At 39.9% G+C, this 137,675-nt stretch overlaps 3 protein-coding genes across 6 annotated transcripts; 2 read left to right on the top strand and 1 right to left on the bottom strand.

Annotated features, from left to right (window-relative positions):
* Positions 1-20,770: 20,770 nt before the first annotated feature.
* Positions 20,771-38,590, top strand: PDIA6 (protein disulfide isomerase family A member 6). Its single transcript, XM_034432089.2, has 13 exons — positions 20,771-21,086; positions 25,821-25,962; positions 26,903-26,960; positions 28,286-28,412; positions 29,700-29,806; positions 31,457-31,593; positions 32,263-32,377; positions 33,280-33,420; positions 34,674-34,758; positions 34,866-34,938; positions 35,941-36,099; positions 36,700-36,796; positions 38,098-38,590. Exons 1-13 carry the CDS (start codon positions 21,053-21,055, stop codon positions 38,170-38,172), a joined length of 1,350 nt encoding a protein of 449 aa, XP_034287980.2. The 5' UTR covers positions 20,771-21,052; the 3' UTR covers positions 38,173-38,590.
* A 995-nt stretch (positions 38,591-39,585) lies between these two features.
* ATP6V1C2 (ATPase H+ transporting V1 subunit C2) lies at positions 39,586-67,243 on the bottom strand. 4 transcript variants are annotated; one of them, XM_034432092.3, is made up of 16 exons: positions 64,032-64,404; positions 63,693-63,854; positions 62,473-62,822; positions 62,190-62,355; positions 60,804-60,871; positions 57,207-57,292; positions 56,050-56,079; positions 50,575-50,669; positions 49,445-49,536; positions 48,768-48,866; positions 46,403-46,471; positions 45,495-45,587; positions 43,187-43,280; positions 41,408-41,505; positions 40,934-41,063; positions 39,586-40,035 (listed from the first exon to the last, which is right to left on the bottom strand). In XM_034432092.3, the coding sequence occupies exons 4-16, from the start codon at positions 62,316-62,318 to the stop codon at positions 39,940-39,942; spliced, it is 1,179 nt and encodes a 392-aa protein (XP_034287983.1). In that variant the 5' UTR covers positions 62,319-62,355; positions 62,473-62,822; positions 63,693-63,854; positions 64,032-64,404; the 3' UTR covers positions 39,586-39,939. The 4 variants fall into 4 exon arrangements, with proteins under 4 accessions (XP_034287983.1, XP_087738523.1, XP_034287981.1 ...); XM_087882397.1 differs by lacking the exon at positions 56,050-56,079 and having other exon boundaries at positions 64,032-67,243; XM_034432090.3 differs by lacking the exon at positions 62,473-62,822 and having other exon boundaries at positions 64,032-64,521.
* Positions 67,244-67,971: 728 nt separating this feature from the next.
* NOL10 (nucleolar protein 10) lies at positions 67,972-110,260 on the top strand. The gene is made up of 21 exons (XM_034432088.2): positions 67,972-68,231; positions 72,290-72,335; positions 73,549-73,647; positions 74,027-74,104; positions 75,743-75,780; positions 77,325-77,461; positions 78,973-79,038; positions 79,817-79,877; positions 82,235-82,320; positions 82,479-82,557; positions 83,610-83,759; positions 87,528-87,594; positions 89,755-89,807; positions 98,541-98,667; positions 99,582-99,661; positions 99,967-100,065; positions 101,833-101,922; positions 103,747-103,920; positions 105,859-106,106; positions 106,642-106,744; positions 109,886-110,260. The coding sequence occupies exons 1-21, from the start codon at positions 68,166-68,168 to the stop codon at positions 110,003-110,005; spliced, it is 2,067 nt and encodes a 688-aa protein (XP_034287979.2). The 5' UTR covers positions 67,972-68,165; the 3' UTR covers positions 110,006-110,260.
* The last annotated feature ends 27,415 nt before the right edge of the window (positions 110,261-137,675 follow it).

The following is a 137,675-nucleotide window of genomic DNA, read 5'->3' on the forward strand; positions in this document are numbered from 1 at the left end:
TACAGAAGCCAGATGGATACATTAATTTGACAGAATTCACCAATTATCTTGCAATCAAATCATAGTGAAACCTCTTAAGCCAGCCAGAAAAAAAAAATAAAACTGATTGAAATTGTCAGGTTATTTTTCAAAGGAAAAATAGATCAAAGACTGAGCTTTTATGACACATTTAACCATAGGTAGCTTAATTGTAATTTCCTCCATTCAATTTTCTGGGTTCAAGTCCCTGATCCATGAATTGACCATGCAGACTTCACATACAACACAAAGTTAGAATGTTACTGCAATTCTGTGCACAGTGCTAGATCAGGGCTGTCAAACTCGAGGCCTGCGGGCCGGATCCGTCATGCGCTTGCCACACCCACTCCCAGTTTAGCAAAGGGGGGGGAAGTCCCAATAATGTCACGTGATGCTGCAATGACGACGCAAGTTTGACACCCTGTGCTAGATGCACAATAGCGTTCTAGAGTTCTTTTGAGGATTACCATCATTTATAAATTACCACCGATCTTAATTATGTCTTAGTTACCTATAGAATTGAATAGTTAGTTTTAGTTCAAATACATATAATATCTCTTGTGCTTCCAAGTATGTCTGCTGTCTATCAAAACTGGTGAAATATATGTTTGTAATATGTATGAACTATAGAATAAGGAACTGGAAAATCCATTCGTGGCAAATCAATGAATTTGGGTTTTATGAAATGTAAAATGCACTTCTTATGTCAACTTGATAGTATTAATTCCTAAGAAGGTTTCATTCTGTGTCTATTGATTTTCCAATAGATGATTCCAATAGTTGATTCCTGATTGTTTTTAAAAAGAATGGAAGGCTTTTTTTTCTGCTGGCTCTGTAAGAAATGCGGGATTTTTCTAATTCATACAATTTGGTCTATTGTACCTCTTTTTTTGTTTCAAATAATCTGTAATGGTATTTGGGAAAGACCTTGGGAGAATGAGCTAAGAAATGTGTCAAGGGAACAATCAGATAAGAGATTGCATAATAGCCTGTCGCTGGGTAGAGGGGGGGGCAAAAGGCTCAGAAGAGATCTCCCTAGTTTCTCAGGCTGGAAAGGAGGCACAACATCAAGAGAGAAGAGATTGCCTCACAACCAATTCTGCCAATACTATAAGGACTAACATCAGAGCTATTACCCCTTCTTACACAGGGATGCTTGACTGCCCTAATCAGCCTCAGAGGCCCTCCTGGTTGGTTGGCATTTTCTGTTTGCCTCATAGATTTATGTCCCACTTCTTCTTCAGGGGGATCAAGGAAGCATCCATAGCCCTCTGTCCTCCCATAATTTCCCACATCAACAACTGTGAGAGGTTTGTTGGGCCAAGAGAAAATGGCTAGCCCAGAATCACCCAGTGAACTTCTATGGCTCACAATGGATATGAACGTGACTCTCCTCACTTCTAGTGATTAACATTTTCACAACTATACTATGCTAAATATTTAAGTTTCTACCCTATCCAGATATGCTGAGCTTGATAGGCAGTATATAATTATTTTAATAATCATAATGTAGGAAAAATTGGCAACTGAAGTAGTGATGAAGCCAACATTTACTTCAAGGAAAATTACCTTTTTCAGTCATACTACAGCATTTCAAAGAAATAATAATACATCTTTCATGACAGTTGAGTTCATCACCAAAAATAAACTCTTCCTTGGGCTGGAAAATGTCACAATTTTGCCAAATCTTCAATTAGAACTCCAGGAATTTGTTCTGTGTCTTAACTGCAGTTTTTCCTAACCCATTACTTTCCAGATAAGTTGAACTATAATAAAACTCCTCAATATCATGCTGGCTGGGAACAATGGGCATCGTAGTTCACTCGTATTGGCAGATGAGTGGGTTGGGGAAATTGTCCTTCAGAACTGTTATCAGGATTCTTCTACAATGATTTCCTTAATTGAGAATATAGTGATATACACTGCTCAAAAAAATAAAGGGAACACAAGCAGAAGACATCCGAGATCTGAATGAATGAAATAGCCTTATTAAATACTTAGTTCGTTACATACAGTAGTTTTGTGTTCCCTTTAGTTGTTTGAGCAATGTATAAACTACTGTATGTAAAGAACAAAGTATTTAATAAGGCTATTTCATTCATTCAGATCTCGGATGTCTTCTGCTTGTGTTCCCTTTATTTTTTTGAGCAGTATATTTGTGTCTTTGAGTCAATGTTGGCTCCTGGTGGCCGTCTGAACAAGTCCATACAGCTTTCTAGGCAACATTTTCAAAAGTGTTCTCCCGTGGCCATTTTCATTACATTGAGAAAGAATGGCCAGTGGCTTCTGGACCTAAGTCAGAAGTATAATTCAGTTTTTCCTGATCTAGTCCAGCTCCTTAACGACTAGACCAAATTGATTGTTTCAAGAATATTGTTTTAATAATGACTTATTAATTTTATTTTCTATGGAATCTCTATGTCTATGGAGATTCTCAGTCATCTAGATTCTTTGGGTACTTATATTTGGAAGTGCCCAGATGATAAGATTTCCATATTGACTTCTCTTCTTTACAGAGTTCCCCTTGTATTTGTTAATCAGTTCTGATTTTTTCCCCTTTATATTAAAGTGCAATTACAGCCCACTGGAGCAATATGGAAAAAGTGTTGGAAGAAGGGGACAAGTGTATATTAAACACATCACATATTCATTGTGTGGTTTTTGTTTATTGTTAGTTTATTGTTTTCCTTTCTAAACTGGTCCCTTATGTGGTTATGGAGAACAAATTCTTGAGTTTTTAATGTCAGGTTGTATTATTTTGTTTTGTTTATTTTGCAGGAATGGCAGATAATTATTTTCTGCATTTCAAGGCAACATTCTCTAATATTATTCTCCCAGAAAAGATATTTTTAATTTACATTCCTAGCAGCAATATATTTTTCTTTATTCTTATTCTGAGTTATTAAATAATTCCAGCAATTTATCTTCATATAAATGGCTTTGTAATCTCGCAATGCCACTTGACCCACTCTCTGATTATAGGTTTTATGCCCAATGTATAATCTACCATAGTGGCTCCATAATCTCCACTCAATTGAACTATTTATAAGAATGGCTTGAGCAATCAATCCATTAAGTGTACAAGAGATTTCCATCAATCCCCAGAGCTTCAGCTAATCTTGCATCTCTTCAGACCTCTTTGAATCTGTCTGTATTTTCTTTTTTCTCTTTTCCCAAATGTGATAGGAACATGTGCAATTCCATTAATGCATTTATCAACCCTGGGGAACCGTTCACCTTGGCGATATTAAAAGTTTGGTAAATAAGAATGATGTCTCTCCTTTCCCACAGTGCTTTGCATGATTTGAGTTTTTAAGGCCACAGTGTAGGTAGCTTCTTGATCTCCTGGTTATAAAGGCACAGGCATTGTCCCCATTTGTGGCCAACTAGGCCACTGTCATTTCTTGAGAACAAGGGGGTGAGAAAGAAACTTAACATTAACCTGCCTTGATTTTATTTGATGTAAGAGGGAGAGAGAATTCCAATCGGGCTATTAAGGTTCTGTTGTTATTCCCTGAATTAATCAAAATCCCAGCACTTGTTAATTCTGACTTGGCCTACCACATTTTTTTTTTAATTTTTATTTTTCATTCCCGCCTTCAGCCTTGGAATTTTCTGTCTCCTATCCAAATACTTACCCTGGCCTAATTCCAATTAGCTTCTGAGCCTAAACAAGGTCAGCCAGCTGCTAAAACTACAAAACAAGCACATTAATTTCTAAGTAGAAGAGCAGTGTGTAAGGCTGAAACACAATGGCAGCCTTTCTGTATGTAAAGTTTCAGAGCTATACCTCCTATCCTACTCAAAATTCTCCACACTGAGTGGCATAGCCCAATATGTCTGGCAGTCTGGCTGCTAAGTAAAGACTGAGACTAGGGGTGGGCTGCTGGGGGTTTGCAGGGGTTCTGGAGAACCTCTAGCTAAGGTTCTGTGCAGTTGGAGAACCCCCAAATCCCACTCCTCGCTGACCCTTCCCAGGAGTCCCCACGTGGCCCGTTTTGGATGCAGGTAAGTGCAGGGCACATGCAGAGGCTCGGGTAGGGCAAAAAATGGGCCTACCGGAAGTTTGGGAAGGTCTGTTTTCGGCCTCCAGAGGGCCTCCGGAGTCTGGGTAGGCCGTTTTTGCTGTCCCGGAGGCTCGAAGAAAGCCTCCGGAGCCCGGGGAGGGCAAAAACACCCTACGTGGTGCAGGAGGCTAACTAGGCCATGCCCACCCAGCAACCAGGCAGAAAACCCCTTACTAAAATTTTTGAAGCCCACCCCTGGCTGAGACCAACATCAAATACTCTGCAATAGTAACACCAGCAGGACTTTGGAAATATTCTGAGAGTTTATAACATGGCAAGTAATTTTCCCAGTTAGTGTTCTGATTATTTGAGCAAGATGTAATAATGGCTTCTCTCTCTTTTTTTTTAAAGTGCTAAAGATGTTCCCCTTGGAGACAGACTGCTAATTAGCCACCTATTTTTATTCTTGCTCAAAGTTATAAATTGCTTTGCCCTTTCTGTTAGCAGCTCATCCACTTGTCATTTGATTTCTACTTCTTTCCAGCTTTCTGGATCCAGAACTTTAGCTTCCTCCTTCTGCATACAAAGACAAAGAGAACATCTGTCACACCTGGGCAATTTCACCGATCTCATCAGTTTCATTTGCAGCTGAGGACATAGGAACATCAAAACTGATGGCAGAAAAAGACTTAGTGGTCCATCAAATCTCCCCTTTGAGTTTATTGATCCCTTTTGCTTTCTGTTTATTTATTATTTTTAATTTTTATTGTTATATTTTTATTAATTTTTATTGTATTTTAGTTTTAATGTTGGATGATGAACCTGTGTTTATCTCAAGCAAGTTCAAGCTCAGTTACTGATGATTGACCTACTACCTCCACTGCTATTCAGCAGGTTCTGACAGGGTCTGGGGAAGCGGTAGCAGAAATTTTGAGTAGTTCATAGAACCGGCAAATGCCATCTCTGCCTGGCCCCAGAGTGGGGTGGGAATGGAGATTTTGCAATTTCTTTCCCCCAGGAGAGGGGAGGGAATGGGGATTTTGCAGTATCCTTCCCGTGGAATGGGGTGGGAATCAGTAGTGGGTTTCAAAATTTTTTACTATCAGTTCTGTGAGTGTGGCTTGGTGGGTATGGCATGGCTTGGTGGGCGTGGCTTCAGCGTGGCAAGGGAAGGATACTGTAAAATCTCCATTCCCTCTCCAATCCAGGGGAAGGATACTGCAAAATCCCCATTTCCTCCCAATCAGCTGGGACTTGGAAGGCAGAGAATAGATGGGCATGGGGCCAGTCAGAATTTTTACTATTGGTTCTCCAAACTACTCAAAATTTCCACTGCCGGTTCTCTAGAACTGGTCATAACCTGCTGAAACCCATCTCTGGTGGGAATGGAGATTTTGCAATTTTCTTCCCCCAGGAGTGTGGAGGGAATGGAGATTTTGCAGTATCCTTCCCCGCCACGCCCACCAAGCCATGCCATGCCCACTAAGCCACGCCCACAAAACCGGAAGTAAAAAAATTGAATTCCACCACTGCTCCACTGGAAGTTGGAAGCTTCCACTACTCTTTCTGTGAACTAGAAGGTTCACAGAAGGTTCAGAGAAGATAGTGGAAGGTTCTATGTCATTTTTCACTGCAAGAGTGGAGACTTGAGGTAAATAGAATAACTTTGTCTGCAGTAATCAATGTCAGGTTGCCTCTGCATCCTGTTTATAAATTGTCAGGATTGGCATTCCCTTTTTGTAGAGAAAACAACATTTTCCTGTTCATCACACAGCACACATTTGCTTCTACCTGACAGCAAAGCCAACAAGCAGCCATGATCTTGTGGCCCAGATGGCACCTTTATGATATTTGAAAAGGTAGAGAGATTACAGGTAGTCCTCAAGTTACAACAGTTCATTTAGCGACTATTTCAAGTTGCCACGGCACTGAAAAAGTGACTTATGACCATTTTTCACACTTACAACCGCTGCACCGTCCACACCGTCAGGTGATCAAAATTCACATGCTCGTCAACGGACTCATATTTATGACAGTTGCAGTGCTCTGGAGTCATGTGATCCCCTTTTATGACTTTCTGACAAGCAAAGTCAATGGGAAAACCAGATTCATTTAACAACCGTGTTGCTAAGTTAACAACTGCAGTGATTCACTTAATAACTGTGGCAAGAAAGATTGTAAAATGGGGCAAAATTCACTGAAGAAATGTCTCACTTAGTAACAGAAAGTTTGGGCTCAATTGTGATTGTTAGTTGAGGATTACCTATACATTATACAATAAAGAGCCAATTTGGCCTAATGATTAAGGTGCTGGCCAAGTAAACCAGGAGATGGTGAGTTCTAGACCCACCTTACTGGGTCTAGAGTTATTTATCCTTGAATTATTTATCTAAATAATAAAGTGGGATAAAGTCTAATCTAGGGCAAAGGAAAGTAGAAAAGCTTTATGCTGCAATTCACAACTTAAGGTATTAATGCAAAGATGAGACAACATTTTTGGTTGCCCCCAGTTTCCCAAGAGGAAATGGCCTTCAATGCCATTTCCAAAAACACATTTTGTTTGTTTAGCTCCTTCCATCCTAAGAGAAATCTGTTAACTTTAATCTATACATTTACTTCTTGGGCGACTGAAAAAAATATTAAGCTCCATTAGTAGAAACAGCATTAGAAGAAGACATTTTCAGCAAGGATAGAAAGACAACATTTTCTTCTGCAAACATCAAGGGATCCTGAAGGTCCTCTGGAATGGCTGACTTTGCCCACTTTGCACTTTTAAAGGGAAAAGAACAAGTGCTTCCCCGTATCCTCCCTCCCTGATGCTACTCACCCACAACAGAAGCCAACCTTTTAAGCAAAGATCATGGCAGAACATGTGACAAATCATCTTACTCACTTTCTTAGCTGGCAAAAGGAAGCATTTGGAAGCTATTATTTTTGCCAAAGGAGGTGTTACAAAGTGTTGACTGAAAGGGTGTTCAAATGTCTGTACCATATTGTTTTCTTATTTTTGAAACTGTAAACAACTCCATATAAATAGTAAGCACGCATCCTAATTTCCTATGTTTACAGAGAGAATGAAATATACAGTTTGATCGGAAGTGCTTATACTTTGCAATCTCCAATTGGTCTTGATTTTTTTCTGTGTTTGCATATCTGGCATGTGTGTGTGTGCCTTATTAACATACTGTACATGCAGATGTTATATGCCTGCTATCATCATATGTTTAAATAAATATCTCTTTATCCCACTTTCAGTCCTGAGTGTAAGACATCCCATACAGAATATAACTTTCAGATAGAAATGGCAAAAAAGATAAAACACACCCTGGTTGAAGTAGGATAAATGACCATTATCATGATTCTAGTCATATATTACTCAAAGCATTGCATAAAGAATGTAATTAAAGATGCCTCTAGATCAGAACATAACCTTGCATAAGCTTAAGGACTATACAAGGCTTTGCACTTCACGTAGAAGACCACACTCCAAAAATTGCTGGAAGGAAATTCAAGATTGCAATGGGTGCCTTAAGCATCTGTGATACTTAAAGTACTGTTTTGTCCCTTAAAAGTCTCCAAACCTTCAAAATGTAAAGAAAGATCAAAACACTTTTCTCAACAGCAATTTAGGGTACCCAGATCTACAAATGTATACTGAAGGGACACATGTGGTTTTTCAATTACATTTTTTGCATCCTTGTTTTGGACTATTATTTCCTCATTGTAATTAAAGGAACACCCAATCTGTTCATCTGTCACACATTCGAGCATTGACAATACTTTCAAGAAGCCAATATATTAGGATAATTTGTATCCAATGATTTGGCTGATGGAATGGCATTTGACAGTAGAATATATATATTCTTTCTCTTTCAGCATTCTCTCTGCACGTTCTCCAAGTAGATGAAAAGAGTTGGGGAAAGGAGCTTGGGATAAAAGAAAGGGGAACATCTGGAATGGAAAGAAAAAAAGAGAAGACAGGAAAATCACATTACAAGAATAGAAATTTGTGGACAAAATGGATGCAGCTTTTTGTCCATACGCATTGCACTTTTCAGCAAAGCGTAAGATAGGTTACAGAAAAGTAGAAACTTATTGACGTCGATCAGCTCCATTGAACAAAATGAATTTTTGACATTAATTTCTAAGTAGCTTTGTCAATGTAGAAATCTCGCTGAGCTGTAACACCTAGAACATGAACCAAAGCTAATCGTATAAAAGTCTATTATATTTTACATTTCATAGAAACTGCATCCAAGATTTGGAGACATAAAACTTCTGCTCAGTTCCTGCAAATCTCATCTGGCACGCCGAGCTCACTTTTGTGTTTTGTGTCACACAATAAAAGGATGTTGACAAAGTTGAAAACCATTTTGTGACGCTGTATAAAGCCAACATTGCGTATCATCAGAAACATGATGGACACTGTCCAAAAGATTCCCACCAAATGCCTGCTCTCGTATTCCAATCTTGTTTTCTTTATGGCAGGCTACATCAATCGAAAGCAGTGGAGCATTGATCTGCACACGGTAAAAGACGCCTGGGCCTCTCTGTTCCCATGATAGGGGACAAAGCAATATCAGAGATGGTCAGTGTTGGAAAGCTGAACTGATATATTGCTAGCTCAGCTGTGGCCTAACTGAAACTTCTACAAAACAACCTCAATTTGGGAAATGATGTGAATCAAGGAATAAATGGCATTGCATGATTGCTCTGATCGTGATGAAAGATTAAAACAGTGAGAAAGGTGAGAGGGGGTCAACATATCTTCAGGGGAACAAAACAAGATGATGGAATAAACATCACACTATAAATACAGCCTCTTTTTGCAGATATGCGCAGTCCATGTCCAAAAGGAATGGGGTTTGCACCATCGCATTTATTTTATTTTCTGGCCCTCCTGCAGACTCCACTCATCTTGATAAGAAGTTCTGAATGTGAAACAGGCCATTCTTTAGTAGGGACAAACATGAATCACAGGGGGAAATGGCTATGGAAGAAAACGAAAAAGACTAAAAGAACCCAATTTTGATGCACACGGTTGCATCTCTTACATTTACTACACTGAATTTCTAGGAAATTAGTACGTACTACTAATTTGCAGCCATAGAAAGATAAGAAAAGTATAGTGAATGTATTGCAAGTTAGATTTAGCTATATTTCCCTGGCCTTGCATTAATTTCTTTTGCTGTGTAGTGTAGAATGTTAGCACACACCCCTCTTCTAGAAGAATGAAATATTTTGAGAAATGTTAAAAAGGCAGAATATTATATTTCCCTTGATGAGAAATGGAGAAACATGCTCTTGGAAAGCACCCTCCATTTTCTTAATAGCCCTCAGCAGATGTCAGCACTTAAGAGACAAAGAGATAGTTAGCTCTATTCATAAGCAAATACCCTCACCCAAGATCCAACAAAGGTAGTATTAGCCCTAAGCCACAATAGGAATTGCCCAACACAAGCCTTCATTGCATCATCTCAGCAGTTCAAACTTCAACCAAACTCAGCTCAGACAAACTCCTAGGATTTGTACATGGCACCATGGAAGTCTGACAACAGCCAATAGAATACATGTTCTTGCACAGGAACAGGAAGCTCAAGTGCAAAGCCCAAGAGAAGGTATAAATACCACCCCCTCCCCACTCTCAACTCCATATGGTCAGCTAGCCAGAATCATGTGCTTGATGGTTCTGTTTCATCATGAAACCATCTTTCCAAGCAGCCTCCATGTTTTCAGGGTCTTTCTCCTGGCTTGGAACTGAATCAGATGGATATTTCCTCCAACTGTAGTATTTATTCATTCTCTGCATTTGCATAGCATTGCTTAACCTGAAAGAGAATAACTGAAGTGTGTGTGTGTGTGTGAGAGAGAGAGAGGGAGAGAGAGAGAGAGAGAGAGAGAGAGAGAGAGAGAGAGAGAGAGAGAGAGAGAGAGAGGGTAAAATGGCCCAGCCTACTTTACTTCTCATCAGAAATATTAAGAAGTCAGAAGATTCCTTCAGAAGCTCAGAGTGAGGCAGCAACTTTTGTTTCTTGCTCTCAACATTTCCTCTTAGCAGAAAGAGAAACAATATGGATAATCTTCAAGCCACTTGATGTTGACTTTGGGGGAGTGCAGCTGCTGTCATCATGAAAGCGTTCAAAGAAATAGTTCTAATACAGAATCTTAAGGCCGATTGCCCAGAAAAATAGAACCAACACAAAAGGTATCAACGTGAAACAATGATTGAAAATAAATGCTGCAAGTAACATTAAAATTGTATGAAACGATTAAAAGATAAAATATACAGTAGTCTTGAGTATTCGAAATTGTTTTTTAATCTAAAGTTAAAAGTGAAAGAGCATTCATTAATGATAGTCTTTGGAAGGCCATCTCAAAATTGAACTGTCGTTACACTTCACAGTAGCAGTTGGAGGTGACTGAAGAAGTGCTCTCACAAGTGATCTCTGAAAAAAATAAAAATAAAAGCATCTGTCTGAGAATAATCTGTTGAAAACTGAACACTGGACAAATTTTCTTTAGAAGAGCCATGTACAAATAATGTTTACTCAGTTCCAACTGAAATGTAGTTCAGTTAATTTGGGATATGAGCTATGGATTTTGGACAACAAAAGCACAGTGAAAGTTTGTTTCTTGTGGGGCAAAACTAAATAATGTGGTCACTTTGTAAAAGAGAGTTCTGGTGTGAAACCACATTATTCTTTGCAGGGGGAAAGGGAAGGAAGGAAGGAAGGAAGGAAGGAAGGAAGGAAGGAAGGAAGGAAGGAAGGAAGGAAGGAAGGAAGGAAGGAAGGAAGGAAGGAAGGAAGGAAAAAGAAGAGAGGAGAGGAGAGAAAAAGAAAAACAAGAAAGGGGAGGGGAGGGGAGGGAGGAAGGGAGGAAGGCTACAAAATGTACAGTATCAAAGGGTCTTTATAAGAATTTTTATAAGCATACCTTAGAATTTCAGATAGGCATTCTTTTAAAAAAAATGTTGAATGACTAGAGCCCAGTTCTGTTTGAAGGTGTATCACTTACCTAGGAAATTGGGGCATCACCTGCCCATTTAATTTGGGATGACAAGGGATCATTTTGGATTCAGACTGACAGTTGTTATCATATTTCGGATACACTGTGCCAAACTCTCTAGACAAGTTTACAATACTGAGAAAGGCAGAGAAAAAGAGAAGAGGAAGACCAGCAGCAGAGTGGATGGACTTAGTTACAGCAACATGGCTGGCTCAGGAATTCCGGGAGCTGAAGTCCACAAGTCATAAAAGTGCCAACATTCCCCACCCCTGCTGTAGAGGATCTATCTATGTGGTAACTAGGAGTTAACACTGATTTGATGTAACATCCTCATCAATCATACCAAGTATAATGAAGCAATCTTCCTATTTTAACTCCTGGTAAATAAGTATATTGTGATGGGCTGTACCCATCTTGTGTCTTAGCAAATCCATCCATGGCAACCATTGTGGGTAAATGTCTTTGGCATGCTATTAACTTCAAAGTGTTCCCGTTAGCACAAAAGATAAGGTGACCAGACGTCCCGCTTTTGGCGGGACAGTCCCGATTTTTAGCAATTTGTCCCGCGTCCCGCAGCGTTTTAAAAAAGTCCCGATTTTTCATTCTGCCTCCTGAGTCCCGGCTGCCTCCTGAGTCCCAGCTGATGGCTAGAGGGAAAAAACCTGTTTAAACTCTTGCCGCGGCTTCAAAGGGCCACCCTACAGCTGATCAGTGTTAAAAGAAAACAAATGAGTAGATCGATGCCTGCAAAAATAGAAAAAACAGCCCCTTACAGCTTCCGCATAGGTTAATTAGCACAAGTTGATTAGCTTGGCTTCCCCACTCTCAGCTGATTTGCTCTCAGCTGTTTCTCGCAGGGCTCTGTTCTGTTGCTAACTGCAAAGAGTTCCTGGAGCAGATTTTTTCCCCCCTAGCTATGCTGAAAAAGCGAAAGCGAAAGTAAAGCAGGGTCTTTGCTGCAACGTGACAAAATGAGGCAGAGAGAGATTTCTTTTTCTTTTTCCTCACCAAAAAAGGTAGGTGCAAAACTGCAAACAATGGGAAATTTAGGGCAAAAGAGTTCAAGATTTTAAAACACAAAAGAAAAAAAGCTCTATTTAACTAGGGAATTGTAATAATTGAGATACTATTAATTATATATTGTGTTGAAAGCAGAAATGGTTAAGTTGTGGTTTGGAGGAATATATGGGGGAAATTATTTGGTTTATTATTATTGGTAAATATAATTAATTGGATTGCATGGAAATAATTGGAATATTCATGTTCATATTGATTAATATATGAAAAAGATAGTTATATAACTAATTGATTTATATTAAAATGTTGAATTTGTATTAAACAACTGTATTACATAATCACATAATTAACCAATGTGAGGATGGATATAAAAATAGATGACAATGGGAAGGGGTATAATATAGAATAGAAGGGAAAAATTGAATTTGATTAAGATTAGAGATGAGGATGAAGGGTAATATTGGTTTTTTTAAAAAATAGATGAGGAATAAATATGGCAAAAAGGAAATATAGAAATTGTAAATTTAATTGAAATGACTAAACACTGTTTAAATTTGTGAACCAGCCAAATATTCTGTTCAAAGAAAATACATTGTATGTTTGTATGTGTGTTTCTAATTGTTGCTATTTATTCATATTTGTTCTCTTTTATTCTTTAAAGTTTAACAATTCATTCTTTATCTTAATATCTTTATATTTGTTTGGGGTTGGCTTTCTTCCCTTTCATCTTTTTTATTGTACAGCAATCTTTCTCCTCAAACCTACCACCTCTCTCTTTTCTTTCCTTCTTACTTTCTCTTCCCCCCACCCTCTTCTTCTCCTCCCTACTTCCTCTTCCTTTCTCCTTCTCCTCCTCTCTTCCTCCCTCTCTTACCCTCACTCCTATTCTAATTTCCCTTCCCTTCCTTCATCCCTCTCTATTGCTGTATCCTTTTATGCATATGGACTACTCAGAGGGCTGAAAAAGTTATTTTTGACTGGTCCTCACACTTTGACCAGTCCTCGAATTTACGACTGTCCTCACATTTTACATTTTTCCCCTATCTTGTCATCATGGTGAAGAGAAGCAGTTGTGAAATGAGTGACATGGTTGTTAAGAATGCTGCACGGGCATAAATGTGAGGATGGTCATAAGTGTGAGGACCAGTCAAAAGTGCAAGGACCTGTCAGAAATGACTTTTTTCATAGGAAAACAGCAGTATAAATGCTACAAGAGACTTACCATCGTTTTGAAAATTATCCCACAAAACTGCCACCTAAAACGGGGGGGGGAGGGAACCATCTTAACCAATCTGGATCATTGGCACTTTCACTGTGGCCCTCTAGCTCCAAAGACAAACAACAACAACAACAACAACAACAACAACAACAACAACAATCCTTGACAACCCAAATGTTATATTTTACTGTATAAGTAATTGGCAGATTAATCTACCAAAGATATGTTGTGCACTTCGGAGGCAAGCTTATTCAGAATTAAGCTTCATGATCTTCATTTGCATTAATTCGCACGTAAAAGGACATAGGGTTGTATAAATCTTGTGAAGATAAATTTTCAGAAGGAAAGCTGCAAGGTAAGAATTTTATTACAGTTCTGTAATTAAAAAAAAAATTGGGCTATGTATGCATCTCATTATATTTAACTAGTTAATTGAGGAATCTGTTAAAAGGCAACCTCTTGACTACTTCTATGATTATCATTTCTGAATTGCAAACATCTGGAAGAGCACTAGATGGAAGCAACGAGTTAAGAGGTTTTTATATACTAGACCTGGGGCTCTCACACAACTACAGACCTGCTTAGATGGTCCCATTATTGAGGGATCCACTTCTTATTCTCCCTCTTCTTAGGGTTGTATGTTGGGTTTTTCAGATACTTATTACTATGATTTTATAGAAGTAAATGCTGTTGCCCAGAATCATCTTCAGTGAGATGGGCAACTACTGTATATAACTTTGATAAATACTGGTAAGTATTTATCAGTATTTTTCTTGGCTGCCATCTAGTGGCCATTTTAAATTTGCTTCTAAATTCTGCAGATGGTTTTGCAGAACATTGACTCTCTGATTTCCCAAATCGTCTAAGTAACAAATATTTCAAACAAACAATTTAACGGCAACATTCTATATAAGGATATTGAGAACTAAATCCCAGTGAATTAATGTGGGCTCATTCCCAAATCCATGGCATAGGATTGTACCCTAAATCTCCAATCCTACACCACCTACCCTGTGGTGGGTTGCCCCCGGTTTGCACCGGTTCTATAGAACTGGTAGTAAAACCCTGACGTCATGAAAATGCTCCTGTGCATGCTCAGAAGAGCACGCACAGCCCCATTGCGAACCGGTAGTAAAGGTAAGTAGAACCCACCCCTGCACCTACCTGAAAAGCAGCCTCACCGAACTCAGGCAGAGAGTCTTGATTCTGACAAGACCCATATAAGATTATCCTGTATAATTTTGTGGGAAGCCCCCCCCCTTTAGAAGAATGAAATATTTTGAGGAATATTTTAAAAGGCAGAATATTATACTTCCCTGAATGAGAAATGGAGAAACATGTTTTTTTAGAGGCAGGAAGCAGACTTAGTCTTCTTAATAGCCCCCAGCAGATATTTTGTGCCCATTAAGAAAGATTGGACCAGCCTATTCAGAAACCAGCCCCAGGTTCCCTACCCTAAGCAAAAACTAAGGAGGCCAGCTTTTAGAAATGCAGATTTGGTAATCCATTCAGAAAGACTGAGTCAAGACAGAAACTCAGATAAGCAACAAACAAAAGGTTGACAAAACTAGCTCAGACAAGCACCTAGGATTTGCATTACCTCTTTTGCCTATAGAGCCAGTTATGACCCCTACATAACCCCTACATGACCCCATAGGAATCTGACAACAGCCATTGGAATACATGTTCTTGCACAGGAACAGGAAGCTCAAGTGCAAAGCCCAAGCGAAGGTATAAATACCGCCCCCCCACTCTCAACTCCATGTGGTCAGCTAGCCAGAATCATGTGATTGATGGTTCTGCTTCATTATGAAACCATCTTTCCAAGCATCCTCCATGTTTCCAGTCTCTTTCTCCCAGCTTGGAACTGAACCAGATGGATGTTTCTTCTCACAAGTTTATTTCCATTATTCCCATTATTTTTCTTTCTTTCAGATGTTACAGTGCAGTCGAAAACTTGATGGATTTTCCTTTGCGTTGGTATTTTGTCTTGTTGCAATTATGTGGGCTGCTAAAAGGTCACTATTTCCTACTCCAGTATTAGTTGATCCTGTTCTAATCCCTTTTGGTTCTGCTCCTGTCATGAATCTCCTGGAATGCATCCTTTTGATGTGGTAGATATGAAACCATATCGAATGCAGACAGTGATAATTCTATGGCGCTTCCTTGATTTAATGTGACGCGCTGCAAAATTTAAAAAGGATTGGGAATCTTTGATAGGGTCATTTTTTTTAATGTCAGATCTACAGGTTGGTTGACCTTTGCTCACAATGTTGACATTTGTTCTTGATTTATTGTAAAATCTTTGAAGTATTTTTATACTGCCCTCTGTTCTCATTTTCAGGGACAATATACAGTACAAAATACTTAATTTGGCCTTCTTGACATGGTGGCTGCATCAAAGCAAACATTGCCACCTGCTGGCCTTTGGGGTACCTTACATGAAGCTCCAGAAAAGTTATGAAGCAAGAGGTCCTTTTCTTTTCTCTCTGCACAGATGTTACATCCCATCAGAATGGTAACTGTTTCCCTCACAAAATATGCAGTATAGCTTGTGTGAGACACTGCTAGGGAGAAATCCAAGCAGGTATTGGGAATTTTCCATAGGCTGGATAAAATGACTAGGTGGATTTAAAATACCAATTGTGAAACTGACTAAACATCAAGCTTTCTAAAAAGAAATGACAGTTCTGATAACTGAAAGGACAGAAGCTGCCAATGTAGTTTCTCATTTATTCAATTTTTATATCTGCCCATTTCAGCCAAGTGACTCTAAGTCAGTGATGGCTAACCTTTTTGCCATCGCGTGCGAGGAGGGGAGGGCGGGGGGGGTGTTGTGCGCACGCATGCCCACACCCATAATTCTATGTGTCCTGCCCCTGCGCATGCGTGCGTGACACCCCACCCCCACACTCACTCCAAAGTTGGCAAACGGGTTGTTTTCAGCTCCGGAGGACCTCCTGGGAGGTGGGAAAGGTCGTTTTTGCCCTCCTCAGACTCCTAGAAAGGCTCTGGAGGCTGGGGGACAGCAAAAAATGGGTGTTCCGATCCCACCAGAAGTTGGCAAATGGGCCATTTCTGGCCTCTGGATAGCCTCTGTTTTCACCCTCCCCAGACTCCTAAGAGGCTCTGGAAGCTGGAGCCAGCAAAAAACGGGCCTTCCCCCCGACTCCCGAGGCCCTCCGGAGGCAGGAAACAGCCTGTTTCCCTACTTCTGGTGGGTCCAGAAGGCCTGAAAATCAGCTGGTGGAGCTGAGCTCGTGTGCCCACTGATATGGCTACACGTGCCATCTGTGGCATGCGTGCCATAGGTTCGCCATCACGGCTCTAGGCTAAAAACCAGGAGACTGTGAATTCTAGTCCCACTTAGACATGAAAGTTGGCTGGATGACTTTGGGCCAGTTACCCTCTCTCAGCCCAATCCACCTCATAGGGTTGTTGTTGTGGCGGGAAATAGGAGCAGGAAGGAGTATTAGGTATCTCGCTGCCTTATGTTATTTATAAAATCAATAAAGGCAGAGGTTTTTTTCTGACAGAAACATTCTGCTTTTTATTGGGATGAACCTATGTCTTGTCTCCAGGTTGCTAGGCTCGAGGTATCCATTACCCTGTTTCATATGCTTTTGTGTCCTATTCCTCCTATCTCTCTGCATGCAGACTTGTTTAGAATATATCTCTCTTTCATTCACTGGAAAAATGAGGAAACACAGTTACAGATACAGTAGAACCTCTGGTCACGACCATAATTCATTCCATAACTTTGGTTGCAAACTGATTTGGTCGTGACCTGAACCTAATTTTGGAAATTTGGTGCTTACAAAAAAAAAATGGCGTGGAAGGGGAAAATCAGCCACGAAAAAAATATATATGAATTTTTTGGTTGGAACCCAATTTGGTCATGATCAGAAGCGTTCATGACCAGAGGTTCTACTGTACTGAGAAAATAACATTTATAAAAGTGCTGCCGTGACATTGTTTACAACCAACATAGTGTCCCAAAACTCAATCGTGTCTTCATTAACCTTCTAGACTGAGGTGGTGGTGGAGGGATGCAAACATAGACAAAGATGATACTGCATACTTGGATTTTTATGAAGCCTTTGACAAAGCCCTCAGAAGAGGCTCCTGAGCAAATTCAACTGCCATGAGATCAGAGGACAAGTAATTTCATAGAGTAATGAAACATGTTCATTCTCCACGCAGATGAAAGCCTGTCCAATACTTCTTTATGTCATCAAGGTTCAGCTCATTGTTTAATCACAGATTTATTTTTATTAATGTTTTATTACATTATTTTTTCTGTTTATTAGTTTTGATTTTGTTATAGGTTCTTGTTATGATCAACAATAAAATGAAAAAGAACAGCCATGCATTTATGTTATTTATCTTTTATCTAACCAAGATGAAGGGCTCATCCTGAAGGACATCCAGTTTCTTTTCAGTGTTATCACATTAGACAGATATTGGTTGGAAGGCCATTATCATTTGAAGTAAAACATATTATACTGTTGTTCTCTTTTGAGCATATATTGACTTTAGAATTTTATATACAGTCAATCACTGAATAAAATTTGACTTTGACAAGTCCACTCTACTGAAGCAAATATATATTCAGAAATGCATTTTCATGTTTATTTGCTTTCACATTATGAACCTGCTAAATAAAGACAGACAAGCTGGTTCCTAATCCAAATAGTGTCCTAACAACAAAAATCTTCTTATAGGTAATACAAGTTGAAAAACAAAATACTCGTATTCTAGGATAGCTTCTATAATGAAATTTTGTTTGTTTGCAATGGGTCAAACTTAAATGGCTTTTCTCTACCAGCAATGTTGACACACCAAGCTGATTTAGTTGCCAGGCTATTGTCCTTGATTTTTCCATACTTGATTTATGCTCACCATTGCTGTGCGATGTAGGTTTATAACAGTTTGTGTCGGGGGTGAAATGCTCCCAGTTCGGACCGGCTCAGGCGAGTAGGTAGCGATGGCGGCGGGCAGTTCGGAGAACCGGTAGCAAAAATCCCTTCCCCGCCCCCCCCCCCCCCAGCCTCCAGCTTGCTTACCTTCGCACGCCTGCCTTGCTTCGCTTGCTGTAATCCCTGCAATCCATTGCATCAGCAAGCAACTGAATCTCCCTGCCTGCAATCAAGCTCATCGGTGAGCAGCTCTTTCTGCCTGCCTGCCTGCCTGTAAGTTTTTTTCCCCTTTGGGAGCTTTAAAAAAAATAGTTAATTGGGGTTTTTTTTAGTTGTTCTTTTTTTAGATCTAGCCATTTAAAGTTTAGGAAGTTTTAAATTTAGCTGCTTTTATATAAAAATAAAAATAAAATAAAATAATATTTGTGCAGCTTTCTGAGATTTTGTGTGTTTCTGTAGTGTTTCACTCTAACTACACAAATGCACAAAATCTCACAAAGCTGTATGTGGAATTTTGTGTGTGTAAAGTGTGAAAGTTGGTTTTTTGGACTTTTTGTGGCTTTGTGAGGTTCCTGCTTGTTGCCATTTTGGGTCTAGCACAGCTGCTTTTATATTGTGGGTGAGCCAGTTGTGTTGTGTTGTGTTTTGTAGGTTAAAAAGGGGCAAAGAAGTGACGTCAACTTGGCCACACCCACCTGACCAACAAGCCACACCCACCCAGTCACCTGACCACTAAGCACCTCCCACTAATTAAGCCACGCCCACAGAACCGGTTGCAAAAATTTTGGTTTGTGTGCATTTATGTGTATATATGTAAAAGAGGCATAACACTTTAGAAGGCTGAAGGAAAGATATTCCACCCAATCAAAAACTGTTCTAGCTACCTGCAGACATACAGCAATAACATCATACAAACATCCGTATTTAAAAGCATGTTTCGTAGAGACTATATGAAGAAACAACACTTTTGCAGTCTGGTTCCCATGTTTTAATAGACACAGTAAATGTTAACAATTTAACAGTTTTCCTTACTGGTGTGCTTCTTTCAATTAGACAGCATTCCCATCAGGGATACTTAAGAGACTCAGAGTCCTCTTGCACAAGAGAGCCAGTTTGGTGTAGCGATGAAGGTGCTGGCCAAGAAACCAGGAGACTGGGAGTTCTAGTCCCGGTTCAGGCATGAAAGCTGCTAGATGCCTTCAGGCTAATCATCTCTGTTAGCCCAACCCATCTCGCAGGGCTGCGGTTGTAGGGAAAATCATCTTCAGTCATTCAGTCATGTATGACCCTCAGCCATTCTATGGATTAGGACTCTCCACGTCCCTCTTTCTTGCACTGCCTCCTTCAGATTGGCCATGGTCATCCCAGTGTCATCCTTTATAGTCTCCAGCCAGCAGGTAGTACGGCAATCCCTTCTCCTTTTTCCACTGATCATTCCCAGCATGCTTGACTTTTCCAGTGAGTCAGCTCTCATGACTTCACCAAAATATGACAGCTTCCAGTAGTGGATTTCAAATTTTTTTACTACCAGTTCTGTGGGTGTGACTTGATGGGCGTGGCTTGGTGGGTGTGGCAGTGGAAGGATACTGCAAAATCCCCATTTCCTCCCGATCAGCTGGGACTTGGGAGGCAGAGAATAGATGAGGGCGGGACCAGTCAGAATTTTTACTACCGGTTCTCTGAACTTCTCAAAATTTCCACTACCGGTTTTCCAGAACTGGTCAGAACCTGCTGAAACCCACCTCTGTCCCAAAGGTGCTTTTTCAGGAGGTAACTGGACTTTCTTGTTTTTTCTTTTGAAGACGTTTCGCTTCTCATCCAAGAAGCTTCTTCAGCTCTGGGGAATGGAAGCATTTATATTCCTTGCAGACAGTTGGTCATTTGCATCCTTTGCTGTCTGCCAAACTGTTGAAAAAGAAAAAAAAACCAAGAAACTCCAGTTGCCTCTTGAAAAAGCACCTTTGGGACAACCATGACCTGGATGACCGAGAATCTCTACAGACCCTATAACAGTCTCTGTTTGGTGATCTTGGCTTCAAGTGATATTTTTGGTGAGGTGAGGTTCCAGAATTTATTTGTTTTAGGACAGAGGAAAACGAGGAAAACAGGAGACAGGAATATTAGGTCTGTTTCCCACATTGAGCTATGGGAGGCAGGATAAAAATCTAATGCTAAGCCCCATATCTATGAAGTGCCATCTTACAAGTAGATAGAGAGGGATGGGGAGCAATGCTTGAAATCAGACGATCTCCAAACTCTACACGCTGTTCAACCTTTACTTTCTGCAAGAGTGTTAAAAGACAGGCTCTCTTATTGCAACTTGGGACACATTCCACAAGGGTTAGGATGACGCCTATCAAAATTCCCCGCCAGCCCAAACTGAAAATTGTGGGAACTGGACTCTTTTAAGTTATCTGCATGGCGCCGGGCTTTAAAGCCGCGGTAGGTAGCCGTTCCATTGGTCCGCAAAGGGGGGAAAAAAAAAACTCCGAAAGGAATCCCTCTCTTCCATGTACTCTTTTCCCCTTTTCCTATCTCTATGGCCACTCAACCAAAGAGTACCAGTAAGAGAGGCCGGAAGCGGGTGGTCGAGCGGCGCCGGCTGTACACGCCTTGACCCTCACTCCCTTTTTTCCCTTTCCTTTCCCCGAGGCTACCTTAAGCCCCGCCCATCCGAACCCTTCCACGCCTCGTTCCGGGCCTGACCCGTCCGTTTCCCATTGGCTATGCAAAAGAGGGATCGCGGCGGGAACCAATGAGCGGCAGCCACGGCGGGGATCGCTGAAACATTTGCCTCCTCTCTTGGGAGAGGAGCGGTAGAATCGCGGCGACGTGAGCTGTGCCGGAGCTCCTCGGAGGGCAACATGGGCGCGTTGAGTGGAAAGCGATTTTTGCTCGGTAATTGGAGGGAAGGAGGGAGGGGGAGAGTAGGAGACGCCGCCGTGAAGGACGGATCTTGGAGCGCAGGGGAAGCGAGGACCCCGTTAATGGGGTTCAGGGCAAGAAATTCACCCCCCACCCCCGATTGGTCAGGTTTAAATGGGCTGCGTGGGATCTCCAGCCATGGGGCTCCGGATTCATTTGCTGCATCTCGTTGTAGAACAGCCGGTCCTTTAGAGGAAAAGAGCGATCGGGCTATTTACAAATACTGCATAATAATGCAGGAAGGCGATGCTAGGGGATAACTTAGGAAAGAAGTCAAATCAAGCCCTTTTTTTTCCCTTAAAGGGCTTCTGTGATTTGCACGTTTATGTGTTTCCTCTTTGCGAGGTGGGTTCTTCCCCCACCACCAGGCATGGCTAAATAATACCATTGTATGATGTGCTTCTTTTGCATAAATGTTATTAGTGTTATCCCTGTGTTGTATGCCATACGCTGAATAAATAGGAAAGCCAAGGCTCCTTCCTGCCTCTCCCCGTGCTTTCCCGTTTTGCAAGCCCCACGAGGCGTGTTTGAAGGGGCGGCTTTGGCACCCTTTTGTTCGACAGCTCTCGGGACGAGCCGCATGGGATGGGCAAAATGCTTCCGATCTGAAGCACTTTGGAATGAGCCGGGCTGACCCTGTGCCAGTTTCGACTCGGAACGGTTGTTTCGAGTTCCGCCTGGAGCTCTTCCCGTTTACAGTGTTTTGCAACCCTGCTGGGTAAGATAGATGCAGGCTGAATGGAAATTGGAAGTCTGGGTTTAGCTTGGTGCCTGCTGCGGTGGGTCTCGGGTAGTTCTGCTTTTTGTATTAGAATACAAGAAGATCCTGCTGATCCCCTTGGAATCCCCTTGGTGTGTCTCAGTGCACCAGACCTGATTAGGGTTGTGGACCTTGTTAGCACTGATAGTCTATGTAAGAACAGAAGAATGTAAAGTAGCCGCTCTGAAGCAAATCATTTCTCTAGCATAGAGAAGGCAGTCCAGGTAGTCCTCGACTTACCACCACAATTGAGTCCAAAATTTCTGTTGCTAGGTGGAACATTTGTTCAGTGAATTTTGGCCCATTTTACGACTTTTCTTGCCACAGTGGTTAAGTGAATCGCTGCAGTTATTAAATTAGTAAAACGGTTGCTAAGTGAATCTGGCTTCCCCATTGAGTTTGCTTGTCAGAAGGTTGCAAAAGGGGATCACATGACCCCAGGACACTGCAACCGTCATAAATATGAGTCAGTTGCCCAGCCTCAACGGTTGCAACAGTTGTAAGTGTGAAAAATGGTCATAAGTCACTTTTTTCAGCGCTGTCGTAACTGATCACTAAATGAACTGTTGTAAGTCAAGGACTTCCTTGACTTTTTAGGGTCAGTGGCCACATGGAAAGTTTGCAAAATGATTGCCATTAGAAATGTTTGCTTTAGAACAGGGCTGTCAAACTCATGGCCCACGGGCCAGATGCATCACGTGCTGGCAATGTCCACACCTGGTTTAGTGAAAGGGAAAAAGTCACCATACATCACATGACGTCACCGTGATGACGCGAATTTGACACCCCTGCTTTAGAATGACTATCCTAACACATGCAGTGTTCCCATTGGCCCACCTGAAGATCAGAGATATCTGCAGGATCCAGTGCTTTCATCAGAATGGCAGTGTGGGTGTCACATCAGAAGCCCAACCTCTTGTGTGGGCATGTAATGTCATCATGCATGTATAAAAGGGGCAGAACTTCAGCACAAACCTGGTTTTATTATTTGCCCCCTTACCTCCCAAGAATGCTCCTTGTAAACTCAGCTTATTATGAGCTCTTCTTAGACCGCCAAGCCAAGAGAAACAGAATTCAGGGCTACAGGCATCCACACTTTTTATTTCCCTGCTTTTACAGTCTATAGGGGGTCCAGAAACAGTTTTGTAAATTAGATTGATGCAAGAGATTTGTGCTTCACTTTCAATGTGTCAGCAGTGCATTTATTTCAATTAAAAAGCATATTAAAAAAAAACCCCTGCTGTTGCAGGGAATGTGGTGGGTGGGAATGGGATTGATCTCAGGCACCCCATTGTTTTCCTGCTCCTACTGTTCAGCATTTTCAATTGAACACAGATTCTTTCAGTGGTGAGAGGCTTTTTTTCCCCCTCATAAGGGAAAAACGTTATTGTAGTGTAGTCCCAAATACATATAAATTACTTCTAGAGATATACAGAATTGGTTCAGTTCCTGATTACAAATTTTGGGCATTTCTAATACATACTAACACAAATTTTCAGACATTAGATCAGACCTGTAAATCAAGTGATTGACAAATATATGGTAATTATATGTTAAAACAAGTGTGTGTAAGTTTCCAACAGCTTCTGGCTTAGGAAGGTGTCTTGCAGAAATAAAAGTGCTTACAATTGTATTAAATGATCTCTGTATTGGAATGCTTCAACTATGAAGCTTGCTGATGATCAGTTTTCTTAATCACATGCAGATTTCTATTCCAGGGATTATCTTTTATTTATTAAATTTATTTGTCACCCATCTGCGCATCTCACCAGAATTTGGAAGTGCTTTCACCTTACCTTAAACCAGGGGCGTCAAACTCAATTTCATTGAGGGCCGCATCAGGGTTGTGTTTGACCTCAGGGGGCCATGGAGGGCGTGGCCAGCTCGACGTCACTCGTATCAGGGGTGCCTGTGGCGGCCCAAGCGCTCTGCCAGCGAAACGGGCTCCCGAGCTCCATTTTCGGCTGCAACCCTCTGCCAGCAAAAATGGAACTCGGGAGCTCATTTTTGCTGGCAGAGGCACTGCGGGCCAGTCATTTGCTGTTTCCAGGATGGCCCCGCGGACCAGATCTAAGCACCCCATGGGCCGAATCCAACCCCCGGGCCTTGAGTTTGACATCCCTGCCTTAGACGGATACATTTTTGGGCTGACTAATTATTGCAAACTAACCTTCAAATAAATGGTTCAGCAAACTGATCAGGGCACATCTTTTCTGAATTTATATTGGGTATTAAAAGACTATGTTTCCAAAAAGAACCCAATGATGACAAGAGGTTCAACTTGTTTTCTTGATTTCATTAAAAGAACCTTTAAAGAACAGTAACATATGGCATATTATCCTAATAAAGTTCAGTTTTCATTCAGATCCCAAAGGATAATTTAAGATACCACCTTAACATAGCAGTAAAAAATATAATAAAACATGCAATTCGACAGTGTTACAAAATGTGGTGTAGTCTGTTGAAAGCAGAAGAACCACTCCCACGTGCAGTATAATTCAAAAGTGTGTGAGTCAACACATGCAGTCCTGTTTCCTTGGGAATAGTTTCATTCAGTCTAATGGAGCTTATTTTCCTGTAAATGAATTTAGGAATGAAGCCAACTTGTGCAATGAAGCCCTGATTTAAGCTGTATAAAGGATGAAGTCAGAAAGATTTAGACCTCTTGATTAAGAGAGGTCTAAGCAAATTTAGAAACTAACAAGTTTGGAAGGGTCCGTGCACTCAAGCCAGACTGACAGTGCCCACTCGCCCTGTGCCAGGAGAAGCTACTAATTTGCTTATCCAAGCACAGGAGAGCCCTGAATGCAGTCTGGTGAGACTCCAGCCTTGCTGAGAAAATGCTTAAGGGGTTTTAAAAGGGCTGGGGGCTTTCTTCTCTTGAAGGTGCAATTGCTGCCATGCATCATTTAAGAGTTGTGGCCACAAAATCAGAAAATGCCTGATTGAGCAGGAAGAACATTACTCTCTAAATTACTTTGTATATGTTCGATTTATGCTGCCTGTTAATGAGTGGGCATCTTTTCATGGCAAATGGATGAGAAAAATAGCCTTTTCCTTTTCGTTTTTTTTTTTAAATTCAGGTGACCACACGTATGTAGAGAGGAAATGGAAGCACCAGGTTAGCAGGAAAAGTGCTAGTCCTGAGATCTATTCTGATTTTAGTTTTTTATTTTTATTTTATTTTTGTCTGTTCTAACCTTCACTGTATTCCATTAGTATCCTGATCTTAATGGAAGAAGGCCATTCTGATTGTGAGTATGAGTCAGAAAGAATGATCTGTTTGGAGATTGGAGGAATTATTGTACCATGTTTCCCCGAAAATAAGACCCTGTCTTATATTTTTTTGAACCCTGAAATAAGTGCTTGGCCTTATTGCCCTGCGCTCAAAAGCCCGATTGGGCTTATTATCAGGGGATGTCTTATTTGGGGGGAAACAAGGTAATAAGAGCCTTGGTAGTACAGTGGTCTAAGGCACCCTGTTATTAAGCTGGTTACTAAGACCAGCTGCCTGCAATTACTGCAGGTTCGAATCTCGCCAAGGCTCAAGGTTGACTCAGCCTTCCATCCTTTCTAAGGTAGGTAAATTGAGGACCCAGTTGTGGGGGCAATAAGCTGACTTTGTATAAATATACAAAAGGATGAAGGCTATTGCTGAGCACATTGTAAGCCGCCCTGAGTCTCCGGAGAACGGCGGCATATAAATCAAATTATATATATATATATATATATATATATATATATATATCAGAGCTTGTTCCTACTCAAAATGGGATTACACTGTTGAAATGTTTTGCACACCGATTATTTATTATGCTGTTTGGTTTAGCGGACCAAGGTTCTTCCTACATTGCTTTACCACTAATTTAGCAGCTGTGCATGTTTTTGACCCAAAACATATAAAGCTTGTCTGTTATTAGCTGAATCTTGTTCTGTTTATATTCTAGGTACTGTAAGTTGCACACTCTTCTTGGCTGTTAACAGCTTGTATTCTTCCAGTGATGATGTTATAGAACTTACACCAACAAATTTCAACAGAGAGGTTATTCAGAGTGATAGTTTATGGCTAGTAGAATTCTACGCACCATGGTATGTATTAACTCAGCTGTCTTGAAGAAAATGGTTGTTCGTTTGTTCTGTTTGTCGCTCATGTGTACACTTTAACTGTCTTATTTCTGTAAATCGTTTCTTGCATCTCAATGCAAAATTTCTAGCTAGACTGTTCTCGTCGTATTAATACTTATGGTTAAGTGAGATGGTGTGCTTTAATATATGGGTCAGTCTTTCTCATTGCTATCCTCCAGAGATGATGGTATCGCAATTCCTGAAATTCACAGACAGCATACGGGCCCCAAACCCCTGGAGAGTTGATGAAGATAAACTTTAGCCATCCTTATTAAATGCAGATCTGTATGTGTTAGTCATGATAATAATATAAATGCTTTTCCTACATCTTTCACTTGATGAAATAAGAGTGGAAATATTTGTTGAAGGCTGGAGAAGTCATAACAGTGCTCTATACCTCCAGTTTATTTCAGAATAACTGGAAATTAGAAGTTTCTTCAGTAGTTTCAGAAGATTTATGTTATTACAAAAGTATGGTTGCCAACTTTGGTGGTGGTGTTTTTTCCTGGGAAAAAGGATCTGTAGCTTTCGCAGCTAGAAATGGAAAGAATTTCAGTTACCTACTATGAAAATGCTGTGGCTGAATTATATGTGTTGAACTTCAATGGTATAGAAATGTTAGGTTTTGTTATTTTTTTAAAAGACAAGAGACATGTTTGGCAGTCAATATATCTTTCAGTTTTGTGCAATGTTACTACACATGTGAGAAATTGTAGCAATTAACATTGGTTACAAACTGTATGGAATGCTAGAAAAATAAAAATGAATCTGAGATATCACATGGAATATAATGATTGTGTGTTCCCTTATATAGTTTTCAGTGTGAGGATTCATACAAAGGGGGTATTTGGTTCGGAATAAGTCAAATGTTTGAAGGTTATATTTTTATTTTATCTTCTGCAAGGTGTGGCCATTGCCAAAGACTGACACCCGAATGGAAGAAAGCCGCAACAGCCTTAAAAGTAAGTAGCATATCCATAAATAATCTTTTTTTATTAGATTTACATCTTACTTATCTTCCAAAAACTCAAGGGAGTGTGCTGATTCCCTCCTCCAATTTTTCCTGTAGGATAAACCTGTAGGATAAGTTGGGCTAAGAGAATGTGACTAGCCCAGAGACACTTTCTGAATGTCCATAAAGGAGAACACAGCCTGAGTTTCCTCTATCCTTATTCAATACCTTAATCATTGCACTATACTGTTAAGTTAGGATATTTTAACCCCACTTGTTGTAAAGGAGATTTTTTCCCCATAGATTTCCCCAAGAGTTTCTTTATAACAGAAACCAATCTGCCCTTCTGTCAAATTGTTTGCTTTCGGTACCAGACCTGATAATGGTGCAGATACAACATCTCTATCTTATACCGGTCTTCCATCCGAGGGCCTTTGCTTGCCTTCTTGCATCTTCTCCCAGCTTTATCAACATTTCATGGCTGAGCTGATAGGGTTTCTTTTCTGAAAGCATAAAAAGGGAAGGAAATATGTGTGGTGTGTGCATGCGTGATTGATTCAGTCTTGATTCTCATTGATGGGAACAGAGCTGGAAATCAGGTAAGATGGCAAGAGGAGCCCCATCTTGCTCCACGTGCCCCAAAATAATAAGACCTCCCCGAAAATAAGGCCAAGCGCTTATTTCGGGGTTAAAAAAAATATAAGACAGGGTCTTATTTTCAGGAAAACACGGTAGCATTATTTCAGAGAGGTATTGCTTGTTTGCAAATTGGACTAAATTTTATGGTTGTCAGATCAGTATTTTGAAACTGCTGGCAACCCTATTTACATTTTCATCAGAGATTATGCACAGTACATATTTACGTTCTTAAAAGATTTACTGGACAGAAGCCTGGTAATGTTTGTTAACAGTGAGTAGGAAGTCAGTGAGCAAGGCCTTGACTTCCTAATGAATAAGGCTTTGCTGTTGGAGAATTGCCTGAGTAATATTGTCTTGATCCACCACACATAGGATGCTTCCAAAGGCAGCACATCCCTTGCAGAGAACATAGTTAATGTAGGTGCATGACTTCCTTGAATTTAAAGGAAGGATCAAGAAACACACCATCCTGTATTTTCAAGATGAATTATTCTTCTAAATTTATGAAACTTAGAAGTCAAAGGTAATATCTAAACCAAAGCCAGGATTTCTCTATGCATGTGTGTAAAATGATACGTTCCATTGTTTTGACCTAAGTCAGTACATACGTGTGAACTCAGCAAAACATTTTTTGCCTTCTCTTTGTGGAGTTTTTTTGTCTTGTTTCTCTAACTTGAAAGCCTTCCTTTCTTTCAGGGTGTTGTGAAAATTGGGGCAGTTGATGCAGACAAACACCAATCTCTTGGTGGTCAATATGGTGTTAAAGGGTTTCCCACTATCAAGATTTTTGGTGCTAACAAGCACAAAGCAGAAGACTACCAAGGTATTTTTAAGATGATACATTCTTTTTGCTGATATGCGTCTTGAACAAAACTGATATATATATATATATATATATATAAGTTTTGTTCAAGACGCATATATATATATATATGGGCAGCAATGGGTCTGCTGGCTGCCAGAAAAAGGAAAAAAAAAAAAAAAAAAAGCCCAGAAACTAGTGAATTGTGATTTCACTGAACTAGGGCTGCATAATATCTTGGTTTATGTAGGTAGAACCTGGCTAAAGAGACATACATACATACATACATACATACATACATACATACATACATACCAGTGAAATAGAAAAGACTGCTATGATATATTGGGTCCTTTTTTGGTGACTTGAAATTCCCAATAATTTTCCACTTTTATGGCTGCCTTACATTTGGTTGAAGAGCTGAGTATTTGCTCTACAGCGGACATGAGGGACTTATGGTCTTCCAGATGCTGCTGAACTTCAATTTCCAGCATACCTCACTTCTGGCTGAACTGGGTGGAAGTTATAGTTCAGAACATCCAGAAGCATAGGTTTTCCACCCCTGTTGCAAGCATACTGGTTACTTAAAACCTGGGTTTTCAGTTCAAAGCTTGTTCTGCCCCAGCTCCGGATTTCCAAGGATATAGACACACACCAACGATCCATTAAGTAGCAAGAATAAACCAAAGTCTGGCAAAGGTTGGCAACCAGCCCAGAAAGCAAGATAAATGCTTTTCCAAAAATGCTCTGTTGATAATTACAAGTTGTTTCTAGCAAGAAACTTACTAACTCTGTGTGACTTAAATAGGCTAAGGGAGTGGCCAATTATCCTCAAGCCTTACTCTCGAGGAGACCTCCTTCTCCTGAGTAGCCACTCCTGCCTTTTGGCAGCCCTGCGTGCTCAAGCATTGAGAAGAGGCTCCTCCACTTCGCTCTCTCCACTTGAAGGAGCCTCTGGAGGTTCTGAAGGCCCTGGCTGAGTCTCTGCCTCTGGCACCACATCCTCTTCAGCCTCCTCGGCGTCCGATGCGAGCGCTGGCTGTGCCAGCTGCTGGTGCGACACCACACCAGCCTCCTCGTCAGGATCAGCCATGATCCGCGCAGGTCACTGGCAGGCCACAACAAGGCTGAAGCCTCCTGTTATTTCTCCTGATGTAGCACCAAGAAGCTGCCCAATTGGTTCCCCCCCCCCCCGCTTGTTTAAAGGGTTCAAATGGTGGATACCGCTACTGGAACGAAGATGTAAACGTTGATATATGTGGAGTCTCAATGATTGCTTAGCATTATGCTTTTTCTTTTGTGTCTCAGGAGCCAGGACCAGCGATTCCATTGTTGATAGTGCTTTAAGCGCTGTCCGGTCATTGGTAAAAGATCGTCTTAGTGGCAGAGGTGGAGGATACAGTTCCGGAAAACAGGTACCCCTTTTAGGCTTTGCCTCCTACTCATTGCAAAGCCTCGTTTTTTGCCTGTATTTTGCGAAGAATGTTACAGGACAACTTGGTAACATTGGCATTTGAATGATGGATTTAAGAAGGGCTTATTTTATGGCAGGAGTGAAAAATTTAGTAGGTCATCAGGCTTGCTCATTTAAATGAGTCACATTTTGCAAAAAACATTGGAGCTGTAGTTTCTCAGTAGAGGATAGTGACAGTTATCAGAATAAAGAAGGGGGTGGACAATGGCAGCAGATGGATTGTTGTTATTGTTAATTGCGAAGTCATGTCTGACTCATCGCAACCCCATGGACAACGTTCCTCCAGGCCTTCCTGTCTTCTACCATCTTCTGGAGTCCATTTAAGCTCACGCCAACTGCTTCAGTGACTCCATCCAGCTACCTCATTCTCTGTCGTCCCTTTCTTCTTTTGCCCTCAATCTTTCCCAGCATTAGGCTCTTGTCCAGTGAGTCCTTCCTTCTCATTAGGTGGCCAAAGTATTTGAGTTTCATCTTCAGGATCTGGCCTTCTAAAGAGCAGTCAGGGTTGATCTGCTCTAGGACTGACTGGTTTGATCGCCTTGCAGTCCAAGGGACTCACAGGAGTCTTCTCCAACACCATAGTTCAAAGGCCTCAATTCTTTGGCATTCAGCCTTTCTTATGGTCCAACTTTCACAGCCATACATTGCAACTGGGAAAACCATAGCCTTGACTATACGCACATTTGTTGGCAGGGTGATGTCTCTGCTTTTTAGTATGCTATTAGATGGATACACGAAAGTAAAGAGTTGGCAGGTTAAATGAATGGCAAGGAATTTCTTCAGACTTCTGATGTCTCCATTGTACAGATGCTTTAGAAATCATGGCTATAAGCATTAGAGAAAGAACAATAACTTCATGTATGAACTTGTGATTTAAGAGTTTGATCATAAGAAAGAGTAAAATGCAGGAAGAAGGAAAATACAATGTATGAAGATTGGAAGCCACTTTATAATCTTATATTTTTTTGGTCTTCTTTTTGTTTCTTTCATGTTGCATTGTTTATATCTTGTTAAAAATTATTTCAGAAGATTTATAAAGAAATCATGGCTATAAATAAATTAAAAGAGACTCATTGAAGAAGGCAAGACTTCTCAGCTGCATAGATCTCAGTTAGTCATATAAGTCTTCTATTGGAGGTTTTTAAGATGAGATTGGACAACCACTTGTCTGAAATGATACAGAGTCTCCTGCTTGAGGGGGGGTTGAACTGGAAGATCTCAAAGGTTCCTTCCAAGTCTGTTATTCTGTTATTTAAATTCCCCATTCTCAGGTCAACATATATATCAGCTGAAATAGAGGAAGTGAAGCTCTACTGATAAGTTCCACTAGACTAGAGTATCCAGATGTTCATTGTTGAAAAACTCAATTTGAATAATTGATGGTTGACTTTGCTTTTACATTTTCCATCCTGTACAGACAGATCTCAAGCAGAGATGGATTGTTTTTTTTTTATAAGTCAAAATATTATATAGAAGTTTCTATCCTAATCTTTTTTGACTGGAAAGCATATATCCATTTATTGTCATCAATAATTAGAATTGGAGTAAAATCTGTAGTACTAAATACCTTTTTTTAATGTTTCTTTAATAGAGCAGTTATGAAAGTGGAGGCTCGGACAAAAAGGATGTGATTGAACTGACCGATGATAACTTTGATAAGACCGTACTGGACAGTGACAGTGTCTGGCTGGTAGAATTTTATGCTCCTTGGTGTGGACATTGCAAAAAGTAAGTATTCTGGCTGTATTTAGGATTGTTACAGCATATTTACTAGGGAGGGGAAATCAGATGTTTGAGTAGTAGTTGGGTGCCAGAATATTGCTAATGCAATCTGTCAATAGGTTAGTCAGTGGAACTAACCTCAAATACAGAAATGCAGTTTATGCTTGAAACCTTTGGAGGCACATGAGCCATAGTTAAGCTACCTTGGGTTTTCTTTCCTTTTTCCCCCCGTTTGCTTTTAATATGATTCTCCTCTGTATTCATTACTTTGTTGTCACCTAAGACAAAACTGATGAAAATCTAATCTTTTGTAAAGCAGAAGTAGGACTTTCAGGCATCCTGATTCCTGGAATCTGATCATTGATAATGGTTATTGGGGCTAATGTAGTTTCAAGCTTTCCCAAGGATATCAAGTCATAAGATCCTTTTGAGGAGTATTCAGTAGTCGTCGTGGTCTGTTAGTAAAAGTTATCAACCACGTTTTGTAATTCGGTAACTAGCAACCAACCTGTAGTAATTTTGAGCTCAACTATGGCCTTTGGAACTATCATAATTTAACCACTCTGCTTCTTTTTTTTTTTTTAAAGTGGTTTTAATTGTAAGTTGCTGTTGTAATTTATTGCTGTTCTTTTTAAAAGAAAACACCCACATGTAACAAGGCATTTTCTTCTACAGTTTGGAGCCAGAGTGGGCATCAGCTGCAGCTGAAGTGAAGGAGCAAACAAAGGGAAAAGTTAAACTAGGTGCTGTAGACGCTACTGTGCACCAGATGTTAGCCAGTCGCTATGGGGTGAGTAGATAGTGCAAGTGGTAATGCTTTTATTTTATTACTTGCTGTCTCCTAAATGACACAGAGGGGAGAATAGTCCTTTTTAAGATGGCAACATCATATTGCATGGAATATTTTAAGCATTTATTTATTGGAACATTATTGAATAAATGCAAGTATGAAAGCATCATTTGTATAAACCATAATAGGAACTTTTTAATTAAAACATTGGCATAGATAGATGATAGATAGATGCTCACGGTGCTGCGGCCACAGGGCAAGGCGGGGGAGTGGTGGAGCTGCCCCATGCGCCCCGTACCAGCTTACCACAGGCCCCAAAAGCCAAACCACGCCCTGACACCTGCCTCGCGGCAGCAGCACCAACAACCATGTGCAGCAGGAGCCCACGTGGCCTCCAGCCCACTTTTGCTTGCTTGTGGCCGCAATGGAGCAGGAGGCCATGCGGAGTGCTACTGCCACAGCCGGGAGGCAAGGTTGACCTGGCTGCAGGGCCCCCGAGATAAGCCAGCGCAGGGCACGTGGGGCAGCTCCACCACTCCTGCCTCGCGGCGGTGGCAGTAGCACTCCGCGTGGCCTCTTGCTATGCTATGAGCAAGCAGAAGTAGGCCTCTCGTACAGGGGGGGGAAATAAGACACCCCACCCCCCAAAATAAACCCTAGTGTTTAACTTGGGCCCCAAAAGAAAATAAGACCTGGTCTTATTTTTGGGGAAACACAGGATGAGCGGATGGATTTAATGATTTCTGTGATAGTTTTACATACTGGCTATTTAGAGAACTTGAGTTGTGTCGACATTCAGTGAAGCTAAGAGCGAATTTATTTTGATTTTTAGTTCACCAAATACCAAGGTGGATTACCTTTTGTGCTCCCTGTGATTTGAATTCTTTGATTCTATGTTCCAGGTCCGTGGATTTCCGACAATAAAAATTTTCCAAAAAGGAGAAGAACCTGTTGACTATGATGGTGGAAGGACAAAATCAGATATCGTTGCTCGGGCTCTGGACTTGTTTTCAGAGAATGCACCAGCACCTGAACTCCTAGAGGTATCCTTATTTTGATCAAGCAGTTACTTCCTAGGGAAATTGCAACAAAATGTTGCAGTATGGGGTACTTCTGTCCCATGAGCAACCTGCGGTCTTTCAAAATATTCCATATTCCATTTTAGACCCCTTCTCAGTTACTTTATAGTCACAGAACTCTTAGTATTTTCTCTTCTGCAAACCTGTGCGTGGCGATTACCCCCCCCCCCCCCCCATCTCATTAGTCCTATTTTGGCTACGTAGCCGTCATAATTCGATAACCAAGTTTGCTATTATAATGCTTTTTATTGATAAAATTAAGTGAACGCTATATATACTTCAAATCATTTTCTTTGAAAATGAGTATTCAAGCTAAACTTGGTTTCTTACTGAATTTCTCCCAAAATATCTTAAAATTACCTTACTGCCTTTATTAAATTCATGTGGTTGGAAATTTCAAGCCCTTTGTTGAAATGTCTGCCCTTATTTCATATGAGCTGCATTGATATAGCAACATTTGCTTGCAAAGAGCTTTGTGAGGGAGTCTCTCTTTGAAGATCATGAGCAAACTGGCATGATGTATAGGCCGTACTTTTAGTAATGTTTCTTGTGGGCTTTGTGAATTAAGAAGACTAGTGGCATCCTTGTGGCCTTAGCTGTGTAGATCAAAATTGTTTTAAAGTCTTAATGATGTCGGAATACAGATAGTCCTCCACTTACAACAGTTCATTTAGTGAACATTCAAAGTTACAACGGCACTGAAAAATGTGACTTATGACCATTTTCAGGGTTATGACTTCTGCAGCGTCCCCATGGTCACATGATCAAAATTCAGCTGCTTGGCAACTGGCTCATTCTTAAGATGGTTGCAGTGTCCCGGGGTGTGTGTGTGTGTGTGTGAAGTGATCACCTTTTGCGACCTTCTGACAAAGACAATGGGGAGAAGCCAGATTCGCTCAACAACCGGGTTACTAACTTATCAACTACAGTGATTCACTTAATAACTGTGGCAAGAAAGGTCATAAAATGGGGCAAAACTCACTTAACAAATGTCACACTTCACAACAGAAATTTTGGGCACAATTGTGGTCTTAAGTCAAGGACTACCTGTATCTAGAGTCTAGAGTCCAATTCCTATCAGGGCAAATAAATCAACCATGTTAAAAAAAAAGATTGAGCACGAGAAGACCTTGTAGGAGAACTAACTTTGTAGTTGCAATTTAGTTATTACTCTTTTAATTGCCTGGAGACTGAATTGGTAAATCTGTCTCTCCTAGATTATTAACGAAGATGTCCTAAAGCAAACCTGTGATGCTCACCAACTTTGTATCATTTCTGTTTTGCCCCACATACTTGACACAGGTAAGAACAAAAGAGTATTTTCCCTTATCTTTGGCTTTTACACTGGCCTCAAATGTAATCTTTCTTTCTCTCTTTCTTTCTTTGTTTTAATTATTTCTGTTAAACAGGAGCTGCAGGTAGAAATGCCTACCTAGAAGTCATGTTGAAAATGGCAGACAAATACAAAAGGAAGATGTGGGGGTAAGTTACAGATGATAGGCACAGATGCTTTGGTTTGAGGCAGGGAGGAATACCAAACTGTGCTCCTTATTGAAATGAAAATAGTATGTCAAGTTCCGGTGTATAAAGAAAACGCCACACACACACAAGTGATTGTTTGAATCCTTTACCAGCACAAACTAACATCCATAAAACAATACAGGAAGATTTTGTTGGAGCTACTGCTCTGTGCTCCCCACCACCTTACCCAGGTGCCTTTCATCCAATCCCACCCCACTCATTAACCATGTTGCACTTAGTCACAATGACTATGCGTTTTCCCCGTGCGCTCCCAACCAGCTGGCCACACCCCAGGCATTGCAATCATTACATCCCAATCCACACCTCTGTTTGAATCCAGGCTTCCCAGCCAACAGCATCTACCCAGTTAGCAACTCTCAGCCATCGCCACAGTTGTCTAAAAGCGCTCAGGGCAGCTAAACATATTTGCTGCCTGTCCAGTGTACTCAGGCATTGTAAATGTCCTGAGAAGGCCACCGTAGTCCTGATGATGTCATCAGGCGGCAGCTGCAGCCTAAACGCGCTGTCTATGCCAGCCGGGTCTCTCACGAGCAGCGTGCCTCTCAGCTGATGAACGGCAGTCAGAAACATCCCCCAGAGCAGCTGATGAAGATACTGGTCGAAGACGTCTCCCAGAGCGGCTGGTAGCGAGGAGGTGAGCCGGGGAGCCATGGTGTTGTGCCACCGGAACCACCGCGCCCGCTGGAATGACAGCCCTGACGCGCAGCCGCAAGTCGGAGCTGACATAGTAACTCAGTGACAGTATAGACTAGGCTAGATTGCGTACGAACAAGGTAGGGGAGGCTTAAGGAAATGAGCTGGTTTTGATCTGCCGTCTTCATCCCTTTTGCTCTGCAACTTGCAACAGAAAGTTGGGTGATGCAAGGGAGATCTGGAACTGTAGAGAAAAATTATCTTCTTTGGTTTGCTTTGAGATAAAACACCCATTTCTTCTTATCCAAGGTGGCTGTGGACAGAAGCCGGAGCACAGTTTGATCTCGAAAGCTCTTTGGGCATTGGTGGCTTTGGCTATCCAGCCATGGCAGCCGTGAATGCTCGAAAGATGAAATTTGCCCTGCTGAAAGGCTCCTTCAGCGATCAAGGAATTAATGAATTCCTAAGGTAAGGCTTCTCGGTCGGTACCTCAAATCATATGAATGTTGTGGTGCTTGATGAGTTTCAATTTAAAATAGTCAGAGGGGGAAAATAATTGATTTTTATTTTATTTACAAAATTGATTCTGTAAAGCATGTTTGTTGGCTTCCTTTTTGAACACAAAAAGCTACCTTACTCGGGGCATTCCTGAATTCCATATTTTTTTCTTCTTATTGCTCCCCCTTTTAAAAGAAATGACTGAAATCTCATCAAATTTTAACTGGGGGGAGGTGGGCCAATTACCAGTCTCGCTCAGTGCCATTCATTATGTAATTCATCACATCAGGCTTAATTATTTTATATCCCACCTTTATTATTTTTATAAACAAGATGATTGTGCCTACTACTTCTTCCTTCTGTTTTTCACAACAACAAACCCTGTGAGGTAGATTGGCTGAGAGGGAGTGATTGGTCCACGGTCACCCACTCAGCCTTCTTTCGTGTCTAAGATGGCACTAGAACTCATGGTCCCCCAGTTTCTAATCTGGTGCCTTAATCAAACTGGTTCTCAAATGTGAATCACTAGAGGGGTATATGTTATGTTCTAAATGTTTTTTCCATTTCTAGGGAACTTTCTGTTGGACGAGGGTCCACAGCACCAGTTGGTGGAGGGGCTTTTGCCAAAATTAACACAGTGGAGCCCTGGGATGGCAAAGATGGCGAGGTAAAAGACTTCATTTTCATCTCTGTATTTCATACAGAACTTATTTGGACATTTTAGGATTCATGCATTTAAATTGTTTCACTATCAGGTCAATCTCTCAATGTTTAGTTAGCCTGATAAATATATACCCTAAAGCTTGTACTCAAATATTTGTTTAGTTAAAACTTTGCTGCTTCTTTGTATTTCTCCTCTTTTCTGTCACCCGTCTTATCTATGAGAAGCCACCTTAGTTCTACACTTGGCTCTGTATCTTTGTTCTCTTTTGGATTTTGCTGAAAGCTTTGACATTTGTTTATCTTATCTATTTCTGGCATCATTTTATTTTCTGTATCCTGTTTGAGCTATTCTGATACGCTTCCTGCGCAGACTATTTTCTTCCTTTTTTTCTTTCCTGTCCTGATGGCAGGTTGCTCACCAAATGTTCAACTAGTCTAGTATTGTTGCATTAAGGGGTATAAAGAGGAACTTGATAATAATGCCACTCCTACTTTTCTTGTTTATCCAGCTGTTCAGGTTACATTCAAGCTTGCATAGATTTTCAACTTTTATTGTTTGCTTAGAGTCTACTGTTGACTTCTACTTTTTTATAGACGATTTTTGCTCCATAGCTTACTGAAGCCACACAAAATGTCACACCTGGGCTTGTTTCAATCCTGGTTTGCTTAATGAAAAAGAAACCGCCCATCATGTAGAGAGATAAAATAATAATACCTTGTTTGGCTGATTTTGAATTAAATTTGGTCTATTGTTTGGATGATTTTACTGTACATCTCTGTAGGCATTTAGCAGCTTGGGTGTAGGATACAGAACAAGAAATAAGACCCCAAAGAGCTGTAAATAAACATGTAGCCCAATTCCCTTATCATGTTAAGCCAATTTAACATATTTGACTTAGCACACAGTGCAAACCCACTTATTTTGATCTTAACCATCAGACACTAATCATAGTTTTAATTTTTCTGTTGATTTTAAAGAGTTAAAATAACAGCGATTAGACTGAATGGTGGTGTGGGTGCTGAAACTCCACTTTAATTGCATCACTTATCTGAATGGTACAAAACCTTATCTTCAGATTGTGTGTGTAGTTTATACTTTTAAGGGAAGATCAGAAAAGTAAATTGCTGGTTGTACACAAACTAAAAAGCACATTTAGGTCTCTTTAGAAAAAGTTATTTAATAGTAGCATCGTTTGCTATTGAGCAATATTTTCTCAGCGTCTTAGGGGGTTTGAAACTTGTTCTAAGAACTATGTGGTGATACATGATAAATGGCTGATCAATTGACACTCTATTGTTTCATAGCTCCCAGCCGAAGATGATATTGATCTCAGTGATGTAGATCTTGATGACTGGGATACTCAGAAGGATGAATTGTGAGAGCCTGAAGATAACTTGATTTCTTGAGAGACATTGGGCAGTGGTTGTATTGGATAGAAGAACGTTTTGCATCACATGGATCTACCAGTGGCCTTTTTTGCCAAGAGAGAAACTGTTGGAAACATGGTCATCAGTGAACTGAGCATCTCTTAAGAAAAAATATCTCACAAATTCTATGAATTTTTTTTATTGAGTGAAATTGTATCCGGTGTAGCAGATATTTTGAGAACAACACTGATCTTTCATTGAAATGCTCTTGGGTTTTTGTTTTGATTTTTTTTTTTAAATCTAGCTGGCATGTGGTCAATTGTAACTTGAGACTTTTGTTGTACTTAGTTTTAAAATGTGATCTTTTTTCTCCTCCCCCACAGTATAGCTTTCATTTCAATGAAAGAATAAAACAATATTTTTGACTCTGTGTCAGTGTTGTACAGTGTACAGAGAGATCTCCCTTTGACTATACCAGTGCAGTATTTGGAGCCATTTTTGCAATGAATATTATGATGTGTTTGTGTTCATATTAAGCCAGTCATTTTTAAAATGCTGCTGTTTTGAAGAAGCTATAGTGAAATGTTTCACATAATAGTAAGCTTTGGATATGAACCTGATCCTTGTATTCTGTCTAAATACTTTCAACTGTTATTTTTCTTTGGGGAGCCTGTAGGATTGAGAGAACTGCCCTATTTACTGGCAACGTGTGACAGTTTTATCTTGATGCATATCTCATCGATTGTATGGGAACCTTTAAGAACTAGTGTTCCTTCATGGTAACGCAAGAAAAATAGTAAGCTGTTGTCTCTGACAAATAATGTTCTCAGATTATATTAGTATAATATTAAATTATAAAGTATAATACTCCTATAACAGAAGACATGATTTCTTTGGAAGAATGTAAGAAAAACCCCAGTGTCAGTATTAAATTCTCCTGTCCCAAGAATGTTAGGCAATATTTCTCTTTTTAAAAAGGCTCACTTTACTCTAAGGTCTCCAGGATTCCAGCATCAGAGCCATTGATTGGACTTTTTTTTTTTTTTTGCAAACTACTCTTTGAGGAGCATTGAAAGAGGTTTCGTCTATACTGTAACACTGTGAATCAATGGTGGTGAGAGGAAATGCTGCCATTTATTCTAACCAAGTTGGATACTTAAAAGGCCATGCTACTTTCAGCAAACCGACAAAATGAGATTTCAAGTTTTGTATTATGTCTGCAGTGAGTCAGTCTTCAGTGGAAGGGAAAGCTGTTTCACTGAAACAAGAGAAAAAATTTCTGTCCTGATTTCTTACATGCTAAACTGAAGCAACCAGATTAAAATTAACTTCCCAAACATATTTCCCTCTGAAATTTCACTGTGTAACTGCTGTGTTGACTGAATCAATACATTAAACCAATTACAGATTTATGACTCCAGGATATTTCTACCTTAACCGCCAGATATCTGGATTTTATTTAAAACCTTAGATGATCAGGCGTGTTTTGTAATTAGAACAGAATAAATACAATAACACAATGCCTTGCGAAGCATGTTTTCTAATACAATCAGAAAAAAGCTTCCAGTATCTTTTAATTGTCAAAATGGAAAAAAAGCAACCAGTCTACTTATAGTCAAGCCAAATCTAGGAACTACAATGATCACTTGCTTAAAATTACTTGGTCTTTCTGCATCGAAAGGGCCACATTCCTATTATGTTTGCATTAAAAACAAAATGGATGTCATTTTGTTCACAAATCCAATACTGAAAAACAAGTCCTGCTTGGCGCAGCAAACTTTAGCTGGAATCGAGAAGGCTGAGGTCAATCTTGAAATAGACATAAGGGTAGTAATCCTGATTGTTTAGCTGCAAACCAGGAATGTCGACTGAAGTCTAGGGAAAACATGAAAGTAGAGTGAGTTCCTTAAGACCTCTAGATAGGTGCTACAATTTTTACAAAATGTGAGGGAATATTTCCAAAAACATCACTAACTATAACAGGAGCAAGTACTGTGAAATGAAAGACTTCAAACAAGCAGTAAATACACTAATCCCCAGATTAGTGTAAGGAAGCTGATCCCGCATTGGAAGTCTCTAGGTCAGGGGTGTCAAACTATTTCATTGCAGGCTGCATCAGGGTTGTGTTTGACTTTGGGGGAGGTCGGGGTGGCCAGCTCAATGTCACTCATGTCGGGGGCACCTGTGCTGGCCTGAGCACTCTGCCAGCAAAAATGGGCTCCCAAGCTCCGTTTTCGGCTGCAACATCCTCCTGCAACCCTCTGCCAGCGAAAATGGAGCTCCGTTTTCATTGGCAGAGGCAATGAACAGACAGGCCTGTCTTTTCGCTGTTTCCAGGGCAATCCCGCAGGCCAGATCTAAGCACCCAGGCTGGATCTGGCCCCCAGGCCTTGAGTTTGACACCCCTGCTCTATATCTTCTGAAAACCTCATGGCTGTTACAGGAATAAGGTAGGCCAATTTAAGGGTGGGGTAATTGCAGCCCTGGGAATCCACACAGTACTGTGCTGGGAAACTATCGCCCTTTTATGAGCTGTGGATTTCAACTGGCTTGGGAATTCTGGGAAATGGGCCATTGTTCCCCACCTCTCCTCTAAATGATTTATTATCGTTTATTCAACAGCCTCCTCATTGGGAGGCAGAAGGTGGTGTCAAAAATGAGACAAGGGGAAGGGTCAGAGAACAGGAGACGTTACCCATTTTGCCCTATGCTTCCCGCAGCCCTTGTTTGCCATCTCCATCCTTAGGCGGGCCACCTGAAATGGAATACTTACGTCCATTAGGCTGGCTGCCGCTACTTCGTCCAGATGCTTGAAAACTGCATTTAATACTTCTCTCAACCTCTTCATAGATTTCTTATTAGGATGAAGTAGCATTGCCTGGAAGTTCACTGGTAATCCATACCTTGAATGGATGCAATGAAGGTTAAAGTGGAAGCAGCGGAATGCAACGCAAGGAATTTTTACTTTACCTATCGACTATCCTCATTCTGCTTTTGTTTGTGACTAGGAGTTTTTAAAGTCTTAAACTGCATCAAAGATTGTTTATTTTCCTTATTAACTCTTATCACAATATTTGCCTAATTACAATCTGTTTATTCCTGGAACATTTAAGAACCCACTCCACAGACGACCACCAAAGTATGTTTAAAATCAATGAGGAAGTTAAACTGATCAACCGGGATATGTAATTGAGATTTTGATTGGCTTTAGGAAAAAAATTTAACCTATGAAATTTCATCTGTTTACCTGAGGACAGATTCTGAAAAAACTCTTAGTGCCTTTATATGGATCCAAGCCACAAATGCTTCACTGAAGTTCACCTTCAACCATCTCAACAGAGGACCCTTTAAATGAGTAAAATATGGTATCAGACAACAGAAGAACTATAAGTGTAATTCTCAAAGGCTCCAAATTGGTGGCCCAATTTTTTGAAAATTTCACAAAATAATATCAAATATGTGAGAAGCAATGAAATCCGCTTTCTTAAATTCAGTCTTAAATTACATTTAGGTATCGTCATGGTCCCACAATACTTAACCCAAATGGCTAATTGTACTCCCCAGCCCCACCCAGCAAGGTTGCAGCTAATCTGATTCAGCATCCGGTGATTAAAAAACAACTCCTTGGTAGGTAAAATAGAGTTGACATAGTGGGAATTTGACATCCATGCAGAACCTGTCACTTGTGGGCTGCATATACCTCCAATCCTATTTTATGGCCTTCAGAACCTCCAATTATGCCCCCAAATTCCACTTCTACTTCACTAATATTCAGCGATGGCAGGTTTTCATGGGTTTCATGCAAAATAAGGTCTGTGCAGGTTTTAGTTACCCATTCACTCCCTCAAAATCCAAGCCCTCCAAAAATGGGGCAAATATGATATTAGCCAGAGAGTCAAGTAATCAAGTCTCCTACAGTTCGTGGTACTACCTCTGGCTGGGAAAAGCTTGCAGGAGAACTAGCCAACCTATTTGAAAGGTATCTGTTGGATTGCATTCTGTTCAGCATTCAGGGGATAATGATTTCCCCAGGTATTTGGGTCAAGAGGTTTATGTGACATCCATTGCTGTTGTTATTGGGGGGGAGGGCGTAGTACTAGTCGAGAGTGGGGTCACTGTTTTACCTGTGGGTCCTGGGGCTTGTATTTTGTGGCTTGTGTGCTTTTAATCCTTAGATGCTTCCCGGAATTATTTGTGTAAGATGGATGGCCATATTAAATAAACAATGTTAGGTAACATCCATTCACAGGGAAGATATTGGAAAGTCCCGTTTTTAGCAAATCAAGAGTATTACTCTAGACTACCTATAATACAGTATGTAAATACCTATATTTACAGTATTAAAACACTATGTTGATGAGAGGAAACTGCACTGATTTGTGCCTAATGAGGTGTGTGTGTGTGTGCGCGCGTGCATCTGTATGCATGCGTGCATCTTTGAGTCAGTGTTGGTTTTGGCAACTGCCTGGACAAGTCCCTGTAATTTTCTTGGCAAGGTTTTTAAAAAGTGGTTGGCCCTTGCCTCCTTCCTAGAACTGAGAGAAAGTGACAGACCCAAGGTTACCCAATTGGCTTTGAGCCCCAACCTAGAAGTCACAATCTCCCAGTTTCTTACCTGGTGCTTTAACCACTATAGCAAACTGGCTCACACACACATGCACACACCAAATGTTTACAGCTGTAACGAGACCTGTAAACATAAACTACAAACATAATAGCTGTATTCGCAATGTGTTAAATTTGATTCCTTTTTTTTTTTGTTTAGTCCGGGGTGCAAACCTAGGTCATTGATTAATTTATGGGCCAATGAGTCATGAGGATTATGGCTATGGATTAATTCAGCAATCAGGTTAAATGTGTTGTGTGAACAACCCTTTCAGATAATGAATTATCTTGGATATCATCCCAAGCATACATACAGCATTTCTGGGCAAACCATTAATAGTGAGATTATGTGGTAATTTAGCAAATAGTCAGCAAGTCAGGCACAGAAGTCAATACGCACAACTTGAAGATGTTTACTTACATACTGTTGCTTCTTATCAGAAGCTAACTTCCTCATTTCATCCTTTTCACACTTCAGTTCTTTCTCATCAAAATAAAATTCCCGCACCATGAACCTTAAAAAAAAAATCAGTGTAGACATTCAGCATGTGGGCTTTTAGAAAGCTGCTTCCTGCCTGGGCTTTTGAACACCAATGTTCTTTCAAACCACAAGGTACACAACCTAGCTGGGGAACAAGGTATGTTTTGGCTGTGTGGGAGTAAATCATATTAGACCAATTTTCAAAGCTTTTAGGAGCTCTTGTCATCCTTAATAAGCTAGCTTTATTTTCAGCTCTGTGAGCCCCTGCCGATGCATCAGACTGGAAAAAGTGACTCACTAGCTGAAGTTATGAAGGGTTTCTTATTTTGCTGTATATTCTATCCTTCCTCTTTGAATTTAACAGCTATCCTGTGTGTTTGGTTAGATGGAGAGCCAGTGGTCCCAATTCAGTCAAAATAAGTGATGATTTAAGCTACAGAGGCACTATTGGAGGCAGGGGTGGGGTCAACAAAAGACAAAACTTGAAGCCCCATTTCTTTATATCAGCAGTCCCCAAACTTTCCTTTGCAATAACCCCCAAACATTTTTTGGGATGCCCCTCCCAATGGATGCCTCATTAGGCAGCAATCCAAAACATATTTGCATGAGAATTGCGAGATGCCAAGTAGGCATTCGTACACTTCCACCGTGTGCCTAAGCAGAGTGTGTCTCTCACAGATATCAGGTAGTCCTTGATGATTATGATAGTAATGGAGACTTCCCATCATGGTCATAAGTCATAATGGTTGTAAAACAGGTCACCCATGTGACTGACCCAATTTCCATGGTGATTGTTAGGCGAATACCATGGTCATTAAGGGAACTAATCGTTTACAATGGGCTGGTTTCACTGAAAACCAGGAGTTGATGCCCGTTTTCAGCAAAATTGTAAAATCATGTGACTACCAAATGCCAAAAAGAGCCATAAATGCAGGCTGGTTGCCAAGGGCCCAACATGTAGTCACATGAATGGGCGGGTGGGGGGGGGCGACTGTCAGATCTTCAGGGTAACAAGTGTCCTCAGGGAAGTCCATTGTAATTTTGAACAGTCACTAAGTGATCTTAATAAATTGAGGACTACCTGTAATCAAAACCTAGCCTAGAGGGGGATCTCATACAGTACACAGAAGATGCCATAGAGAGAACTCTTCTATCACATAGCATCATATGGAAATCTGTAAGTGGTGGCGTTACTAGCAAAATTTCTCCTTTGTAACTAATGTGATTTGACAGAAGGGGTTGTTTCAGATAACTGAATAAATATTCAGATCAATATCCCATGGCCTAGGCCCGGGATATTTGGCGGACCATCTGCAGCCAACAACAGCTTCCCATCGCCCGGTACGCTCCCACAGGGAGGGCCTACTCAGGGTGCCTTCGGCCAGACAGTGTTGGCTGGCGACCCCCAGGGAGAGAGCTTTCTCTGTGGGCACACCCGCCCTTTGGAATCAACTCCCTCTGGAGCTCCGGGTGGCCCCCGACGTTCGCTCTTTCCGCCGTGGGTTGAAAACTTGGCTATTTCACCTGGCCGCCTTGGACTGATGGGGGTTTTAATCTGATTTTTATTGAATTTCTTAATTTTAATTTGGACTTCTGTTTTAATGGTTTGTCTGTTCGGTTTTAATTGTTGTGAGCCGCCCTGAGTCCTGTGGAGATAGGGCGGCATACAAGTCCCAACAAATAAATAAATAAATAAACCGAGTCCCTAAATTGTTCTAAGTTTAGGATTAGGATTATTCAAGGTTTGATATGTAAGCATCAAACATTTGAAAGTGATCAGATTGTTTAAAAAGCCATGGCATTTAAGACTGCTTTATTTGTCATCCACTCCTCATTTATGTTCATTGAAAATACTTGGGTAAAATGGGTATTTTAAAACCAACTTCCTCTCTTTTCTCTCGCTTCAGTGTTGACCCAGATATTCATTTTATGCAAATATTCTTAAAACAGGTTTAAAATCTGGTTAAAATATACATGAACGGTGTGTCCCCAATGTAAGATAAATAGAAGTCCATTCATATAGTGGGCATTCCCTACATCCTCAAGATTCATGGAGGGTAGAGAAGAATTTGCTACCACCTCTTCCTGTTCTGCTGATGGAAACAGACCTGCCCTTGGATCCAGCCCTGTGCAAATTATTCAAGAGGTCTGATAAATTACTGCCCAGATGTGTCTTGTTTCATTTCAGAACAGGAGAAAGAGCCTGAACTATTCTGGTTTTGGCACAAAAGTAGAAAGAAATCAGTACTTGTTCTCTCTGGCTTTGGTCTTAAAGTCATCAATCACTTTTCGGAACAGGGTGACTGTGAAGAGCCCTCCCTCTGCATCTTCAGCGATCATCCTGCAAGAATCAAATTCGTTGGTCCAGTTATTCTAAAGCCTATCCTGCTTTTCCGTGATAGGTGCCAAAGCAATTAACGAGAGTGTAATTATGATTGTTAATAATTATAACTTATCGTAAGTAGTAATTGTCAGATTCAATTACTTCCTCAGCAGTTTCTTAATCTACACAATAATATTGTGATGCATACTCTATTGTTACACAAAGGTTTTTTTTTTAATTTCCATTTAGTCACCACCACCAAGTTCATCTGATTAACAGAAGGAACTAGGTCCTTCAAAAAACAACTGAACACACTTTCCAAAAATTGCTATCTACGTTCCCCTTACCATCCCCTCCCCTCTCTATTCCTCCTCTCCTCTTCCTCCTCACCCCTTCATTCCCCTCCTCTCTCCTCTTCCTCCTCTCCTTCCCTCCCCTCCCCTCCTCCCTTTCCCTTCTCTCCTCTCCTTGCCAATAAAAAGCAACCTTGATATAAAGAAGAAATCTCAAAAAGGTAGAGCTCAGCAGCTTTAATACAACCTCCCCCAGCACCCTTTAAAGCTTTATGCAATGATATAGTATTAATATTTAATACTTTAATACTTTTAAAATGAGAACAAGAGATATTTCTTATCACAATTTGCCACAATCCAAATTCTTTCTTTTTCAAAATTCCTAGCAGAAGAGGCGACTCATCAGAACCTAATCCCATTTAAATTCGTCCAAGGGTACTCTGCAATATTCATACTTGCATGCTACCTGACTTCCAATGATTCTGAGCAAAAGGTTGGAATCTGTTAAGAGAAACAATACAGTCCAAAAGTTGTACTTACTTTGTAGAGCGAGGAACCACCATATCTGAGAGTGATTCATAGGTTTTTTGCCATTGCACATAGCTTGTTCTGCAACAAGACAAATTTTGTACAGCGTCTCTGTATAAACGTCTACCGTAAGTACAATGATTGTTACTTCTCTTTACAGAAATTCAGAAAATCTTAGTGCCAAGTTGATAAGTGTGGGGTGGGGGGGAAGACCACAAGGAAATAGATCCTGTATGACAAGAATGTTCAATTTCCATACACTTGAGGCTCTCGGCAGCCTCTCCTGTGCCAAATTCCAGAAGTGGCTGAAACATACTATTCAAACTTTGCAAGGCACCCCTTTTACCTCATAACCGAAACTTTAAAAAAAAAAAAGAACTAAAATTTTAGGCCCCACTTAATCTCCAATGGGAGAGCACTGGGCTTCTTCAGCTGCACCTTTTATACTTTTGTTGGAGCCCAAAAATATCTGGAGAACACAGGTTGCTCGATCCCCATTCCATTTTTTTTTAAAGGGATTAACCAGTTTCCATTGTAAATAGCTGATGTTAAGGGGCTTGAATTGCATTCCCGAAATAGTCTTCCCAACTATGTTGACAAAATAGTCTTCCCAACTATGTTGATTCAAGCATGGCACAGGGCCCAAGATTTGAGAGGTGAAAATTCAGGGTTCATACTGAAGTTTCCATACTGGGCCCATCCGGTCTCACATGCAGGAAGTCTTCTACATATGACTGTAATAGATCCATTACGGTCATATATTGTGATAATTGTAAAATTATTGTGATTTTTTTTTGCAGTGATCATTAAGCAAGGGTGGCAGTTGTGAAGTGATCCCCATGGTCATTAAGCGAACCAAAGCTCGGGTTTGCCCAGTTTTGGTAAAACACGGAAGTGTCCGGTTGTGATAAAATGTCACCATGTGATTGTGGGGAATTGCAAATGGCTGCCAATGTAGTCATATTCCAAGCACCCGAAGTTCAGTCATGTAACCATGGAGGGAGCCTGACCGCCAGAACTCTGAAGTCCCCTTTTTGGGGTATGACATAAGTGAAGGACTAACTGCATTTTGAATCTTATCTACAAGGATTCCATGATGCTCCTTTTCCCCCTCTTCACCTCTATTTCTCTAAATGTACCTGAAGCAACTAGTAATATGATGACAGTGAGGAAGTGAGGTGAATGAATATCCAGTTCTTTCAACGTGTTTTACTTTTGAGTAAGCATGAACAAAAGATGTTCTATGTGTGCCAGCATCCTTGGATTTATTTTGCAAAGAAAAAGCAGCATCTACATTTTTCAAAAATAAAGAAGTTCTCATTGCAAGCAACATAGTACAGGTAGTCCTTGACCTACGACCACAATGGAACCCAAAATTTCTGTTGCTAAGTGAGACGGCTGGTAGGTGAATTTTGCCTCATTTTCTTGGCATAGTTGTTAAGTTAATCAGCAGTTAAGTTAGTAACATGGCTGTTAATTGAATCCCTGGTGATTTTGCTTATCAGAAGTTCTCAAAAGTTGATCACATGACCCTGGGATACTGCAACCATCATAAATATGAGTCAGTTGCCTTTGATCATGTGACCATGAGGATGCTGCAACAGTTGTAACTGTGAAAAATGTTCATAAGTCACTTTTTTCACGGCTGCTGTAACCTCGGTCACTAAACTAACTGTTGTAAGCTGTGGACTACCTGCATTTTGAATCTCTCATGTGGAATTTACAATATTTGCAATACATCACTTAACAAGCACAACTGGGACCAGCAACTTCACTACTAAGCAATGCAGTCATTAAACAAGACATATGACTGCAACAGACTTACGACCTCACTTCTGTCTGCCATGGTTGTTATGATTGTTAAGTGAAACATCACATGACCACAACTTGCAATTTTATTGCCAGCTTCTTCATCGACTCTGCTTCTCAGAAACCGGTTATGAAGTAGGCAAATGGTGATTGTGGGATTGTGGGATGCTGCAACGGTCATAAATGTCTGACATTGCAAAGTGCCCAAATTTTGATCATGTGGCCACAGGAATGGTTGCTATGGTTGCAAGAGCAAAGGTCACTGATAACATTACTTTTTCAGTGCCATCATAACTTCAAATGGTCACTAATCAGGGCAGTCGTTACGCGAAGACTACCTGTAAATACATTCAGTGTGAATTCGAGCAGAGCTAAATTGAGAATTTTATTACAGGCAATAAACTCTCAAACCTTGTCCTTTTCCATTAACTCATTGGTTAGTAGAGGACTTTCTATCAATTCATTGCATCAGAATTTTCCTGGTAAAACTGGCATAACGTATACAGAGAATTTTCTCTAAAAAGTATTACAATTAAGCACATCCATAGGAAACCCAACTTTTTCTTACTTAGGAACTACAACAAGTAGAGTGATGAGATATTCGGAATTCAATACAAAGTCTTCTTTGTTCACTATATCTGTTAACGTACGGGTCAAAAGATTTCCTCTGGAAAAAAAAAGAAGCCAGAAAAAAATCAATAGAGGATTTACCTACCACTGATACTTTCTAAGTGTTAAGTAGATGCTTAATTGGATAATTAGAAAGAAAATGTTTTCTGGGAAATTTTGGACAAACTTAAAGCAAATCCAGCCATTATATTATGGTAAGCTTAGAGGAAATAGGCACTTTTGTTTACTCTGTTTAAACAGATTAATTAATGCAGATCCACTAAAGAGCTGATTAGAGAGACAATTTGGTGTAATGGCCCTAGGCTAGAAACCGGGAGCTGGTGAATTCTAGTCCCAATTTAGGCATGAAGCCATCTTAGTCTAATCACCCTCTCTCAGCCTTAGGAAGCAGGCAATGGCAACTTGCCGACTTGTCCAGAGAGGCTAGAAGTCATCAATATTGACCCAAAAGCACCAAAAAAAAAACAAAAAAAACCCCACTCCCTGATTAAGCTCATTACTTGTCTGTATTACTATATTCCCAATAAAGCTAACATGTTAAGACATCATCATAGGAAGTCAATATGCCGATGCATACAGAAAACGCAATTCATTAAAACTTATCTAAACACATACACCGTTTTTCTTTCCAGATTCTGAAGATTTCCTTTGATGTTGTTATAGACAGCAGCTCGGCTTTTCATGTCTGCTTCGATTTGGGTAATTTGCTAAACGTAAAAAGGAAATCCAGTTCAACCACAACAATACACAAGCAACAGAGTGGTCAATGCCTGGAATGCATTACCTGACTCTGTAGTTTCTTCCCCAAACCCCCAAAACTTTAACCTTAGACTGTCTACCGTTGACCTCACCCCATTCCTAAGAGGTCTGTAAGGGGCATGTATAAGCTCACCAACATGCTTACCATCCCTGTCCTAATGTCCCCTTTTATTTGTATCCATTTCATGTATTCATAATCATATTTATACTTTTATCTGTTATATATGCTTGACAAAATCAATACTATCATTATTAATATAAACTCTGCATCCATTTTAAAGTTGAGATAATTCCATACATGCAAAAGTCTACAGAGAATATAGATTCTATTGTTAGGCTTACCAAAGGGGTCAAAACTTATTTTCCATTTTAGGGGCAACTTAAATAGATACAGCTGTCTTTCTCTCATAACAAGTTGGATGGGGAAGGAAAGGAGGAAATTGATTTATTCTTGCTCTGTTATGGTCCGGAAGAAAATCCTTCCTTGTACTAGGGTGAAATCCCTCATTAAATACACACTTGCAATTCAGATTTACAGATACAAAAATAAATGCTTTCTGTCTGCTAAATGCTGCTGTGTGACAGACTTGTGACTGCTTCTAAGACAGACTTAAAATTTATATTTAGAATTATAAATTACTAAATAGTCTCCTTAAGTTACAGGAGATACTTCTTAGGATGATATAGATATTACATATTTATTTTTCCTTTTCCTCTCAGACAAGAATATCTTTGTGGGGAGAAAGATGAGGAAGAAGATATTTACATAATGCTAGAACTGGACAATGTGGAAAAAGGGCCCAGTTTACTTTCTGATAAATTTCAAAGTGAGTCAGTAGCCATCATATCCAGAACTGGGTTCCTGAGAAAGCTGTCCTCAGTAATTAAATACACTTTAATTAACAGCACTTTATTATCATTCCTGGGAACTAGCTTTTATAAGAATAATTCTGGATACAGGAGAAATGAGGAAACAGAGTGATTACCTTTGCTAATCCTTCTGAAATGTTCTTCAGTGGCTGTTTTATTGGATACTTAGCCATGTCCCATTCAAACTTTGTTAGATAACTAATCAAGTCAACTGAAACGATAAAAGTAAATCCAGTGAGCTGCACGTGTATAAGAATTATTCTGAGAATAAAGTCATCTTTTCTCATGAAAACCTGCATCCAGACTAGCTTGCATTTACGATATAAATTGGGAAGTGTTGCCATCTTGCATTTATTCCCTTTTCTAGATACTAATCCACATATCAAATTCCTCTATTGCCAATTCTTTACAATTTAAAAATAAAGATTTACCCAATTAATTTCATGAAGAGGAATATATTTATCTTGGGTCTCATCTTGTCACTATAGTTAGAAAATAAGAAAGTAAAGATTTTGATTAAAAGTAATACCATAGTTAGCTTTAATTTAGGGCAGGGTTAGACAATCCATGGCCCACACAATGTGTCACTGAACTGAAATGCTTCACAGCTACAATCAGCAAGATCTGGGGGCCTGAAAGATGTAGTTCATATTGGCTAGAGAACCATAAAGCCCCCTGACTTATTTTATTTTTTAAAAACTGCTTTTGTAGTTTTAGCTCTTTCCTTTTGTGGGTTGGTCTTTTTAGCCAATTTGGTCCACCTAAAAGCCGTTCAAGTGACATTTGCTATGATGTCAAAAGTAGCATGGAGACACTGCAAGTGGTTAGAAATGATCAAGAGGGGGTCCTAATGTGGGGCAAGGTACTTTTTTAAAACCACGTTTTAAATAATACATGTGTGCCAGAACAAACAAATGGCCACACACATAGTTAGAGCTGGAAAAAAAACAGGAGAAAGAACATTTGAGGATGCTTCTAGACATCCCAGCAACTTTGTGTAGTTCTTAGCAAGGCCTTAATAACACACAAAAAGGAAGTGAAACCTTCTTCACTTAAGAGGTCCATGACATGTGTGTGAGATGGTATGTCTGCAAGAAACCTATGGGATTAAACATTCACAATGCATTTGGATACATACACAATGCAAATCCAGGTGATCTAAAGAAATGAATGATTGACCGGCACATAAGTAGGTGTGGACTATGGAGACCTCTTCCTTAGTGGATGGTATGCCTCTTTCAAATGCCTACAACAATCCCCTACTTTTGTGGTATCAGACTGGCTCCCTTTTGGTATCTCTAGACTAGTGTTGCTTCTCCTAGAAAGAGTCACCTTACCTTCTTATATTTCCTGGGTGTCGAAAATCTAATGTGCACATCAAGAATAAGGACTTGGAGACTTGAAATCAACAGGTTTCATCTTTAGCCTCCTTCTATAAAATATGTATGAGGCAGCTCAGTAGGAACATACAAGAAGCAAATGGGACTCCTTCCAAAAATGTTGTAAAATTCCTAAATGCACAGCCTGGTGTTAAACTGTGCCTAGGGCTAACTGATTGGCCCTTTACTTTCCGTTAAACTAAGGGTGTCCAACCTTGGCAACTTTAAGACTTGTGGACTTCAATTTCCAGAGGAATTCTGGGTGTTGAAGTCTTAAAGTTGCCAAGGTTGGACACCCCTATGAGCTTTAAGACTTCAACACCCAGAATTCCTCTGGAAATTGAAGTCCACAAGTCTTAAAGTTGCCAAGGTTGGACACCCCTACCTTAAACCTTTCTGCCTCATTCCTGAAAGGGAATGAAATGGATTCCAAACAGAACTATTCCACCATGCAGCACTTTATTGTAGTTGTCACATATCTTATTTTGGAATCCGTTCTTCTGTGCTCTTTTCTTCTGAATAAACCATGAATGCAAATAATATGTTACAGCCCAAGGTCACTCAGCCGGCTTTCGTGGCTAAGGCAGGATTAAAACTCACGGTCTCCCTTACATTATGATTTTTATATATGTGCTTTTATGGTCTGTGCATTAAAAGCTTTCCATTGCTGATGCTGACAAGAGGGCTACAATTGTTATCCCCATTGGCCAATGCTCCCAGTCACTTTATGCAGCTTCATTCCTTGTGATTCTTGGCACACTGCATCACAGATACGTATGTCCAGTGGTGGGATTCAAGTAATTTAACAACCAGTTCTCTGCCCTAATGATTTCTTCCAACAATCAGTTTCCAAACTGCTCAGAAAGTTAACAACCAGTTCTCCCGAAGTGGTAAGAACTGGCTGAATCCCACCACTACGTATGTCCCCCTTGGTGGGAGAGGAAAGGATAGTTCCTCTGTTTTGGCTTTGGCAGCAGTGGATGCCTTGTGTTATGATTATGTGTAGACCAGTGGTGAAATCCAATTTTTTTTTACTACCAGTTCTGTAGGCATGGCTTGGGCGTGGTGTGGCTTGGTGGGCATGGCAGGGGAAGGATACTGCAAAATCTCCATTCCCACCACACTCCAGGGGAAGGATACTGCAAAATCTCCATTCCCACCACACTCCAGGGGAAGGATACTGCAAAATCTCCATTCCCACCACACTCCAGGGGAAGGCTATTGCAAAATCCCCATTCCATCCCCAGTCCTGGGAGAACGATATTGCAAAATCTCCATTCCCACCCCACTTTGGGGCCAGCCAGAAGTGGCATTTGCTGGTTCACTGAACTGCTCAAAATTTCCGCTACCGGTTCTCCAGAACCTGACAGAACCTGCTGGATTTCAACCCTGGTGTAGACCATCCAGAATTGTGTGATTCAGGAAGTCAATTACCATGCACATGTTCTGAATGGTTGTCCCTTGGTTACTGCCAGATGCTTAAAATGGAAAGTTACTTGCTGACAGCATCACAGTTCCTTTCCGATTCACTTGTTACTTGTCCCTCATACTTGTGGTTCCAAGGTACCTTTGAACATGGGTTTAGCATTTTTTCAGAACACCCTACTCATGTTCAGAAATGATCTGACTGACAGATATAAATGATCCAAGGAGCTTTGGCAAAGGTCCCTCTTATGTCTCCCCATGTCCCAATTCCATACTTTTACAGGTAGTCCTCGACTATTTGTGTAACGACAGTCCAGAATTACTATGGCTTTGAAATGGCGCTTTATGGCCCATAAAGCACTTCCAGCTGTCACAAGACATTGCTTGGCACCCTGTTTGCCTTTTACAACCAGTTGCCAAGCACCCTTCAATCATGTCATCACCATTTGAAGTCTTCACAATCGACTTCCCGAGAAAATCCCTGGGAAAGCTGGCAGGGAATATTCAAGCTGCTGCTGCTGCCTGCCTCTCACTTCCCGAGGCTACCTGCCACGAGGAGTTGGACTCCTTCAGTAGGGTAAAGAAATAGAGCTGAAATCGTTAAGATTTAAGCTCTGTTCCTGCCTCCCACTGAAGGAGTTCCCTTCCGTGCATGGAGGGAAGCTAAAATTCTCCAGCAGGCAGCTCTTTCAGCCAGCTCGCAGAAAGAAAGAGGACCTGAAATCCTTGCAGAGGGGCAGTGTGGTAAGGTAATGAGCATGGGATATCTCAGGCAGGTGCGGCGGGGGGGGGAGTGTTTGGAGGCCTGGCACCACTTCAGGCGAACCGGTAGTGACTGCAGTGGGAGGCTCTGCCCACCTGCCCGGACATCATCACGGATGCTCTGCACATGCATAGAAGCGCCATGAGCGAGCGAAGCGAGCGCGCGCATGCACGCGCTCCCAGTTCCAAACCAGTAGCAAAAGTAAAGAGGAACCCACTACTGCCTGGCACCAGTTTTGAGTGAGTGTCGCTTTACTCAAGGACTGAAAATCCTATTTGGAATGGAGAGGCAGAGCAGTAAGGAAATGAGGACATGATGTCTCAAGGGATGAGGGAGACACACAAGTTTGTTTAATGACCGCAACTGCAAATGCCAGGATTGTATCCATTGAGCAAAGCAGCCATGTGGGCATCTTGCTTAATGACCACTTCACTCAACGGCTGTGATTTTGGTCCCAGTCGGGAGGACTAAGTGTAAGGCAACTTCACAGTGGGCTAATCTGCCATTTTAACCAATCATCTAATTCAGGGGTCGCCAACCTTGGCAACTTTGAGACTTGTGGACTTCAACTCCCAGAATTCCTCAGCCAGCTGGCTGAGGAATTCTGGGAGTTGAAGTCCACAAGTCTTAATGTTCCCAACGTTGGAGAACCCTGATCTAATTCACCCATCCTCACTCCCCACCCGTGAGAAAAATAGACTTGTGACTGTTTCCTAATCAACAAGCATTGCTTGGTGGGCAGGAAATGAAACAAGGGGAATCACCACTTCCTTTCCCTAAGATGGCTACAATAGCTATATAAGGAAAGTACCACGAGCCAGCGAGAATGTAGATTGGCAAAGATTGTAGATTGTTGATGCCAGCCTGGTGTGTGTTGGGGGTTTTGTTTTTTGTTTTCCCCTGTAAGGACTAACGAATAGCCTTCACCTGTAAGGAAGAGCCCTGGGTACAGGTAGTCCTTGACTTATAACCGTTTGTTTAGTGACTATTCAAAGTTACAGCGGCCCTGAAAAAAGTGATTTATGACCATTTTTCACACTGACGACTGTTGCAGCATCTCCATGGTCATGTGATTTATATTTGGATGCTTAACAACTGATTCATATTTATGACGGCTGCAGTATCTCGGGGTCATATGATCCAGGGGTGGGTTCTACTTACCTTTACTACCGGTTCACAACAGGATCATGCGCACGCCGAGCTTCTGCGCGTGTGCAGATCGCCTAAGACAACATCCAGGGCAGCGGGCGGAGCCTCAACCCAGTTTTACTACCGGTTCTTGCAAACTGGTCTGAACTGGGGGCAACCCACCACTGATGTGATCCCATTTTTGCAACCTTCTGACAAGCAAAGTCAATGGGGAAGCCAGATTCACTTAACAACCGTGTTACTAACTTAACAACTGCAATGATTCCCTTAACAAAAGTGGCAAGAAAAGTTGCAAAATGGGGCAAAATTCACTTAACAAATTTCTCACTTAGTAACATAAATTTTGGGTTCTATTGTGGTCGTAAATCGAGGACTACCTATGTACCAGACCCAGGCTGCAAAATCTAAATAACCACTAGATGGCAGCGGCAAGCTATATTTGCTGTCATTAAACTCTCATCTGAGTTTTTACAGTTTAGATGGGGTTAACCTGAACTAATCTATCCAGTAAAAACTGTAGTAACTTGTTTTGCATGCTGAAGAACGCCAGTGATACACCTGATCATAAGAAAACAGATGCATGCAAAAAGTTTCACACTCCAATAGTCCCTACAGTTCCTTTCACTATACATGCAGAGTAAGTTAAAAAGAAAGAAAAAGATTGAAGGAAAGGAAAAATCAACAGTCATATAAAGGATGCAGACCTGCAGTAATCTGAGTCATAGGGAGATGGTGATCAAGCTACGGGGTTGTTACTAGAGAAATCCATCGTAACCTGATCACTGTACCCCTACAACCAGATGTGGAGTCGACTCTATTATTAAACACACTAGGGCATGCTGGCCAAGAAACATCGCCACCCAAGCACAACATACCCTTTAGACATTTCATTTTGTCCTTTGCGCCTGAAATACAGTAAGTGCAATTATTGATCTTCAAAAATACCTGACTTAAAAAGTAAAGTTATCGCTTGGCACAAGATGTCTGCCAAAGAGCAGAATTCCATTCTGGTTTTATGCTATCGATAGACATTTCAGCAGTTCATTAAAGGTAGTTTTCAGTAGATTGCACAAAAGCTTCTGTACGTAGGTATGAACTAAAGCTGAATTTGGGGCAATTTGGGTCCCATTTTAACCTGTGAAAGGCTGTCAATTGCAATGTTCTCGAGACATTGTAGCTTAAAGTGTCATTTTAGCCTGAGTTGATTTTCTTCTTCCAATCTGTTACATTTACTGTTCCTTGTGCTTCACTGCTGACTTCCGTTAAGGGCTTCTCCGTATCATTAGAAACAGTTAAATACTTTGTGATATGTAGAATAAATATGTATGGAACTGTAGAGTACAGGTAGTCCTCAACTTACAACCACAATTGAGTCCAAAATTTATGTTGCTAAGTGAAACATTTGTTAAGTGAGTTTTGCCCCATTTTACAACTTTTCTTGCCACAGTTGTTCAGTGAATCATTCCAATTTTTAAGTTAGTAACATGGTTGTTAACTGAATGTGGCTTCCCCATTGACTTTGCTTGTCAGAAGGTCACCAAAGGGGATCACATGACTTTGGGACACAGCAGCGGTCATAAATATGAACCAGTTACCAAGTGTTTGAATTTTGATCATCTGACCACAGGGGTGCTGCAGCAGTCGTAAGTGTGAAAAACAGTCTTAAGTCACTTTTTTCAGTGCTGTTGTAACTTTGAATGGTCACTAAATGAATTATTGTATGTTGAGGACTACCTGTAATAGTCACCTCTCTGGAAATCGGGACTCCTTGTAAAACAATCACAATTTTTTAATCATATAAGCAGTGAAGAAAAAAATCATTTCATCCATAATTTACAGAATATAGAGTGACAGGAATTTGTCCTAAAGCTAATGAAAAATGCAACCTACAAGCATTATTTCCTAAAACTAGAAGCATCATCTAAGTTCCTAATAAACGAGCATATTAATTCCAGTGGTTATTACTGGAAACTGAGTGAAAACAACAAACTATATCCAAACACAACAATATATCCATGATTTCAAGGCCTACCTCCATTAGCCAGCAGGTTTTCCTGTACTTTATCTTTTGAATCTTCTAAAACTTCTCCAATATACTGGGCAGTTTTCTTTATTACACTTCATACAAGAACAAAACAGTAACATTTTAGTTCAAGAAACATGAAATAACTTTACAGCTAGATAGTAAAAACCATCACTTTCACAGTCCCTGAGGTGAGAACCAAGATGGAGACAGAAATGGACAAAAGACAGATCAGTGATGGATCAACAGGAAGTTTCATTAAGAACAAAGAGAACTGGCTATTTTTTAAAGTGTGTTTGGGGTATCGTGTTAAAGGCCTGTTGAGTTCTGGTTCTAAAAATAAGAAGATAAGCTTTTTTAAAAATACTGTGTGCATGATCTTCTGTTATTTTGCACTCAATTCTGATTGATGGACTAACAATTCAGTCCTAGTAATTTCTCTATGTTACAAAGTTTGTTTCCCAACTGCCACTGGGTGTCAAGAAAATAAGGTGTGGCTTGTTCAGGAAGAGGAAAAAGCAAACTTGGAATCAGAGTGTATATATGTAGTTTGCTTTAAACTGTAACCTACAAGCAACCACGAATGGAGGAAGCATTGCTGAAGCCTATGGGATTCACAGATGCTCCTTCAGGTAGGCGTTTGGGCATGTAACTGATGTAGCAGAATGGGAAAAGTCCAAAAACGCTTCCTTCAGAATAAATATATCTACAAGTGGACATTAGTTTGCTTTTGAAGTATTCAGTCTCTACACAGATTTCCCAGGATTCTCATCTTAATTCTGTACCATTTTAACTTTGGTGAGCATTTAAAAATAGGTTTGCAAGGAGAGCGTGCCATCCGAGATGGAAACAGCTCAAGAATGGACGGGCAAGAGAGCATTAGAATGCCACGGGCTGCTTCAAAGTGACATGGAAAAATACTCTGCCTCCTTGTGTAAATAAGTAATAAAACTGCACGGAAACAAGAGACCCTGAAAACTCTTGCCCCTTCCCTGCTACGCTGGTCAGAAGCAGTGCCGGCTGGTTTCTGCTGCCTAGCTAGATGTACTAGCATTTCTTGCATATGTTGATCTAATAACAATTCCACTAACAATCTGCTTCTCTGCAACTATAATATAAATGCTGAGTTCATTGGCATAGCTTCAGACCTAATTCTCTCTTTGTCCAAGGGGTTCAGCATCTGTTACATTCATTTTTATAACGCGCTAATCTCACATATAATTCTGTTCTCTCAACAGATGAACTTCCCCATCAGACCTTCAACTTCTTCTATAAAAGAATGTAGTTAATAGAAATGTGGGTTGAAATCGCAGGGCAAAAAGCTTGCTATTATGAGGCATCTCTGCAGTTGACCCTGCCCTTTGGAAAATCTTGTCCCCAGAGATAAGGCAAGCCCCCTCCCCTCTCCTGGTTTTCCAGAAGAGAATTAGGAACTGTCTCTTCCAATTAGCATGGGGATCTAAGAGTATGATGCAACCCTCAGGATGGCTGGTGGCTTGAGGGTACTCCTGTTGCCTCATTCACCTTCCTTTTTAGCCTTCTGAATTTTTAACTTTAAATTTTAAAAATTTAAAAAGTTATTTTTTTTTACTTTTAACTCGTAGGCTTTAACTTGTTTTTAATTCTGTTTTTAGCTGTGCTTTTATATTCAGGTGTTTATATTGTTTTATTACACTATTGTAAACCACCCAGAGTTACTTAGGTGAGATGGATCATGCAGAAATGCAACACATAAATAAAAATGAAAATCTTCGCCGGGGGGGGGGAGATTAAATGTGCATCACAGTGTGGGAACCCATTTCTTGTAGTTTTGGCACCAGCATGGTTAGGAATGGATGTCTATGCATAGAGCAAGGTTGAATTATTTAATTCTTGGTGACCATGATATTATTAAGGAGCCTGGTGAGAAAAGAGATGGATTCTGAGAAACAATGTCCCACTGAGGAGAAGCAAATCTATTTCTTAATGATAGGCCTGTGTGTTCTGTATTTAAAAATAATAATCCCAAGGCCTCAATAAAATACACAGCTTCATACTTCTAACCTTTCATCTAGATCAGTGTTTCTCAACCTTGGTAGCTTGAAGATGGGTGGACTTCAACTCCCAAAATCCCCCAGCCAGCGCTGCTGGCTGGGGGATTCTGGGAGTTGAAGTCCACCCATCTTCAAGCTTCCAAGGTTGAGAAACACTGATCTAGATGAAAGGACCAAGAAGAAAAGGGGAAAGACTCAGAGGTGCTTTTTCAAAAGGTAACTGGACTGTATATATATATCTTTTCTCTTGAGGAAGAAGATGTTTCGCTTTTCATCCAAGAAGCTTCATCAGTTCTGACTGAAGGATGGTAGGTGGTAGGGAATGAAAGGATTAGGACTAACCCTTCCATTCCCCCCCCCACATCCAGCCAGAACTGATGAAGCTTCTTGAATGAAAAGTGAAATGTCTTTTTCCTCAAGGGAAAAAGAAAAAATATATAATCCAGTTGCCTTTTGAAAAGGCACCTCTGAGATAACCAGGACCTGTTTGACTGAGAATATCCACAGACAAAAGGGGAAAGAGAATTGGAAAGTGGGCATTTAGAAAAAGAAATGAGAGAAAATAGGGTTTCTGATCTGTCTTGCCTGTTTGACTATGCTTTTCAGTGTAAAATGGGAGAAGGGCTGGGGGAGCATCCTAGACACACACACACACCCCAAACCCAACTTTTGTTCCAGGCTGCCAAATTCCACTAAAGTGTTCCAAATATACACTTCGTTTTTCACCCCTATATCTTCTTTCCCAAATTCTGTGTTGTGTGTCTTGGTAGTCCTCCTGCGTCTCTTAGTGGTGGCTATACCAATGGAGGAGGACTTGCTATTAGCAGCGTGGGAGAAAAATGTTCTCCCTGATTGACTTTGTCTTCCTCCAATATAGGAGGACTTGCTTCTGGGTTAAGAAATAAACTAAGAAGACCATCCTTCAAATATGTGAAGTCTGAACACTGAAGACTTGGGGGGGTTAGAGAAGATTCAGCTCCAGATGGACATATTTCCAAATAAAACAGAACAAAGCTATTTAGATATTCTTAAAAGCATTTGTAGTGCTTCTGGAAAAAAATTACTATTTCCTACACATCCCCCCACCCCCACCCCAACCCAGCCTCTGGTTCCTCTTTGTAAATGGCTCCTCAGAATAAGTGTATAGAATAGAAATCAGAGGTGGGCAACTATGGCCCTTTTATGACTTGTGGACTTCAATTCCCAGAATTCCTGAGCTAACATGGCTGGCTCAGGAATTCTGGGAGTTGAAGTCCACAAGTCATAAAAGGGCCATAGTTGCCCACCCCTGGAATAGATCAATGAAGAGGCAGGGACCACTTTTCCCAGGGACTTGCTGGTTACCCTGGGGTGAAGCTCACTGCTTCCCTAGATCTAAATATATTCAATTCAAAATAAAACACAGGAGTTAGACCCAACTCTTCTTTAAAAAGAATAAAGCCAAGCCTGCCTGATCTGGCTGACCTCTAGGACCAAGCTTAAACAAGTCAGAGTTAGGTTGAGGCAGAAAGCCTGTGACCTAGAGAAACAACTTCCATTTGTGTTTGTGTGCAGTAAATAAGTTCTATTTTACCTTTCAGCAAAACTATCGAGTTTTCCCAACTCATCTGAGAGGCCAACCAGCGTGTCCAGAGTTCCTACCTGTGGAAGGGAACACAAATACTTTAACACAAACAGAAGAGCTGCACAACTGTTTTACCAGAATGATATATTTTTATTATTTTTGGCCCGGATGATCCTTTGTGTAATCAAAGTATTAAGGGCACTCGGAGGAAGCCAAAGTCAATCAGGGAGAACATTTTTTTCTCAATGGAATATGACAGAAATGCCTCTTCTTCTATTCTAAATAAGGAAAAACTGTATGTTATCATGTGATTATAAATCCACTTCTATAAGACTTCTTCCCTATTTTATTCTTGGTGTTCCTCAACAGCTTTATTGTTCACAGTATATTGCATATGCAGTCATAAGGCACTGAATATAATATATATTTTCTTGCCAACTTCAGTAGGAAAAAACATTTAAGCCTTAAAATGGGGGAGCCTTACCTCATTTATATATAATCTGAGCAGAAACTGGTTGCAGCAAGTAAATTCACTGCATCTCTTCCTGAAATTATTACTTTAAGATTCCAACAGTGAAGGTAATTTTCAGATATCAGCCAGCACTTTTATCATAGTCCTATTATTAATCCCTATATTTTTTACGTCTAGTACTTCACCAAAATTAGCTAACATGTTAGTGCAGAATGATATTGAAGAAGTAATTTAATAATTCCAAGCTCTGTTAACTATGAGAAAGTTTACACAGCATACTAAGACTTTTTTGGAATGGACATGCTAATGGCATTGGTAACTCATTATGATTTATCAATTATGGTAAAATATGACACAATGACATTATGTACATATTATAATTCCCACCCAGCCCCGCTTCCTTGCAGACACTCATTAAATTGCTATGCCATCTCCATTCAAAGTGTATGCCCAATGAAATTTATAGTTCCTTGGAACTAGGTCCCATTAAATTCATTCGGATTTAGTTTATTAATGCTACAATTCCATGTACATTTATTTGTGAGTAAATTCTACTTAATTTCTCTATGTTTAAGATATCTATGGCAGAGTTCCACTTTGATTAATTGCAATCTTGACCATTAAGGATGCTCATAGATTGTTTAACTTAATTTTTTTGAGATTTTCTGCGAACAACAGGCTTGAGTAGAACCAGATTAGACCTCCAGATTTTTCTGCTAGTAATTAACCCACTGATTAATGATAATGGTGCATGTTATTCAAGCACTTCAGAAAGCAGCAAATTATATATATTATTCAACTAATTTTCCCTGTACAAAGACCCACTCTATTGAAAAAGAAGAAGAAATATGCTTGATCCCTGCCCTGTTCTTGTCTTGCTCTTCCTCCTTCTCTCCCTCCTAACTTTTCATCCCACTTTTTACCTTGAGGTCAGGGATGGCAAACTTGCTGTTGCTGGACAGGTTGGCTTTCGAAGTCACAGTATTCATTCTGTCCCAGGCAAGCAAATTTGCCTTATCCCCTGGAGCTGAGATTAGCCAGAACTCTGACATGGTGGGAAAGGATCCTCGAGTACAAAAATCACTGTAACTAAAGAAGGAAAAAACCCCCAAGAACACAAAAATAGATCAGCTAAAACTTTAAACCAATTTTTAAAAAATTAAAAAGGTATTGGTATATCAGTCCATACAGGGAAACGTCCATCACCTTTCAATCCAAATCTAAAATTAAATGTGACCTTCTCTTCAATGTCACCAACAGGCAGTAGTTCCTCTTTTCTTCCCCCTCCCTGTCCTGGGTTGTTTCATCTTGTTAGTAGGGAGGAGTTTTTAATCGCAAGGAGGGTGCGGGTACATGGAGCAATTCACAATTATTTGCAGAAGTAAAAGGCTGATCTGTTCATCATTCCAATCCAAGGAACATTGTTTGAGAAGGATGTAAGAGCTTAAAGCATTTTTCCCCCAAACTTGGCAACTTTAAGATGTGTGGACTTCATCTCCCAGAATTCCCGCATGCTAGCATCAATATTCTATATGTTTTTGCCCTTCATCTGTATACTAGAAATATCAAAACAGATAACAAAAATTAACTTCGTTGTAAAAAATCTAAATGATAGGCAGTTAATCTATATCTGCTGTCATATTGGCATGACCACGATGTAGAATTTTTTTTTAAAAAACCAACTTCTGTTTAGAAACATCTGAACAATGAAATGTATATATAAAATTACTAAGGCATTATGAGAAAGAGTTCAGAAGAAGCAGTTTTCTCCTTCCACATTTCATATATGAGCATCTATGATAATTTTTATCAATTTTTTTAAAAATAAATATTATCTACACTGACCTTGACTCCTGGTTATTAGATGGTCACATTTACATTCATAGTAAGGATACGGAAGGCGTTTGCCACAGTTGTCCTTTCGGAAACTTTCAGTTTTCCAACTTAGCCTTCAGCCCTGGGATTTCCTAGTGGTCTCCTATCCTATCCTTAACCAATCTCCTCCCTGCTTAGCTTTTTCAGGGAAAGCCAAGTTAGTTGGAGGCTCTGGATAACTGCCCACTACCATTAGGAACAAATGAATGTGGTTGATCTTATGTATCCATGTTTTAACCCAGAAAAAAGATCATTAAAAAACAGAAAGCATAATGAAAAGAAGGGGAAACGGTTGACTACAGCTTTAATAGGTGTAAAAAGTGATCACCATCAATGTTCTTCCGTTTCTCCCTTCATCATTTAATCTTTAATTTATCTAATAACTGGCCTTCCAATGCTGCTTTTTCCAAGGCAAAACTGACACCTTTCTAAAACGACCTGGGACGGATCCATCCGTGCCTTTTGCCTTTCGACACAAAACAACCAAAGCCTCCTAAAAAAAACCGTATCACGAATTGGGCTTGCGCCCCGTTTTATTGGGGATGACTCACGTCTACTTGGATGTTGAAAGTAGCTCAAGACGGCTGGGCGAAAATGCCTCTCTCCCCATCACTCCCAGCTGCTTTTCAGAAACAGAAGGAACGTAAACGGCCAGGCTCAACGACTAAACAAATAGCGCGTTCCGTTCCCACGACGCAGCGCCGACCTCCGAGCTGAATAAAATGGACCAAGGGGTTAAAAAAAAAATTTAAAAAAAAAGCCCACCGAGGCCGATCCGATCCCCTCATTTCGTTTCGGGTCTCCTTTCCAAGGAACAGGAGCCTCCGAGCCACGCAGCCACCGGCTTCTCTAAGGAGGCGGTGGGAAAAGTTTCCCACCGCTTTACTTACCCCAAGTCCTCGGGGAGACGCGGCAGGTGCTCCTCACCGCGTAGCGGCGGCCCTTGCCATCGGCTCCGAGGAGAAACGCTCTTCCCTCCTCTCAGTGGACGCCGGAGGGGAGGAACGGACTTTGCAGGGCGCGGAGCCGCCGGCTGAGCCGCCGCCGGCTGCGGCTCGCTTTTTGCAGGAGGGAGGAGGGAGAGGCCCACCCCGCCGCTTTTCTCTGGCCGGCGGCGCTTGAGGAAGCTCCTCCTTGGCCTCCTCCTCCTCCCAGCCTTTGCTTGGTTCAGATCTGGAGGTGCCTGCCAGGGATGGACGATTCCTCAGGGAGGCCCCGTCCTCTGTCAGACGATGGAGGCGCCCACACGCCCCGTCTGGGAAGCTTTAGAACTTTTTTAAGCCTTCCTTCCTTCCTTCCTTCCCTCCTTCCTTCCTTCCCTTCCCTTCCCTTCCCTTCCTTTCCTTTCCTTCCTTTCCTTTCCTTTTGCTTACCATGACTGCCAGTCTCGGAGGCGCCACCAAGCCACTTTGGTACATAGCTGAGATTGGTTACTTCTTGGAAATGTTGAAAAGATCTGAGGGGCATATGAGGTATTAACCTAGATTTTTTCTAAATTGCATGTAAAAAAAATAAGCATTGGACTAAATCCTATCTATCTTTCTGTAACCATGATTCTATGTCTTTGAAAACAGATACTGAGATGATAATAATAAACATTGGGTTTGTACATTGGAAATGGAATTATGAAAGCTTTCAGCCCTATATAATAATTCACATAGTGCCTCTTCTACTTTTTCCTAAAGGGCCAAAATATAGCCCGGCATTACCCCATTTCCAAAAGGTGACCTTCACCTCATCCCTGCTCCTAAGGGAGACAGACTTCCCATAATTAACTATTGCCTCCTTCAAATAAGGTTTCTCTTCTCAAACAAATTAGCTTTGCTTATTCTAGCTGATAATTAAAATTGTATCATATGATATGAATTATAGTCCATTTTAAAATGAGGCCTGGATGCATTTATGCAGAATCATTATGCAGAATGATCTTTGCCTATAATACAGCCTTGTTGATTTGCCTGGATGTTTCAGTTTATTGCAATGTAATTTTTGTGTGGTTACCTTTAAGATGCTTTAGTCTAGAAGTTTCATTTATTGTATTTACAGTATTGGAAAGGAACACAAAAATAAGAGCAACTAAGATGATTAAAGGCCTGGAGATAAAAACATGAAGAATGGTTGCAGGAATTGGGTATAACTAGTCTAGAGAAAAGAAGGATTAGACTAGAGGGAACATGATAGCAATATTCTGGTATTTGACGGGCTGCCATAAAGAAGAGGGGGTCAAGTTATTTTCCAAAGTACCAGAAGGCAGGACAAGAAACAATGGATGGAAACTAATCAAAGAGAGAAGAAGCCTGGAATTAAGGAGAAACTTTCTAACAGTAAAAACAATTAACAGCTTGCCTTCAGAAGTTGTATGTGCCTATGTGTACATTGCTACAATGATCATTGTAGATTTTAAAGAGGAGATTGAATAGTCATTTGTCTGAAATGGTAAAGGCCGTGACGGCGAACCTATGGCACGTGTGCCACAGGTGGCATGCAGCACCTTATCTGTGGGCAAGTGAGTCGCTGCCCCAGTTCAGTTCTTCCGCGCATGCGCGCACGCCTCTTCCCGGCCAGCTGGTCATCGGGTCTCTGCCATGCTTGGGGGGGGGGCGTGTGTGCATGTGCAGGAGCTGGGACACATGCGTGGGGGCCACACACATTGCATTTTTGGGTTTCGGCTGTGTATGTGCGCATTCACAAACGCAAGCGCTTTGGGCACTCGATCCGGAAAAGGTTAGCTATCACTGGTAGAGGGTTTCCTGCTTGAGCAGGGAGTTGGACTAGAAAACCTCCAAGGTCCCTTCCAGCTATATTCTGGTTGTAATTGTAATCAATTTAAATGTAGACAGAGACCCTGTCCAGAGTTAGCTCCCCACATTATGAACTTAGATATACTAACATCAGTTAAAAACATCAGTTAAAATCAGTTTTTAACTTCTGTTAGTCTATCTAAGTCCATAATATGAATTTAGATGTTTCTTCATTTCAGGTAAACATACAAATGGGACGTCATGTATGTGTATGTGTCCATATGCAACTCACAAACCACACATTAAAAGAAAAAAGGAAAAATTAATTGAATAAGTACTGATCAACGTTAACTGCTTAAGTGCCCTATTTACAAAATCAATCTCTCTAAATATATATCCTAACTATTCTCTTTCATATATGAAATACGTTTACGGAGAAACAGGCATACATTGCAACAAGGAAACTGATTGTAAGAGGATAGTACCAACGTAATTGGCCAGTTTAGTATTATTTTCACTGGTTCCTATTTCATTTATGGTCACAATTCTAGTGCTGATTTTAACCCATCAAGCTCTTTGTATCTTGGGATCACAGTACCTGGAGAAACGCCTCTTTCTACTTCTTTCTTCCACATGCACCCTACTCTCATTTCAGAGTTTTGCTCTGGGCACCATCTGGTGTTGAAGATGGCAGGTAGCCCCTCCTATTCCAGAATGGCTTTCCAGAAAGACAGCCAGCAGCCAGCAAAGATGGTTACAGTATATTCTTCCGAAGCTTTTAATAGATCTGTTAATTTCAAAGGTACATGTAGTTGTTGACTTACAACCATTTGTTTATTGATTGTTTGAAGTTACGATAGCACTGAGAAAAGTGATTTATGATTGGTTTTCATACTAACAACCATTGCAGCATCCCCATGCTTGGGTGATCAAAATTTAGGAGCTCGGCAACCTGCATGTATTTATGTCAGTTGCACTGTCCCAGGGTCATGTGATCACATTTGTAATCTTCCCAGCCGGCTTCCAACAGGGAAAGTCAATAGGGAAAGTCAGATTCACTTAATGACAACATGTTTCACTTAACAATTGCAGTGATTCGTTTAGCAACCGTGGCAAAAAAGGTTGTAAAATCAGGCACAACTCACTTAACAATTGCCTTGCTTAGCAACAGAAATTTTGGGTTCAATTGTTATCATAAGTCGAGAATTAACTTTATATACTTACAAAGTTTATGAAACTACTTACAAAACTACCCCAGCTGCTACTGTTATTGTCTATTGTAGAAGTTTCTTTGATTACCATTGTAAAGGCAAACTTCAAATTTGTCATTCGCAGCTGGCTAGTCAAAATGACAGATGGAACGCTCTGAGTTAAACATCTGTCTGTATTTTTCAGATATGGTCTTTCACATCTTTAGAAAAGGCAGTTTTACTCCAGTACCTCTGAGGAAATAGAACAAGGAGGTGCAATGGAGGAGAAAGCCACCACTATGCTCCTCCAGAATGAAATATGATTGGAAAAGACAATTTCCAATGAACAGCATGGCAACCAAGGGATCAGACCAAGTGCCTCCAGCTTTCTTTCTTGGCCTTTTTTTCGGACCGGGGATGCCAAGCCCTCATTCAGCCCAAAGAAAAACTTGGGCATGAAACCAAACTGGCAGAAAAGAACACATCAGAGGCGACATACAGCTGGGAAGAAGGAAGAGTGGGAAGTTGCTCCTGCTTTGGAGAAGGGGGTCAGGATTCCATGTACATTTTCAAGCATGCACTTCGGGAAGGGAATCAGAATTGAGCTGGAAGGGACCTTGGAGGTCTTCTAGTCCAGCCCCCTGCGCAAGCAGGAGACCCTATACCATTTCAAACAAGTGGCTGTCCAGTTTCTTCTTAAAAACCTCCAGTGATGGAGCATTTCTGGAGGCAAGCAGTTCCACTGGTTAATCGTTCTCACTATTAGGAAGTTTCTCCTTAATTCCACGTTGCTTCTCTCTTTGAATAAGTTCCAACCATTTTTTCCCACCAAACCCATAACCAACTTCAGAGTTGATGGCAACCTTCCTAAATCCATCCTCTCCCTTTTTTGGGCAAAGGTAGGGGGGAAAAAAAAAAAGTCCACCCCAAAAGGACGAAGCGCACAATTGAAGGACACCGTCGACGTCACCCCGCCGCCCGTGACGTCACACACCCACCACCTTTTTCGAGCGGTTTTCCGCACTCTATGGCCGGAAGAGTTCCCTCCCGCTCCCGGAAGTGAAGCCCGGTCTCGTTCGGGAAGAAGGGCGACATGCAGGTCTCCAGCCTCAACGAGGTGAAGATCTACAGCCTAAGCGTCGGCCGGAGCCTGCCGGAGGTGAGAACGCGGGAGCGCCAAACCCCCCCTCCCCCCCGCCCTTCGCCCTGTCCGCGCGCTCCCAACTCCCCGCGCGCTGTGCTGCCTGGTAGAGCGCGCGCCTTTCGCTCCGCGCGGTGCCCCAAAGGCGGATCGTGCGCTTCGGTCCCCTATTAATACGCGTCGAAAAAGCCGGTCGCTACAGGGGGAAAGAGTATTTCTGGCTAATGTTTCTAACCAATATAACAATATTTCTAACGAATATTCTCACCTGGAATACTGGAACCAATTTTGGATGTCACCATACTGCAATAAAAGAATACGTTGAGATCTTGGAAAAAGTGCAGAGAGGAGCGACTTAAGGTGGTCCAAAGCCTGGAGACTAAAACGGCTGCAGGATTTGGGTTTGGCTGGTCCAGAGAAAAGAAGAGTTAGGGGTGACATGATAGCAGTGTCCCCGTACTTGAGGGGCTGCCACAAAGAAGAGGGGGTCAAATTATTCTCCAAAGCACCAGAAGAGGAGACAAGAAACAATGGTTGGAAACTAATCAGAGAGAAGAAACCTGGAATTAAGGAGAAACTTCCTAACAGTGAGGACAATTAACCAGTGGAATAGCTTGCCTTCAGAAACCCTGGGCACTCCATCACTGGAGGTTTTTAAAGAAAAGACTGGACAACCACTTGTATGAAATGGTATAGGTTCTCCTGCTTGAGCAGGGGGCTGGACTAGAAGACCTCTAAGGTTTTTGTTTTTTTTAATTTGATTTATATGCCGCCCTTCTCCGAAGACTCAGGGCGGCTTACAGTGCGTTAAGCAATAGCCTTCATCCTTTGTATATTTATACAAAGTCAGCTTATTGCCCCCACAACTGGGGCCTCAATTTACCTACCTTAGAAAGGATGGAAGGCTGAGTCAACCTTGAGCCTTGGTGAGATTCGAACCCTGCAGTAATTGCAGGCAGCTGGTCTTAATAACCAGCTTAATAACAGGGTGCCTTAAACCACTGTACTACCAAGGCTCCTTCCAGCTCATTCATTCTAAAATCAAATACTGTTACAGGAGAGCCGCCTCTGCATCCCAGAGCCTGGATGGCCAATGTTTCAAGATGATGAGAAAGGAATATTGCAAGGAGCTCTGTAGACTGGCTGGATGAAGTTTCCCTGGTGCTCGCTCTGAGCTTGATCGTTTTCTTTTGGACATTTTGTTACCCAAACTGGGTAACATCATCAGTGCTAGTGATGCACCTAATGCTGATGATGTTACCCAGTTGGGTAATGAAACATCTGCAAGAAAACCAAGCCCAGAGAGCACCAAGGACTCCTCGCTTCATTCCTGAGCTACAAATATTCTCCTTTATTAGTTTCCCTAAGGCAGCTCATTTTCAATTTTTTTGCCTTTTAAATCTATTGGACTCTCGGCTGAAAACAGGCAATACAGAAAATCTCATGCTTTTGGAACAGGTTAGGTTGTCGTCTTCTTTATACTTACTTAGAAATAAGCTGCTTTGAGATCATTTATGTTTAATATTTACTATGAACACATGTCATATTAATCTTGAAGGCAGCATTCCACAACTTTGTTTCGTGGCCAGCGTTAAGAAATCTGGAAGTTGCAGTTCACACTTTTCTAGGTTTGAGAAGTTCGTTTTAAAGTGCTGCAGACATCATTTCCTTTTTATAACTCTACCTCTGACTCAAAGGGTGGCATATAAATTGAACCAATAAAATAAATAAATAAATAAATTGTGAGAATGAAGACCTAATTCAATGAGCCTTGGAGGAATTCATAGTGAGCTGCGAAATATTGCTTGACAATAATAATAATAATAATAATAATAATAATAATAATAATATAATAATAATAATAATAATAATAATAATAATAATAATAAAATAATAATAATAATAATAATAATAGTCAATGGTTCATTGACATTGCAATACCTGGTGATGCACGGATTGAAGATAAGCAGCAAGAAAAAATCACAAAGTACCGGGATTTGCAAATTGAAGTTGAGTGACTGTGGAAAAAGAAATCGTGTGTTGTCCCGATTGTAATTGGAGCCCTTGGAGCAATACCCAAAGGGCTACCCCGCTATTTAGAAATTCTAAATTTGCCGGACTTGAACATTTTGACTCTACAAAAAACCACCTTACTCAGAACAGCTTACATCCTCCAACGATACCTTAACAGTTCCTAGGTCCTTGGTTAGGACTCGAGCTACTGAGCTATTAACCAGCCTCAAAGGCTGTGAATCTCACTAAAGATTAAATAATAATAATAATAATAATAATAATAATAATAATAATAATAATAATAATAATAATAATAATAATAATAATATTTCTATACCGCCCTTCTCCCGAAGGACTCAGGGTGGTGTACAGCCTATTAAAAGCACAAAGACAGACATCAATTTAAAATAATTAAAATTATTAAATAATTTCGGCTCAGATTTAAAACCCCAAATTTAAAACACCCAATTTAAAATCAATTACATTGATAGCCCGGCCTGGTGGAACAGCAGGGTCTTGAGGGCACAGCGAAATACATGGAGGTCGGAGATCTTACCCATTTCCAGGGGCAGTTCATTCCACAGGGCAGGGGCTCCCACAGAGAAGGCCCTCCCCCTGGGTGTTGCCAGCCAACATAACTTGGCCGATGGCACCCTGAGGAGACCCTCTCTGTGGGAGCGAACTGGCCGGTGGGAGGCTATTGGTGCAGAAGTTGGTCTCAAAGGTACCCGGGTCCTATGCCATGGAGGGCTTTAAAGGTGGTGACCAGAACCTTGAATCGCACCCGGAAGACCACTGGGAGCCAGTGCAGCTCACGCAGGAGGGGTGTCACGTGGGCACAATGCCATATTGGTGGCTTTCTTTGATACCCTCTCATACCTGTAAACAATCAGAAGAGGTTCTTTCTATTTATCTTCTGTTTTAGAATACTGAAATTTAGAAAAGGTGATTATTTTTATTGAACAAGATGTATGTTTTAGTATTATAATCTATGGACATACAGGTAGTTCTCATCAACTGCTATGTAACACAATTGCAAAATAAAAGATCCTGAGACTATTGGAATCTGGATGTGAAGATCACCAGTGGTGATTGTATGATTGCTGGAGATGGCAACCAAGTAAATATGCACCAATTGCCAAGCACCTAAACCACAATTACATGGGCAGGGTGCCAGGGCCTCAGCTTCAAGGTCGGGTCTTAAATCTCGTCGTTCAGCCCATTGTAACTGAATGATTGCTGAATGAGTGGTTGGTAAGCAAGGACTACCAATAATATCATTCAGTGTGGTCCTATGTATGTCTAATACTGAATTCTGCAAGGTTTTAAGTACAGGTATTTAGAAGTGTACCTTCCTTGAACTAATTCTCAGGACAAGTAGAAAAAAAATGCACCCTCGCCCCTTCTTGTTTTTGTGAACATTTGGGCTATTTAAGAGTCAATTTTTTTCTTGAAACACTGGCAAGAAATTAAAGTCTACCATAACTGCAGATACAAAACTGTCAAAGGGTATTTTTATGTATTTAACATGTTCTTTTGCAAATTTTATATTCGTGTGAAAGTTGGAGGGTTTTTTTTTTTTTTTTTTTTTTTGGAAAAAGCACTTCTCTGACCATACTACCAAGTTCACTTGATCTTTATTGCATGATCTAAGATTTGTAAGCTGATAAGGCAAATACAGTGTCTTCAGCTTCCTGAAAGAAAAAACAAAGCTACAGGGATTGTAGTGAATTACGTTGAAATCACCTGCACAGTAGTAATGAAAATGTTTAATCAACTGCTTATATATTCCCCGAGTCCTTAATTTTGTAATATGCTACTTGTTATGGTAAAGGTATGCTTGGTTACAGAATCAGGTGGCTGTTCAGCACTTGTGAATACTCAGTTGCCGTGTTGGATCCTACTGCAATTATTGTTTTATTTGAGTTTATTATATTTTTAATATATAATCCTCTGTAAGATGAGAGTGTTTACCTGAAGATTTTTTAAAATATTAGCTGGCCTTTTTGAACAACCTTTCTTTAGTCTTTTCCACAAATCATATTTTTGTGCTTGTTTTATAGTGGCTTTCTGATAGAAAAAAAAGAGCACTACAAAAGAAAAATGTTGGTGAGTTGTCCTTATTTTATTCTAAAAAGAGTCCTTATGTTCATTCATGGATATTAATATTGTTTCTGATTCCAACAAATTGTTTCATGATACCAAGCTGAAGACATGCTCCTATCAACCGTAGCTTCTGTATTTCATTAATGTTCGAAGGAAAAACATTCCCCGCCTTCTCTTTATGTTTGTGTTTGCTTGTTATCTGTGTTTAAACCGGGAAAGTATTTTTTTAAAAAAATACAGTGAATTTCTTGTGAAATTTAGTTGGTTGTTTGAATGGTTGCTATGGAGATTTATACAGCATCTAGATTTGAAAGTTTTTTTTTTCCCCCATGTTCAGCGAGTGAGGTCTAGTTCCTTTACAACTTCTTCCTTTTTCAATTCTAGTTAGTCTTGTTCTGGGAGTTCGCATGTAGTGTTAGTCCAGAACAGAACATTCTGAACTTACTGTATTTGATTAAATGCTTAGGAGCACAAAAGGAGTAATGTTAAGTGTTTTAAATAGCAGAACACACATGTTTTCCAAAATAGCATAGTATACATGAAGCCAGATTAAAATAAAAAAATATTTTCCATTTGGGGGGAAAAAAGGGATAATACCCTGAAACATTTACCCAAGAAACATAAACAGCAATATTTCAGTGCTGTGATGGGAACACTGGAAACTCTGAAACTGATGAAGAAAAATTGATCAACAAAAGATAAGATTTGTTCTTTATTTTATTGTCACAGCAGGTAACACTTCTGAGTTGGTTCTTGAAAAAGCTAGGCAGAATTGGACCTGGTTAATATTTGAATGAGAGACCATCAGCAAATCCAAGGGCTTTAGGCTAGACTGAGAATTAAAAAAAATAATTGTAGGAAAAAGTGATGGGAAACCTTTATTGTTAAACAACATAGATATGTTCTATGTGGCCAGCAGGCATTGAGAATAATTTGAAGGATATATTTTCTTTCCTTTTGTTAGTGTCAGAAGCACATTTGAGGAAAAAGATGCAAGGCTCATAGGAATGCTGTATGATAAATGCAAAGAGGGAAGCAAAGGCATGTGTGTTTATGCAGTAGCACTTTACAGAGCAGATTGCATAAGCATAGGGCATACAAAGGTTAATTAGGACTAAGTGGGGCAATGTTAATCAGTGCTGTTGCCATTAATGTCCCACGGTAGTGATGCGTTTACCATACAGTCTTTCTTCAAATTTTATTTCATATTTTAAAGATATTCACAGAAGAATTGAACTTATCCAAGATTTTGATATGCCTGCTGTTAGCACCAAGATCAAGGTGTCACAAGATGGGCAATACGTAATGGCAACAGGTAAGTTTGGCTAAAATCAGGTCCAGTTAATAAGCCTGCAAATTGTGACAGAGGAATGCTGGGTTGGGTCCCAAGGACACATTTAGACAATATGGTCACTGCTACAATGGCTACTATGGAAACCATGGATGGCAGTTTTTATAAACATCTATACACGTGCATAAATGTACATATTTGGCCTTCAAGAAAATGCATTTGCATATGAAACATGAACTTATACTGTGTAAACTAGGACCATTTTCATTATTGAATTTCACTAAGAACAAAATTTTAGGATATTTGTGTTTTGCCCAACCATTAATTTCTAGATCAAAATCTCTTAAAGAAAACGAACTCTGAATCTTTCTTTTCACTTCGATGTTAAATATATTTTTAACAGGCACATACAAGCCAAGACTCCGATGTTTTGATACATATCAGTTATCCATGAAATTTGAAAGATGCTTGGATGCTGAAGGTTAGTAATCTTAATTACGATGGAAATCAATATGCATAAATTTGGCACAAAGGGAAAAAATATCAAAGTGTAAATCAGCCCATGTTTATTTGGAAATAAGTACATCTCTGGTCTGTGTTTTTTTGGGGAGCAGATAGGGGCTGCACCCTAAGTGATCTATTTTTTTTTTCTTATTAATGTAATAATTGTACTATGTTTTTTTGTGCAATTTATAACGTAATCCATCTCAGCCTAACTATACTCTGGGAAGCTAATATATGAAAAGCAAAATAAAACAAGACCAATACAATACAGTATAATATAATATAATATAAACGAGGCTTCAAAACTTAACCGTAAGACATAATAAAACATTCATACCGATCAGGCTTAGCTAACATCTTGGCCCCAATGCCAAGGGAAAAGCTAGGTCTTCAAGAATGAAGTTGTAGCACAGTTTCAATGTATGCTATTTTTGTTCTTTGGAAAATATAGCGTAGAAAACTGAATTGGTTTTATTCTTTAATAATATATGACTGTAGCAAACTGGAATGTTTAAAATTTCACTCTGTTTGGGCAGCACATTGAAAGATTCTTGATTTTAAACAAATTATCATTGGAAGAGAAAGCTTGCTGAATATGGATCTTTTCATTCTAGACGCTGCGAGGGAATGATCTCTTGGGATTTTTTTGTGAATTATCTGTTAGTATAATACTTGGAAAATATAAAGTTTTATATCAACTGCTATTGGTCTGTTCTGGGCAGGATATTTAAACAATATGTAGGCTTGCAATCATTTATTGCTCTTCCAGGATGAGTGCACAGGTGCTCCCTCTTGGCTTATATATACCGTATTTTTCGGAGTATAAGACACTCCGAAACTTTGGTGAAAATTTGGGTGTGTCTTATACACCGAATGTAGCCCTGCCCACACCCCCACACCCCCTCGGAAAATGGGGCACATGGAGGCGGCAATAGGCTATGGCAATCCCTACAGCCTGAAACAGGTGATCTTCAGGAGGCCGATCCAACTGACAATCAGCTGCTTGTGCTAATCAGGCTGTGCTGAAGCTGAAGCTGAAACGGGCTGTTTGCTGCAAGGAGGCAAGTTACTGGGAGGCAGAGGCAGATTTTTTTTTTCTTGTTTTCCTCCTCAAGAAAGGTAGGTGCGTTTTATAGTCCGGAGCATCTTATACTCTGAAAAATACGGTAACTGATTCTAAAGCAGATAGCCTATAGAGAGCTGTGAAAGTAACTTTGGAGGGTTTCCAGGGAGGTGTACAAATGTCATACATAAATAAATCTTGCCATTGCTTCTCTTGGGCCCTTGATCCTAATGGGAAGGGTTGAAACCTTTTTACACTAGTAAGAGCCTGGACTGAAACACAAGTTGCTGTTCTCTTTGTGGAGGTTCTTGGTTCAAGATGCGGCAGTACCATGGATCAAAAGCCCAAGAGAGAAAAGTTTGGCTGAGAAGGCAAATGGAGAGGTGTAATGGTCATGCCTGGTCCAGCTCTGGCCCCTGACTCTGGCTGTAAGACCAGAGAGTGTTTGGCAGATAATGTAATCAAGTTTTGAGAAAGTGGGGTAATGCATGATGTGGAATAGTTGCTACATATGATTGACTGCTATTTGTAATCTACTTTTCATCTCCCCAGTGGTCACATTTGATATTTTATCAGATGATTACTCAAAGGTATGTCAACTTTTAATTTTTAAATTATATGTGTAAATAGTAAACTTGAGACTACAGTTAAAAAATATTATGGCTTAGTCTGTTGTGTAAACCTTTTCTCTTCTTTTGCTCAATTATGTCCTAGTCTCGGAGTCTGCCTGGAGAGGTCTCTCCAGTTTTCTTGGCAAGGTTTTTTAGATGTGGTTTGTCTTTGCCTCCTTCCTAGGATTGAGGGAGAGGGACTGGCCCAAGGTCACCCATATTAGCTTTGTGCCCAAGGTGGGACTAGAATTTAAGGGCTGCCACTTCCAACCACTACACCTACTTGGCTCTCGTATGTGTGTGTGTGAAGCTAATAAAGTAAAACTCATAATGCATTTTTTGTAATTCCTGCCATATACCTTTATAAAAGAAATAACCAAATTGAACTAATGTGATGCCCCCGTCCCTCATTGTATCTTCTCTGTTTCTGAAACAGGCTTCACATGCTTCAGAGCAGGGGTCTCCAACCTTGGCAACTTTACGACTTGTGGACTTCAACTCCCAGAATTCCTCAGCCAGCATGCGCTGGCTGAGGAATTCTGGGAGTTGAAGTCCACAAGTCGTAAAGTTGTCGAGGTTGGAGACCTCTGCTTCAGAGGATGTAGGCAGCCTGCTCTTTACCTTGTCATAGAATCATAAGGCCGGAGAGGACCTTGGGGGATTCTTCTAGTCCAACTCCCTGCCCAGAAGAGAAATCCTCAGACCACCCCACATAAGGAGCTGCTTGAGGAGCATCAGTTTTTGAGTCACAGTCCTTGTTGTGACCCAGTGAGAAAAAGCACTTCCTGGATATGCATTGGTCCACCTTGACAGAGATAAGCCAGGGTGCGATCTGCCTCAGGGGACTGCAGTACAAACAGTAGCCACTGTGACCAGGGAGAAGCTGTTTGTATGCAGAAATGAGCCCCTTTGTTTCAGTAAAAATAAGTCTGGTACGACTTCACTTTGAGCTTTGCTTCAAAAAAAAGCCCTACTTAACTCCTGAACCAAATCATCATCATCATCATCATCATCATCATCATCATCATCATCATCATCATCATCATTATTATTATTATTATTATTATTATTATTATTATTTCGATTTATATGCTGCCGTTTTCCGGAGACTCAGGGCGGCTTACAATGCGTTAAGCAATAGCCTTCATACTTTTGTATATACCTGCTTAGTAGGGCTTTCGCGGTGTTCTTTTTTATACAAAGTCAGCTTATTGCCCCCACAAACCGGGTCCTCATTTTACCTACCTCGAAAGGATGGAAGGCTGAGTCAACCTTGAGTCTGGTGAGATTTGAACTTGCAGTAATTGCAGGCAGCTGGTGTTACTTAACAGTGCTTTAGTCTGCTGTGCCACCAAGGCTCATCCTTTCAAAGATTTACATAGCCCCAGTGACACCGGTTTTTTTGAATGACGAATTATTTGTTTTAAACAACTGCTTTGTTTTGTTTCAAATGACACTTTGTAAGAGTGTCAGTTGGGAGAAGTAATCCTCTCCAATACAGTTTTGTGCCTTGTATTTTTCAGATCGTTTTCTTGCACAATGACAGATATGTGGAATTTCATTCACAACATGGTCGTTATTACAGGACAAGAATACCAAAATTTGGAAGAGATTTCTCCTATCATTATCCATCCTGTGATTTATACTTTGTAGGAGCGAGGTATTGGTGGTGTTTTGAATCATTATTAAATTCTACTTTTATTTTTCTACATAAGAGATAGTTTTGACTAGTTCTTTTTTTCCCTTAAAATTCATTTTCTTTCACTCCCTGAGTAAAGTTATAAAATTATTTAATAAGTATTTCTATATAAGTCAAGCACAATTGCTGCGGTGCTTTTCAGAAATTAAATAGTTTTCTAATATATTCGTGGCAGATTTCAATTTCATGAATAACTAAGGATCTAAATTCATTTTATAAAGTTTTGTAAAATCATAACTTGAAATCTTGGAAAATTAAATGACATTTTTAAAAGTTTTTTTATGTTTACAACTTTGAAACATAATCCAGTCCTTTCCATGGAAGTGTAAGAATTGTCAGCCATTGAGATTGGCAAGGTCAAGAAACAGGCAGTCTTGACCTCAGAGATTGCCAAAATATTCCTTACTGCTGTACAAGAGAATTACAGAATCTTGAGAGTTTGATTGTGTTTGTCTGTGCCCCAAACAAAATGAAGGTGGGATTCTGTTTTAGTTTATTTTTTATGCTTTTTTGTTTCTCAAAATTAAGTAATCATTTTTGAAAATCTCTCCTTAATAGACTGCTCATTCCTCCCCCTTTACCAAGGCCAGGCCTACATTCTTTCCAAACAATAAAGCATTTTTTTTTCTTGACTTGTTATAAAAAAGGAGACAGTGGAATTATATTCAGAATTCACACTGAAGTTACATTTTTCCCCATTGACACTTGGTGAGAAATCTGTACATCTACCAGTATCTCTCTACACTGTAGAGAGTCTGGGGCCGAATTTTAGAGTAGCTATGAGCAGGTTGCCTTAATGTTTCTTTGGGTGACATGATTGAGTTTCTGACTTTCACATAGCAATCCCTAAAAACTTTTATTATATAATCTATATATTTTTATATTTATAGTTATATATTCATAATTTTTATATTTATTATATATTATTTTAAACTCCCCTTCAAGGCAAGATGATCTCTTCTTGACTTCATAGACAGGTCCATGCAGTTTTTGTTACAAAAATACAGAAGTATTGTGCAGTATTGGGATTTTTGTCACTCACCTGGTGTTTTTAGTCTTGTGGACCCAGATGTTCTTGATACCTAAAAAGCAGTTCACAAACAACTGTCAAAACTTATTAGAAAAGAAAGTACGCAAACCCAATGTCCTTAAAGTTGCTGGTTGTGGTTTGAGCAGGATGGTTTATGCCTTTGTCTCCGAGAGCTCTAAACCTACAGTAAACTATTATCTTGCAGTCTCCTTGTGACAAACGGCTGTGTGGAACACTTGAGGGCTATCGCAAGTCCTCTTCTTGTCCAGAGAGGAATAGCAAAGAGCCAGTCTACTCACTGGCTCTTCATTCCACCACAGTCATCTTCTTTATCTTTAGCAGAGCTGTCTTTAATTCATCATTTCTTGCCTGCATGATTTTTATCTCTCTTTGTAAGACTCGGGAATCAAAAGCAAAGTGAGTGTTATCTTTCTTATTACAGTTCTGAAATATACAGGCTAAATCTGGAACAAGGAAGGTATTTGAATCCTCTACAAACAGATGCTTCGTAAGTATATCTTCTGCTTTTTAATCTAAGAATCTTTTTCCAGTAGGTGGAGCCAAACTATATAAAATCTGTGAAAACACCATAGATGGCTCACAAGCTAATTTCTAAACAATCTGTTACTGGTATTTATATGTATGTGTCTGTCTGACTGTCTGTATCTTTGTGTCTGTACATATACATACTACCAGTATATATGTACAATGTAAATATTGAACATTATTCATGATCAGCGTTTGCTCATTACACTAATTCTAAAATCAGCTGAATAGTCCAGCAAAAGCAGAAGGAATCTTTCTGCCTGCAGCCCTCACTTTCTTTTTAGTTTTGGTGTTTTCTTTCCACAGGTTGTAAAATAAGCCTTGATTCGCTATGCTAACATAGCTTCTTATTACATTTGAGCTAGGAATAATAGTTGAGTGCTGAGGGTTTGCTCCTTCCTGAGAGGAGTTACTTTAAATAAACACATCCCTCTGATTCGTACCCAGATTATAAAGCATTTGTTTAAATCACCTGCAGATTGGGCCAGGATGGCTTGTTAAGAATTAAGACATTTCTATTTGAGATATTTAAGGGAAAAGCAAATGTTCGATTACTTCTGTGATAATTTCTGCTTTTGTATTTATATTATGACGCATATTTTACATCAAAAAGAAAATACAGTAATTCAAATGCAAGCCACTGAATTCAATTTGTCCTAAAAATTTTTGCTTTCTATATATTTTGATATATATGATCCTTGAGGATTTTATTCCCTGTCTGTATTTCTGTTTTTTTCTAGAGAGAATCATGTATGCGACATAAATCCTGTACATGGTTTATTTGCCACTGGGACAATTGAGGTAAGTGAGTTTAAAATTAACCGTGTGCTCATTCTCCAGAGATGGTTCAATTTTTTGGTTGGAACAGCGTCACTCACACAGAAATGGGAGATAGCAGAAGATGTAAAGAAAATATAAACTTTCTAGAAATAAATTTTAAAAAATCATCTCCAAATTTTTAATGGAAAATGATAGCAGGAAAATCTCTACAAATGTTATTTAATGCTGAGCAGAGGGCATTGATTTTTTTGCAAATAAGAAAAGATTACTGAGAAATGGAAAAATGTATCCTGGAAAAGGATATTGCTGGCAGTTCTTTTTTGTTTGATATGTTTTGGCTCGAGGCATTTGACTAGAAGAAGTTAAATAACAATTAACAGTTATTTGAAGCTTCCCTTCTGTATCCCTTTATCTGTTCTTTTATCTAAGAGTCGATAGGCATAGTTCTATTAAATTCCACAAGGTTTATTCCTGAGTAGGCAGGCCTTAATCCACACTGCCATAAATCCAGATAATCTACATCTTCTAAGACCTTTCTAATTACTGACCTACTGCTTTCACAACAATCTTCTCTAGAACAAGTTTGAATAGTAGTTATCCATCAAAGTTGGATCCGAGGCTGTCCTCTGGAGGAGTCAGCAGACCAGCACCTGTTTCAGGGCTGTTGGAATCTCCCTTCCTTCAAAGAAGTGTTAAATACTGCTTAGATTCAGCTGCTTATCCTTACTTAACTGGCCATCGTGAACAGCCATGTGAGGCAGGGTCCGCATTTGGCAGTTACCATAATCGAAAACCACCTTCCACTTCATGAAGCTCAAACATCTCTTAGGTCCGTGATGGCAAACCTATGGCACACGTGCCAGAGGTGGAATGCAGAGCCCTCTCTGCTGGCACGCACACCGTTGCCCTAAATCAGATCTGTGTGGCATTTCTTTCATGAGCTTCTGTTTCCCTGCAAATGACGAAACAGAAGCTCATGAAAGAAAAAGATCTTCCCTCTTGCTGTACTGCCGGTGTTGGGATGCCCCCCCCCTTCACTAGCCAGTTGGCTTCGGTTCTCTGCTGCACATGCACATGCCCGTGCACACACTTGTTCGTGCATGTCTGCATGCGTGCATGCATGTTCAAGCACGCATGTCCGTGTATGCGCACACATGCGTGCACCTTTCAGTCTGGGCATGCACATGCACACGCAGCTTGGGCACTCGGTGTCTAAAAGGTTTGCCATCACTGTCTTAGGCAATACAAGTAATCCTTGATTTAACAACCATTCATGTAGCAATTGTTCAAAGTTACAGCGGCACTAAAAAAATTAACTTACAACCAGTTCTTGCACTTATGACCCTTTTAGCATCACCACAGTCATGTGATCAAAATTTGGGTATTTGGCAACCAGCATGTATTTATGACAGTGGCAGCATCTTGGAGTCATGTGATCATTATTTGCAACTTTCCCAGCTGGCTTTCAACAAGCAACATCAGTGAGGGGAGTTGGATTTGCTTAGCGACCACCTGATTCACTTAACTGCAGTGATCCACTTAACACACATGGGGAAAAGGTCAGAAAATAGGGCAAGACTTACTTAACAACTGTCTTGCTTAGAAATGAATCTATTCCCTATTGTTGTAATTCGAAAAATACCTGTACTACTAGATATTGCCTCATAATATTATGTGGTGGAGGGCCAGCCGAGGAGAAAAGTTTGTGGATAATAACCCAGAGGCGAAAACCTCGAGGCGAAACAGGCAAGGAGAAGAGACCAAGCCGAAAAGTCCAGTTCCAATACTAACTGGTTCTTATGGTCCTTTCTTCCCTAATAGAGCTCAGGTACTCCAAATAATTCAGTTGGCTGATGTTCTGCAGAAGCTCTGTGTTATTCTACCTTTGGAATCTCATGAATTGTTGTTCAGAATTGGAGGAAATCATGTCAGATTTGAATGCAGAAAAATATTTAAACTGGAGGAAGAAATGTTCATTATTCCAAAGACCCCCCCCCTTTTTTTTTTTTTTTTAATTTGATTTATATGCCGCCCTTCTCCGGAGACTCAGGACGGCTTACAATGCGTTAAGCAATAGCCTTCATACTTTTGTATATTTATACAAAGTCAGCTTATTGCCCCCACAGTCTGGGTCCTCATTTCACCTACCTTAGAAAGGATGGAAGGCTGAGTCAACCTTGAGCCTTGGAGAGATTCGAACCAGCAATAATTGCAGGCAGCTGTGTTAATAACAGGGTGCTTAGACCACTGTAATATCAAGGCTCTTACCTTGAATAGTAATTCAGTGATTTCTGTACAAAGCAGATCAGGAAGCAGGTGAACCGTGGGGAATTATTCAGAATACTGAGTGGCATTTTTCTTTGTTTTTTTTTCCTCAGGGAAAGGTGGAATGCTGGGATCCTAGAGTGAGAAATCGAGTTGGAGTACTGGATTGTGCTTTAAACAGCGTGACTGCTGATCAAGAGTATGGACATTTCTTGATACTCTTTCTAAATCTCTCTCCTGTGTCATGTTCCTAACAGAAATAATATGCTGTCAGATGCAGATTTGGGGTGATCAGCCTGAGTGCAGGTTACGATGACTTTTACTGCATCTGAATGAAATGTATTTGAATTTTCTCAGGATAGGTGGGCTGCCTGCTGTTTCCGCCCTGAAGTTTGATGGAAGCTTGAAAATGGCTGTCGGAACGTCTACAGGGCAGGTATGCTGTGCACCTTCTTATTGCAATCCTCAAGGGCTATCATGTAAACTTTCTTCCTGACTGTGGTGAGGTAGCCCCCACCCGTTTGGCCTTCTAGAAGGACATTAAAATCTGGTTTTGGTGGCTTGGGTTTCTGACAGGGCTGCTCTATGTTGAGGGTGGCTGATGGACTAACAGGGAAGATGCCACCGCTGCATCGTTCTTGCCTTTTGTTTCTTAGCCTTTGTACCCAATGTTTTTAATATTTATGATTTTAATTCTAAGCCACCCAGAGTCACTTTGCAGAGCGAGGCATGTGGCATATAAATAGAATGAATGAATGATTAATCGCTAAGGTGAGTTTGTGAAGGGAATGTGGTGCTGGAAGTATTGTAATTCAGATTGCTTAATTCAAGTCTAAGACACTTGTGAGTTCTTCAGAAGGGTTAGTTGATGTGTTGCATGTTAAGTTGGGTCATTGATGAGAGCTTCTTGCGGTGCTTTCCTGTAAAAACAACTTCAAACAACCAAACAAAACCAGACTGAATGGAAATCTAATTATAATTATTAGTATAATTCATAGGCCAGAGGATTATTGTGCAGATGATTATTGTGATAGCTCCTTTAAAGTTTTACAGGGTAAACAAAACACTGCTCTTGAATATAATGAGATTGGTGTAGCCCAACCAAACTAATGGCTGGATGATACACCATGACCACAAATTCCTGTGTTTTGCAACAACATATAAATAGAGATTTGTCAAGCATACAGTGGATAAGGGTTGAGCTAGTCTGCAGCAGCTGTTCTGCTCCATAGTGTTTTAATAAAAGTATGTAATAGTTATGCTAAATAAAATAATGCTTAATGCTGCTTGATTTGCAGACCAATACTATGATTTATTTTAAGAGATTTTGCTACTTAAAAGTCCATTGGGTGGATTTACAGAATACTCAGTAAACCGAAGTATCTTTTTTATTTTTCTCAATTTGAAAATATAAATGATATCATAGATTTGTACCTGTATTAAACAATACCTGACCACAAAAATTGAGCTATCTTTTCTGGATACTAGGTCTTACTTTATGATCTTCGGTCAAGTAATCCATTAATAATGAAGGATCACCAATACGGTCTACCAGTCAAATCAATCCAGTTCCACAATGCATTGGATCTGATCATTTCTGCTGACTCACGAATTATAAAACTATGGAATCAGGACACGGTAAGGATATTGATTAATATCTTCTCTCTGAGCACCTTATATTTTCTACTGTTATAGCTAAATCATAAGGAGTGTGTTTACTTTTAGTGGTGCCCCATTTGAGATAAGAATAGTGTTTTATTGATTTGTATTTAGTACAAATACATAATATAAATCATAATGGTAACTCTCTTTAGTTAAGTAGAAGTGTTTCAGTTCTTCAAAGAAAATGTGTTTGCGTGTCTTGAATTTTGCAAAAACTGAAAGTCCTACTGGTATTGCTACAATCCCCAAATGCTTAATTTGTGGGATAAGCCATATTTTGAATTGTCCTTCTAATTCAACAAGGTCAGTTGTGGGAATGATACAACTGCTGATCATCTCTCCTTCTTCTAGTCTTCCTGCCCATTATCCAACCATATGATATTTCTCCTCCCCAACTCTCTGCTGTCCCAGATGTCCAGAAATGACCCTTCTGTGTTCACAAAATAATAGACAGAGACACCAAAGGATATGTCCCAGGATTCAAACATATTTATACAATTGTAAAATAAGATTTGATCATTGCTTTAAATAGGGTTGACTGAACCTGGTACCGGTTGATTGAAACGCTGTTACCAATTTCTCTAAATGGGATTGGAAGAGAGCAGATGCTTTTCCCCCTACAGTTCTTGTGCTTCTCAGTGATGAGTCTCCAAATGAGAAGGTCTTCTTATTACAAAACAGATCTAATAATTCTTGCTGGCCTCCGCCTCAGCTGCTCCATGATCACCTCTGGTTGTGTGTCATTGGACAAAAGAGGAAGGTGGTAAGGTAGGGAGCAGCTTCATGCACTTCGCCTGGATCTGGAAAGGATCTCATCTTTTGTTTTCAAAGATGAGGTTGGAGGAAAACCTTTTTCTTAATTATTAAGAAAGCTACAGCAGAAGTGGGTGAGGTCCAGAATTAAACAGGGAGGGAAAGGAAGAGTATTGTACCTAGAGGCAAAATGAAACTATTAAAGAAACAAGTGAAGAAGGGAGGAATCCACAAGGGGAGGGGAAAAAGTCCTACTTCAGAGTCAGATTTGTGGTCACGACTATTTGTATCCTTTGTTTATTTAGCTGACTCATCCTGGATTCAGTGAAAACTAAGGTTAAGATGGTTACCTTTTACCCTACTCTTAGTCTAGGCCATGGCACCTCTACAGACTAATCTCCAGACCTCTGGCCTCTGGGGAGCTGTTCTAGTACAACTATTTTACTTTCCAGATGTCCACATGCTCCAGAATTCTCAGCAGAGGCCATGGTGATAGCAGATTGAAGTCTGGCTGCAATTTAACGTGCTGGTTTCAACTTATAATTAGGGCGTGGTGCTAGGTTGCTTGGAGGATTGCATCTCCTCACTGGAGTTAGCCTGGCCTCTTTGATCATGCTGGGAGAAACAGCTGGTTGTCTCTCATCCTTAGAAACCAGGGGGTCCAGAGTCTGGAAGCATTGCTTTTCAGGGAGATAGGACTAGCCCTTCCATTGGGGTTTTCTCTGTTTCTGACATTGCCTTCTGAAAAAAGTTTGGGGATCTGATGCCATATGTTGACTCTGAGTTTTAATTATTTTATGTGTTATCTATATATATAAAAGCCAAATACCACTCACTCATCATAAAATCTCCAGAACGGTAAAGCCTACAAACTTGAAATTTGGCACATATATTCCTCTTGGCTTCTAGGTGCTCGCTAAGAAAGGGTTTTTTGAAATGACCATCATATCATTAGTATTTCATATACAGTATTATATTCACACACTCTGATGTTAAGGAGTTAGACCGTCTACTCCCCTCCTCCTCTGTTCCAACTGCCAGTTGCCTTATTGTACATTAAGTTTCAGGCCTAGAGTGTCATTTTATCACGCCTGATCACATAGTTTCATAGCGAAGCACCGGCGTCCAGCTAGTGGTTTTATATTGTACATTTATACTGCACATTTTGTGAGCTGTCAAGAATCCTGTAACTCCACCACGGTATAAATTTGATTGATATTAATCAATGAATCCCATATTTGAAGGCTACCTGCTTAGGAAGATAGGTATATCTATACAAAGGGACCTTCTGTGTAAGAACCAGAAATGTGGACTCCACCTTTTTCCCGTCATACCACAAGCCACTTTTGCCATAGCCATGACTTTACACAATATTATCCCAGTGTTCTGATCCCAGCATGTTGTGGAACAAAAAGAATTTAACATTTAACTTGTCTCGAGGGTGAGGGAGTTGTTTTTATGGTAGAGAGGAAAGGGGCTGATGCTTCCTCAAACAACTTGCGGTCATTAATACAATGTATTGCACTCTTCAAAGCAGTAGATCTTCTTTCCTCTTTCATACCTCCCTACACATACACTCCCTTCTAAATTAAATCTGGTTCTGGCCAAACATCTTTTTCCTCTACATGAAAATGTTGGAATAGGGTGTGGAAAATATTACAGTGGAACGGAAAATCCACATACTTCCCGTGAAAAGGGAGAAAATACTTTCTTTGAAGGCTCAGAAAAACTATGTTCATACATGCTGGATGAAAAGTGTAGGGCAATGACTGATCCAGCAGGCAGATAGGAATTCTGGATTGGCAAATGCTTGCTTGTAGTACTCTGTTTAATTAACACTTAACTCAAGAAAGACGTCTCCAGTGCATGAGCCTTGCCGGTGTGTTTCTTGTGTTAAAATCTTCAACATCCATGTCCTCAAAATGCTTGTCAATTTTTTGTGTTTTGCAATCCAGCCACCAGAAAAATATCAGAAGAGTAATTTCCTTTTCTCTGTATTCATTGATTTGCTTTCTTCATACCTAGCAACAGAGTTGTTTGATTGACCTCTTCTAAATTCTTTGGAAGTAAGTGGAATTGGCTGCCAAGGAATGTGGGGTGCCTAAATGGCTACAGAAACTGCCTTCAAATGATAGAAAATGGAGCTTGCTATGATCACCAACATCATGATCACCAGCATAAAAAAAGAGGATCTTGTGCCTCAATTATGGATTATCTGCTGAACTAGAAATACTAGAAGACACATTGTGGAAGTGAAGAACTATGTGCTATAGAGAAGAGCTTGTTGGCAATAAAGATGAGTCTAGTCTAGCCAGAGCTAAGAAATTCTTTCTTTTTCTAAAGAAGAGATTTTGATAAACTTGACAGCCATTTAAATCAATAGAATTAGACCGGACTGTGCCATTTGACAATTTGACTAGTCTTATAATTTGGTGCATGTTATTTGTTAATAGGGAATGTAATTTGGATATGGAAATTTGCTGCTAGATGTTCTTTGCATGGTTCAGGTAACAACTGGATGGATGGATGGATGGATGGATGGATGGATGGATGGATGGATAGATAGATAGATTTTACACTCTTAAAAAGTACTATAAATTTCAGAATGCAACAGCTATAAAATATGGCTCTACATAACATAGTGGAATTCAAGACTTTGAACCAATTCCTTCCTGAAACAGTAATGAAATTGCTCTATTTAATTGCACACACTTCCAGATTAATATTAGCAATATGAAGGCAATAACAATATTTCTGCAGATAATAAGATTTATTGTCTGAATAATTTATTTATTGAATTTATATGCCATTCATCTCACTGTCCAAAGAATCCTCTTTTTATAGTATAGTATAGTATAGTATAGTATAGTATAGTATAGTATAGTATAGTATAGTATAGTATAGTATAGTATAGTATAGTATAGTATAGTATAGGAATTCTTTACTTCTTTTGTGTGCTTTTATTAAGAATTATGTGACTTTATTTTTCAGGGGAAAATATTCACCTCTATAGAACCTGAACATAATATTAATGATGTTTGCCTGTACCCCAATTCAGGTAAAGTACAAAATAATCTGGATTTTCTGGTCATACAGATTGACTCATAACTTTCCTGGCAGGCCAATGTTAGATAACCTCTTGAGAATTTGGATGGAGGTGACCTTTTTCACTTTTCATCTGACAGTATTTAACAATTGAATCATTTGTTGAACATTTCAGAATTCTTAACAATATTCAACAGCATTGGAGCACTTTCGCTCTTAGGGGCTATCACAATGTTTCTTATCTTAGCCATTTTAAAATATGTGAATTTTAACTCTCGAAATACCCCAGCCAGCCATGTTGGCTGAAGAATTTTGGGAGTTGAAGTCCACATATCTCATAGATGCCAAGGGTGAGAAGCACTGGCCTGTACTGTATGTTGAATCCTTCATAAGAATGGGATAGAGAACAGGTTGTGATTTCCTAAAAATGTGTTCAGTTCAAGGGGTGATGAGTTTGAGATTTAAAGATAGACATATACTTTGTAATTATTCTTCATAGAGGTTTTTAATTCATTTTAATTCATTTCTAAATTCCAAAGTCTTCATCTCATTGAAAATATCATATTAGAACTGGATCATTTTATTGCCCGATTACAAAATTTCACTGTCAGATGTCTATGATGTCTTAACAATTAAAAATGTCTCCATAGATTCTCTTTTGTGAATCTACTAATGTGGTTATTCAAAGCAGTCAGGATTAATTTTTTTTTCATGTTTGATCATGATGCCTCCCTGATTTATTAGAAGTATCACTCTGAAAGTTTGAAGCTTGCAGTTTGATGGGCATCTAACTGGAAAAGTGTTTTATAATGTCATGTCCTTATAGTGCTTCTCTGGAAGTAGTCTTCCACTGTCATATAGAAAAGGTCCCTTCACAGCATAAGTACACATTTTTCCCTGGTTAATGAATTGTTCTGAATATAAATTTATATTGGAGTGAGGAACGGTAGAGATTTTTCCTACTGAATTACGGTAATCAAGGAGCCCATTATATTCTTTTTGGTGTCAAAAGGATGGGGGGGGGGAAGCATCTTTATTGGATGCCTGTTATTTTTTGAATGGGAAAATAAAAAATACAAGACCTACCTGCTTTAAATAAAGTATCCCTTGAGCTCCATTCATATGTTCTGAAAGTCTCATACTGTAGTTAAGCCCTACCCCTCCTTTCCCCCCAAAGTCACTCAGACAATCTTGGCTTCCTGCTGGAAGCTACACACAGTTGTATACATGTTGATTTTCACGGCAGCCAGGATCCTGCTGATTTGTCACACTAAATCTGTAACTCTGCAGGAAGCTGATACCATTTGATGGGATTGGCAGAGTTTAATTAGAGTGCTTACAGGAAGCTATGGGTTTTTAATGCTTGTATCTTTTACTGCAATGTATGGAAGTTATTATGGATGGTCATGTTTCAAAATTCTTTGTGATCTCTGTATTTTGATTAGTGTTTTCATTTTATGTTATTAACTTTCTTGTCCAGGAATAAGGAGGGTAGAAATATGAAAAGAAATGTTGGATTTTTTTTTAAAAAAAAAACCTTAATTCCTGCAAAGATTGTCTGAATCCCATCTGGCTATAGGATGACATTTCCTTCCCCCGTGTTCAAGGATTGAGTTAGAGATATTAATTAGAACATATTTCTTACTATTGTTAGAAACCAACTATATGGGATAATGTAAAAATTCAAAAATCCAGATTTATTCTAAGTTTCTTGGTTGTTAGAATCTGGTTCTCAGTATAATATCCCAGATAAAAGATAATGGACATTGCTGACAATTAAAGTCAAACAAGATGTTGCCTCCTTCTCCAATATTATCAATATTATAGAAGAACAATTTCTTCTTTGTCAAACATCAGTGTTGGTCTGACTTATGTTTTTCTCTTAATTAATCTGCAAGTGTATTTAATTGAGTGCAAAGTACATGTTGAAAGATGGGGGAAAGGTAATTATTTCTGGTTGCTTTGGGTTAAACATTCTTCTGTCTGAGTTAGAGTTGCTACTATATCAGTGGACCTGTTAACTTCTTTTTGAAAATGACTTTGGATTGTATGATATTTCAGCTTTATTCCCATTAATAATCTTAGTTAGTTCAATCTCCTCAAATTTTAAAATGGAGGAAAAGTTCTGCATTTGAAATCAACAATCTTATTATTATTTTTTTTTGATTCGCAGGAATGCTGTTTACAGCCAATGAAGCTCCTAAAATGAACATCTACTACATTCCAGTAAGTAACATGGATTGTTAAGTGATCTTTGCTGTTTTGTCTCTGGGCATGATAGAATAGATCTGTAATTTTTGAATTTAATTCAATTCAACTCAGAGCCTGAGTGGCATAGGAGGCTAATGCCTCCTAAGGCAGCATTTAACATCCAGCTGCCTGCAATTACTGCGAGTTCAATTCTCCCCAGGCTCAAGGTCGACTCAGCCTTCCATCCTTTTTAAGGTGGGTAAATTGAGGACCCAGTTTGTGGGGGCAATAAGCTGACTTTGTATAAATATACAAAAGTATGAAGGCTATTGCTTAACGCATTGTAAGCCGCCCTGAGTCTCCGGAGAAGGGCGGCATATAAATCAAATAAAAAAAAAATTACAAGAGTTATACTGTACATATTTCAATGCATGAGTTACATTGCTATTGAAAAAGAAACAGCAGTAGTTCTTCATGACTGCTTTTTATTCCCATCCCATTGAAATTACACAGTTTACTTTATTTCATTGAAGTTGTATTTTCATGATGGAAGTACCTCCATTGGCAGATCTAAGCAAGGTGATATTTAGCTCGTACTGCAATGGGAAATCACTAGAAGATCCCAGAGCTGCAGTTAGACTGGGAGGTTGATTATAGCTTATTGGATCCTGTGGGGAAATAGTTGAAAAATGTAAGATCTGTTTCTGTTTGACATCTCACTTTTCACGGTGATCTAGTGAGACCACTATCAAATCATTTTAGGGATTGGTTATCTGAGGGACCACCTATCTTTAATTGTTTCTGTCTATCCAATACTTTCAGAAGAGTGGATGTGCTCCAGGTCTCTTATATTAAAGATTGTTATTGTGTGGGTCAAAGGAAGTGTGCCTTCTCTGTTGCTGCTCCTATCCTTTGAAATAATATCCCCCCCCCCACCGAGCTACAAAGGGTGCCTCCTATCCTGGGGTTCCAGAAAGTCCTTAAAACCTGCTTTGTTTCCAGGCCTGGGGTTAATGTAAGTGTGGGGGAGCTGTCCTATTTTTATTCTTGCTGTTTTAGTCCAGGCTGCCTTGTTTACGTTTTTAACTTTTTAAAACTGTGTTTTGGATTTCTAAGCTGCCCAGAAGCAATTAAAGTGGGCAGCCATAATAAATTTAAGCAAATAAAAGAGAACAATTTTAGCCTCAGCATTTTGAATTAAGACATCCGGTAAGACTGAAGAAAAACCCAGGTTGGTTTTAGATTATGTCTGGCACCTCTTACATAAGAGGACCATCACTTCTATATCAAAGGACTTTCACTCTCATCTCTTCTACCCTATACATGTTCCAAATTCTGTTCAGATGGGTCTCTTACACTTTTAATAAGGGAGTTGGGAGCAGGCTGTCATTAGAAGCAACCTGTTCCCATGAATACATTGCTTGAATACATTGCTTTTTCATAAATAGAATGTGGCTAGGATATGATATCATCCTTAGATATTAGGATGATAACTCAGACCCGTCTCTTCCAGACTATATGGAAAAAATTGCCATGGGACTGTGGACTTGTGCTTGAATACTAAATAAAGCATGTATTTGACAGGGCAGAGAAACTTGTGATGCAATAAAAGAGAATTCTGTGCTTTGATTTTCTGCTGTTGCAGTCTAGTTCTGCATCTTTTCTTAGACTCATGCTTGTTTATGGCACAGATTATTTGTAAAAATTGCTACAATCACATGAAATTAACTGGTATTTTCCCTTGATTTCCACTTCTTAGACGTAGAACACTGTGGACAAAGCTTGTCAATGAGACTTTTTCTCTCTCATGGTGTCACAGTGAAATGTAAAATAGTTAATCATCAGATACCAACTTTGTTCACCAATGTGGTGTTACAACTGTAGATGTAGCCCTAAATAAAATTTAAAAAAATAAATTTGAAAGGAATGCTCTTGTTGCTTTACTTGTACATTGCGCACCCAGCATTAACTCTTTCCCTAGAAATCTCATCTTTTCTTTCCTGGGTTTTCTTGTGGTAATGTAGTGAAATACTGTGATTCTTCTGCCAATATTTTTTAAGTACGATCTGCCAGACAATTGTTGAGTCTCCACAAAACAGGAAACATGGGCTTCCTATCTGTTTTTGGATAAGTACTTTCAACCTAAAAAGTAGCACGTTGGGTTTATTCACAACAAAGGAAATCCTCTACTTCCCATCATAACATGTTGCCTCAAAGGAAATGCGCGTGTGTGGGCATAGGTGCGGAAACCATCCCGTGTGCGACTCTCAGGAAGTAATTTTGTGGCCATCCTGTAGAATCTTTTAACACATTTGGACCTCTGTGTCGGGTGTGGGGGGAGACCCTGTGGGCCTGATAAGCAGCTGGATAAGCAGATGTGAAAGTTAGATACTTCAGTTACAGGACAGTTGTAGATTGTGGACCAAGGTGGGTCTGGGTGGGAGGGGGTATTTCTGGGAGCATAAAATATTCTATGAAATGCTTTAGGTAGCATGTTGTGGGCTGCACTTCACAACATAGGCAAGACTAAAACAAAGAAGAAAGTAGAGTGAGGGAAACATATAACTGTGATTTAATTGAATTATTTTACTAAATTATACTGACTAGTTAATATGATTATACTTCATTGAATTAGGAATTTCCCCACTCCCAACACATAGAACGTTAATGTTGATTGGCAGGATGGGGAGGTGGTCTAGAGATAGGTATCAAGGCTATTGAGACCTGCATGTGGCCTTCAGTACAATGGGTTCCAGGATCCCACCCACCCATAGGGGAAATGGTTATGAGAAAAATAGAGAGTGGTAGGTGGGGGCAGGAGAGCCACACCAGGAGAGAAGGCTTTGGGGAAGGAAGTGGGGGAGTCATGAACCACACCACACCCACTTTTGGGATTTCTGTTCAGTGATCTCGGATTTTGCACGCACGCTTTAAAATTTTGAGGAGGGGTAGAAATAGGAATGATACGATTATTCATTGATTTACTTCTCAACTCTGACACACTGTTGAATAGGTTGGGAACTGGGTGTGAAGAAGGTGTGGCATTTATATTATTAGATATAGCTTCAGTTGATGAATATTGCCTATGCAGAGAGAAGACTACAACATTAGTAACTCAAGAAGGTTGATACCAAAACTTGGCTTGATGTGTGTTTGCTATTCTTTCATTCAAAATAAAAAATGTGTTCAGTTCTTAATCCTGCCCCATCTGTTTGCAACGTCCTTATTTTAAATGTGAATTTTTATGCTGAAATAGAATAGGAAGCTCTGCAGAGATATGAAAACAGACATCGCTTTAGTAGTTAACCGGTGCAGTTTTGGGATTCCTATCACATTTGGTTGAAATATAATCCCTCTGGTCAGGAATATCTTTGCTGTATTGGAAGAGGGGAGCAAAAAAAACTAGATGTGGTTTGCTATTCTATGGTCCTGGAGTTGGAAAGACCAAAAAATTTTAAGCCAATTTCCCCCACCTTTGGTGTGTGTTTGTGTGTCTGTGTAGTTGGAAAGATTTAAATTTCTACAGTACAATGAGCATTACAAGAGAGCCTGACCCCATCCACTATGAGGAGTATGGTCCTCACTGTGCCATGGAAGGTCCTTGAACTGATGGAATTATACCTCCACCTCTATATTTTAGAAGCTATAGAGGGCATTGGGTAGTTATACCTAGTGAGAAGGGCAGATATTAACTCTTGTAGAGCCAAAGGATGCTGTCATGACAGCTCCTTTCTATAACAAATATGAAATCTAATGTAGCGACATATCATTGCTTGGCCAGAAGGCCATTTAAATAGACCATTTCTGCTACTTTACAAAGTAATTGTAGCCTTGGGTACAGGAAGGATTTTTGGGAATATTTGGAAATTATAGGCAACTGCTTTTGCATTCAAACTTTTAATATAATGCAATGTACTCTTTTAATATAATGCAAGCTCGGAAAATCTAGGAGAAGACGCTTTCTCCAAATTGATGGACCAGTATGCCTGTCAAACAATGAACAGCACTGTTAAACTCAACAGTGCTATAAATCTTTTATAAATCTTATAAAAGATTTTGTTTGACCAGAAGACAGAGAAGCAACATGTGTTTTGTTTGGCTGATCTTGTTCTTGAAACAATCCTGATCGCCGCCTCTATCAGAATTAGCTTCTATTGACCTGCACCTCAGTTCTGTGATAGTTGGTTATTGTGGACAAATGTGCAACAGGATGATTTTGGAGTAGTACCAGAAAGTGTTTGAATCTTTAGATTTGTCTGTAATCCAACAGTACTCTGGCCCACTTCATCGAAATCCAATTAGTAGAAAAGAAATTCTGCTAATATTTACTTCCTTAGTAGAAATGTATGTGAAGACCTGAGATAATTGTCTCTCTTAAGGGGGTAAATGAAGCTAGATTTTGGAATGGTGAAGTCAGAGTCCTGCCCAGAATCCATCTGAAATATGTCATAATCTGAAGTGAGTTGAATTGAAGCAGTTTCTATAAAGAAGAGTGAACCAAAATACCTTGAAGCTGAAGTTAAGGATTGATCAATAGGCGCAGGAGACATTAGATTGAGGTCATCATTGCCAAAAGAGGTGGCACCAGTTTTTTTCCCCAACAAAGGCAGCGAATGTTAGCTCAGTGTGTTCACTAAAAGCTTTTGATATTACCTTCTTTTGTTGTTTATTTAACCAGACTCTCTTGATCTCTTAATGAGGTTTTGATGAAACTCACATCACATTGTAGGTCACAGCCAGGGTGGATAAAAATCAATGACTTTTTTTAAAAAATCAAAAAAATCAGGTTTTTTTGATTTAAATCGGATTTTTTTGATTTTTATCGAATTTATTTTAATAAAAAACTTTTGGGGTAAAAATCTATCGTAAGATAGTTTTCTATTTAAGATACATAAATAATTTAGTTTATTCAGCATGAAATGGAGCTTAGTTATGTAGCATGAGGCTGTATATTCTGCAACACTGGGACTATCGGTGAGTCAACGACTATTGGTGGGTCAAAGAAGTAGCAGAGATGACAGTTGCTCTTTAAAAATTATGATTTAAATCGAGTTGATTTAAATCAAGACTTTTTACTAGAGATTTAAATCATGATTTAAATTGTGATTTAAATCAACCCGATTTAAATCAAATCCATCCTGGTCACAGCATTGCAAGATTATGAATGTTCTAAATTTCCATGTAATTTCTTTCACCGCTGTATGTTTGAACAATTTAGCCATTTGTTTCCTCTTACAATATAGATGACTCAAACTATATTAAATATCTGGCCTAGAAACGAGCAAGGTTCAGAATAAGAGATAAGCCTGATCTTGCCACAGGGTTGTTCAAGGAGTCACAGACCCATCTTTGGCCACCTAAAAGGAAGAGATTTTTTTTAAAAAAAGGGCACAGCAAGAAGGAAATGAGTGAAAATTATTTCTGGCAGAGCTTTCTTTTTGTTTGGAGTTCTCGTGGGTTCTTTTCCTTCGGGCAACTTGCTCACAAGACTTAAGCAAGTATATCCCCAATCCTCATAGTGATTAACAATGCCTGAGAGGAAAGAAATCAAAACAAGACTGTGGGATGTCGAAGGATAACACATACTGTAAAGCACAATGCTGAATTGGTCTGGATTGTTGATGATGTTAGAAATCCCTAGGCTGGTTAACAGATAACATTAGCGCAGAAACATAACAAATGCACATTATACTTTGTTTGGGCAGCATCTCTCAGCAGCACATCCATGGAGAAAAACCGCTTGTCCATGGGAAGATCGGTAGGATTCAGTATTTTAAAAATTGTGCTCATAGTCTCTACACCACAGTTCTAGACAAGAGTTTCATTACGGTCTGCTGACTTTCTGTTGGATGTGTAGTACAGCCTTCCCAGAGTATTAAAGTGCAACTCCCAGCATGGTGTGTGACCACAAGTGATTGGAGAAGGCTGCTAGGATATTGCACTTGGTGGGGTTTAAAGGCCAGCAGTGGATTCATCTCCAGACTTCTGGTGACCTAAAAGAAAAGAAAAGCTTTATTTTCTTTTGTCTTCCTCCCTTTCTTTGAATTTCTTTTTGAAGAAAAGGACGCAAAAGCAAAAGCAGAGACCAAAGAGGACGGTCAATCATGAATAAGAATAGAGGTCCTTTAATAGTTGTGTATGTATGGGACGCGGTGGCTCAGTAGCGAAGACGCTGAGCTTGTCAATTGAAAGGTCGGCAGTTCAGCGGTTCGAATCCCCAGTGCCGTGTAACGGGGTGAGCTCTGGTTACTTGTCCCAGCTTCTGCCAACCTAGCAGTTTGAAAGCCCATAGAAAAATAGGGACCATCTTTGGTGGGAAGGTAACAGCGTTCTGTGCGCCTTTAGTGTTTAGTCATGCCAGCCACATGACCACGGAGACTTCTTCGGACAGCGCTGGCTCTTCGGCTTTGAAACGGAGATAAGCACTGCCCCCTAGAGTCCGGAACGATTAGCACATATGTGCGAGGGGAACCTTTATCTTAATAGTTGTGTAGAACAGAGCATTTTAGTTAGTGCTGAAACTCTCTTTTCTTCAGCTGTTTATGATCCAGGAGCCCTTCCCTTCTTTGCTTCTGATTTCATAGAGGAGAGGAAGAGAAACATGGAATGGCTGCTTGGCAGCAGGTTGGGGTTTGCTCTGTCAGTGTAATTACTGTAAATGTTATTCAAGTGCGGCTTGTCTTTTAACATGCGTGCTTTTAAAAAGTGAAGGAAGGCAGAAGGAGCATCAGGATAGGTGGTGGTGGGCAGGAGTTTAAACTCTCCTTCTCGGATGCTGTTTTAACAGAATCATTTACCTGAAGCGTTTCCAATGACTCAAATTGGTGCGTGTAGATAAAATAGTATCCTCTGCTTTCTGTCTTTGCTTGCAGATAAAATGCTAGAAAACCAACATGTGATGGTGAACTTATCTGGCAATACTGTAATCTGCAGTCAGGTTGATCCTGCGTAAGCTCTTTTCTCATATTTAGCCACTCTAATTGAAGAAAGAGTAGATGATGGTGTAACTATTGTTGGGAAAAAGTGTCCGCATGTTATTTTTTTAAGGAAGATTTCTTGGTGGCAAGAGCAATTATACTTGTTCTGAAACCCCAATAGGGAAAGCGCTCAAGAGCAACAAGGGAGAAATAAGGGAAGGGAACTAAGAGACTGCTAGGGTTGTGTTTCTCTAGAGCAAAGAAAAAAAAATGAATGGTAGCAATGATTATCCTTGGGTGTGAGGGAGGAAAGGAAGCCTGTGACAAAGCATGGCATAATTATACTGAAAGGAACGTGAACAAGTTAACAGCCTTATTCTCAGTAAACTAGAAAGTAGGTTAATGGGGAAGCTGTCAGTAGTTTGAAAAGATGAAAATTGAGTGGCTAATTCTGAAAGAATGTTTTCTCTGGGTGTTTGAGGGAAACTATAATTATACTTTTCAAGTCAGAGTCTTGAAATTTGGAGGAACAGGGGAAAAAAATTAGCTGGAGAACTACAGTGAATAGTAACACGAAGGAACATCTTTATTGGAAGCCAAAGCTCCAGCTAGCAAAAATACTTTATCAGGAAAAATTACGCTTCGCTAGGTTTCTTGCTAAAGCAACTGCCATGTGCCATTTATACACTTGATAACACAGGCATGTTTCTGTATGCAGCATTCTTTCAAGACTTATTATTAATAATTTGTAGAGTCCCACCCCTTCTAACTTTTCATGTGTGTATTGACAAATTAAACTTATATTAACAATTCCAAAGAAGTACTCAGGAGTATCCTGCTAGGGAACACGTATTAAGATAATTGGTACTGGCAGTTTTTATTGACCTTGAGCAGAATTGTGTAGAGCAGGCGTCCCCAACCTTGGCAACTTTAAGACTTGTGGACTTCAGCTGGCTGAGGAATTCTGGGAGCTGAAGTCCACAAGTCTTAAAGTTGCCAAAGTTGGAGAGCCTGGTGTAGAGGGTAGATAAAGTTGACATGATCTCGGTTAGAGTGACAAGAGTCACTATAAGAAGAGCATGTAGGCCCAGCATGCCTTATTTATTGTTTATTTATTGGTTCGATTTATATGCCGCCCTTCTCCAGAGACTCAGGGCGGCTTACAATGCGTTAAGCAATAGCCTTCGTACTTTTGTATATACCTGCCTTGTAGGGCTTTCGCCGCCCCCCCCTCCAAAGCGGTGTTCTTTTTTTTACAAAGTCACCTTATTGCTCCCACAATCCGGGTCCTCATTTTACCTACCTCGAAAGGATGGAAGGCTGAGTCAACCTTGAGCCTGGTGAGATTTGAACTTGCAGTAATTGCAGGCAGCTGGTGCTACTTAACAGCACTTTAGTCTGCTATGCCACCAAGGCTCCTTGAATATATTTTGCTCTGCAGTAGGGCTGTTCAAGGAGCTTAGATGGCAGCTGTTCTCTTTTGAAATGGCTTGTTTACCTTCTCCCTGTGTAATTGTCACTGATAGATTCGAAAAGGAAGTGGGGCATCTAAAGTTCCATTCTGTGGGTGCCATTATTTCCTTTTTCCTTTCCTCTGGAGAGAGAGAGAGAGAGCTTTCAACGTGCACCTTGATAATGCTTTGTACATATTGAAGTTTACTCAGTTAATCTTGGTTCACTGGGTGTGCCTGTGTGCTCATGGTAGCAGAAGAGAGATTGATATCAATAGTGGAAAAGGGATGAGCCATCCTCGTTTGGGAGGAAATGGAAGCAATCATTTTGAAACCTATTAGGGTCATTGGGTTTTAACCGAAATAATTTGCCATCACAACTGACTTTAATACATCTACAGGTTTTAGGTCCTGCTCCAAAGTGGTGCTCATTTCTTGATAATCTGACAGAAGAGCTGGAGGAGAATCCGGAGACAACAGTTTATGATGACTATAAATTTGTAACAAGAAAAGATCTTGAAAATCTTGGTAAAGTACTGCTGCTGTAGATGTGATTTACTTTATCTTGCCTCTTTCCTTTGAGTATGACCTCAGATATTCTCTTTACTTATATGTACCTCAGTGGCTACAATATACAGTATTCCAGGATGAAATGTATCTGCATTCCCGTCCCTACCTACCAGGTCTTTGGTGGTTGATTCCTGTTTTGGTTTCCTTATTTTCCTAGTCCAAATTGAGAACTTTGATCCAAATTCAGAGAATGGTTTTTATTGGTTGATTTAAATCATTAATACCCCCAATTTCAATTCTTTACATTATTATGGGAAAAAATACACCTGTAACTAGCATTTTTGCAGGAATAATTTTCCTGCTAAAGACCTTAATTTAAAAGCTGCTTGAGACACAATTCCTTATTAGCAATTAAGGAAAATTAAACTTGTTTAATTTAAACTGTTAACACTCTATATAAATATATTTTACCTAGGAGAACCCAGTTAAGCATATAAATTCTTTTTTTAAAAAAATCAACCTTAAAAGAATATAACATTTACATTAAACCTAATTTTTTTAAAAAAAATCTATATGTTCCTTCAGGAATACTTAAAATTGTCATTTCGTAAGATTTATAGCTAAGTAACAGACATAAAGTTGGAATCAAAAGTCTATAGTAATGTTGGCATCACAAGATTCCTTTTTTTGCCATGAATACTCCATGTATTTCTCATTTGAAAACATATATGATTGTCCTTGGAGGCTGACACATTCTGGTGATGTTTCCAGACCAGCTCTTCACTTTTTCCTCTATATAAATGATATATGCAAACTTTGTTTTTGTAAAGTACCCTGATGTTTATTTTTTTTTAATTTTGTGTTATATTAAGGTCAAGTTCAATATATGTATCTCCCTTTCTCCTCCCCCCCCACCTCCATTTTGTCTCCAGGGCTTGCTCATCTTATTGGATCACCCCTTCTTCGGGCGTACATGCATGGCTTTTTCATGGACATACGATTGTATCATAAGGTATGTGGGCTTGCCCAAAATAGTCGGGCTAGATCCCTTTCTTATAGAGCACCATTTTTCAGGCAGACTTTTGGTTGAATGGACGAGATGACTTTTAATTAGTTGGCTGCTGTGAGTTTCATTTTATTGCCATCTTTTAGCAACGTTTAATTAATACATAGCCTGATTTTTTTTTAGTTTAACTCTCATTCTTGCTAGCAATCCTGAATATAAATCCAGCAAATAAGAATGTTAAATCAAATGGAAAAATTATGCAATGATTTATGATTTCTTCCTTTTTCTCCCCGGTTGCTTTGTGCTTGCAGGTTAAAATGATGGTAAATCCTTTTGCCTATGAAGAATACAGAAGGGAGAAAATTAGACAGAAGATAGAAGAAACACGTGCACAAAGAGTGCAGCTAAAGGTAAATATGAAGTCTGGTTCATTCAGGATAGGTTTGTGAAGGTGAATCTATGGCACACGTGCCAGAAGTGGCATGCAGAGCCATTTCTCTGGGCACGCCAGCCATCGCCTGATGCTCTTCCGGATTCTAATGTGGGAAACCAGAAGCGCGGGAAACCGGAAGAGCAGCTCCGTGGCGCACATGTGCACGCCAGGAAGCTGAGTTCTTCGCGTGAACATGCGTGCCAGAAACTGGAATACCAGGTGATCAACACACATGCGCGCACCAGAAACCGGAAGCTCAGCTTCCCGGTGTGCGCATGCATACCAGGGAACTGCTCTTCTGGTTTCTGGAGCTCCCGCATGTTTGCACCGTGGAGCTGCTCTTCCGGTGCGCCTGCGCACTCCCATTTCGGCACTCAGTGCCGAAAAGATTCACCAACATTGGGATAGTTTCATCAAAGAGAGAGAATGAAAGAGAGAGTCCCTGATATAAGCAGTACATTTGGGGTGTTTTAGAGTTCTTATATCTGAAAGGAAAGGAGAGCAACTTCATCTGCTACAGAGTTCTTCTCTTTGCTGGGGTAAGTAGTGAGATCTCAAAGGGCATAACTGGCATTGACTCGACTATCGGCAGGAATCCATGTTCTCTTTCGCCCTTTTTAGGATTCTGAAAAAGGCCATCCTTGATGGGGAAATTATGTTAGCCCCTACGTAGATGGGTTTTTCCTGAGAAATTATATTTGAACCAGGTGATAAAGTCAGCAACCTGAATTTTACTTTGTGCTAGCTTGGCAAAATGTCAGTGGTTGTAACATGAATGGGCATTGTGCTTAGAGCTCACTTTGCACCATGGAGAAGAGATTCCAAGATTTTTTCAGGCTTCTTTGTGAATCTGAAAAAAAGATGCTGCTGCTTGAAGAAATGTAGAGATATAGAAAACTGATGGCAGAAAAAGATCCAGTGGTCCGTTGATCTGCCCTTTTGAATTTTCTTAAGAGTCTCCTCATAGGAGGAGACGCGGTGGCTCAGTGGCTAAGATGCTAAACTTGTCAATCGAAAAGTCAGCAGTTCAGCGGTTCGACTCCCTAGTGCTGCATAACAGGTGAGCTCCCATTACTTGTCCCAGCTTCTGCCATCCTAGCAGTTCGAAAGCACATAAAAATGCAAATAGAAATATAGGCATCCCCTTTGGTGGGAAGGTAACAGCGTTCCATGCGCCTTTGGCATTTAGTCATGTTGGCCACATGACCACGGAGATGTCTTCGGACAGCGCTGGCTCTTCAGCTTTGAAAAGGAGATGAGCACTGCCCCCTAGAGTCGGGAACGACTAGCACATATGTGCGAGGGGAACCTTTACCTTTCCTAAGAGTCTCCTTAATTTTTATAAGTGGATTCCTCAGACCAGTGGCAAAGTCTGGAGCCTTTCTTTTGACTTATTTCCAAAGCATGCATTGCTCTGTTGTGAAAACAAGTGTGATCCTGCTCTTTCTTAAGCCACTGGTAAAATCAGAAGTCCTTGGCTATCTCAGGCGATCCCTGATGTTTTCTATTCAAATCCCTGGTATAAGCACCTTCTAAATAATTTGGGATTTGTCAAATTATCCAAGAAATCTGCGTAAATGTAACTAGAGCTTGCTTTTCACTTAAAATATAATTTGACATATTCCAAATCATTCTATATCCCATACAATTATCGTCTGTACTGTAATTCATATATTAAATCAGCAAATACATCGAAGGTGCCAGGTTCCATACTAAAGAGATCTATGCTTGTTTTATTCACTAGAAACTTCCCAAAGTTAATAAAGAACTTGCACTGAAGTTGATTGAGGAGGGAGAAGAGGAACTACAAAATGCTCGAAAGAAGAAACAGAAGGTAGGTTGCCCTTCCTTGTTTCTGTTATATTAGTTCTATGAAGTGAAATTGACCAGCGGTGCTATTTCAAAAATGCCTATATCTGAATACGTGTGGGGTAATGGAAGGGTATAAGTTCATAAGAGAGCAGAAACTCCTATGTTGACTTATGCTATCTCCAGTTATTGGGCCTCTGCCAATAGGGCTAAGACTGATATCATCCTTAATCCTTGGAGAGCATGACAGGAAATGGTACTTAGTTGACTGAACTAAAAGAGCTTTACTTGCTAAATTGAATTCTATTAATCAAAATATATCTGTATTCTGATCAGAAATGCACAATGCACATCCCTGTATAGAAAAGTTATGTTGAAATTAATGATGATGTAGTAATAGTACAGCAATAGTAAAGCTAATGTAAACTGTTTTAAGTGAGATGAACTAAAAGTTAGTCATCTACACAGTAAACAGATGGGGGGAGGGAGTAATACAATTATTTGATCAGAATACTGTGCTCCTGCCTCTTAGTATTTTACATTGGGCTTTACGCTGAAGAGCAATTTTAGTGGCTCAGAGAATTTTCCTTTCTAGCCAGCTGTCCAAACAAGTTGTTGGACAAGACTAGTTCCCAGGTGCTAGTATTTTTCCAGCAGCCAGGCTCAAATGACCTTTTTCTAACTCCTAAAATGCAAATGGTGATGAAATAGCTTTGTCAGAACATTGTCATCTTAAGTAAAATTATTGTTCACTTTAAAAGTGAAACTGCCGTTTAATTACCTAGTAAATGAGACATTGAACCCTAACCCCAACTTAAATCCCAAGTCCCTCAACCAATAGACTGGGCTTCAGATTTTCTAATAAAATCTACTTAAGGTAAAGGTGGGAGTCTTAAACCTGATCAAGCAGACAGGGGCTGTTGTGAGTAATACAACAAGACACAATTGATGTATGTACTGTATGCTATTTTTCAAAACCTAGCAATAAAACCCACAATTTCAAGGAAATCACTGTATGAAATTAAAAGTATGACACTTCATGATATTAGAAGAACCTCACTTACATACCAAACACCAGCTATTGCTTTATGGCCAATTTTGAGTAAGGGGTGTATGGATCTCCTCAGAAAGATGTTCCCCAAGCAACGAAGTTATGACATAAAATGTCTATTTATTCCATCCCCAAAGGATTCTGTTGAGGACTGTAAGTCATACATTTAATGCAGCAATCCCCCATCTCTTCCGTCACTGTGATCTTGAAATAACCTTTATCTTGAATTATGTATAAGTGCAAATAGGTATATTAAAACCAGTTAAATAAGTAAATAAATGAAATAAAAATAAACTAAAGTAAGATAAATAAGTCTTAAGTCAGCATAATATTATGTAAGTAATGTGGACATTTCAAGGACTGGTGAAGAATTTGAAAGAAAACACATAAAACATTCTGCCTGGCAGCTTCCTTCTTCCTCTGCAAACCTGCAAATTGCATTTGTTTTACTTTGTTTAACTTACAACCTCCCTTTCCACCACAAATGGCACTCAGGACAACTGACAGTAAAAGAAAAACTAAACAAAAGAACTCATCAGATAGCGAATATATGAAGAGGAATTATAGTCCCCCAGGCAAACTATTCAAAGGCAGGAAAAAGTTGGTTTAGCAGGATGTTAAATAAATGGTACAAATAGATAACTAACATTGAAGAAAAAAATATATTAAGTTTATTTCACAAAGCTGCTTCTTGTTGTGCAAAAAGTCTCTGGAGATCTAAATGCGTTTAACAGATAAAAGTTGGAAAACTTTAAGCAAAGGAACCATATCTCAACTTCAGTTTCATTTTTCTTCCAGAAAATGCCCAACATCCTTAGTGATGACCGCTTCAAAGTCATGTTTGAGGATCCTGATTTCCAGGTGGATGAGAAGAGTGAAGAATTTAGGCTGCTTAATCCACTTGTTTCTAAAATGAGTGAGAAAAGGAAGAAGAAGTTAAAGATGTTAGAATACCAAGAAGCTTTGGGAGAGGTAAATTTGAGATTTTTCTAGTGTTCTCTAATAGCTGTTTATAAAAATGGAGATGAGATTCCCGTCTACTGTTTGAGAAGGATCCCAGGAGGATTCAGTAGAACCATATTTTCTTAACCTTTCTATCCCCACCACTTGTTTAGCTACTGGGTGCTAAGAATCCCTAGCAAGATTTGGAATAATTATGTTGTGCATTTTGCATAGTCATCCAATTCCTGCTTGTGCACAGGCACACATGAATAGCCAATAAAATATCACAAATGGGTGGTATTTTATGTGGTATTGAAAAATGCAGACAGTTTGGACCAAATGGGAATGTAGCATGCACTCTGATCACATGCAAGTAGGAGATGGTCTTAAATTTTTTACCAGGAGTGAAAATATTGTTGAGTCATAAGTTTAAAGCATTAGGAGTATCTGCTTCATAGAATAGACTGTCCTTTATTGGCCAAATGTGATTGAACCCATAAGGGATTTGTCTCCGGTTCATAAGCTCTCAGTGTACATACGAACAACAAAGTGATAAATCATAAGATACCAATAGGAGAAGGTAATAGGAAAGAGGGGAAGGATAAAGGCAATTATAATTTATATAGAAAGTAGCAAATCTACCTATTCTAGATTGGACTGGTTTCCCCCAAAGGAATAAATATGCAGTTTAGGATTGTTTCTGGATCTACAGATGGTTACCTTCATGGCTAGGAAGCATATTATCAATTTAAACTAGTAGATTAGTTCTGTTCTATCCTCAGAAAGAATTCCCTAATCACAGCAATTCATTGCATAGACATCCTCAAGAATGGTCCACTATAACTGCTGTTTGTGGGACTGTCCTTGTGAGTAGTCCAGAAGATACCATTGATGCAGAATTCAATGACTAGGTTATTAATTAGAGTGTCTCAACATGAAGCAATCCTCCCTCTGCTAAAAGATTGGAATTGATTGACACTTTGCCACCAAGCTCAGTAGCAGGCTATCTTAAAAAGCATCTCCAGATACATCAGGCACCTGCAGTCTTTGGATGAGGCTGTGTTCTCTATGTCACAATTTTGCAGATTGATCCTGGGAGATATGATGGAGACAGAGTTACTCACTGATAGCACGTATGCTCTGGAATGGTTTTCCCTCCTGTGTACATCAGATCCCCAACTCGTGCAAATTTCTGTTTTTTTAGGAACGCATCTTTTTATCCTGGTCTTCTCTTGCTACTGTTTATCTTTGGAAAGGGTTGTTGTTTTGTTGAATTATTATGAGCCATGGTGGTGCAGTGGTTAGAATCCAGTGCTGCAGGCTACTTCTGCTGACTGCCGGCTGACTGTAATTTGGCAGTTCAAATCTCACCAGGCTCAAGGTTGACTCAGCCTTCCATCCTTCCGAGATGGGAAAAATGAGGATCCAAAATTGTTGGGGGCAATATGCTGACTCTGTAAACCACTTAGAGAGGGCTGTAAAGCACTGTAAAGTGGTATATAACACTAAGTGCTATTGCTATTATAAATTCAAGGGGTGGCTCTCTTCCATATTTCCTTTCTCTGCTTCCTGGTAGGTTGCTTCCTAATTTCAGATGTTTGCTTCTTAAATTGAGCAGTTGGAGGACATATGTCGCACATGCTTTGCTTCCTAGCAGTCTTGGATCCTTTTTGTCTCTTCAACAATAGGAATATTAAATTTAATTGATACTGGATAATTTTGTCCTTTTGAGGAGGGGTACTTTAATAGTTCAGGGAGAATTGTAGATTATGAATATGAAGTATATCATTGGCGATGGTAATTAGCCATTAAGGCATTCTGTTGAAAATATCTTGCCCGGTTCTTCGTTAAAGTCCTTTCCAAACAGTGCATCTGTGAGGCGTCACGTACTCCTAATTAGGTAAATGGTTCATTTAAGGAACGTTAATTCTTTTCTCTTTTTTTTTAACTGACTATTTTTGTCTTCAGGAAGAAGAGGAAGAGCCAGAAGGAAAACCAAGTGATGCAGAAAGTTCGGAGTCTTCAGATGATGAAAAAGGATGGGTTGAAGAGGTCAGGAAACAGCGCAGCCTTCTACGCCAAGAGGAAAAAGTAAAACGGCAGGAAAGGTTCAAGGAGGATCAGAAAACAGTCCTGGAACCAACGTTTTTTGAGATTAAAGCTGGGGAAGAATTTAGAAGTTTCCAAGACACTGCCCAAAAGCAAAAGTTAATGAAGTAAGACCACAATTTTATTCCATTGTAATGATTTGTCAACACTTTTTTTTTCATTGCTCATGATTAAGATGTGATGATGATTTCAGATTTCTGCTAAAGACAGTTGATTTCATAGCGCAGATATAATGAAGAGGTTTCTCTTAATTCACCCATTCATTTGTATACTAATTAGAAAAGGAGGTGCAACTACAATCTCCATTGATTCCTTAGAAATTCTGATGGGCTGTGCATAGGGAGGCACAAGGCCAATGTGACATCATTGTGCCAATGTCATGGAACCTTAAATCTGGATATGGTCTTATGTTGACATGTTATAGGATCCATTGTCTACTAGCCAGTTAGCCCACTAGCCTATCCTAATCTAAAGATCATTTTAAATTTTCTCAAGATACTTTAACTATAGCTTGGTTCCTCCCTCCATCCCTTCCTCATTTCTGTTTCATTTGCTCTCAAAGCAATTACTGTGGGAGATGATATGCTGATCATGAAAGTAGATGCTGAGTTTATCCTCTCATTTTGTTTTGTTTTTTTGCAGAAAGTCACTTGGAGATCGCTTGCAACTTGAAGAGAGAGTCGGTGCACTTAGTGTACATGATACCACTGTAGGAAGTAAACAAGTTACTTTTAAATTAAAAAAGGTAAACATCAATCCTAAATTTAGAACTGTTAAGACCAATGCAGCAGAAGTACTAAGTGGATGAGACTGCTTCACCTTTGGATGAGACTGCTTCACTCTTGCATACTGCAGGTGGATTACTGTTTCCGAATTGCCTATACTGGGTCAACTTAGCCAGACTTGCATCCAGGGGTGGGATTCAGCCGGTTCTGACCAGTTCGGGCATACCGGTAGCTCCAACGATCAGCTGAGAGCAAACCTGTTCGCTCTCAACGACAATCAGATGGGCCCACCCGCCCCTGCATTATTTGTTGTTGTTAGTTGGGAAGTTGTGTCCGACCCATCGCGACCCTATGGACAACGTTCCTCCAGGTTTTCCTGTCCTCTAAAATCCTCTGGAGTCCATTTAAGCTCATGCCGACTGCTTCAGTGACTCCATCCAGCCACCTTGTTTTCTGTCATCCCCTTCTTTTGCCCTCAGTCTTTCCCAGCATTAGCCTCTTCTCCAGTGAGTCCTCCCTTCTCATTAGGTGGCCAAAGTATTTGCGCTATAACCTACCTATATTTCTTTTTTTTTAAGCCCAGCTGATAGACGCGGCAGAGCGGATTGCCGCACCTCAGCTGTTTTGCTCACTCTGGATTCAGTAGAAGGCAACTTTCGATCGTAAAGGGCATGCGCGGAAGCACCCACAGCAAACCGGTTGTTAAAACTGGTGAATCACACTGCTTGCATTTCTCTTTTTGCTTTGCACATTTTAATTTGCTGCCACTAGCTGTGGAAGGGGAACTAAATCTTTGTCTGATTGTGTTGTGACAGCTAGATCCATTTAGCATTATGCTTCTGCTGGGTATTGACTTGGCTGCTGAAGAAGTCTATCCAAAGCAGAAATGGGAATTGGATAGATCTTATTTTCTTCTCACCACCACCACCCTCCATACACATTGCCTGTAGGGCTCTCCGATTTTCTTACAGCCCTTCCCACCATGTTTGCTTTTGTCATGATGACACTCAGCTGTACATCTCCACCCAGACCACCCCAATGATGCCCTTGAAGTGATGTCCCAGTGCCTGGAGGCTGTGCGGATCTGGATGGGGAGAAACAGACTCAGGCTCAACCCATCCAAGACCGAGTGGCTGTGGTTTCCGGCGTCCCGATATAGTCAGTTGGTGCCATCACTGACTATTGTGGGCGAGTCGCTGGCCCCCACGGAGAGGGCTCGCAACTTGGGTGTCCTCCTGGACTCACGGCTGTGACGGCTGTGGCCAGGAGGACTTTCTATCAGGTTCGCCTGATCTGCCAGTTGCATCCCTTTCTGGATCGGGACTCCTTACGCACGGTCACTCATGCCCTCGTCACTTCCCACCTGGACTACTGTAATGCTCTCTACATGGGGCTCCCCTTGAGGAGCACCTGGAGGCTCCAACTGGTCCAGAATGCGGCTGCACAGGTGGTTATGGGAGCAACATGGCGTTCTCATGTAACACCTCTCCTACGCAAGCTGCACTGGCTCCCGGTGATCTTCCAAGTGCGCTTCAAGGTCTTGGTTACCACCTTTAGAGCGCTCCATGGCTTAGGACCTGGGTACTTACGAGACCTCCTTCTGCCACCAGTAGCCTCTCACTGGCCAGTACGCTCCCATAGACAGGGGTTCCTCAGGGTGCCGTCGGTCAAACAGTGTCGACTGGCGGCCCCCAGGGGGAGAGCCTTCTCTGTGGGGGCGCCTGCCATTTGGAACGAGCTCCCCCCGGAGATATGGAGGATCCCGGATTTACACACTTTCCGCCATGCCCTCAAGACCTTTTTATTTCAACAGGCTGGCCTGGCCTAAGTTCCTTTTAATTGTTATTTTAAATTTGTTTTAAAACAATGGGGGTGTTTTAATTTGTTTGGGCCAAATTATTTAATGTGTTTTTACATAGTTTTAAATTTTGTATTATGTGTGTTTTATCTTTTGGCTGTTCACCGCCCTGAGTCCTTCGGCAGTAGGGCGGTATATAAATCTAAAATAAAGTAAAGTAAAAGTAAAGTCATTGTTGCAGGTGTCATCCCACACTGACAGAAAGCACATAGGTAAGGTGACAGGAAGAAGGAATTGGAAATAGAAACTGCTAGCAGTTTCTTAAGACACCATGCTGAAATTTATGCTATTTTTGAACTGACTTCATAACTGAAAAAGCTAGATTTGTTTAGAATAAGCTAAAAAGGGCTTTAAAGTACTGCATCAAAAAAAAATAAATTTTGCTTCTATTAATTGTATCCAGATGGTTTGGCAAATTAACTAGCTTCTATGAAGTATTTTGGTAGCTCTTCTGTGCATGCGCAGAAGCATTTTGATGATGTCAGGGTCGGTGGGCGGAACCTCCCACCAGTTTTACTACCGGTTCTATAGAACCAGTGTGAACCAGGGGCGACCCACCACTGCTACAGCCTAAGTTGCATTTATAGTTATCTTTAAGGTTTTTGTCAGTTCTGAGAGAGTGGAAGGGGAGATGGCTTTCACATTTTCTTTTGAGATTTTCACATTTTCTCCCCCAGCCACACCTGTATTTCTGCCTGGAAAAACTGCACTTTTGTCTACCTCTAGAACAGGGATGTCAAACTCACGTCGTCATGGCGTTGTCACATAATATATCACGACTTTTTCCCCCTTCACTAAACTAGTCGTGGGCATGGCCAACATGTGACGCATCTGGCCCGTTTGACACCCCTACTCTAGAACAAAGCAGCTCTGGGTTTTTTCCCCATAATGGACCAAACCATTATTGGGGGGTGGGGGGGGACATTTAGGATCTAAACTTAACATTATGAGCAGATTAAAAAAAAGTTATCCACTTATTTATGTTCCTTAATCAACTTTTCATTAAGTTTTGTTTTTATTTTGGCACATTTTATACTATTTCTTCATATCTCTTTTATGGGAATATGAAGCTACTTGCACATTTAATGATTGAACTCACATCCCCAAAGCTTTTGGTTTCTCTTCCCTTTCTCCATGCGTCTCCTAACCCATATGTGAAGATGGAGAAGAGAAAAGATACAAATGGAAGGAGGAGGGCACCACTTTGTCTCTTCTCTCCACTAAAAGATCTCTATTAGAATGGACTCCATTGGATATTAACTACTGTGTTGTCTTTAAGTGATTTTTGTATTTTTTTCCCCAGTCCGAGCACCATAAAAAGCAGCAAGAAGCAGAGAAACTCCATCATGAAGAGAGGAGAAAACTCAGGCGGTCCGCTGGCCATCTCAGAAGTAAACAGGGAAACAGGCGACGCTTCCATTGATGGAGAACTTTGGCTTCTTTCTTTTGGGGACTCAGAAATTTGTTTTAATAGTGGATTGTTCTCCACTGTGACAAAGGAAGACAATCCATAGCCCAATTACGTTGTGGGAAAGCATAGTGGATCTTCCTGTTTGCACCAGACATATTACTGAAATGATTCTGAAGAGATAGCAGCTGGTTATTGTATAACCCGTGTGTGTGTGGTGGCTGATAGGTGTACATTCTATGTGAACATGAATAAACATGAATAATACGATTGGCTCTAATTCTTAAGGATTGGAAAACTTTACTATAGTAATTTTTATGGTGTATGAACAATAGTACACAGCCCTGTTGATAGGTATTTGGGCAACCAAGCAATTAAGATAACATTTGCTTCACTTCTTCCCAACTGATGATGTTAAAATGAACGTTTATTCTAGCAAAAGAAAAGTAAGGATTTACTTTGAAGCTCTCTTTGGTGATAGCAATCTGTTTGTGATCCTGAAGAGGAGCTAAATTTAAATCTCACAAGTATGTCAATTTTGCTAAACAGAACCTAAAAAGAAATATTTCCAACATTGGTTACTAGTTTCATGTCTGTTCGGATTTTACATATATTTCACCTACTGTAACTTTTTTTTTTCTTTATTGACAGATATTGGGTTAGGGTTAGAGAGACTGAGCCTGCAGTCTGTCAATATGAATTATATCTTTCATGTGAATTTTATTTCAGCAGTTTCTAATTAGTCAAGTGTCAGTTTTCTCAGGTGTTGGGTTCATGTTTCTGTGCCTGAGCACTAAAGTTTAATAAAATAACTTCTACTTTAGATGGAAATAGTTTTTGTATCTTACCAACAGGTTTTTCCTCCAGAAGAGACATACATTTCTTAAATAAACACTCCTTCCATAATTTTCTTTAGGGTATAATAAAAATGATTTGAGAAAAAACTAGGCAGGGGGAATTGAAAGGAGATTTGTGAACTTTTTAGAATTATCAGGAATCCTGCAGTATATATCTACAATAGTGTCTGAACTTTATCTAAAATCCTATTAATAATGAGGTTCTGGTTAAACAAACTATTTTGTCTATGGAACTCACTGGGTCAATATTGATCAATGTTCTTATTGGAAATTTAGTTTCCTTTAGTAGCAATGATTTCAACCCATTTCCTGACGATAATACAATAATTGTCCATTAGCTACTTTGCACGAGATTTTCAGGTAATGCCACTTTTTTTTCTTTTTTCTTTTGTTCAGGTGAGGGCTTTGATTTGGCTATTCCATGATGCAGTGTTTCTTCTACTTCAGCAATTTTATTGTAAAACCATGTGTGTGTTTAGGGTGCTGTATGTCTCACACTGGTTTAAGCTTTAATTATGCACATTCTTATATTCTCCTGTAGAATGTACTGTTCTCATCCAGAATCCATTGTTCCCTTAATGATTGTGAGCCACCAGATCTTGCAAAGCAGCCTAAACCACAATACATCCATCGCCATGGGTCACAGTTAAGATGATAAGCAAATGTCTGCAAAGGTGAAGCCTGCAAAGGACTAATCTGATTTATTTTTTACTTGTTAGTTGACACATATGCAATGCTCATGCATACTCTAACCTACAATTTCTTAAATAACCTACAGGGACTCCCATTAGTGGCTTTTTATTAGAAAGAGACAGCAGCATACCATAAAAGTAGGATTTCCTGAAATCCACCTCCTGTATATTCTTCTCTAGTAATGTTTATCCCAAAGGTGCTTTTTATTCTCGATGAATGTATTTTATTCTCCTTATGTACACTGAGAGCATATACACCAAAGACAAATTCCTTTTGTGTCCAATCACACTTGGCCAATAAAGAATTCTATTCTATTCTATTCTATTCTATTCTATTCTATTCTATTCTATTCTATTCTATTCTATTCTATTCTATTCTATTCTATTCTATTCTATTCTAGAGGCAATTGCCTCTTGAAAAAGCATCTTTGGGGCAACCATGACCTGGATGATTGCGATTCTCCATAGACATCTAGTAATGTTTAGTGAATAACCACATGCAATGCTGGTATCTCGTTTAATTCTCTTTTTTTCAAGAGCAGGCACCAGTGGAAACTCCATTCTAGCCTGATTATTTTTGCCTTATCACAAAGGTAGGGAAAGTGGACAGCAAATTACTTCTTGATTCCCCGCCCACCCCACCTTTACCAGCAGTGACCATAATAGACATCTGTACTGATTTCAGGAGATTGGAATAGAAAGTTGTATCTGTGAATCTGTTCTACTCTCAGGGGACAAGATAGATGCCTCCCTGAAGAGTGTAGGAATCCTAAACTGGGACGTCTCCTGGGCAACGACATAGAGTCGGCTAATTCTCCCACAATGGCAGCCAGACAATCCTTGTGATCTGGCTTAAAACACATCACTATGAGAAGATCTCAGGAATGCCATATGCTAAATAAATAAAATAAATGCTCTACCCTCATTTTGCATCTCTGGACCACTCTCTTTTCTTGCAGGGAAGCATTGGGGTAGGCGGTTCCATTTTTGAACTCTCTGTCTTTGACCACTCCAAATTTCACCGTTCAGGTTTTAGAGAATGAATCGTGCTGACATTGACAGAGACCCTATTCCTTTTACATCATTTTCTTTACAGAATTTCTTTTCAATGTTCCATTAAGGAGTCAGAAATAATGTTTTGCCCATTGCTTGAATAGTGTCTATGCTATGCTAATGAGGGATCACGTATACATTTCTTTATACTTTAAATACTTTATGCTTCGTATTTTTTAACCGCTCTGTGAAAGAGGGTCTCCTGGCAGTATAGAATTATACATTATATAATAATCAATTAAATCAACCACTAAAATCAGAATAATTTGGGATTAACAAATTTAAAATTATAAAGCAGCATTATAAAAATTTCAAAAGGTGAAAAATTCCAAGATGGTGGATTACCAGTTGTTAATAGAAGTGGGGCAAAGGGTTTTCATGGTGCCAGCCAGCCCCATGGTTGGATGTGTAGGTAGGTAGGTAGGTAGGTAGGTAGGTAGGTAGGTAGGTAGGTAGGTAGATAGATAGATAGATAGATAGATAGATAGATAGATAGATAGATAGATAGATAGATAGATAGATAGTTCTATTGGCCAAGTGTGATTGGACACACAAGGAATTTGTCTTTGGTGCATATGCTCTCAGTGTACATAAAAAGATCCCGTTTGTTCCTTGATTTTATATTTGATTTACTAACGGGGGATTCTGAATCACTGACCCATTTCTTTCTGTGTACTAAGTGTTATGTGGTTCCTTGCTTGCCTTAATTCTATCCTCAGAGCAAGAAAGTCCAAATTAGTGAGAGGACTCAAAATCTGTGTTATGCAAACAGCTTCTGGAAACACATTTAATATGTGTGTTTATTCAATTATGTATCTCGGGTCCCCAACCCCTGTTGGAAAACGGGCTGCACAAGTGGTGGGCAGCCAAGTGAAGCTTCATCTGTGCACGCATGGGATCCAGGTTGCCGCATGCGAAACCATTCCCCACCCTACAGTCCATGGGAGACAATTATTCTTCTGAAACCTGTCCCTGTATTCAGAAAGGTTGGGGACATATTTGATTCTCAACCAATGCAGAGCTACATTTCTTCATCCAGAGAATCACATAATTAAATGCGTACTTTCACGAGTGGTCAAGTAAATCATTTCCCTGCCCCACACAGGAGAGGCCTATGACACCTTGAGCGAAGAAATGTTATTTATTAAAAATGAAGAATTGATCAAAATTAAGAATTCTCTCTTCAGTGTTTGAGACCAATGCTGATGAGGCCCTTGAACATTTCTTTCAGTTCAACTGTAGCAGTTCTAGCAATTTAGGAGAATTATTTCTCCTCATTTAGGAGAATTCTTTTTAAAATTCATTACACATGTTTAAATCCAAATGTTCTTCTCCCACCCCTCAAATAGATAGCGGACTAAAAGCTACATCTGTCCTTTCAGAACTGACAACCATCCTTCTGGAGCTGTTGAATGAGTTCAGTGAAATTAAAGTGAATTTCTGGAAAAACTGCTTTGAGCTGGAGGCGTTTGTCTATGTTGTTGTTTTGCAGTATCTATGGGTGTTAATCCACTTGGTTTGGACTTAAGATAAGATCTTGAATCTCTGGGCTAGTTCTGTCATGCAGCAGAGTGAGTTGATGGCTCAGGGGGGAGGGGGGAAGTTAGAAAAAGACAGGAAGTGGCATTGAATGCAACAGTGGAGCAATTTAAGTTTTGGTCTGTGCTATGAATGGTACAGAGAGCTAATTTGGTGTAATGGTTAAGGTTAGAAAGCAGAAGAGTTCTACCCTGAGATATACAGCCTGCTGGAATCACTTCAGGGGTGGGCTGCTGGGGGTTCGCAGGGGTTCGGGAGAACCTCTAGCTAAGATTCTGTGCAGTTAGGAGACCCCCAAATCCTACTCCTGGCTGGCCCCGCCTACCCCTCCCCTCCCAGGAGTCCCCACATGGCCCATTTTGCAGGTAAGTGTGGGGCATGCGTGGAGGCTTGGGGAGGGTGAAAAACGGGCCTACCGGAACTTCGGGAAGGCCAAAGTTCCTTCCCGAAACAAGTCAGTTTCCAGCCTCCAGAGCCTGGAGAGGCCGTTTTTGCCCTCCTGGAGGCTCAAGAAAAGCCTCCGAAGCCCGGGGAGCGCAAAAATGCGCCCCACCCCGCCATGGTGCAGGAGGCTGACTAGGCCACACCCACTATGGCCACGCCCACCCAGCAACCAGGCAAAGAACCCCTTGCTAAAAATTTTTGAAGCCCACCCCTGAATCACTTACCTAGGCAATGAGAGAGAGAGAGAGAGAGAGAAGAAAGAAAAGGAAGGAAGGAAGGAAGGGTAGGTAGGTTGATTCTGGTGATGATATTAGGATTCTACTTCTAGAGGCAAAATTTCCAATCAGACAATACTAAGTCAAATGAAAAGAGACTTCTCAAATAGTGGGCACTGACTCCAACAAGGTTAGGTTATTTTGCTATGTTCCCAGCCAATTCCAAAATATGCTGAGATGGAAATAAGGTAAATAAGAGAAGATAAAAGGTGAATAAAAGAAATAATCATTCCAAGTCAGGTATATAAAGTCAGATCAAATCCTATGAACTCTAAGCAACCTTTGAATGAGCTCATCTATTCACTTAAGGATAAGTGCTGGCTAAAGGCAGCTGGACTGCCTTATTAGTCAAATATATCTTCTGATGAGGCTCAACTATCATCCAGCAGAAAAGTTAAGAGTGGAGTTTGGTGAATAGAACTAAGTAATTAGTGCATGGATGTCCCCATAATCACTTGACCTATGGCCCTGTGTCAAACCCTCTGATTCTATACATCTTCTTAACAGAATCAAATGTGAACATCTGGACAGATACAGGGGATGCAAAAGGTTATTTATTGTTTAAAAGTATAGTCATAATTTCTGCATTTACACATTACAGCTCTTAAAGAACAGTTGTAAAACATAAAGTGATGGGTTAGTTAAGGTTATAATGGTTTAATCATGGAGTAGTGAAAATGTGTAGCCAAAATAATTGTATTAAGTAGTAGGTAATGGTTTGATAATTAGTAAAGTGTAATGTAAGTGAAATGTATTTTTAATGTAACCATATATGGAAGCCAGAAAAGGCTCATGGAACTCTTTGTCTTGAAAACATATTTAAGTAATAGAATAATGACCCGTCCTCATTCAGGTTGCAACTATCAAACATAGCCCTGAATCTTGCGCAAATAAACGGATCTGTTTGACCCAGGAATGTGCTTCAGCTCCTTATTTCTACAACAATGCTACAGTCAGCTGTTAGCTGTCTTGGAGGCAAAGCTTACCAAAGGAAGAAGTAATGAAAGAATCACCTGGGTAAGTAAGTAAGAGGCATGGCAGAAGTCAGGGAGCCACCTAGGAGGGAAAAAGTGAAATCACTGACTGATGACATGGTTATTTATGATTCTTTGAAAGGTGGTTTTTCTCAACCTGACCATTTAAGAAACAGCAGCATTGCTGGAGAAGACCTGGAGATGGAAAATTGAGATAATGAGACTGATTGAAGATGCACCTTTGGGGTGTCTCACCTTGTTTCTGTGTTGCAACTCCCTTATTAGGACTGCCCTTGAGTTGTAGAAGGGATTGTAGAGAGCTTCAAGAGGGAGGGAGGGGCAGGGAGAGTTAATCAGGATCTGATAGGGATTAGGCAAAGAGAGGAACTGAGTTTGATCCCAATCACGTTCAAAAAAATAGGAAGGAACATGATGCAGTTTCCTCAGATCACAACGTATTTTTAAATGTGGACTCAGCCCACAGTGTGTATTTTTTAAACAGTCCATATTGTTTCTTCTATTTCCTATGGCTAGAGGCATTTTTAATTACTCAGATTGAGACAACAAACAAGACTGGAGGTATTTACCTCTTATAATATTGCTTATAATAAGCATATGCAGAAGGAAGTCTTTGTTCTTTAAAAGTACAACTTGATGCACCATCAAATACCAATCCTACAGCATTGGTCCCTTTGTAGTCCTAATTTAAGATGGACATCTTTTGGCATCAGTGTCAAATACACATATGAATGTTGTCAGTGACTTGCAAGGACAGGAGTTGCCCAGTACTCCTACAATAATGGCTTCAGATACAGGTAACTGCAACCTTACGAAGAAAAAGCAACTTCCCAGCTACATTTTTAGTCAATTGGACTCCAGAGCAGAAGGAAGTCTTTTTGAGTCCCTGATCCTAGCATTTCTAATCAGCGTCTCTGCTGCACAATGAGCAGGACCTGGTTGCCCTGTGCATACACAACTTGGAAACTGACAGCCTTGACACAATCTCTGATTTGAGCCCTGGTAGGAACTGGACTGTAGTCTTCCCTCCTCAGCCAACTACATGTGATGATGAGGATGATAATATTGTGACCTATTCTCTCTCTCTCTCCCTCTCCCTCTCCCTCTCTCCCTCTCTCTCTCTCTCTCTCTCTCACACACACACACACAATCTATCAACTATATCTACTGTAACTATCTATCCATCCATCCATCCATCCATCCATCCATCCATCATCTATCTATCTACAGGTATCTATCTATCCAACTGTCTATCATCTATCGTCATCTAACTTCTATCTAGGTATCATCTAATTTAATCTAATTCTTCTGCCTCCTACAATCACAACCCTGTGAAGTGTTCGGATTGCGAGAGAGACAGTGACTGACTCAAAGTCACCCATTGGCTTTCATACTAAAAGAACTAGAATTCATTGTCTCCTGGTTTCTGGGTCAGCAGCTTCATACTATACTAAACTGGCCTCAGATGTGGGTTTCATGCTTCTAGCCCAGGACCCCATCAATAAACTTATTCCATATAGAGTGAAATCAAAGTGATTATCTGATGACTGGTTACTTCAATGGTAATTGCCCTAAATGGTGGATGCTTTGCTTTCAAGTTGTGAAACTAACCCCTCCCCCCTTCTCTCCAAGACTTCAAACTTGATGAATAGTTTTATATCCATGAATATTGTTTTTCTTCTTGTCTGCTCTCTGAGCTAAGTGTTTTATTGAAGTTGTGATGCTTATCAGTTTAGGCCTACATATAATTCCTCACCAACTACCATGAAACCATTAAAAAAAAAAGATCAGCAATGTGACCATCAACAATAATTGCTAATGAGTGGCATTAGTAAAGCTATTTTAGATTCCAATATTTAGTTCTTCTGAGTGACCATCATATAACTTTTTAACTGAGTGATTGTAAATCACAACATTATTTTTCTAGTCCAAGATATTCTGAAAATTGTTCTGACATTAGTCAGTCATCTAGCACAACCTCATTCCTCAAACCAGCTTTTTGAATTTTCAGTGGCAAATATTTTTAATCTATATAAAAGCAAAATACCACTCATGCTTCATCATGAAATCTCCAGAACCTTAAAGCCTACAAACTTGAAATTTGGCACATATGTTCCTCTTGGATTCTAGGTGCTCACTAAGAAAGAATTTTTTGAACTGACCATCAGATCATTAGTATTTCTTATATTATTATTAACACACTCTGATACTAAGGAGTTAGATGTTCTACTCCCCCTCCCCACCTGAAAATAGCTCTGTTCCAACTGCCACTTGGGTGTGGGCGTGGCCAGTACGTGACTTATCCGGCCTGTGTCCTGGGAGTTTAGACATCCTACTCTCCCTCCCCACCTGAAAAACACTCTGATGCTAAGGAGTTAGACTGAGGGAGAGAAGGGGATAAGATAGGAGAGGCCTCTGTGGGGCAAGCCTGAGGGAGAGAAGGGGATAGGATAGGAGAGGCCTCTGTGCGGCAAGCCTGAGGGAGAGAGGGGAATAGGATAGGAGAGGCCTCTGTGCGGCAAGCCTGAGGGAGAGAGGGAAATAGGATAGGAGACGTTTCTGTGGGGCAAGGCTGAGGGAGAGAAGGGGAGAGGAGAGGCAGATCGTAACTACTCATTAATTTTCAAGCTGTGTCGATTTATCAAGCCTGGTCACATAGTTTCTTAGTGGAGCATGGGTATCCAGCTAGTTATAAATGAATCTGTAAATAATGCCGCAAATCATGAAAGATCAGAGCAATCAAAAGGGGATAAAATGATGGTCCACCTATTAGTACTGTATGGCATTGAGTGCTGGCCAACCACCAAAAGTGCTGAGTGCCTTTACATGCACTCAGGAAGATGCATGTGTTCCATTGGTGATCAGGTGTTTCCCTTCCTGAACATGTCAGCAATGATACAGTCCAACCGCAGATGAGAATTAGATCAATAACAGAGAAAATATGGGAAACATTGCCTATGGTGGTATAGCCATGTTCTATGAGTAGCACCTCACAACATCACCTACAATTTCTATCGCTTTAACCTTGATGACAAATGCCCATATCGAAGACTAAAGGCAAGGTGGCAGGGCACAATTAATAGACATGAAACTCATCGGAAAATTGATCCAGAAGGTAGATCCTGTACCTATAGGAAAATACTAGGATGATGAAAAAGAACAAAGGTCACTTGTGAAGCACTTTAGTAGTCAATCTCACAATCTTTGGTTTCCCTCATTAGAGTGAAGATCTGACCACACAAATTGTAAAGGCACAATATACCCTCCTCCAAAGAAATTTCTGAAGACCCCTGATACAGAAATGTGGTTGAAGCTTACCAATCTGGAAAAAATGTTCCAAAGCCATTTTTTTTTTTAATTTGATTTATATGCCGCCCTTCTCCGGAGACTCAGGGCGGCTTACAATGCGTTAAGCAATAGCCTTCATTCTTTTGTATGTTTTATACAAAGTCAGCTTATTGCCCCCACAAACTGGGTCCTCATTTCACCTACCTTAGAAAGGATGGAAGGCTGAGTCAACCTTGAGCCTTGGAGAGATTCGAACCAGCAGAAATTGCAGGCAGCTGTGTTAATTACAGGGTGCACTAAACCCCTGTACTATCAAGGCTCTTTTATTTATTATTTTATTGTCAGACATACAGTTTTGAAATGTGTGGGAGCGTAGTGCATTTTCTTAAAACAAGCTCTCATGTTAAAAATCACTCCAAGAGCCCTGAATAAAATTGCCCAGGAAATCACTAAGATCCCCAACAAAACAATCAGAGTTTCTCAGGCCTCTTTCACCGTCACTAAATTCACTATTGATGCTGCTGCTGCCTTCATAAAGAGACTGGATTAAGATGTATTTCATGGGAGAATGATAAGGCAAGAGCCACTGGTCATCAAGAACATTGTTGCTTCTTCCTAGTTGGCCAAAAAGTATGGATACCAAAACCCTCCAAACATCTGAAGGAAAGATCTAAGGACAGATGCGTCAAAAATGGATGGGGTGGGGAGAGAGTTATATGGATATCTTTCATACCTGTTAGAAACCAAACCCTGCTTTTCACTATAAGAATCTCATACCACTATCAAGCTTGGGAGTTGCAGTCTTATGGTTTGGAGATATTTTGTGGCCTTTGGACATGGGTGCCTTATTACCCTTGAATGAAGTAGAAGTTTGTTTTTGTACAAATTAATCCAACTGGGAATATCAGATCACTAGCTAAAACATAGCTACATTATGCAATACAACAATTGTCCCAAACCTGCAAGCAAGACTTCAAGAAAATAAATGAAGAAGAACAAACGTAATACTTTGGAATGACCAGTTCAAAGGATAGGCCTAGAATTGGTGGTGGTAGGACTAGAAATGAGCAGCTGATACTTATGCTACAAGCTGAAGCAGCTGTCAGGGTGGAAAAGGCTATAAAATTCCTGCAGGAAGAATTTGGCTGCAGTTACTGAATCTGAAGGCCACGCAACCAGTTATTGAATCTAAAGGGAGCATTCACTTTTTCATACCGACATATCACATCTTGGATGTGCTGATGAGATAAAAAAACCAAACACCAAATGTGGCTATTATTTGCTCACTCAGACTTCCTTTGTATATTATTAGAGCCCGCAAGAAGATCTGATAATACTTAGTAGCAAAAAAATAAAAAATAAAAATGCAAAGAGTCGGAAAAACCTAAACCAGACAAATACTTTTTCACAAAACTGTGTAAGCATTGCAGCAGATCAGGGGTGAAATCCAGCAGGTTCTGACAGGTTCTGGAGAACAGGTAGCGGAAATTTTGAGTAGTTCAGAGAACCGGCAAATACCACTCTGGCCCCTGAGTGGAATGGGAATGGAGATTTTGCAGTATCCTTCCCCTGCCATGTCCACCAAGCCACACCACGCCCACCAAGCCACGCCCATAGAACCGGTAGTAAAAAAATTTGGATTTCACCGCTGCAGCAGATGCTTAATATAGTAAGCCTTGTATTAATTCCCAGATAGTGAACAAGGAATTTTTCCAGTGCTTCATTCAAATCAATCACATGGATTTCTATGCATGTGATGGAAACTATAGAATATTTTCTTTTCTATTCAAACATATGTTTAAATTAAAAATAAGTAATGTGAACCTATTTTTATTCATTTTTATTTATGGATGGGTATATCCACTGAATAACCCCAAAGATCTGGCAACAGAGTTGGGGTTGTTGTTTTTTTGTTTTTTTTTGAAGCCACTATGTTTCCAAAACATTTGCTTTCTCTCTACGCCTATCATAAAAGAGTCATGATGTAATGTTATGGTTTCTTATTTTGTGTGCATTGATGGATACTTAGTGCTTTGTGGAGATATGTCTTCCCCATAACCCCCAGGTCATGTGCTTCAGATCTTGATTCAAGGAGACACACAACTTTGCTTTTCCCTGTAATTTGCAAACTTGCCTCAAGCTGACTTTTTTTCCTTCTCCAATTATTCCATGGTATGGATTTGCACCCATCACATGCTTTAATCTGAGTTCTGACAAATTGGTCACAGAGATTCTGCAACCCAGAGGAAGATCTTCGGGCATGTGATACTTCAAGGACCATGTGAGACAGCTATCAATAGGCACACTGACCTTTCAGTGACCTAGTTTGCCTTTCAGTCAAGATCTTTTCCAGTCCAATATGATTCTAGGCAATGAAAGGTGACTATAATCAAAGCCTGGGTATCAGCAGAGCCCTATTTGTTTCCTATAGATAGCAGCTCCATGACCAGATGAATCAGGAACACTTGTCAAAACCTCATTTGGAGAGGATCCACACTGTTGTACTTTCTTGCTTTCCACCAAATGTGGAAGTTGGGTTTATAGCCTTCTAGAGGTGTCCTTTGTCAGGGCAATACTATCCGTTGACATTTTGGTTTATATGTTGGATAGGAAATATTACTGTCCCTTGTTAGACCTCATCTAATTTTCCATGAACCTTAGAATCTCCAGAACTTTTTGAAGTGATAGGGGGGAAAAAAAAGAGATTTCCTAATGGGATGTTTCAAAAATAGAAGTTAAACTGTATGAAAGCAAAAACCCTGCAGGGTTTTATGTGAGCCAATGTCCCACTGTCTGAAGCTGACTTTCCAGGAATGAAAAATTCACAGTGAAACGGTTCCCCTAATTCCATTCCAGGCATTTAAGAAGGAGATGGTGGTTGCAATCACCTGCATTCATAATCAAAGACAATGTATCAACATCCCTTGGAAGAAGAAATCCTTCACTTTCCAAGAAGAAAAAAAATCACATACAACAAACTCATTTAGAAGCCAGATGAACCTTCACCGTAATTCATGCTGTGACTTTCCAGTAAAGTCACACTGTTTACAACTGCCATTTACCCATACTAAGTAGTATGCTTCATAGTTAGTTCATAAACAAAAAGAGAAGAGTTTTGCCATAATATCACAGATTAGAATCCATAATTTCCCTCTTCTTCATTTCCTTCCTCAGGAAAAAAAAATGTAGAAATGTCTCCTGCAATGCATGAAAGATTTACACTTGCTTCATGTTGGCTGAAAACAAAAATAAATAATTCATTTTCAGTTCCTCCAAAGAAAGGAGTATTTGAAATCCTGAAAATATAAATTAAATAAGTTAACAAATAGTTACTTGGTTCATGTAATGAGGGTTTAGAGATGCAGTTTAAGAATGAACATCCAACAGCAGCCCATGTTTTTATCTTTAGAATTTATTGGAGCAGAGTAGCTGCACACAGTTCTGAAGAAGCTTCTTGGATGAGAAGCGAAACATCTTCAAGGAAAACCAAAATCCAGTTGCCTTTTGAAAAAGCAACTTTGGAACAACTATAACCTGGATCACTGAGAATCTCCATAGACTTTTAAGAGGTGTGTAGTTCAACTCCCAGAATTCCCTAGTCATCTGGCTGGGGAATTCTGGGAGATGAAGTCCACACCTCTTAATGTCTTCCGATTTGAAAAACACTGTTCTAATTCCTCCCTGGCAGATGTGTTATTAATGCAGTTCTAGCTCAATGAAGCTAACCATGGTTACGAAAAGTCTGTGACAAACTGATGGAAATCAAAACATGGCAGGCAAGCTAGTTATCTTCCTGGGGCCCTTCCAAACATCTTGAAACAGGGCAGGAAGTGCAGTCCCTGCCAAATTGATAAGTAGCCTCCTCACTGAAAAGAAATGCATTTGAACACCCTCTATAGCCATCATCCTTTCCGAGAAGTGTGCCAAATGTTAAGTGTCTTCCCTGATTCATACTTCCTGCAGATGTGTCTCCTTGAATTTCCCTTCCACGTTGGGCCTTATTTTAAAGAAAATAGATGGTCCAAAGGGAAGACTCTACGTCAATGAAAATGGACCGAGGTGTCGCATTCACTAGAGAAGCTGTGAGCCTGTAGGTGGAAATTAGGCATCCCAACGCCTATGAGGAGCTTGCCTATGATCAAATGCGCTGCCAAACTTCCTAAAGTACTGTGCAAGCAAAAGCTAGGCTAGGACTGGCGTTTGTTTTTCAGTTCTGAATTCACTGCAGGACTCTTTGTTGGAAGGCATGCAAGTACCCTCCTGCCCACCTTAGGCATACCTGTGAGGGGAGGAAGGGATAGGAAATGACCAATGGTGTATTGCAATGTCACCAAGCAAACTCTACACCTGTATTTATGATGAAGCCATTGCAGATAAGTTAGCACAGGGCAAAGCTTGCCCTGTGATATCACAACCCATGTTTTTATCCCTTTGATAAATACTTGGCTTGCTACAGATGTCCCTGGAATAAAGTCTTGGCCAAACAATAGATAAGATATAAATGTTAGTTAGTTAGTTAGTTAGTTAGTTAGTTAGTTAGTTAGTTAGTTAGTTAGATAGATAGATAGATAAAAGAAAGAAAGAAAGAAAGAAAGAAAGAAAGAAAGAAAGAAAGAAAGAAAGAAAGAAAGAAAGAAAAAGAAAGAAAGGGTATTTTATTTTATTAGAGGACTGATAAATAGGGCTATGCAATGCCTTGGAAGCAGTGTCAAAAAGCTCTTTGAACCATGCAGCAGTAAAAACATCACACCTGTGGGCAGCTCATTAACACAGCCGCATCTTTTTTCCGCTCACATGATTGATCTGAAACAGTCTGACCTAAGCGTAGGTCTTCGGTCTGACATAAGCGTAGTACATAAAATTATCTGCTACAACGTCCTACCTGCCAATGACTTCAGCTTCAACCATAACAATACACGAGCACACAATAGATACAAACTTAAGATAAACCGCTCCAAACTCGATTGCAGAAAATACGACTTCAGCAACAGAGGGGTCAATGCCTGGAATGCACTACCTGACTCTGTGGTTTCATCCCCAAACCCCCAAAACTTTAACCTTAGACTGCCTTCTGTTGACCTCACCCCATTCCTAAGAGGTCTTTAAGGGGCGTGCATAAGCGCACCAATGTGCCTACCGTCCCTGTCCTACTGTCCCCTTTTATATGTATCCATTTCATATATTCATAATCATGTTTATACTTATATCTGTTATCTTATACATGCTTGACAAAATAAAGAAAATAAAGAAATAAAACATGAAATGTGATGTTACCATTGAAAAAACTGTGACTGAATGCTACACATGTGCTCTTTATCAGCGAACCATTTAAAATATTTAGTATGATTAAATATTTTTGAATAAAAAGCTATTTTTGTTGTTCTTTTGTTCAAGGTTTCACTGGGTTATACACAGCGGTTTTATATGAACTCTGTATTCTCTGCATGATTTGAACGTACTTCATGGACCATGTGGGAAGGACATATCATTTTATAACCTTTTTTATGCTCTCATTTTTAGCTTAACTTTCCTTGTAAAATCTAATTCTGGATTGTTCCATCCCAAAGGATTATCAACATATTCAAGATTATTCTTTTATTTTGTTACCAAAAACATACACAGAATTTTACAGATAAAGCTAAACCCTAAACAGAAATAGGAGAGTAAGGGTGTACTTATACAGGGAATCCTTGATTTATGAGTGTAGTGGAGCCTGCCATCACAGTCATAAGTTGTGATGATCACAAACTGGGTCACTCAAATGACCAACCTGATTTTACTACCTTTTTTGTGGTGGTCATTAAGCAGATACTGCAGCTGTCAAGCAAACCAATGTTTTCCTATGGACAGATTTTGTCAAAAACCGAAAGTAAATCTTAGTTTTCTGCAAAAATATCCTAAAATGCAGTCATGTGACTGTGAGGGAAGCAGTATCTGTCAGAACTTCATAACTGAGTCATAAGTACCCTCAGGGAGGTTTCTTGTAATTTTGAACTGTCGGTAAGTGACTGGTCCTAAGTCAAGGACTATCTGTAAAACAGTGCAAACAGTGAAGTACTCTAGCCAGCACCTTCCTAAACTCAGCATGCTTTATTTCTAAAATAAGCATTGCCCTGTAATGCTAATTTACTAAATTAAAGGTATGAATTTTTAGGATTGAAACTATATTATTACAATTTTTTAAAAAAACTTCCAAGGGCATGCCAATCAACACACAATGATAACATTCTGTTCTTTTAATACAACAGCTGAACATTTCAAGATGTTCCCTAGGCTTTGTCTCTAAGTCTGTCTTGAATTTAGGAATCACTGAATCTTTTATTGATTTTTTTTTTATTAAAAATAAAAAAATCAGTGTCTACATAAACAGTGTGTTGTCTGGGTACAGTTAATTTTAAGAAGTAGTAATCATAATAATAACAGTAATATTCATAACATTAAAAATGATTATAATTTAATAGTATTTACTTATCCATTTTAGTAAACCTTCCTTATGTAAATAATCATTATCTTATGCTTTTAAATTTCTAACTTCTGTTCCTGCTATTGATAAAACAAATCCCATGTTAAAAAGTATTCAGTTTCTTCCTTCTCCTTAATTTTGAGTGTTAATCTATCCATTTTTGCACATTCTAAAATTTTTTAAAATTACATTTTCCTCTGTAGGGATCTCTTCGTTTTTCCACTGTTGTACAAACACAATTCTAGCTGCTGTTAAATTGTACTTTATTGTACTTTTCTGGTAAAATACCGAACAAAAATATTTCTGGTTTTAAATCTATATGCTGTTTTACCATTTTTTTCTAACCATATATGTATTTTTGTCCAATATTTTTTTGCCTTTGGGCATGTCCACCACATATGATAATCCGAACCCGGTGTCTGATTACATTTCCAACATTTAGCGGACATGTCCTTGAACATCTTTGCCAGTCTTGCCAGTGGAAAGTGCCATCTATAAAACATTTTATATAGGTTTTCTTTATATGCAGTTGGCATTGTTAATTTATAATTCCTATCCCATAATTTCTACCATTTATCTAACTCTATAGTAGTATAGTAGTATACTATATATAGTATATTATATAGTATATAGTATATAAGGGATGCGGTGGCTCAGTGGCTAAGACACTGAGCTTGTCAATCGAAAGGTCGGCAGTTCAGCGGTTTGAATCCCTACTGCCGCATAACGGGTTGAGCTCCAGGAGCAAAATCCTACTGGTTCGGACCGGTTCAGGTGAACCGCTAGGGATTGTGGGCAACAGTTTGCCGAACCGGTAGTAATTACCCCTCCTTGGCCCCACCCACGCCCGGCCGGTCACCGCTCACCTCTTCCGGCCGCTCGATATTCCACAGAATTCAATGTTAAATGCAGCAGAGAGAATGCTAACTTTTCTCCCTCCATTCAGAACGGAGCTGCTGCAGCCTGTCCCTTTTAAGGTAGTCCCCAGGAGGGAGGGGGCCAGGAGGGAACCATAAAGGGAGCAGCAGCTCTGTTCTGAATGGAGGGAGAAAATTTAGCATTCTCTCTGCCCCAGAATTCAATGTTAAATGCAGCAGAGAGAATGCTAACTTTTCTCCCTCCATTCAGAATGGAGCTGCTGCAGCCTGTCCCTTTTATGGTAGTCCTCAGGAGGGAAGGGGAGGGGTGGAACAGCTGGAATGGAGCCGTTTTCATGAAAGGCAGGAAAATGGGGAAGGGGATTTTCTTGCCTGTCATCCATTCCTCAATCTCAGCACAGACTGACAGAAGGATGGTAGGCAGGAATATTCCCTTCCCCATTTTTCTGCCATTTGCAACAAGGAGTGGGTGGGAGGGGAGGGGCTGGTGAGGAGCACCTCAATGTGAGTGATGTTGAGTTGGCACGCCTACCCAGTCACATGACATCCTCCCCACAACAAGCCACACCCACAGAACCGGTAGGGGAAATTTTTTAATTTCACCACTGATGAGCTCCTGTTACTTGTCCCAGCTTTTGCCAACCTAGCAGTTCGAAAGCACATATAAAATGCAAGTAGAAAAATAGGGACCACCTTTGGTGGGAAGGTAACAGTGTTCCGTGAGCCTTTGGCGTTGAGTCATGCCGGCCACATGACCACAGAAACGTCTTCAGACAGCGCTGGCTCTTTGGCTTTGAAACGGAGATGAGCACCACCCCCCCTAGAGTCAGGAACGACTAACACATATGTGCAAGGGGAACCTTTACCTTTATAGTAGAGTAGAGTATCTAACTCTATAGTATAACCAAATTTTAAGAGTTAGTAGGGCTTGCTTAGGCCATCTAGCCCTGCTCAATGCAGGAATCCAAATGAAAGGGCTCTGGAGAGATGGCTATTTAGTTTTTGTTTGCAAAAATCCAACGAAAAGAAAGACCCGGCCTCTTTGATCAGCCAACCTAAAATAAAAGCATGCACCAACAGAAGTTAATACAAGTAAGCCCCATGAAAAGCAAACTTACCATTTCTTTAGTCAGTGAAGCTTAAAGAAAATAAAGAGGAACTGAAAGGGAGCAGTTTTATCATATTATTTTCAAAACTAAGACATCAGTATATTCAGAACACCATTGCCACTACACAAGACAAGAAAACAATTGGCACTAATATACGACTGATTGATGGATTATTTATTATTTATTTAATGTTTGTTTAAATGTCCTAGCTTTCCAGTCTTTCAACTGTATGGATTCTCCGAGCAGCTGAGAGAGCAATGAAAATGACAAACTTGCCCTTATACCTTTGCCCTGAGGCAGGGGTGTCAAACTCACGTCATCACGGCAGTGTCACATGACGTATTGGGACTTTTTCCCCCTTCGCTAAACCAGGCGTGGGCATGGCCAGTGCGTGACGCATCCGGCCTGCGGGCCGGGAGTTTGACAGCCCTGCCCTGAGGCTTCTCCCAAGATTGCTGAACTACAATTCCCAGTACCCTATGCCTTTCATTCCTGACTGGGAAGCTGCTGGGGCCTGCATCTAAAGGGTTGCCCTTTCCTTGTTCCATCTAAAAAGATGCCAAGATGCCAACAAAGCCCAGGCTTTGGGGGCAAGAAAGCAAGTATATTAAAGGCCCTTTTACAGTATCATTTTGTCCCTAACAATGATGAGCTGGAACAGCTGTATTTTCTATATATATTTCATTTCATTCATTCCAGCTCTTATTTCTAAAATCTGTCAGGAATTCCTTCCCTTCATCCAATGAAATACCAGGTTAGGTTTAACAGCGAAGGAAGCATCTATACAACATGCCAAAAAAAGACAATCAGAAGATTCTGGCATCCAAGACAATGGAAGTTTGTGTGGGTGAGAGTGTATATGCGCACGTGAAAGAGAGAGATAAGGCAGTGGCTTACATGACAAAAAAAGGAGTTGAAAATAAAAAGGGAAATATGTCTCTACTTTGAAAAAAATGCAAATACAGGCACAATGAAAGTTCAGGCAGAAATAAAAAAAGAAAGAAAGCATTTGTCAGCCCCATCGTGCAGATCAACCCAAGAAACCAACTCTACAAGGAAGTTCAAACTATTTTTATTATGGTAACAAAATCTTGCAAATCTGATTGTGCTTTACTTCCCTCCCCAGAAACCCTTATACTCATCTGAGTTAGGGAGGTATCTGCCTGAGTCATACTTGCACATACTGCACCTTCTTGTTTTAGACTTAATAATCTATGTTTTTTCCCCCTCTATACTTTGGCAATAGATCTGTCCCAGAGGCGGGGAACTATGGCCCCTTTATGACTTGTGGAATTGTGGAATGGATGGCTCAGGAATTCTGGGAGTTGAAGTCCACAGGTCATAGTTTCTCACCCCTGATCTGGCCTATCTCTGGCCAATGTCTTGCAAAGTGTTACATTCCCCCGGTTTCTAGAAACCATTTTATTCTGAATGTGGCCATATTGAGGTTGGGATATAAAGAGTAGAGATAAGCTTACTGGGCTCTCTCTCTCTCTCTCTCTCTCTCTCTCTCTCTCTCCTTCTCTCCCTCCCTCCCCCCTACAGAGAGAGAGAGAGAGAGAGAGAGAGAGAGAGAGAGAGAGAGAGAGAGAGAGAGAAATAAGCAGCTTATTTTTTATAATTATAATTATAATATTTTTATTTTTATTTTTTTTCTATTTTGGAAAATGTGTCCAAAAACAGAGTTAGATATTGGATTCATAAGGAGTATCACAGAAGGCAAGAAAGGGAGATGGAAAGCAATCTCACTAGTGCGTCTTGGGTTAAGTGGGATTCTGTGATGGATTATACTACTGTTTCTCAGTCTGACCCACTTTAAGATGTATAAACTTCAATTCCCAGAATTTCCCACTCAGCATGTTGGGTGAGGAATTCTGGGAGTTGAAGTCCACCTATCTTAAAATTGCTCAGGTTAAGAAACACCAGATTAGACCCATGCCTACAATAAAGCCCACAAACCATATAGCCCAGTGATGGCTAATCTTTTCCGGACCAAGTGCCCAAAATGTGTGCGTGTGCACGCAATTGCGCGCGAGTGAGCCCGAAACCCCAAAATGCAATGAGTGCATGGTCCCCTGCATGTGCCCCATCCCTGTGCATGCGTGCGGGTTCCCCTGCATACGCCCCACCAATATGCAACAGAGACCCGAAGACAAGCTGTCTGGTGGAAGGCGCATGCACATGCATGGCAAAGCTGAGCTGCAGCAACGGTTCGCATGCCCACAAAGAGGGCGCTGCATGCCACCTCTGGCACACATGCCATAGGTTTGCCATCATGGATATAGCCTATCCCTTATAGATGCTTACGTTCAGTGTTTATGTTACTAAAGGGGGCACTGAAGTGGAAGAATTGGCCTAACAGAAATGCAGCAATTTTGCATCTGACATGCTTCGTAGACATGTCTCAAGCAACTATACATATACAGATTTTTTTAAAAAAAAATCCAATTGATACTTTGCACAATAATCTAAAGAGCCAATCAAACTTGTGAGGCACTAGGTGTCTCCTGCAAGAGGTTGGATCAGCTGCTTCATATTGTTTCAGTTATCCTTTTATATTTAACATGGTTTATGCTTTAGGACAAAGATACAGTGGCGCCTTCTGTCTGGCTGCCTTCATGCTACTAAAAACAAGAATTACATTGGGTCCACCTAAAATTCAGTCTCAGTAAAAGTCCCTTGAAAAATATAGAGTAGTTGCTGTCCACTTCTGATTAATGCTTGATTTACACTATTGTGACTAAGCCCCATGAAAAGAACTTTCTTTGTCACAGCATTTCTAGATACATAAACAATCCCAACTCACTTGTTCAAAGGTTTCTTGTGCTTGGGACCCAAAGTGCTTTTTTTTTACCCTTTGATCTCATGCTTGGAAAAATATTTTCCTTGAAATGAGCAATCATGGTAGTTGTATTAATGCAGCAAAGCCAGCACAGAATGTAGCGGAGCCAAATCTTAGGATCTCTTTCTCCTTTGGGGGTTTAATTTATCGTTTTCTCTTCAGAGGTTTGGCTTTCCTTTGAAGTTCATGAAAGCAAAAGGTTAGGAGGCCCTCAGAAGTAAACAGTCATCTTGACCTGAAGAGTTTGTGGATGTCTCCTAAGCATTGACCAATACTCCTTTGTGAATTATGGCTCAATCACCCAGCTATTGGAGCTGGAGGGAATAATATTGGAATAAACTGTACTGTGTACCCATATCTCTTCTACACAGCACTGTAAATGTACTGAGTGATATTTTTCTAAGGCTGAAATTTGAATATCACCAACTAAGAGAAAACTCACCACCAATCATCATACAGAATATATGCCGAGGTGATGGTTGTAGGTCCAGGTGCTCTTCTGTCAATATTTCTGTGTAGTTCAGTCCAGAAAAAGTTTTGCTCCCTTTCCTGTAGCCTCTTGTCCAAGATGCTCATTCAGGCCCCCTCTGAACATCTGTTTTTCTCACTTCATCTTGCAATTTCCTAATCTCATGAGAAAAGGGAATACTGGCTATAAGGCCATTTGAGCATTAGTTGATGCTCAAAATTTTAACCAATTTTTTGGGCTATATTTTGGCACCTAAAATTCTTGTCTTATCCACAAGTAAAAACAATACTGTAGTTCCATTTGGAGTCAGCCACTGATGGAGATAAGAATTGTGCATATCTTCATAAGGTTTTAAAGGAGCTTCCACAATGGCTTCTGAAGAATATTTTAAAGGAGTTCACTGCAGGAGTGGTGATATTTTGAGAAATAGTTACTGTTAATAAGGGAAGGCTTGCTCTGCCTTCTACTTTGCTGAGTGTGTTTCTCTGGCAAAGTTCACTTCCCACTCAGTGAAGGTTTGGTACAAATGTACAGGGCATGATATGAAGAAAATGTAAAAAAAAAAGGGTAAAGGTAAAGGTTCCACTCTAGGGGGCTGTGCTCATCTCCGTTTCAAAGCCAAAGAGCCAGCGCTGTCCGAAGACGTCTCTGTGGTCATGTGGCCGGCATGACTAAATGCCAAAGGCGCATGGAACGCTGTTACCTTCCCAACGAAGGTGGTCCCTATTTTTCTACTTGCATTTTTGTATGTGCTTTTGAACTGCTAGGTTGGCAGAAGCTGGGACAAGTAATGGGAGCTCACCCCGTTACACGGCACTAGGGATTCGAACCACTGAACTGCCAACCTTTCGAATGACAAGCTCAATGTCTTAGTCCCTGAGCCACCGTGTCCCTTAAGAAAATGTATATGTGTATAAATGTATATTAATAATATATTATTATATATTATAATAATAATAATCTACATATGTATCTGTAATGGGGGCTGTACGCTGGCAAGGGGGTGTCACTAATCACTGTGGTCTTACCCATTGCTGAGCCTATTCATTTGTTAAGCTAATAACAAAGTTTATCACTCTTCCACTTCAAACACCTGACTCTGTATACCTGTGCTTTGGTCATCTCATCATTTCTGTGTTCGGGGCAAAAGACAATCACAGTTCTTTGAAGTTAAGGAATTCATCATTTTTTGCTTTGAACATGAACTGAATATCATGTCACCACCACCATCAACCAAAAGGAAGAAAGAGAAGACCAACCATCTGTTTACCTGGAAGAAATAAAAGATTGGGAGAAACCCTGTTTATCTCCTGCCTTGTCCTTCAAAAATATGGTCCTCTGCTACCTACTTCTTTATTAACTCTAATGTAATTTTGGGGCAATACTTGCCATGAAAATAAATGGTCTTTTAACTGAATTAAAACAACATCTCCACACTGGAATTTTCACAAAATAATACATGAGTGACAGCATCAGACGCATCTTGCATGTTACTGACAAAATAAATCAGAAGAACAAGAAGGCAATTATGTTTTTTTTAAAATGTGGAGAAAGCTTTTGATAAATTAGAATGGGCTTTCTTGGTTATGATTCAGAAGAAGTCGAATTATGGTTCTAATTTTTTAAAGGGTTTTTAATCGCAAGAACATAGTTGTCCATTTTATCTTAGCATATTCTTAACAGGCTTAGAGCTCTTGGCAGAGAAGATATATAAAAAACCAAAAATTCAGGAATTAAATTAGCAACTCAAGGATATAAACGGAAATTATATGTTGATGATACTGTATTTACAGTTAGTCAAAAGCTGAAATACTCTTTAGAATTGTTAATAATATAAACAGTTTCAGGATATTAGATTAATATGGATAAAATTCAATTGTTGACATGAAACTTAGCTGAAGAAGCAACATTTATACCAAATTCTAGGTTTTAATATTACTGTTAAAAAGTTAAATACCCGGGGAGTTATTTGACAAGAATCAATAAAAATTATTTAAATATATTTTTTCATAGATTGAGAAAAATATAATGAGGTATTTTTTAAATGCTGAGAGTTAAAAATGTCTTGGTAAGGAAGAATTGCAGCCATTAAAATGAACATTCTACCGAGGCTTACTTCTCTGTTCTAAATAATTGTAATAAAAATTTAAAAGGTATGAAATGCCTGGTAAAGACCAGTAATATATTTTATATTGCCTAATAAAAAAGCCCATGACTAAAATGTTACAGCATTTGAAAGAACAAGGAATCAATGAACCCCAAATTTTAAACTATATTATCAAGCTAACTATTTTATAGATTACTGATTAGATCCTATCACCTTATAGTAGGTTCTCTCCACTGAAGGAACACAACTTATACATGGAATGCATAAATATGTATTTGATGCAAACTCAAATAGTGAGTTATAGGATTATCCAACAATTAGCATTACCCAGACAGTAATTCTTAGTGACCACAATTGGGATGAGGAACTCTGTCACTAAGCGCTGTGGTCTCTAAGCAGAAAATCAGGTGATCTCACTTCCATGTTGGTTGGAAAGCAAATCATTGTTAACTGAAACTTCCCCTGACCACAACTTATGATTTTACTTCTAGGTTGTTCACTAACTCCATTTGTCACAAGCCAGTTGTGAAGCATATAAATGGTGAACATGTAACTGTGGGATGCCGCAATGATCATAAATGTGCACCAATTGCAAAGTACACAAATCGGGATCATGTGACTACAGATGCTGCAATGGTTATTAATGCAAGGATAGGATTGCAAAGCTATTTTTTTTTACACTATCTTAACTTCAGTCAATAACCAAATGAGGCAATCAGTAAGAGAAGTCTACCTTGATGACATGGATTTTAGCAATGATGTGTAGTTTTTAAAATGATATTTAAATGATATTTAAAACTTACATTTAAAACTGAACTAAAGTGTTTAATTTCCCCCTGTTCCTATTCCTCTTCTGTCACTGACAGGGCAGGGATATCATTACCAGATAACTGAACAGGCAAAGGAGGAAATGAACAACTGGAATGGAGGACAAATGGGGAGGAAAAAGAGGACATACTAACTGTTTAAGTTCTTGGCATTTGCAACAAAAATTATAGGGAAAACTTCAAAAATATCTATTTAGGCCTATATATATATGAAATTACTTCTTCAGGAGATCTTCCAAAAATAGCATCTGAGTGACTAGAAGGGGTTTTTTTTTTCTGCCAACAAACAGCTGATTTCACTGTCAAAGCAGAGCTTACTCCCTAGATCGGAATGGGAGCATCTAGGAATGACTGCAGATGACTTTCAGATGACTTTATTATTCACCTGTGAAGAGGAACCTGGATGGTTGCAATTCATGGTAAGACAGTTGGGTCTTTTCCTATCAGCTGTTTAGATTTTTGAAGGTGTCTTTGTTTTAACATCACTTTTGGAAATTGTTTTTGTTTTTGACTTACACTTCAAATGTTAACCATCTTGTTGAATGCTGAACTATCCTTTACCCCTTGCTGGATTACAATGTAATGTAAAAATCATTATATAATGATGATTTTTAAAAAAAAAAATCTTACTGTTTTTTTAAATTAATGAAATACTTCAATTTTCACCACATGGAAGTTGATGGCATGAAGGTTTCTTTTTTTTTTTTGTAGTGAGAGTGTTTTGATTTACGTTGGACTGTTACAGTAAGGAATTTGTATTTCACTTTGTTTTTACAAGAACTTGCTGTTTTACTATATTTTATTTCTGAATATTTCTCTCTCTTTTTTTTCCCTTAAAGAGACAAGAGCTTTCTCCTTTGTCTCTTCTATTCATTTTCTACTGTGGGAAAAATTATCTCAATCTCTCCTGCGGTCAAGTTGTTGTGGAACAGGTTGTCCTTGAGAGGAATTCCCTACGTTTTTTGGACTAGATTAAAAATGAAAATGAAGACATTAAAAGCTTTCTTGGAAGCCCTTGGAAAAAAAATTCTTTTTAACCTATTAGTTTTCTTCGAAAATTTGGTTAAAGGGCTTATTGAAGCAATAACAATTATATATCAACCTAAAGAGGCCATTTTCCCGGCAATAGCAGAATCAGATTTCCAATCAGATGGATTGGAAATTGATTTGTTGATGACAGAGCTGGAGGAGAAGGAATTTCGCAGGAAAATTACTTGGTGGAGAAAGCTGAAAGACCTGTGAGTCCAAAAAAATTTAGAGGCGATACAATGGAGTGATGAATTGGACTTGCTTAAGAAAATGTATTGACTTTTTGAACAATAAATAGCAATAACAATGGCACTTAAGAGTTATATACTGCTTCATAGTCCTTTACAGCCCTCTCTAAGCAGTTTACAAAGTCAGCCTATTGCCCCCAACAATCTGGGTCCTCATTTTACTGACCTTGGAAGGATGGAAAGCTGAGTCAACCTTGAGCTGGTCAGGATCGAGGGAGTCAAACTCCTGGCAATGTGAACATACTTAGCCTGCAATACCTCTGTCTAACCACTGCACCACCAAGGTTAGAAGGATAGAAGATAACAAATGCCATGGAGATACTTACAACAGAAATTTATGACTTTGTGAAATAAAGACTTAGTTATAATTTTAAGGAAAAGTTTTATTATTAAGAATCATTCACGGATATTTGATCCTGGATGGACCAGAGACAAGGACTGCAATGGTTAAGGTTGAAATTGAAGCCATTGCAGACTTTCTGCAAGTAAAACACAATAATGGATTGTTCACAGAGGACTTTGAAGTTTGTTTTTGTTGTTGGACTATACCTGTTAATTGTGTTTTTTTACAGTAGATCGATGATAGTTCAAATTGTGGGTAAATAGAGTTGTGGAAGCTTATATATTGTAGATCAGTTTTGCAACGGGGCAAAACTACTAATGCTGTAATATATTTATCAATCAATCAGAATACAGCTTAAGGGACCTTGGAGGTGTTCTAGTCCAACCCCATGCTCAAGCAGGAGACCCTGGCCTATACCATTTCAGATAGGTGGCTGCCCAGTCTTTTCTTTAAAATCTCCAGTGATGAAGCCCCTACAATGTCTGAAGGCCAGCTGTTCCACGGGTTAATTGTCCTCACTTTTAGGAAGTTTCTCCTTTATTCCAAGTTGCTTCTCTCCTTGATTAGTTTCCATCCATTGTTTCTTGTCTTGCCTTCTGATGCTTTGGAAAGTAAATTGACCCCCTCTTCTTTGTGGTGACCCCTCAAATACTGGAATACTGTTATCATGCTACCCCTAGTCCAGAGGTGGGTTTCAGCAGGTTCTGACCAGTTCTGGAGAACCGGTAGTGGAAATTTTGAGTAGTTCGGAGAACCGGTAGTAAAAATTCTGACTGGCCCCGCCCCCATCTATTCTTTGCCTCCCAAGTCCCAGCTGATCGGGAGGAAATGGGGATTTTGCAGTATCCTTCCCCTGGAGTGGGGAGGGAATGGAGATTTTACAGTATCCTTCCCCTGCCACGCCCACCAAGTCATGCCACGCCCACCAAGCCACACCCACAGAACCGGTAGTAAAAAATTTGGAAACCCACCACTGCCCTAGTCCTTCTTTTCTCTAGACTGGCCATACCCAATTTCTGCAAACGTTCCTCATATGTTTTTGTCTCCAGGCCTTTAATCATCTTAGTTGCTCTTCTTTGCACTGTTTCCAAAGTCTCAACAACTTTTTTTCTAATGTGATGACCAAAACTGGATGCAGTATTCCAAGTGTGGCCTTATTAAGGCTTTATAAAATGGTACTAATATTTCATGTGATTTTTGATTCTATGCCTCTGTTTATACAACCAAGGATTGTATTAGCTTTTTCAGCTGCTGCACACTGCTGGCCCATGTTTAAGTATGAATTCATGTTTGAGTTCAGTACTCAACTGGGGGGGGGGGAGGGACAATATACGTATACTTTTTAATGCATTTATTTTTTGTTTTTTGCCCTTTTTAATTTTGTTCTTTCTTGGTTGTTCTTTAGTGAGTTTGCATTTTAATTCTTGAATAAAAAATAAAACATTTTGAGAGGAAAAGTCTTCTTCGGGGACTGATTTTTCAATAGCAATATTTTTGCAACAAATCTTTATTTTCCAGAACATACGTTAGCATAAGGTGACCAGATTTTAACATTGGTAAAGAGGGACATTGTGGGCGTGGCTTATTTTGTGGGCGTGGCTAGCTGGTCACGTGACTGGGTGGGCGTGGCTAGCTGGTCACGTGACTGGGTGGGTGTGGCTAGCTGGTCATGTGACCGGGTGGCCATGGCTATGTGTATAGGGTAAGGTGAACAGATTTTAACATTGGTAAGAAGGACACCATTGTGGGCGTGACTTATTGTGTGGGCGTAGCTTGGAGGCCATGTGACTGGGTAGGCATGGCTAGCTGGTCATGTGACCGGGTGGCCATGGCTATGTGTATAGGGACTACTCAGAGGGCTGAAAAGTCATTTCTGACAGGTCCTCACACTTTTGACTGGTCCTCACACTTATGACCATCCTCACATTTATGCCCGTGCAGTATTCTTAACAACCATGTCACTCATTTCACAACTGCTTCTCTTCACCATGATGACAAGATAGGGCAAAAATGTAAAATGTGAGGACAGTCGTAAGTTCGAGGACTGGTCAAAAGTGTGAGGACCAGTCAAAAATAACTTTTTCAGCCCTCTAAGTAGTCCATATGCACAAAAGGACTAACCAGAGGGCTGAAAAAATCATTTCTGACAGGTCCTCGCACTTTTGACTGGTCCTCACACTTATGACCATCCTCACATTTATGCCCATGCAGCATTCTTAACAACCATGTC

The sequence above is a fragment of the Pantherophis guttatus genome, chromosome 1 (assembly GCF_059756535.1).
Source record: "Pantherophis guttatus breed Tessera chromosome 1, ASM5975653v1, whole genome shotgun sequence".
NCBI lineage: Eukaryota > Metazoa > Chordata > Lepidosauria > Squamata > Colubridae > Pantherophis > Pantherophis guttatus.

Bases quoted from the DNA above. Each gene is read 5' to 3' on its own strand.
- PDIA6 (XM_034432089.2), top strand. From the start codon at position 21,053: ATGGGCGCGTTGAGTGGAAAGCGATTTTTGCTCG. The intron at 29,807-31,456 runs GTACCCCTTTTA...TTTCTTTAATAG, and splicing joins GATACAGTTCCGGAAAACAG to AGCAGTTATGAAAGTGGAGG. The intron at 36,100-36,699 runs GTAAGGCTTCTC...TTCCATTTCTAG, and splicing joins GGAATTAATGAATTCCTAAG to GGAACTTTCTGTTGGACGAG.
- ATP6V1C2 (XM_034432090.3), bottom strand. From the start codon at position 62,318: ATGTCAGAGTTCTGGCTAATCTCAGCTCCAGGGGATAAGGCAAATTTG. The intron at 41,506-43,186 runs GTAAGTAAACAT...ACTCATTTAAAG, and splicing joins CTGATAAGAAGCAACAGTAT to GGTCCTCTGTTGAGATGGTT. The intron at 41,064-41,407 runs GTAAACAGATGA...CATCCATTCAAG, and splicing joins TTTTCAGAATCTGTCCTCAG to GTATGGATTACCAGTGAACT.
- NOL10 (XM_034432088.2), top strand. From the start codon at position 68,166: ATGCAGGTCTCCAGCCTCAACGAGGTGAAGATCTACAGCCTAAGCGTC. The intron at 75,781-77,324 runs GTATGTCAACTT...TGTATTTTTCAG, and splicing joins TATCAGATGATTACTCAAAG to ATCGTTTTCTTGCACAATGA. The intron at 106,745-109,885 runs GTAAACATCAAT...TTTTTTCCCCAG, and splicing joins TTACTTTTAAATTAAAAAAG to TCCGAGCACCATAAAAAGCA.